This window comes from Vanessa atalanta, chromosome 12 (genome assembly GCF_905147765.1).
Source record: "Vanessa atalanta chromosome 12, ilVanAtal1.2, whole genome shotgun sequence".
Classification (NCBI taxonomy): Eukaryota; Metazoa; Arthropoda; class Insecta; order Lepidoptera; family Nymphalidae; genus Vanessa; species Vanessa atalanta.
The window spans coordinates 10,995,113-11,118,952 of record NC_061882.1 but is presented as its reverse complement, the minus strand read 5'-3'; the positions used below and the strand labels follow the sequence as shown (position 1 = coordinate 11,118,952).

At 34.3% G+C, this 123,840-nt stretch overlaps 13 protein-coding genes across 19 annotated transcripts in view; 8 read left to right on the top strand and 5 right to left on the bottom strand.

Annotated features, from left to right (window-relative positions):
- Positions 1-2,881: 2,881 nt before the first annotated feature.
- On the top strand, positions 2,882-12,388 carry LOC125067801 (glycosylated lysosomal membrane protein B-like). Its single transcript, XM_047676584.1, has 7 exons — positions 2,882-3,196; positions 3,736-3,981; positions 6,097-6,285; positions 8,463-8,693; positions 9,280-9,413; positions 9,654-9,791; positions 10,302-12,388. Exons 1-7 carry the CDS (start codon positions 3,134-3,136, stop codon positions 10,477-10,479), a joined length of 1,179 nt encoding a protein of 392 aa, XP_047532540.1. The 5' UTR covers positions 2,882-3,133; the 3' UTR covers positions 10,480-12,388.
- A 6,115-nt stretch (positions 12,389-18,503) lies between these two features.
- Positions 18,504-21,230, bottom strand: LOC125067827 (m7GpppN-mRNA hydrolase). 3 transcript variants are annotated; one of them, XM_047676620.1, is made up of 5 exons: positions 21,149-21,230; positions 20,638-20,737; positions 20,164-20,326; positions 19,426-19,644; positions 18,504-19,285 (listed from the first exon to the last, which is right to left on the bottom strand). In XM_047676620.1, the coding sequence occupies exons 2-5, from the start codon at positions 20,709-20,711 to the stop codon at positions 18,602-18,604; spliced, it is 1,140 nt and encodes a 379-aa protein (XP_047532576.1). In that variant the 5' UTR covers positions 20,712-20,737; positions 21,149-21,230; the 3' UTR covers positions 18,504-18,601. The 3 variants fall into 3 exon arrangements, with proteins under 3 accessions (XP_047532576.1, XP_047532575.1, XP_047532574.1); XM_047676619.1 differs by lacking the exon at positions 21,149-21,230 and adding an exon at positions 20,840-20,858; XM_047676618.1 differs by lacking the exon at positions 21,149-21,230 and having other exon boundaries at positions 20,638-20,893.
- Positions 21,231-21,280: 50 nt separating this feature from the next.
- On the top strand, positions 21,281-22,591 carry LOC125067828 (syntaxin-18). Its single transcript, XM_047676623.1, has 2 exons — positions 21,281-22,137; positions 22,260-22,591. Exons 1-2 carry the CDS (start codon positions 21,346-21,348, stop codon positions 22,446-22,448), a joined length of 981 nt encoding a protein of 326 aa, XP_047532579.1. The 5' UTR covers positions 21,281-21,345; the 3' UTR covers positions 22,449-22,591.
- Positions 22,592-23,029: 438 nt separating this feature from the next.
- LOC125067852 (FAM172 family protein homolog CG10038) lies at positions 23,030-24,912 on the top strand. Its single transcript, XM_047676684.1, has 5 exons — positions 23,030-23,281; positions 23,534-23,834; positions 24,010-24,361; positions 24,508-24,592; positions 24,751-24,912. Exons 1-5 carry the CDS (start codon positions 23,128-23,130, stop codon positions 24,840-24,842), a joined length of 984 nt encoding a protein of 327 aa, XP_047532640.1. The 5' UTR covers positions 23,030-23,127; the 3' UTR covers positions 24,843-24,912.
- Positions 24,913-26,476, bottom strand: LOC125067851 (RNA-binding protein NOB1). The gene has a single exon (XM_047676683.1). The coding sequence runs from the start codon at positions 26,317-26,319 to the stop codon at positions 25,024-25,026; it is 1,296 nt and encodes a 431-aa protein (XP_047532639.1). The 5' UTR covers positions 26,320-26,476; the 3' UTR covers positions 24,913-25,023.
- A 455-nt stretch (positions 26,477-26,931) lies between these two features.
- Positions 26,932-36,148, top strand: LOC125067954 (3'-5' RNA helicase YTHDC2-like). Its single transcript, XM_047676889.1, has 12 exons — positions 26,932-27,251; positions 27,496-27,722; positions 28,384-28,485; positions 28,557-28,703; positions 28,926-29,073; positions 29,285-29,432; positions 29,699-29,874; positions 30,105-30,217; positions 30,304-30,445; positions 30,944-33,231; positions 33,426-33,553; positions 33,856-36,148. Exons 1-12 carry the CDS (start codon positions 27,038-27,040, stop codon positions 34,106-34,108), a joined length of 4,086 nt encoding a protein of 1,361 aa, XP_047532845.1. The 5' UTR covers positions 26,932-27,037; the 3' UTR covers positions 34,109-36,148.
- A 15-nt stretch (positions 36,149-36,163) lies between these two features.
- LOC125067956 (general transcription and DNA repair factor IIH helicase subunit XPD) lies at positions 36,164-43,824 on the bottom strand. The gene is made up of 17 exons (XM_047676890.1): positions 43,689-43,824; positions 43,502-43,601; positions 43,039-43,136; positions 42,376-42,532; positions 41,897-41,999; positions 41,311-41,441; positions 40,785-41,005; positions 40,375-40,508; positions 39,924-40,278; positions 39,777-39,844; positions 39,404-39,507; positions 38,914-39,012; positions 38,062-38,149; positions 37,510-37,601; positions 37,188-37,435; positions 36,978-37,116; positions 36,164-36,669 (listed from the first exon to the last, which is right to left on the bottom strand). Exons 1-17 carry the CDS (start codon positions 43,691-43,693, stop codon positions 36,532-36,534), a joined length of 2,280 nt encoding a protein of 759 aa, XP_047532846.1. The 5' UTR covers positions 43,694-43,824; the 3' UTR covers positions 36,164-36,531.
- Positions 43,825-46,648: 2,824 nt separating this feature from the next.
- LOC125067716 (D-amino-acid oxidase) lies at positions 46,649-51,009 on the top strand. Of its 2 annotated transcripts, XM_047676442.1 has the most exons (8): positions 46,649-46,820; positions 47,180-47,283; positions 48,184-48,387; positions 48,481-48,706; positions 48,897-48,961; positions 49,246-49,363; positions 50,049-50,157; positions 50,827-51,009. In XM_047676442.1, exons 1-8 carry the CDS (start codon positions 46,737-46,739, stop codon positions 50,928-50,930), a joined length of 1,014 nt encoding a protein of 337 aa, XP_047532398.1. In that variant the 5' UTR covers positions 46,649-46,736; the 3' UTR covers positions 50,931-51,009. The 2 variants fall into 2 exon arrangements, with proteins under 2 accessions (XP_047532398.1, XP_047532399.1); XM_047676443.1 differs by lacking the exon at positions 48,184-48,387.
- Positions 51,010-51,032: 23 nt separating this feature from the next.
- On the bottom strand, positions 51,033-54,954 carry LOC125067717 (omega-amidase NIT2). 2 transcript variants are annotated; one of them, XM_047676445.1, is made up of 6 exons: positions 54,758-54,954; positions 52,568-52,714; positions 51,948-52,132; positions 51,703-51,871; positions 51,394-51,627; positions 51,033-51,192 (listed from the first exon to the last, which is right to left on the bottom strand). In XM_047676445.1, the coding sequence occupies exons 1-6, from the start codon at positions 54,768-54,770 to the stop codon at positions 51,104-51,106; spliced, it is 837 nt and encodes a 278-aa protein (XP_047532401.1). In that variant the 5' UTR covers positions 54,771-54,954; the 3' UTR covers positions 51,033-51,103. The 2 variants fall into 2 exon arrangements, with proteins under 2 accessions (XP_047532401.1, XP_047532400.1); XM_047676444.1 differs by having other exon boundaries at positions 54,649-54,765.
- A 3,609-nt stretch (positions 54,955-58,563) lies between these two features.
- LOC125067715 (zinc finger protein 700-like) lies at positions 58,564-73,494 on the bottom strand. The gene is made up of 13 exons (XM_047676441.1): positions 73,091-73,494; positions 72,865-72,996; positions 72,155-72,520; positions 68,386-68,583; positions 67,604-67,741; positions 67,290-67,417; positions 66,866-66,940; positions 66,328-66,460; positions 65,907-66,040; positions 65,280-65,424; positions 64,770-64,889; positions 64,377-64,574; positions 58,564-59,322 (listed from the first exon to the last, which is right to left on the bottom strand). The coding sequence occupies exons 1-13, from the start codon at positions 73,196-73,198 to the stop codon at positions 59,137-59,139; spliced, it is 2,061 nt and encodes a 686-aa protein (XP_047532397.1). The 5' UTR covers positions 73,199-73,494; the 3' UTR covers positions 58,564-59,136.
- A 10,256-nt stretch (positions 73,495-83,750) lies between these two features.
- Positions 83,751-99,490, top strand: LOC125067669. Of its 2 annotated transcripts, XM_047676377.1 has the most exons (8): positions 83,751-85,204; positions 93,965-94,242; positions 94,398-94,505; positions 95,088-95,173; positions 96,362-96,482; positions 96,837-97,015; positions 97,264-97,490; positions 97,532-99,490. In XM_047676377.1, the coding sequence occupies exons 1-7, from the start codon at positions 84,244-84,246 to the stop codon at positions 97,478-97,480; spliced, it is 1,950 nt and encodes a 649-aa protein (XP_047532333.1). In that variant the 5' UTR covers positions 83,751-84,243; the 3' UTR covers positions 97,481-97,490; positions 97,532-99,490. The 2 variants fall into 2 exon arrangements, with proteins under 2 accessions (XP_047532333.1, XP_047532332.1); XM_047676376.1 differs by having other exon boundaries at positions 97,264-99,490.
- Positions 99,491-101,306: 1,816 nt separating this feature from the next.
- On the top strand, positions 101,307-109,942 carry LOC125067697 (A-kinase anchor protein 17A). Of its 2 annotated transcripts, XM_047676421.1 has the most exons (9): positions 101,307-101,449; positions 101,746-102,560; positions 103,062-103,269; positions 104,073-104,226; positions 104,594-104,746; positions 105,394-105,471; positions 107,467-107,587; positions 108,769-108,993; positions 109,684-109,942. In XM_047676421.1, exons 2-9 carry the CDS (start codon positions 101,794-101,796, stop codon positions 109,916-109,918), a joined length of 1,941 nt encoding a protein of 646 aa, XP_047532377.1. In that variant the 5' UTR covers positions 101,307-101,449; positions 101,746-101,793; the 3' UTR covers positions 109,919-109,942. The 2 variants fall into 2 exon arrangements, with proteins under 2 accessions (XP_047532377.1, XP_047532376.1); XM_047676420.1 differs by lacking the exon at positions 101,307-101,449 and having other exon boundaries at positions 101,565-102,560.
- Positions 109,943-116,548: 6,606 nt separating this feature from the next.
- LOC125067698 (trypsin epsilon-like) overlaps positions 116,549-123,840 on the top strand; it is a 7,693-nt gene continuing 401 nt past the window's right edge. Inside the window, exons 1-7 of the mRNA XM_047676422.1 lie at positions 116,549-116,629; positions 119,417-119,438; positions 119,792-119,939; positions 120,095-120,252; positions 121,744-121,830; positions 122,373-122,467; positions 123,038-123,113. Of these exons, the coding sequence (XP_047532378.1) occupies positions 116,576-116,629; positions 119,417-119,438; positions 119,792-119,939; positions 120,095-120,252; positions 121,744-121,830; positions 122,373-122,467; positions 123,038-123,113 (640 nt within the window). The 5' untranslated portion in view covers positions 116,549-116,575. The remainder of the gene's footprint in view (positions 116,630-119,416; positions 119,439-119,791; positions 119,940-120,094; positions 120,253-121,743; positions 121,831-122,372; positions 122,468-123,037; positions 123,114-123,840) is intronic.

Sequence of the window (123,840 nt, the reverse complement as noted above, 5' to 3'; positions counted from 1 at the left end):
GTATAATCCATCGACAAGAATACTAATTTTTTTATAGCTATCTGATCTTTTAGGCTCTCTCTTCACGGCGAACTTGACTCTGGATGACCGAGGAAAGTCACCACCAACAATCCCGCGGTGTGATACCACGATGCCGGAGGTTAAATTCCGGCAAAGTGCAGTTCGTAAAGCACTTCTTTCCTTGGATATTCATAAGTCGAGTGGACCCGATGGCATTCCTCCAATCGTGGTACGGACTTGTGCTCCCGAGTTGGCGCCGGTCTTAACGCGTCTTTTCCGGCAATCCTATGCATTCGGCGTCGTCCCGAACTCCTGGAAGACTGCTTTGGTGCATCCGATTCCTAAAAAGGGCAACCGCTCAGACCCGTCCAATTATAGGCCTATAGCCATCACCTCCTTGTTTTCCAAGATAATGGAGTCCATTATAAATTGCCAGCTCCTGCGTTACCTAGAGGAGTACCAGCTGATTAGCGACCGCCAGTACGGTTTCCGTCGGGGTCGCTCAGCCGGTGATCTTCTAGTTTACCTTACTCATAGATGGGCGGAAGCAGTTGAGAGCAAGGGGGAGTCATTAGCAGCCAGTCTAGACATAGCGAAGGCCTTCGATCGCGTGTGGCACAAAGCGCTTTTTTCGAAGCTTCCTTCTTATGGGCTTCCCGGGAAATTATGCAATTGGATTACCAGTTTTTTGGCAGATCGGAGCATCAAGGTCGTTGTCGACGGTGCATGCTCTGACTTAAAATTCGTCAATGGTGTTCTGGTGTTCCACAAGGCTGCGTTCTATCACCCACTCTGTTTCTTCTGCATATCAATGACTTGTTGCAAATCAGTAACATTCACTGCTATGCAGACGACAGCACCGTAGACACCTCATACACCGGCCGTGCTAATATTTCTCGGGAAAACGTCGAAGAAAACCGGAACAAACTTGTGTCTGAAATCGAGTCTTCGTTGAACAAAGTCTCGAACTGGGGTCGGCTAAACCTAGTCCATTTCAACCCCAAAAAGACGCAAGTTTGCGCGTTAACTGCTAAAAAAACACCATTTGTCGTATCTCCACGATTCGAGAACATTCCGTTAGCCGCCACAGCTAGTATCGGAATACTTGGCGTCGATGTTTCGAGCATCGTTCAGTTCCGCGGTCAATTGGAAGGCAAAGCCAAATTGGCATCAAAAAAGCTCGGTGTGCTCAGCAAGGCAAGACAGTATTTCACGTCGGCCCATCGTCTAAGACTATACAAGGCGCAAATTCGGCCTCACATGGAATACTGCTCTCACCTCTGGGCGGGTGCTCCCCAGTACCAGCTCCTTCCATTTGACCGTATCCAACGTAGAGCGGCTCGAATTATCGACGATCAAGCCCTTTCCTATCTGCTTGATCCTTTGGCTTTGCGTAGAGATGTTGGATCGCTCTGCATCTTCTACAAAATTTATCACGGGGAATGTTCCGAGGAATTATTTGGATTAATCCCGGCTGCTGAATTTCACCTTCGGACATCTCGTCAAAATTCCAAATATCACCCGCATCACCTAGATGTCCGAAAATCCACAACAGCGCGATTTTTAAGACATTTTCTGCCTCGCACAACCACTCTGTGGAACCAGCTTTCGCCGGCGGTTTTTCCGAACCGATACGTCTTGGGAACCTTTAAGAAAAGAGCGTACTCTTTCCTGAAAGGCCGGCAACGCACCTGCAATCCCCCCGGTGTTGCAGATGTCCATGGGATGTGGAAGCTAAACAATCGTTGGTCGGCTGTGCTGCAATGTGCGATTAAAATATTTTTTTAATTTTTTAATTAAAATAGCTTATTAAAACGGACGCTAAAACCATAGACAATACAGTTATACTAGCTAGCTAAAACTGCCAAACTCAACGAATTTTTTCTTATTAAATACTTCGAAATTTTTCCGTTTTCCCCTGCCATCTTAAATAAGAGAACTAATTAATTTAATATTCAATTAAAGAGTAACGCAGAAGAACAGATGATTTTCTAAATCAATCAATGAAAAACTAATTAGAAAGTATAAAACTATATAATATATTGTTGCTAATTTGAGGCTTAATTTATTTTTACTTATTAACGCCAGGAACTTCGCTCGCGTTTTTATGGGTATATCATCTGGTTTTAGGTATAAAAAGTCTCATATCCTCCCTCCGGGTTCAAGCTTGCTTTCTACAATTAATACATACTTGCTTCATTCATATGAATGTCATTAAATTCGGTTCAGTTGTCCAACCGTGATATCGCAAGAGACAAAGTTACTTTCGCATTCATAAAATTAGTACAGATTTTTAAATACGAATAAATAATATTTCGATGAAACAAAAAATCAGTAGGAATAGATTTTTTTTTTATTTAAATATCTATACTATAAAAATTAACTTTAGAAAAATGTGTTTTCATTTGAGATTCGAGAGTTCGTCAGCCAGTCAGACAGAAGTATATGTAGTAGGGAGTCTTATTTCATATCATATCTCAGATGTAACAAGATTCACAATATTTAATTAACAAACAATGTAAGACCGCATATTTTGCGATATTTTAAATGCCTACCGAGGTAAATTCAATGCTTTTTTTTAAATGATTAATAGTCTGAATATAATATAATAATTAAAAAAAATCAAACAAAATCTTTTTTTATAAATTGTTAATTACCAAGTTGTTACACATAAATACATTTAGATTAAAATAAAAATTCATATTCAATTTTAAATTCATAAGCACTCATAAATTTTTAATTTTATTTGAATATATAATCCAACAAAATATCCATCTTGTGACGTATTATTACGTGTCTTAATAGTTTAATGTTTTTAAAACCAGCACAGCTGCTTAACTTGCTTGACTAAACCCATTGCAATATGACGTAATTGTCAAATGTCATTTCAGAGTTCAGACATTATCGTACAGACACAGAAACAAAATAACACGCAAAAGGAGACATGAATATTATATAGCTCTTTATTAGTAGGCGTTATCGAATGCATTTATATCCACTCGAAGTTTTCGCACGTGCTGAGGTGTTTATCGTGTAATTTGTAGTATGTTTATTGTGTTTTGAACTCGACCCCTGTAATCGATATTTGATTAGTTTTTTTCATATATAATTTTCTTTTCCTGTTACGATAAAAATGAATCTCCAGGCAATATTGATTTTTATTGGGCTTTCCTACGCATATGGACAAGACAGGAAGGTAAGTGTTTGTAAATAATGTGTATGTTGTCAATTTCTTTGTTATGTCGAAAGAGTGTCATTTTTGTTTATGTAGATTTTTGTTAAAGTCCCTGTAATATATTTTTTTTAAATTAAAATATTTTAGTTATAGTTTATTATTAAAACATAGATTTTAATAATATTCATGTGATGGTCTTTATTAATTAATTTAGGATAACCAACATGCTATGCAGTTGGCATACTTATAGGTAACCATGACGCTCAAAGGAGACACTAAACATCTTCAATGATAAAAATAGAAAAGTACTTGAGAAAATATCATGATACTGTCATGTAAATTACAATAAAAAATTAGAAAATATAATTAATAATATGATACTTACGTACTAACACCGATGCAGCATACAAATAATCTGTGAATGTCCTAATATTGGTTTCAGAGTTTTTTTTTGCTGCGGTAACCTTAATAAGTAATTACCAATATTATTAATATAATTCATAATTTTAAATAGTTCCAAAATTATGTCAAAATTATTAATTATTCTAATTGTATTTCAGATAACAGCTAAACTAAATCCAGGTTGCAACATCTGCTCATCAAACACAACACTATTATATGTGAAATGTGATGGTGCCTCAGATACGATACATCAAATATGGGACTTTACGCGACACTTGCCTACAGTGATTTTTGCTGTAACTAGTTTGAATTCTACTCTAAATGTGACGTGGACCGACACACTGCCAAAGAGCATTGTACTGTCAGAAGAACCTAGCTACAGTTTTGCTACAGCCATTGACAAGGTAAGCATTAAAAATAATTACTACTAATATAATATTAGGTATTATAAATCTGATCACTTGTGCGTTTATATATTTACTACTCAATAATGCTATTAATTTCACAATTAAAAAAAATAATTTGATCATTAAAACAACTAGAATGAAATACCGAGAAAATTGTTATGACCTTGTTACCAGAGAATATTATTTAAATTATCTTCTTATACAAAATCATTACTAAATTGATGCTGAGCCAAGCAGGCACTCTTATATTTCATCCATAAAGTGATAAAACAATATTATTATTTTATCAATATGAATTGATATAATATAATTTAAACAAATTTGTATTGTTTTACAAACATAATAGAGATGTCTTTTGTACTTGGAGATAATCATATCTGATGCTCAGAAAATTTATCCTGGTTAATGGAAATATTTTACTCAAATCACAGAAGCATAGGTATTTATTTGATGGTAGTGTATTACGCAAGCACAAGCATGACACTAAGTTTTACTGCTGCTACTACTACTGGCACAAGTGGACACAACATTTTTGTTCTTATGTTTTTACCAATGTGCATTAACAGTGAATGAAATTAATCAATATATGTGGTTAATAGCGCAAAGGTTAACAGGCTGCTTAGCGACAGTCCCAGGTTCAATCCTGAGCCCTTGAGTTATTGTTGTGCCTCCTACTGCTTTAAGCTTAAAGCTTAATTTTAGACATCAATATTAGTGATTGAAATGGAGTATCCCTTATGTACTATATAAAAAAATAGATAAATTTAATAATTACTAACCATTCATCATTTTAATTTATTTGTCGAAAGTATAATTTAGAATCAGGAAGTAATATATTGTTTATCCATATAAAACAATGATTCACTGATCTGGCCTACATTATTCATCGTTTGTGAAATTATCTGCATACAAAATGAATTATATACCTAAATAAATTGCAACATTACAGACAGTCTCTAAATAAATGGTTATTCAAATACTTTTTAGAAGGTTCATTTTTACAAATGAAAATCACTTATTAAAAGAAATTAAAGCCTTGTTTGTGTAATAACACAAATCAATTGATTTGATTTATTGGTTTTGACGACATCACCAGATATTATTGTCAATTTGAGTTCTTATGTCTCATTTGGTTACTATTTACTAATTATTACTACAGAATCTCCCAGGCATGGACCCTACTCTAACATAGCCTTCTGGCGTACTGGTGACAGTACTTATACTGTATAATCATTTTTATAGTGATTTTTTATCTATGATGACTTGTTTACTAAAACAAATTATTTTGTTGTTGAATGCTTTACAAAACAAGGAGATTTTTATAGAATCAATAGTTTACATGTAAGATCAATATAGATAATCTTATAGACATTTTAGATATAAGAACCCTCTGACTCCTTGTTGTGTGCAAATACAAATTCAGTCTCATATTAGTAGTAGTAAGCCCATCTGGGTAGGTACCACCCACTCATCAGATATTCTACCGCCAAACCACAGGACTCAGTTTTGTTGTGTTCCAGTTAAAAGGGTGAGTGAGCCAGTGTAACTACAGGCACAAGGGACATAACATCTTATTTCCCAAAGTTGGTGGCGCATTGGCGATGTAAGAAATGGTTAATATTTCTTACACCGCCAATGTCTATTGGCGGTGGTGACCATTTACAATCAGGTTGCCCAAATACTCGCCATATACACTATAAAAAAAAAACAGACGCGATCGGAAGTTAGACCACATTCAGGGATTACAAACGAATTCGCCTGCACAATTTTTTTTTATTTGTAACAATTGCATGACAATGGCTTAATCAAACCAGCTGGCAATTGAGTTAGCCATATGTATAATGATTTAAGCGACTAGGCGCTACCCCATTGTTTTAAAAATTAGTTCAAAGTGTATTAATACGTGAACTAGATTGATAAACGTATTTGTGTAACAAATACTGCATTCCATTAGCACAATTACGTGTATTATAAATGGTATGGTAATTCTAATAGGTAATATTTGACGTACAGATAGAAGTAAAAATGTATTTTTGTTTTACGATCTATTAAGCTCGTACCATAGATATTGATAACTGGTTTGATGTACAGTGATATATATATTTTTTGTAGCTTTATGAATATGATGACTTGGATGACAACGGTCACATCGACCCGAAGTTTCCCCAGAAGGCATACAAACTTGACAGGATTCGTTGGCATTTAAATGAGAGTATATTATCAGATAAGGAGGCGATGATTCATGTCTATGGTATATTAAATGAAGAGAGACGAGGACGACCTGAAATTATCAACATAAAAGTAAGTACCATGTCGTAATGAACTATTGCATTACTTTTCATTGAAGATACTATTGTATTGTCAGTTGAATTAGTTGGTTTAGAGTTTTAAAATTCAGTTCCAATATACTTGGATAGACTATTCCAATAGAGTAAATATAATAAAAGCTTAGTTTTTCAATTCCATGTAATTGTAAATATTATGCATCACAAACAGTTCTTCACAAAACTTTTCAATATATCCACTATAATTTTACGTTGTTGCCAAAATGCATTTTTTTACGAATCCATTATGAATATCCATAGAGTATGTAAGATTGCATCCAACGATATAATGTCAAAGTGACTGGATATAGATACTTATACTTAATATACTAATATTATAATTATGAAAGTAACTCTGTTATCTCTTCACCCTTAAACCGATTAAGACTGAAATTAGTATGGAACTATTTTGAGCCCAGGGAAAGGACATAGGCTACTTTTTTAATTCTCCACTCGTGAATGTAAAATGTGGGGTGACGGCTTATAATTTTCTCACGGTAAAGCCGCGGGTTCAGTTAGTATGTATCGGTTATTTTGACGAATAAATTGTAGGATTGAACGCATACAACGGTGACGTTCTTTAAATGTAATGTGACTACAGTATTGATAATATTGTATTGGATTGGTTTCACTTGAACACATTATTTATCGTCGAATGCCTCATTTCTGTTAAACTGGGAACCGTAGTATTTCCGAAGGACGATGATGATATCTCGATAAATAACGCAAGTGAAACGGAAATAATTCGTTACAATAGACTTGTGTGAAGTGTCTGATTTATCTTAATAATTCTGGGGAAACCTGTCCTAGTAGTATAGTTCAAGTTCGTTATAATTTCTTAAACGAATAGAAAATACGAAATAAACTTCCGGTGGCGCGTTTATTGCTGGATTATTTTCGTTATTATAGGGACCTACGAGACTGTTAATTTCAGTATAGGTTTTTATGTTTAGTACGTTTTAGTAACTTTTTTAATGCGTATAATCGTTTTTATAGAAGATTCAATCTTGCTTTTTATTTATACTAGTATTATAAATGTGATGATAACTTTGTCTGACTTTTTGTTTGTCTTATGCTCTATCACGGTTAAAACACAACCAAATTTGATGAAATTTGGTATGAAGGAAGCTTGAACTCTAAGGAAAGATACATACTCTATTAGGCCTTACACCTGAAGACTACCCCTAAGAGGCGAACGAAGCTATGACGGCCTTTTAAATGTAATTAGTTAATACAATAATATATAATGTAATTTTACTTTTAAAAACAAATAAAACGTGCAAACGGAAGCGAATCAAAGCCAAGACTTTGCGTAATAGTGAAAGTTTAATTAGTAACGAACATTAATTACGTAGTTTGGTACTCGTAAAAAACATTTTTTTTTAAATATAACCTATATTTAAATGATTTAATTAAGCATTATCTTTTGAAATATTTATTAATTTATTGAACTGCAATGATTACCCAACGAAACATTATGTACGTGACATAGGTAAATAATAAATCATCGGAATGTAAGTTTCCATTATATTTTTATATGTGCATTTATTATTTACTTCAACAGTCATTTTTGTAAAAAAAAAACATACATAAGTATAAACTTTTTCTTCAAAACAAAAACCTACGCAATTAAAAATACCTCTTTCTATAATTATCGCAGGAAGTCCAGCGCAGGAAGAACTCGGTATAGTAACGACGACATTATATTTACCAACATTGTGTACAGTCTACAAATTGTTACATAATAGGTATTTGTGTGTTAAAATAATTAAAGCCAGACAGTCAGAATAGTGAGAGCCGAGACGGCCCAGTGGTTAGAACGGGTGCATCTTAACCGATGATTGCGGGTTCAAACCCAGGCAAGCACTACTGAATTGTCACATGCTTAATTTGTGTTTACCGTGCCCGGCGGTGAAGGAAAACATCGTGAGGAAACATGCATGTGTCTAATTTCAACGATATTTAGCCCCGTGTGAATCCACCAACCCGCATCGGAGCAGCGTAGTGGAATATGCTCCTAACCTTCTCCTCAAAAGGGAGAGGAGGTATTAGACCAGCAGTGGAAAATTTACAGGCTGTACATGTTGTATCAGTTTCAATGTTTGTCCTTCAAATTAGGAATCCTAATAAAGTTACGAAACGCATTTTTTCCAGCTCGATCTAATTCCCTTCAAGGACTACGCAGCGGATCTTCCGCATTTAATCCACACGGCTAACTCAACTCTAGTCGACGTGAGCCTCGTGAACTTGACGACGAGTCGCGAGTACAACGCGTCGCGTTACGCGTTACACTTGCTGCTGGTCAGCACCGATCCAGTGATCGAGACCATGCATTACACGATGCGGAAGAGCTTGGATGACGAACATACGCCGGGCGTTTTTGAGGTGAGACTATATGTTTGATGATTTACGAATAAAATAGGTATTACATGCAACATAATTTGTTTATTTAATTTTTATTTTAAGGCGACCTTAACCTATGACCCGGGATCTTTCGATGTGTTAACCTTTGTACATTTCTACTGTACAAACACTTCAACTATTCAATTATATATACTTGACGATAACTGTGGTCGAGTAGTGTGTATACTGGTTTTCATGGGTCACGGGGTCGATTCCCGGCCGAGTCGATGTATAAAAAAAACCATTAATTTTCTATGTTGTCTTGGGTCTGGGTGTTTGTGGTACCGTCGTTACTTTTGATTTACCATAACACAAGTGCTTTAGCTACATACTCGTACATTGGGATCAGAGTAATGTATGTGATGTTGTCCAATATTTATTTATTTGTTAAAATGATCCTCCCTTATCAAAACTTTTCTAAAAAATGTTATTTTTCTAATGAGTCACTCAATAGGTACGTTTGAATGAAACTTATCACGTCAGCGCGTTTTCTGCGTGTAAATTAAAGTCCTGTCCCAAAGCGGTTTCCGCAGTGCGGTTTGTTTGTATATTAACGTTGTACCGTCAGATCATAGAGATCAAGAGTCCGTCGCTGTTCGAGGAGGGCGAGGGCGGGTACTTGCAGTTCCGGCCCGTCGCCTACTCGGAGGACGCTCGCGGCGTCGCCAGCTCCACCGTCGCGCGCGTCTCCGCCTTCACTCGGTACGCACCACCACCATTGGACGATTAGACTTACTTTGACGATTAGATCATTTATTGTCATTATTAATGAATTTCTGTCATTTAAGGATCATAAATAAACATACTTATACAAATCACGTCAAACTACTGAGCGTATCAAGACCAACCGACGCTGACTTGTCAGAACTTCTCTGACTTGTTTTCTAGAAGTGGTTATGTCCGGAATATATCCTTATGTATTATATCAACATAATATTGCAGGACCGATCTGCCGCGTCATAGCACGCTGAAGCTGTTCTACTCTGACATCGATGAGGCTGACCTGCTCGTACAGGACATGTTCGTGTCGTTCGGCGAAACGGGCGACGGATACTACAAGCAACACAATTATACAGCGTGGTGAGTTCACACTACTAAAACTGACACACGCATACATGCATGAGCACGTTACGGACACGCAAACGAAACACACGTATTCGCATAAATGCTTTATGTGTGTGTACACGGATTACGAGATGTGAGAGCTTGAATAATCTACTACATTCATTATCGATTTGCGAAAAAAAAAAATGCTTTGAACGTCGATGACAACGAAAATATCCAAAATTATCAAAATTTTTAAATAAAATTATAGTGGATATAAGTAGCGGGGTAGTGTTGTTTTATAAATAAAGATATATTAATCATGAATATTAGTAGTTCACATTGTAGCTGAGCCATTAGCAAATCGCATGGAATACGTAAATCTAAAGTTTGTTTATCTTCATTTCTTGTTCTGTTGGAATAGATTCTATGACTAACTCCTTGGCCCAATAATGCAACTACAAAGTCACTTATTTATGCAATTAATTAACAAAGCATTAAAAAAAAATCGAAAAATAAATTTTTAAATATAGAACAAATTTTCAGGTCATTCACCATCGGCTACGGAGCTCCACCAGTGGAGGGCTTTTCATTCTTCGTCATCATGATAATATCCATAGGACTTGGAGTGCCGATTGTTCTAGCGCTCTCAGGAATCACGTACGTGCTGTTAAGGCGATACAGGCACAATAATAGCAGAACAAGGTTCACTAACGAAGATTAAAGCTTTGACTACACGATCCCACGCAGTATGTTATCCTCAATATAGATACAAATTGTTATATACCAATTGTTTATATGTGTAACGTAATCTAACGTCGGATTCAAATAATTATTTATTGTTATTCTCATGTAATAATATATTTTGATTCGACCTTAGTTAGGGCTAGTTAAGGTAACATCGTGGCGATGGAATTTCCGACTTATTCGATCAAAATCAACATTCAAATATGCTCATAAAAGAACATTTGAATCGCCATGTTACAATGTTCAATTAAATGTAAATATGTGGTTTGTTCGGTAAGTAGGTTTTACCGAGAAGAACCGGCAAACACACAGGAGTTTCTCTTCGTATATGCTGTTCTCCAGTCTATGGAAACAGTTTGACTAGTTCGTATTGCCTGGAGAAAAAAATAAATAAAAAGGTGCTCGAATCGGTCGGAAATTCGATCCGTACAATCTTACCTCAACGCTCTATGTATTGATTATGGGCGGCATTTCGCTTGGCTTTGGTAATGTGTGCGTAATAAATATTTTTTGTAGACGAATAAATACATCATCCGTAGGAACTAATTCCAGAAAATATTTATATATTCACTAAATCGAACTAAGTGGACTGTCAATGCAAATATTTAACTTCATTGACTAAATTGATGTGTAACTAAAATACATGTTGACGGAAAATCGATACATAATTATTTTTTTTTAATCTTTGTAAACTGCACGCTAATACACGAACTCGCTAGGCCAAGACATTTGCACCCACATAGAGTATGCAAATAGATCTGTTAGTTGAGATAAATAAATGTATTTATATAAATATTTATGAAAACCTTTATTACCACAATTTAAAGATGATTAAAAAAACTAATATTGGCCTTGACAAAAACTACGTACAATAAATGACGGATTTAAAATAAACGTTCTCATAAAGTTATTTCTAATCAGAATTCTTAATAAATTTAAAAAAAAAAAAACTTCCTACATGACAGAAGAAATAACTATAGGATAATTTATTTGACATAATAAATCATGTTTAAATTATTTTTAGCTTAAATAGGCATTAGTGAAAATGTTCCATTTATATATTTTGACGTTCAGTAAAAGTAATACCTAGCCAGCATTATGAATACAGCTACTCTATTTTTTGTTTTAATTCTCACATCTGTTTAGTTTGAACACACGTCTTAACATATTTTATTTAAAAACAATGTACGAAAAATTAAAATAATGTACCTACTTATGTTTATAAAAGGAAAATCAGCCACACATATTCCTTTTAAAGAAAAACAATAATATTTTTCTAAATTATTTTTTTTAAAGTTTTCTGTTTTCACTGATACCTATACTTATTTTACACTTGACTAATTTGTATAAAATATTGTTTTGTAAATATTTTTGGTTTATATGTTATTTAAATCGATTTTAATTTTTTTAAATCCTTTACTATATTTTACTTACTTCGTTTTCATCTTTTTAGAGTAACCGTCTTATTTTTTTAAATAGTTCGTTCTTCCAGTTTCGCATATATGTTGAAAGATGAGTAAATTCAAATTGACCTTCATCATGCACTAAAATCGAAAAATTGATATTATTTAACCAAAAATACTGTTATACTTTATCTCATTAAAAATACCTAGTATAAATATTGATATTTTGTGATAATCGAATGTTTATAAATCGAAGACCAGTATTGACAATTATTGTTTATGGAAAGATGTAAATACTATATGAATTTTTGTTTTAGTATAAGTTATAAATGCACGCCAACAAAGTTTCTATATGACGTAAAATTTAACTTATAATTTTAGAACGTTAATTATTGTAATGACCTGTTTACAGACACCTTTGTAAATTATTGTATTTCTTATATTTTGATGTGATATTTTGTTAATTGGGCTGTATGAAAATAAAGATGGTATTATTTATTTGTGTTCTTATTTTACAATGTCCCGAGCAATTAATTTATGCCGTTACCTTACGTATATAAGCTTGACACTTTTAATGGAGGTTATAATACTTTTTTTGTAATTGTAATTAACTCTCTTTTCTTAAATTTTCATTTTCAAATGCATTGTTTCATAAAGTATTAAGATTTTATGATTAAGTTTTTTTATTATTTAATACCATTTTTAAATTATTTAATTTATTATACTTATATTAGTCAAGAGAACTGCGTAATAATTATAATTAACCTCGTCCCCAGTGATAACCCGCGAATTGATGGACGCGTGTGCGCTTTACACTTTGCTCTACAATCATAAATTATATATCCGTCTTCGCAATTCTACCCATTTATGACATGGAAAATGTTTGGTTGTTCCTTGTTACCAATATAATAGAAAAAGAGATAAATCTCTTGCAATCGAATAAAAAGGTTACCTTTAATATAACGGTTTTACATAACAATAAAACCGATATTATGTGCCGAGAGGAAAACATACAGCATTGCTTTGAAGAAGCAGTGTATACTTAGCCTTATATTTGCGGTCTATGCTTCCGAGTAGGGTAGTTCAACATCCCTCTCACCAGATGGCGTCAGTGACGCACCAGCAAGACGGGAACCGTTTTCATTTCGAATGTCATAGTCTTCACCAGGAAGAACTTCCTGCAATGCTGTATGTTTTCCTCTCGGCACATAATATCGGTTTTATTGTTATGTAAAACCGTTATATTGATGTGCCTTCGGAAAACATACAGCATTGCTTTGAAGACGTGTTTGTTATCTGCTGGTGAAATAAACATAAATACACAACGCTATGATGATTAGGAATGATTCATAATTAAATATAAAACATATTGATAGTAACTTATTAATTTTTATTTTATTTAGTATTTCTAATTATTACATAAGAAAATTATTATAATTAGGAAGTCATTATACATGACATGAATCAATTGAAACAATAATAAGAATTGATCTTAGAATATTACTATTTATGTAATCATAAGAATATTTATTCTTTTAATTAAGTAAGATTTAGGATGGCATAAATGTTTTGAAGAACTCATTACAATTATCTTTAGGAAGGTCTATCGCGCGACAGTAATGATTAAAAAACGTATTAGAAGATTTCCAATTACCACGTGCTAAAATATCATCAATTGATTGATTAAGTGACCATTCTAAAGAAGCTACTGCGGATCTACAGCTACCTGGGGGTGCATGAATACCACTATCTTTTAGAACAGTGCGCACCCAGTTGCCAATTACAGTACGCGAAGCTGCTTTTATTATTTTATTACTGACCGTAATAAAAAGATTATCTAAATTTTTTACTTCAGATCTTCGTACTTTACTTTTTTCTATTAAAAGTCTAACGAGCGTAACTGGGCAAATATTCGTATCGTGGTGCTTAGAAAGCTTCCAGGCGGATTGACGATAATTATGTGTATCCGTCTTAGATCCAAACTCTGGTATTAAAATTATATTTTCACCATTATCAAAATAACTACCGTTAGAAATTTTGAGCAAGGTAAGATCGTGAATCCTACGACCAGATGCTAATAATAATACCGTGGCAGTTCTACGAGCTACATCAAATAGGGTGTCTTTCTGTGGAGTTGAAGAGAGCCAATCTAAGATTATTCGTGGATCCCACGTAAATAATGGTCTTATTATTTTCGGTTTAGCTACTCCTATTGCTTTAAGGGTATGTTTTATTATAAAGTTAGAAAATATTTGTTGTTCTACGTGTGGGCCACAAAAAGTTAATACTGCTGATTTATGTACGAGGATAGTACTATGGGATAACTTTTCTTGAATAAAAAGATGTATTAAAAATTTAGCGATATCAGCAGGTCGGGGGGATTTTGGATCTACTTCAGATTTGGAACACCATTTAATCCATCTTCTAATTGCTGGTAAATAAGTAGATAACGTTGATTGTCGCCAACTATTTTTCAGTAGTTCTTTCTCTTGTGTCGACCATTCCTTTATTTGGGCACCCCACCCCCAATTTTCCAAACTTTCAGGGTCAATGTCTCTGCTTGCGGTGGAGGTCGCGATGTCACTACATCTATCTTGTTCTCTGTCAGGTTCTGAAGTTCGTGCGGAACGTCTAAAGCTCTCGATTTCAAATCTTGGAGCCAGAAAACTCGAGGCCAATCCGGAGCGACTATCAAATATGTTCCCACTGCTTTGTTCAGGTGTGCTAAGACTCTGGGTATTAGGGCAGGAGGGGGGAACACCCATGCCAGTTGATGGACCCATGGTCTGCTGAATGCATCTATATAATTTGCTGATCGATCTCTGCAGTCTATCGATACGTAATTGGGAACCACAGCAGTTTCTTTTGTCGCAAACAGGTCTATCTCTGGGCGACCCCACTTCTGAAAAACTTCGGTGGTTGCTCGAGGCAGGAGATGCCATTCTGCGGGTTGTTTTCCTCGTGATAGTCTGTCTGCTATCACGTTGTACCGTCCCGGTATGTGATGCGCTGATAGGGTTATCTTGAACTTGTCCGTCAAGCTCAAGAGTTTGTAAGTTAGTGCTAGTAATGCCAACGATCTGGTCCCTCCTTCCTTCCGAATGTATGCAATTAAGGTCCGATTGTCTGACTGAATTAGGACATGTGATTTTTGTAATGTTGTCACATTCAACTCGATCGATGCTATCACTGCATAGAGCTCCTTTTTGTTGCTGTGCCAACTTTTTTGACGAGATGACCACACTCCCGACATTAGTTTGCAGTCTAGATGGGCTCCCCAACCAGTGTCTGAAGCGTCCGTTGCTAAGAAATGGGTTGCTGGCTTCTTGTGTATAGGAGTTGAGTGACGTGTGGCTCCGCGCCACCACGTCATCTCTCGATAAACAGCTTGTGGAATCGGCTGGGCTTGTCGGGGTCTGTTCTTGTCGTAGTTACGTAAGAATATTTGAATTTTTCGACAATGCAATCGGCCCCGAGGTATTACAAAGTTGGCGAAGTTTAACTGTCCCAGCAGACTTTGTAATTCTCTGAGATTGATTCGATCTCTTACGATCAACCTGTCTATCGTACTGTTGATGCTGTGTTGCCTCTTTGTTGGCAGTGACATTGTATTGATTGCAGTTTGCCATCGAATACCTAGGTATTCTAAATCCCGAGTCGGTGTTAATATTGATTTAGTTCTTTGTAGTTGATTTGCCAGCCGAGATATTCCAAGTGCCTCACAGCTTCCGCAGCTTGAAGACATAACTTGGATTGGTCTTGGTTGACCAAAAGGAAGTCGTCTAGGTAGACTAGAACCCGACATCCCTTCGCACGTAGGGTCTCCGCGACCCAACATGTTACGGAAGAAAATAGATGCGGCGCTGAAGCCAGGCCGAAAGGCAAACACATCATTTCGTAAAGCTGATTGCTGTAACTGATCCTTAAGAAGGGTCGGTGAGATTTTGCTGCCGGTATGTGAAAGTAAGCCTGAGAAATGTCCAGCTTTACCATCCAGTTCCCCGGTTGAAGAAAATCTGGAACTGAGCTGTGGGAAATGAGTCTGAAATGTTTTGCTCTGACAAATTTGTTCAATTCCCGAAGATCGAAAATTGGACGCATTGATCCGTCGCTTTTCTTTCTTAGAAAAAGCTTGGAGATAAAGCTGGGTGTTTTTGGGGCAACACGTTGCAGTACACCCTGATTTATGAGATCTTCTATTATTTGGGACATTGCAGGTGACGTTTTGGTTGCATATTGCCTCATGACACGTTTGTTCGGTTTTATTAAGGGAGGTTTCTTGTAAAAGGGTATTCGAAAACCAGTGATTGTTGAAATTATAAAATTGTTTGCACCCAGTGATTGCCAACGGTTTTTGTACATAATTAGGCAACCCCCCTTGAAATGAGTCGGGTAGTCACTTTTTCCTTTCTTTTTGAAAAGAGGAATTTTTATTTTGTTTGTAAGTGTCAGTTTTTCCTTTGTATGTTTGATTTGACCTTTGTTGTTTTTTGTGGGTATCTCGAAAAATATTTTTATTTTGTGTTTGATGTCGGTATTTGGATGTAGACGGTACGGACTCTTTGTATTTGTTTCTTAATGTTTCTCTATTTTTGGAAAGCGTAGATGGAGACATCCAAAATTGGGGCCCTCCGAGAGATTGTATAAGTGACATTAGTTTTGTTTTATCAAACAAAAATTCCTCACTTGGAGGTATGTTATTAAGAGCAACTTGAATTTTTCTATCTGGTATTTCGGAGACTATTCTTCTACGTCTAGTCTCTATACATTCTGATCTTTTGCCGCAGACTAATTGCAATGTTTGTTCGGATAATTTGTACGATTGAGACGAAATCCCGAATGTTTCAGAAATTTTATTAAAAAGATTGTCAGGTGTTAGTTAAGATGAATTATTATGAGCCCAATCAATTATTCCTTGTAACCCGGATTGTAATAATTCTCTTCGATATAACAAGGCGTTGGTAGTTGCCGCCATAATTTCTTCCGTTGGGGCCAAAAAATCTTTTCCTTTATTTAAACAATACAACTCGTCATTAATTTTTAAATTGCAAAAACCAGGGTATGCGAGCATATCTGTCAACGCCTTTTTATAACGAATATGCTGCCACATGGGAGTATTAAACTGTTGAAGGTTTATTAGTTGACTTAAGCGTTTTTCATTAGCCGGTTTAAGAATTTTTCTTTCGTCAAAATCTGTCTTACATGAGCCTAAGTCAAGCGATTTTGATAATTTCGATGATGGGTTACACAAAAAAACATGATCATTTCTATCGGGTTGTTCAATTATATCACTTTTATTCGAGTTTATATTCGGTAAAGATTGCTGATGCATAATAAAATTTGTAAGGAGACTGACCTGGTCATATAACGCGTCGATCCGAGGATCGACCGTTACCTGAGTTTCTCGCTTATGTCTCTTTCGTGGAGGTTCATCATCGCTGTCCGATGAGCTGCTCGAACTAGCCCCCGATGCCTCCTCGTTGTCACGGCGCACATTCCTCTCGGACACCGGTGCATCCGAAACGACCACTCGATCGGCTCCGAGGGCCTCATCGGTGTCGTTATTCGACGCGAAATTCATAACGAAATACGATTTAACACTAAATAAGCACAATAAATTATAAGAAAGACGTCTTAAGAACGACCGCACGCGGCGAAAGTACACAACGCTATGACATTCGAAATGAAAACGGTTCCCGTCTTGCTGGTGCGTCACTGACGCCATCTGGTGAGAGGTATGTTGAACTACCCTACTCGGAAGCATAGACCGCAAATATAAGGCTAAGTATACACTGCTTCTTCAAAGCAATGCTGTATGTTTTCCGAAGGCACATCAATATTTAATTACTTAAGTTTTACAAAAAGATTTAATAGGCAGATAGCAATGCCTAACCTAACCTTGTCTTCATACAGATATAATTTGATATATCTTAATAGCCCATAATTTCATTTAATTCAATTCATTCAATACGTAAGAACTATCGAGACTCCTTCCCACCCCCTTGTAAGAAAACAAAACATGGTCGAACTCCCTCCACCCTAAATCGTCTTACGTAATAAATGAATGGCACATAATTACAGTGAAACCTGGTTAATTGGGATCTCAAGGGACCAAGACATTTGTACCAATTATTGAGGGTTTCCAATAATCCATTTTTCCAATTAAGCAGGTTTAAAATTGTCTCATTTACAGAGCATGCGCGAAAGACGACGCGAAATTTATGTAAACAAACATATCAAAACGTGTTAAAACCTGATTAATTTGTCCACTTATACAAGTTATTGAGTTATAGTCTCAATTATAGAGATAAACATCAATGAAGTCTTAGAATTCAAATCTCATTTAACCAGGTTCAAAAAGTCCCATTAACAGTGGTAATTTAATGAAAAAATGCCGGGACCTCATTGGAGTTCTCAATAATAGAGGTTTCTCACTTATCCAGGTCCCACTTAACCAGGTTTCCCTGTATTTATAAAGAAGGAACCCTAAGTTGGATTTATATTAGAGATTTAAAGGAGACCCGTATACTAAACGTGAATAAACTTAACAATTCAATTATTTTAGGTTTTTGCATTACGTAAAAATAATACAACAATATACGTCAGAAAATTATATTTTCAAAAACGAATAAAAGCTTGTTATATAAGGAACAAGTCTTTAGAAGTGAGATCAACCTTAGTCACAATATTTAATTTTCAAGTCAGACATTCAAGGATGGCCCGTCTATCAAATTTAAAATTCGCCCAAGATGGTGCGACGAAGTTCAAATAAACACTTTCTTCAATATCTTCTGCCGGACTGTTGTCTTTTAATAAGGGGGAGAAATTACTAGTATGTGTATTTTGTGGAGTGAAAAGTTGACGTTTTGTCATTTTCCCGCTCTTTTTAGGACCGGCGCCATTGTTACCATTCGCCTTCGTATTTGAATGAGTACCGTGAGTATTACTTGTATATTTGTGACCAGAATTCTGCTGGTACTCCTGTATTTCATTCTGTAGACCTTGCGAGATTGTTTTGTTTTTTGTTTTGCATGATTCAATGTCACCCATTGATTTGTGTCTCGTTCGTCTGCCTACTTTAAGATTTCTTTCTACGACCCATCGCCTCATTCTTTTAACAAATGGCAGCACCATGAAAAACGCGTTGGGGCTTACACCCATTTTAACTTTGGGTGTCATGTCCTTCCTGTTTGCGGGCAAGTCGGCTAGTGGGAACCACTCGCAGGCCTTTATTTCGTTTCTCGTTCGCGGCTGGAACTTGGTATCGCGTGGTATGTTTGCAATTATATACAAGCGGACGATTTGATCGTGTATCATCGCTTCAATATAGTCTTGTTTATTAATTAGATTGCTTATATCAAATCCAGTCTCCTCGAGTACCTTCAATGAGATGATAAAAAAAAATTCTGAATTTGTAGAGCAATATTTTTCAAATACTTATCTATATTTAATTTCACTTAAAATCAGAATGCTTACGATTTATTAAAAAAAAGGTTTTAAAACAATAAATAAGCTTGTACCTCTCTAGCAGCACACTTCCATGGCTCCTCATCTTCATTCACTTTACCCTTAGGGAAGCCCCAGGATGCCTTGGTCCAGTAAGACTGTACGAGAAGCACATGGGACAGTTCAGTGTCAAGGAGGATAGCTCCATATGTCGGTACTGTCTGTTTATATTCACGCCAGTTATCCAACACCTCATCAAGATTGCTGATATGTTCTCGTAGTTGGGGGACATGCTAGAATTTAATATTTAGCTATATTCTTGTTATTAACATTACATTTTTAAAACATGTTTTAGAACAACCTTATTTTTAAAACATGTTTTATTTTCAATCAGATATGATTTAAAAGTTTGTATAAAAAATATTTATGAAAATTAAAAATGGTCTCAGCTCAGAAAAGAAAAATACAACATGATTATTGTTTAATTTGCGAATACAATGTAGATGTGTGTGCTAACACCTATGCAGACATTTACATACAGAATTTTACATACTTTCCAGAGTCATTCATCTGAAATACTTCTCTACGCGGTACTTTGTGATTTTCTTAACAGAAAAATTCACTAATTTTTTGTATTGGTCCCCAGAAATTAAACCCAGGTTCTAGAGATTGGCAGTCTGATGGCCACCAGACCAACATATCTTTCCATTCACAAATGATGTACTGAATAATAATTCATATTGGATACTTATTGGATTCATTTACTTTTTTAGAAACATAACAAAAGTATTTATTTATGAAAACATGTATACCTGAAATATATGTGCTGCAAAGTCCCGAATACCACATGGATTGAGCCTCTTACTCTCATCAGTACAATAATAGTCCAAGTAGAACCAGTGGGCCAACTCAATTTGGAAGCAGATTCGAACCAAGTTGCCTCTGTCTTCTTGAGGCAGGTTGATTATGAATCGGCTGTCAAAAGGCTTTCGATCAAAACAAGATCTTAAGGTTCAAATAGGTCAAGGTATAAGACAAATGAAACATTTTAAATAGCGTACATTTGACGAGTGTTTGTTATTCAAGCAAAAGTAATATAATGTTAAAGATAAAACTTTTCATAACATGTCTAAAAAACTTATTCGTTTTTTCTTCAGGTTATTTACTATAACTTAACCAACAAAAAAATTATATTCAAATTCAAGGTGTTACATTCTTGAAATTAAAGGTTTTTTTTTCTAAAAAGACGTTTTGAGATTTTGTATTATTTAAATTTGCCTTATTACCTGCATAGATCATCCAATATTTCAATAGGAATGGAGTGTTTCCCCTGACGTGAACTATTGTCTGCTGCAGCCATATTCTTGATTTATTAAAATTTTATAACTAAAATAATTCTAAACAATGTAATTTAAAAATAGTAGACTATTTAACAATTAGCAAACTATTACTCCAAAATCGTACACTTTTTAATAAAAAGAATCTTACTTTTTTGTACCCACAGTATATACGCATTATTGTTTTGTTTGTCAATAGCAATGTTGCTAGCGCTAGAATAGTATACAAAGAATATATAATTACATAAATATGTATTCAACGACGATTAGTTTAGAAGTCTCTTGGCTATAAATAAAAATAGCTGCATAAAAACTATAAACAGAAAAACTGAATAGCTTCGGAATCGGCTTAGAAATTCGATTTAAGAAAGCCGTAACATAATATCAATTTTTTAAACAAAAACAATAAATTACATTTTGTAACAAAGATTAATACATACACATAAGAATGCAATATTACCCATACAAATATTTACCCATTGTACGCTCGAAGGAATAATAGGCAGTCTTATAAATTATTCCTCCGAGCGTTTACTAATGTCGTATAGTATTTACAATTTACTTTACTGTCAATTTGACAAGTATTAACCAACGTCACTTGCAAATACGAATTGTTTCGTCTAGGATAAATTTAAAATTTTAATTTAAAGTAACAAAATGGATATAACACCACTATTTAAGGCTTGTATTAAAACAGTAAGAACTCGTAATAAAGCCTTTGGTATACAAAGCCCAACAAGCGATGACAAACAACGTATACTAAAAAGTAAACCAAAAACTGGTTTCATGGCAACAGCAAAGGATATATCCTCGCAAATAACAAAACTTCGAGACTTTCTGCTGGAGCACAGAGAGAGGTACTTAAGTTTTTATAATAATGTAACTGGTGACGAAATGTCCGAAGCTGAACGTGACCAGATCGACACTGGAGCGCAAAGAATAATCAATACCTGTTCACATCTTTTAAAAGAATTTAGAAATGATAATCGTAAGCTTGCAGTAGCACAACAGACTCGAGAATATATGGACGTTGTAATTGATCTTATAGATTCGTACTTGAAAGCTGTTTGTAAAATACACAGTGAATTAAAAGCTCTGAGAGTGAAGAAAGCTTTAGATATTCGAAAATTATCAAGACTGGAACTGCCACAGACTAAGTCTAATATACTAAATCCATTCATAGAAGATAATACCAAAGTCATAGAAAAAGAAGAAAAAGAAAATAGTGAAACAGAGGAAGTGGACAGCCCTAAAACTAAAATGGACTTAACAGAAAATGAAATAGCAGTCATGTCTGATGAAGGAGAACTTAGCGCTGAGGAACTCCAGATGTTTGAATCCGAGAATATTCAGCTACTGAATGAACTAAACAGCATGACAGAAGAAGTCAGACAGATTGAAAGTAAAGTACTCCATATTGCAGAATTACAAGAAATATTTACTGAAAAGGTATGTAGGCATAAACTAGTACTTATTTATAAAAATATTTTTTTTTTAAATTACTGATTGTAATTTTTTAATTAAAACAGTATTTGTTTAAATGTAATATAATCTTAAATAATTAATTTTAGGTCCTACAACAAGAACAAGATATTGATAGAATAGCAACCACAGTTGTTGGCACAACGGAAACAATGAAAGATGCCAATGAACAAATAAAGCAAGCTATCCAAAGGAATGCCGGTTTAAGAGTTTACATTTTGTTCTTTTTACTTGTAATGTCATTTACACTTCTATTCCTGGACTGGTACAATGAGTAATTAAATATATTTTTTAAATATTGTAATTTAAAGTGTAATGTATGTCTATAAAATAGTCTAAAGTCTGAATGAAATTTATTTCATAAATGTGGTAGAATATTATTATGCTTCTTATAAATAAATAATGTTTATTTTTTGTTTTAAAATAATTGTGTTTATTTTATTATTTGCACGCTTACATGCTAAAACTTTCATCAGAACTTTTTTTCTCTTATCTTAATATATTTTAATTTGAAAGTACTGACAGTTTCCCTGACAAATTCGAGTAACAGAATTTTAATTTAAGTTGAACCCATAACATTAAATGTACGTAAAGGTATGTAACTGTAAAAGATCATATCGTATTGCTTAAATAAACAAAATTTTTTCTTTTCAATAAATAATAATCGAGTACAGTGTTACGCTGAAATGACATTATATACACAAGAAAATAACGGACAATGGCAGACGGCTAATAAATAATTTGATTTAAATCAAATAACATGAAGTAAAATGAGGCAATACTCATTAGAATCATTGCCTTTTCAAAAATAATAGCAAAAAGAAAATAACACTTGTCAAAGTCAAATCATAATCAAATATTTTGTTTTGAACCGGTGATAATTTAAAAGTAAATATTGGTTCTTAAAAGTAATTCGTATTTTATGTAACATAATATAATATATATTAGAGCTAATTAATGAATACAGTACGCCTCTCATCAATAGTATATAAGTCTCTTGTGTTGTCTAAAAGAAAATTCACTTATAATATTGCAAAATATTGCTTGTCTAAGGTGACAAAGATGTCCTCTATTAGTAGTATAGCGGACTTGGGATATGCATTTAATACCGGTAATTACTTTGGTCTTATTTTACATTTATTTTTGTACCGTTTTCGTGGTCTGTGAATTTAAATTTGAGTAATAGTAGTTTTTATGAACTATGAAGTAATGTATAAGATATAAATCTTACAGAGCACGAGATTTATTATACATATACTAATATTCCTTGTATGTTAAATATGTGTTTTTTTTAAATATCTAGTAGTTATTAAAAAATAACAAATGAATCGAATATTTATTTAAAAAAAACATACCATTTTAGATGGCCAGTTAAGAAAAGTCAACAATAATGGAGAGCCTGGTGATGAACCATTTCAATTTAATATAAGTAATGATCATCAAGAATGTCAGGCACATTATGAAGTACTTGGGGCAGCAGTAACTGAGCATGTATACCATTTACTTGAAACACAGGAGAACTTAATAAAACTTCCAGTACCTAAAGGAACTACGGAAGAAGATGGCACATTTATATTTGTTTCTAAGGACTATGATAAAAAAGATGTGTTGATGGTTCTGATACATGGATCTGGTGTTGTGAGAGCTGGACAGTGGGCTCGATCGTAAGTATATTATTCTTAACTAAATATGTTAATAAATATTACATTAAATATGAGTTGTTAATTCAAATATTATACAGCTAAAAGGCCAACTTGTAAAATCAATTTAAGAGATTTAAAAAATTGCTTTTGTTACATGCTGACAATTTTATATATCATTTGTCTCTTTCTCTTACAGCTTAATAATTAATGATTGTATACAGACTGGTACGCAAATTCCATACATAAGACAGGCGCAAGCTAGAGGTTATGGAATTATGGTTCTTAATTCAAATGACAACTACAGGCAAGACAAAAAGATACCACACACTGGCAGTTCTGAAGAACATGCCAAATATGTATGGGAAGAATACATTCCACAAACAAAAGCCTCTTCAATAGTTATTGTAGCACACAGTTATGGAGGGATATTAACTGTCACTCTGGCTGATAAACAAAAGAAACAGTTTGAAAAGAGAGTGAAGGCTGTTGCATTAACTGATTCTGTTCATAGTTATTCTGGAGTTAATATATCGAAACATTTATTAAAGGTGAATTATTTAATAATTTTTTTATGAATAGAATATTTGTGATTATGTTTATTTCCTAATAAAATATAATTGTAATATTTATATTTTAAATCAATTCGGTAAAATTAAAATTGTGCATTGCTTGAATATGTTCTTTGTTATTAAAGATTTCACGAAATTGGGTAGCAAGTTCATCTCCATTGGATACTCCAATGAAAACTCCTAATTCTGATATCTGCAGGGTCTCAGCAGGTAAACCATAACAAATTAATTATGTACTTAGACATTGTATAGTTTTGTTTTTAAAATTTGGCAAGACCATTTCAATAGTTTATTAGAAGAGTTGACTATTTAAATCTGAAAGCTTATCAATATAATAAATAAATGATAAAATATTTTTTTTATTTCAGGTCACCCAAAACATGAAATGACTTCTTCCAAGTGTATCAACTCAGTTTTTAAATATTTTGACCAAATATTAAAAGGACAAAATGACAAATAAAACAGCAATAAAAATTCAATGAGTGCTCATATAATCTTTACAATAGTTATTTTTAAGCACAAAAATGGACTGTTTACAACATTTTTACACTAAACAGAGCAGTTATATATTTTTACTTAGTGAGACTACTTATAAAATAAGTATGTAATGATAAATATATATATTATACATTTTTTTATTATCATTTTTTCTTTCCCTTTGAGTAATGCTTCATCCAATATTTAACATCTTGCTTGTCAGCTCTTACACCCAAGACTGCGGATTTTGAGTTAACATCTTTCATGACAAAGGGTGAAAATCCTGCTATATAATCGGCATCAAGGGCATTTGTTTTATTACGGGCTAATTTTGTTGCAAATCTCTTCTGGATATGTTGATCCTCAGTAAGTATTGGATATTGAAAGTGCTGTCCACCTCTAGGTGTGGGCAAACTGAATTTTTTGCCTTTGGCTGAAAGAGGCTTCCGTCCATTTATATGAATATGCTGATTTCCCTCATCATCCACACTGACTGCCACTTTTTTTAGTGTAGAATGACCACATTTAGGACAAAACAGTTTAGTCATAACGCTAGTTGTTTTAAAGCAAGTGGTGCAACGGAAAATAAATGTCCTTAGTTGCTTAATAATCCTACCATCAATTGATGTTACATTTAAACCAATCTGTTTTAAAACATTCTGCATTGCAAAATCTGATGTAATGCAAGCAATTTCAACATTTATATCCTCAAATTCTCCTTCTTCCATTTCCTTTCTCTTCTCTTTTAAATTAGCTGGTGTAATCCAATCCCCATCATCACTGTCGGATTCTTCTTCACTTTGTTCACTATCTGTTTCTTCATTATCAGATACTTTTACGATACATGCATCAACTTCATTATCTTCTCTTAAATCCATGTTTTTGATTTGTTCTGCTATTGCTTCATCTAGTGTGTTTTCTTCAATATTTTCAACATTTGTTTCATCATTTCCTACTTCAGTATTAAACGGTTTGTCTATATTTTTAGATATCTCATCACCTTTATTTGTAATATTGATATTTAGATTACTATCCGATGTTAAGTCTGCAGTATTTACGGATTCAGCTTCTGTTTTATTTTCATTGTTAGAATTAAAACTAGAGAGTCCCGATACCTTGACAGTTTTTTGCATTGTAGGTTCGGTTTTGAGATGACTAGTACCTAAAATCTCCTTCTCCAATTGATAGGTTAAAGCCATGACTTTGATATCGGTCGCTGAGAGACTGGTATAATCACCAGTCTTTTTGGAAAATTCTGTGATAAATTTGATGTTTTCAGTAAAAACATCTTTAACCTTTAAGTCGTATGGTAATACCACAAGCTTCCTGCGCTGCCTGTCGTTCGTGATTTCATCGATAACTTCTTGAATTGTATATATTGACTCAGCAATATTTTGTAAATTGGCCGCTTTTATAAAAGCAGTAGTATCCACAACCAAATGGTTCACTTTCTTTGACATCGTTGTAGCTTTATGTAAATAATTGAAAATAGTAATTAGTTGCAATAATTATGAATAAGGCATAATAAAATAAGTCATTTATTTTATTATTTTATACAATTCCTTATTGTTTAGAATAGAATAAGACAAAACAATCCACGTGCGTTTTGCTCACAAAATTAGAATTATTGACATTGACATGTGATAGTTTTTTTTTAAATATAAATGGCAAAGATAATTTTTGCCACATTATTTTTATCCAGATATATAATATATAACAATAATAATATGGTCTACGTATTATGAGAATAGTATGGAACCTGTCAAAGTAAATAAAAGTGATTCGAAAATTATAGACAATAGAAGGAAGGATCGCTAACGCATCAAAGAATTTCTGAATAATACATAATATCCGACTCTAGCAAAGTCAAAGGGGTTTGGTCACGATTTATGCGGAATTTGTCTCTGTGGATTGTAGGTCTTTGATAATGCAAATAGTAAATACTTCTGAGAGTAATCTCTTTCATAATCATTATAACCAAAAGTATACAGTAGTCTTTGGCTCTGCTCTTATGCTCGCGAAATGGCAACACATCTTATAACTGAAATAGCTACCATAACCAATTTTTGTCACTTGTTATTTATTCTCCAATATAGTGGAGTAAACAAAGTAAAATATATTAAAACCTAGACACCAATGGTTTATTTCGTATTGTTCTATTTATTAGTATAATATAAAATGAGTTCAAAGAAGGGTAAGCGTAATTTAGGTAATAAGCATTTTCCAATAGCCGAGTCTGTAAGTATAGCTCTGAAGATACAATTGGATAAGTTTTTAAACGACGAAAATGAAACAGAACTTCAGTTCCCTACGTTTCTGTCGGCCCAAGAACGAGGATTCATTCACGAGACTGTCGCCAAGTTGGGGTTAAAGTCTAAATCGCGCGGGAAAGGTTAATTTCTATTGTTTTCTTACTTTTTAGTACAACATAAAACTCTGCTTCAATATCGTTTTTCATCTACCTTTCTATTTTTAAATAATATTCTTTATTAATTCGTTTTTAAATTTGATTTAATTCTTATTCTTATTATTAAATTAGCTTCTCCATAACAGTAGTCATGGTTCTCTTTTATAACCTATTGCTCAATATTTCAAATATCAAGCAACATACTAAAATTGATATTGTTTAAATTTAGGTGTGAATCGGTACTTAACTATATACAAGCGAGTGGGATCAACTATTATCCAAAATGATGCGAAGCTCATACTCGACTCAAACATGCGATGTGTTATCAAAGAAGTCTTCAATGCATTTCCTATAACGGCCAAAGAAAAGGAAGATTTGTCGTTATCTCCTGAAAAAGAACGGGCTCCTCAGCTTATTCATAAAACACTGGGGCAATTGAATAATGGTGTTGCACAGGTAATATAAACAGTAAAAACTTTTTTTTCTATAGATATGCAAATTTATTATTACAATCTTCATGGTACAATGGTATAATGTCTATACTTAGTGTGAGATTTGGTTACATTAAATAAGAGAGATTCGTAGGATTCAAAAAAATAATCTTTTCTATTTTAATGAAAGAAAATTGTTTAAATTAAAAATTTTATATGTTAATGCATTTCCAGTCACTTGATTAGTCCTGTGTATGTGATTACACTAGTCAAAGAAATACAGTTGATTTTATTTTAATTTATTTTTTAGTATAACAATGAAAATCATAAGTATATTTAAAAAAAAAACTTACCTAATACTTTAAGTGATCTATATTTTTGTTTGATGAATGTAATTGTGAATGAAAAATATATTTAGGCTGCACCAAATAAATGTCAATGGCACATATGTAATAGATAAGTCAAATGGATAAAAAATATAATAATTATACTTAAAAAATATACTGTTAAAACGTAATTAAGAGCTTAGTATCAATTTCATTTAAATGAGAAATTATCATATTTCTTTAAGTGCATTATTTTTTACAATTAATTCGTTAGTTTTTAAATTAATTTCAATCAATTGTGCAATCAAATAAATAATCAATAATTTTGATTCTAAATATAAATATTTGTGTATATTTCAGATACCGAATACAACATATAATCCAGATTTACTGAAATTTAGGGAAAAATTGCCAGTATATGAGCAAAGACAGGATTTACTCAATGCAATTTTACATAATCAGGTTTGTATATTCCATTTACTTGGAACATTTAATTCATCTAATTGTATAAAAAAATAAATTTGGAATTGCAGGTGATAATTGTAGCAGGTGCAACAGGATGTGGCAAGACTACCCAGCTCCCTCAGCTGGTGCTAGACTATTGCCAAGAGCACAAGCAGCCAGCTAGGATATACTGCACCCAGCCTAGAAGAATTTCTGCAGTTTCAGTCGCAGAGAGGGTAAAGTACTATATATATTTAGCCTGATGCTTTAAATAGTTAATATTGATTTGTAAATGTAAGAGTATTATTTAAGACTTCCATATACAAATATGTTATCAGAGTACTCAATAAAACTTGTTATAAAATGTACATAGATTGTTGTAAGGCAACTAAACACCGACTGAAAGAAAATTAAACAGTATGCATCAACATAAAATTGATGTCTTCTTTTACTTCCAGGTGGCTTATGAGAGAATGGAGAAAATAGGCCAGTCTATTGGGTACCAGATACGACTGGAGTCGCGTGTGAGTCCTCGGACTGTACTTACATATTGTACCAATGGTGTACTGCTGCGGACGCTCATGGGTGGTGATACTGCTCTTACTGGTCAGTATATTAGAGTAGCAAACAAACATAGCTTAAAATTTTTGTGAGAAAATGCCCTACTCTCAACACTTTTGGTATACTATGAAATAAAGGAAAGTTAGTACTATTATCAGCCTAAGTATTTAATCAGTCCATTCCAATATCACTATTGGATGTCTGTGCTGTAATAATAGCAGCTACCTGTGCACTGTGACAGTGTGTGTATGTGCAGGTGTGACGCATGTGCTGGTGGATGAGGTGCACGAGCGCGACAAGTTCAGCGACTTCCTGCTGGTGGCTCTGCGGGACGCGCTCGGACGACTCAAAGACCTCAAGCTGGTGCTCATGTCCGCCACCATGGACACACAAATATTTTCCAGGTAATCTCTAGTTAAAGACAAATACAGATCTAGTATGCACTTTTTGTTTTTATACACTCACTTCTAGTTTACAGATAAACCTAATAATAAATCGAAAAAGCTAAGTTTTTATGTTCTAACAAGAACACTAGTACAAACTTGTTTAAAAATGTGTTTGAAGTCAAAGTTAACTTAGTTACTGGCCATATAAAAATTATACAGACAAAAATTTCAAATTACACTTAACTTCTAATCTGAAATGAAGAAATATTATTTCGTGGAAACAGATATTTCAACAATTGTCCTGTGATAACCATCCCCGGCCGCCTCCACGAGGTCCAACGTTACTACCTGGAGGATATACTGAAGATGACCAAGTACACCACAAAGAAGATGGTTCAGGTTGAAAGGGAACTGAAAGCTAAGCTGAAAAGCGGGCAGAGTTACTGGTCACACCTCGAAGGTAACTAACAACAGCTTTTGAAATTTGAATATATCATCTGTTATTTTAATATATTGTGAATCATGAAAATTAAAATTTTGTCTTTACGTGACACAAGCCATGTGTTCAATTTTATCTCACCAGTTATTTCCTTCTATTCCGTCTGTAGTAAGACAGGTGGTTCCTTGTAGGATCATCGGCCTGCTACACAAAATACTACCACAAAGTGAAAGAATAATTTCGAATTTTAGGACAGAAACAGAGTCCGGAAGAGATCAGCAAGGACGAAAAGGAAGCCATCGATCCGGCTCTCCAGGCCGACATGGACGAATTCCTGGACGAATGTTTCAACGAGGGCAGCCTGGTGAGCCAGCCGAGGAGCCGACGATGAGTCGAAAGTTAAAACGGCCGACGACTAACCCAACCTAACCCGTGCGTGCGTGCCCGCAGGACTCGTTCAGCCAGCTGCTGTACATGTTCATGTCGGAGGGCGTGCCGGCGTCGCTGGCGCACTCGCGCTGCGGGCGCTCGGCGCTGGCGGGCGCGGCGCTGCGCGGCCTGCGCGACGTGGCCGAGCAGCTGCTGCGCATCGGTACCCGCGTCGGCGCTGCGCCCACCTTACCATATAGCATATACAGCTCGAGCTCGGCTTAGCCTATTTTTTGATCATTTTCCATTTTCGAATCTGGACTAGTTGCGTCGTGCTATGTGGGGTCTTTTATTTTAACTTTATTTAGGATTGTGGTCAACAGTGGAATGAAGTTACAAAAAAACACAGCCATAAAATTTACAAATCCTATAATCTTATTACTTATTACTTTACTTTCTTTATATATATTTTTTGGTCTATTCCGTCCATCAAATAGCCCCTCCAGATTAAAATTATCGTTTAATTTTGTTTATTAGTTTCTAGTATGCTAATATATAATTTTAAAATGAAATTATATATAATTATTTAATATTAAATGATGCATAATAGTGGGTTACTTGACCCTTGATATAAATTTAAAAATAATTCAAAAGAGCTTGTAATCTTAGGTATCTCCTCCAAAAGATACTCTATTAATTTAAATTTTCTGATTTTCATCAGGCGCCGATCCGACACTGAAGGACAAGAGCGGGAAGACACCGTACGATCACGCGGTCGAAAACGGCCATACAGAGTGCGCCAAGCTGCTGGCGACTTTCGACCGCTCGGAGGAGGCCAAGAATGGCCAGGAAGAGGATACCTCGGCCGATGACTTCCTGCTGGACGTTTACAACCACGCCTTCTCGGAGGAGCTGATCGATCACGATCTGATGCTCGCGCTGGTCAGACACATACACATGAACATGCCCAAGGGGAGCATTCTAATATTCCTGCCGGGGTACGACGACATCGTGGCCCTAAGGGACTTGATTCAAGGCTGTACGGAAATGAACGTTATGAAGTACCAGATTTTCACATTGCATAGTAATATGCAAACGTTGGACCAAAAGAAAGTGTTCAATCCTTTACCAAATGCGAGGAAGATTATTATTTCGACCAACATCGCGGAGACGTCCATAACGATCGACGATGTCGTTTACGTGATAGACTCCTGCAAGGTAAAGGAAAAGTATTATGAGTCAAATGGTGGTGTCTGCTCGTTGCAATGTGTGTGGACCTCGCGGGCCTGTTGCCAGCAGAGAGCGGGCCGCGCCGGCAGGACCAAACCCGGCCACTGCTTCCACATGTGCTCCAAGCGGAGATTCAAAACTCTACCTCTCAATTCCGTACCAGAAATACTGCGAGTTCCTCTACAAGAATTGTGTCTTCACACTAAACTATTAGCCCCGGGCAACACGCCGATAGCCGATTTCTTAGCGAAAGCTCTAGAACCACCCTCATTTTTGGCCGTCCGCAATGCGGTCACTTTACTGAAAACGATCGGAGCATTAACCTCTATGGAAGATTTAACGGAAATAGGTCAACATTTGCTAGATCTCACAGTCGAACCAAAGCTGGGCAAAATGCTGCTCTACGCTTGTGTCATGAAATGCCTCGACCCGATCTTGACGATCGTATGTAGCTTGGCCAACAAGGAACCGTTCCAGATATCGATGAATCCCGAAAACAGGAAAAAGGGTGGATTAGCCAGAAAAGAATTTGCCGCTGACTGCTACTCTGACCATATGGCGTTACTCAGGGCATTCCAAGCCTGGCAGGCCGCCCGAGCCAATGGCACGGAGAAGGCTTTCTGCGCTAAGTATTTAATTTGCGGTGCGACTATGGAAATGATTGTGGGCTTCCGATCTCAATTATTGGCTCAACTTAGGGCTTTGTGCCTCGTCAAAGCCAGAGGCTCCGGTGACATAAAAGATGTAAATATTAATTCTGAAAAGTGGCACGTTGTTAAAGCCGTCCTGGTGAGTGGTCTCTACCCCTCTATAGCGAGGGTAGACAGGGACTCGAGTACGTTGAGGACTTCTAAAGAAGTAAAAGTTGCCTTCCATCCAAGTTCTACCTTACACCGCGGAGGTGGAGTCACAGGGTCGCAAAAGTCGGTCCAAAATCTGCCGACTGATTGGGTTGTTTTTGAGGAAATATCGCGTGTTGGACGGTTTTGTTTCATTCGCTGCAATACTTTAATAACTCCACTAACAGTTGCTCTATTCGGAGGGCCACTAAGACTCAAGAGCGGGGCGTTTACCCAGAGGGCAAACCCTCCTGGTCTGTCGAGTGATTCGGATAGTGAAGCAGACGAAAACAACTCGTCTCCGGACACGGCAGTGTTGACGCTCGATGACTGGATGGCGTTCACGGCCGACGCGTCCGACGCCATCAGTGTTTACTATTTGAGGCAAAAGCTTAGCGCTCTAGTGCTCCGTCGCATGTCGAACCCCGCCAAACCTATGAGTCCGTTAGATGAACAAATTTTAAGTACAGTGGTGCACGTCATCGGCGCCGAAGAGAAAAACATAGGACTGATTCAACCGAGCGGCATCGGACAGAGGCCCAAGCCTTTGACGTTAGATTCTCCCAATTGGCGAATGCGCGTAGACGAAGAACAGTACCGGCACGAGAACAAATACTATCCACAGTACGGTCAAAACGACTACGGAAACAACTACTACCAGAATAGTTACGGGTACAGGAACGGTCAAAGGCCGGGATGGAGGAACGACGGCATGCCGCAAGGGTTCTCGCCTCAGTCCTACAGCGGGCCGAAGAGCCCCATGTCCCCCAACGGGAAGCTGCTGCTGGCGAACATCGAGAAGTACGCGGAGGCCAGCGACGGCAGCGTGCGCTACTTCGTGGCCAAGGCGGACGACGTGCACGCCGTGGAGGCGGCGCAGGCCAGCGGCAGCTTCGCCTTCTCGCAGAACACCGCCAAGAAACTGCAGAAGGCCCAGCAGGTGAGGGGTCATATATGCATATTGTTTTGCTTTATTATTTTTGATTGTTCTATTTTGTCGTTTGAAGATGACATCTCGCCGACGACGGCAACTTTAGTGACGCTCTTCATTCCAAATTCATTTAAACTAACTTTGTCCTCCCCGAGGCGGGCCTCTACAACACTGAATTCACACTGATTCTGTTCCGTCCCCAGGAGGGTCACCGCGTGGTGGTGCTGTTCTCAGTGGCCAGCGCCTCCAAGTTCGTGGGAGCGGCCGCGCTCATGGACTCCGGCGCGCTGGACTGGCTCAGCGGGCAGCACGCTCCGTACCACATGCTAAGGTTAGTACTTGCTAGTACTAAGGGTTAGTACCATATTAATTGGAAGGATCTTCTCTGCCTAGAACCATCACTTTATGAAATTTAACCTTATACCAAGCGAGATGTTATGTCATCTCTGTTATTACAAAGCCGTTCTTACTTCAAATCGAAAAGGCCATAAGTAATTTTTTCGGATGTTCGTAATAAAAAGGGAATTGCTATTTAGTCTTAAAATTACTGATGAGTCGTTGGAATGAACCTAGACGAGCTCGTCTGCAGCCTAAAACTATTAGACCCTGCGAGTAATCGATGTCCGTCTTTAGACACATAGCGAATTCTCTGACGGGCGGCAGCCGCGTGGCGGGCGCGCGAGACGGCACGGAGCTGTGCGGCGCAGCGGGGCGGGCTATGCTCGCCGCACTCACGTCTCGGAGGAGACATCCGCACGCGCAGCACTCGCAACACTCGCAGCACACACAGCACACACATGGGCAGCACTCGCAGCACTCGCAGCACGCCCAGCACGCCCATCCTCACCAGCCGAGACCCATTCAGAAGCACTCCGGTGACCTTTAGTGGCGTAAACGATACGGGAGACTCGAAGACTGCGGCCTCAAGTATTCGCTTTTAAACTAAAAAGCAACCCAAAACGGTTAGGTTCGGCATGAGCTTGAAAATGACTGAGATTTGATGTCGCGTCCGATTGCGCGGTGACGGTCGCGTCGTTATATATTATGTAACTTTTAAGAATGTCCTGATTTATTAAGTAATCACTCAGACACGTTTTATTGTATACTAAATATATAAAAAAAGAATCTTTTTCACTCATTGATTTCTATAATCTATACACTTCTATTACTTGTGTACAACGCATGGTCGCACGACCTGATAAACTATTTGTCTATGAATGTTAAAAGAACTAAGCTTCGTTATGCTAGTTATAGCTTAGTAAATATACTAATGGTTGTTTGTTTATGTCAATATGAATTGGTTAAGTAAATGGACCAGCCGCTAGATGACATGTGCACTTGCCGCACTGACTGCACTAGCCGCACTAGTTAAAAACAACGTTGAAGATTATAGAAAATATTCGTTAAGGTGCTCGTAGCAATGAAGCTATTACTTTTAATAAGAATAAGTAACGATTAATTTTGTGATAAAGTTAATAATTATTTTTATTAACAACTTGTTTCCTGTGAATTTAATAGTAACATTAATATTAATTTACGTCATATATATGTATACTCTATTCCAACCATAAGAGGGGAAAAGCCAAATAAACAACATTTGACAGCAAATTGACGCGATATCATTGGTCAAGAGCTTCATTTATCTATGATATTCACTTTGGTTGTGTAAATAATTTGGCGTTTTGAACGACATCGAAACTTATCGGAATTTTGGAAGTAACATTAAAGTGGATATAAGTAGTTAAGTGTAATAGTATTGTGTTATAAATAAAGATATATCAATCATATACTCATAGTGATGCACAACATAGCTGAGTTATCAGCAAATCGCGTGAAATACACGGTTTGTTTATCTATATTCCTACTTCGGCTGGAATAGGCTATATGTCTCAACCGATGCACACATTATAGACATTGAAAACGACAATAATATAGTATTATTGTCACATCCATATAATATATTAATTATAAAAATATATATTTATACATAGTTTCAATTTAAAATACTTCATTGACGCTTTATTACCATAATGTCAAAATGAATTTAATTGTTTTACTTTAAAGAAAATTTTAAATATTGATCTTGCTAGTTGATATTTAAATATAAATGTACTATTAGTAATAAATTGTACCCTGTGTGATGGAAATAAGGTCAATTTCATTGATTTTTACACTGTCCGTTGCATGAAATTTTATTTACATATTTAGAATAATAAAATTTGTTTATTATACGAGAATAGTACTTGCTTGTAGTTCATAGAACTGTTAAGTTTTGTATAGATCCTAATATTTTTGAAATTTATTTATGAATATGTGATAGATGACTTTGATCTCTACAGATTCTAATTATTTCACTAAAATATAATTTTCGCGACTTTGTGTTGTATCAAAGTTTATAATGTTTTTAAATGCTGAATCGCGGTGATTGGTCGAAGCTAGAGATTCCGAGTACTGCGTAATCGGTTTTACCTATTGTATGTTTTTAACACTTCATGTTTTAATGCAACTGTACTTAATGCCTATTGTTTAATAAAAAACGAACACTCTTAAACGTAGGGTAATTAATAAAAAAATATTTTAGTGTAACTCTGATACTCAAGTAAAGACTCATTTGTTAATTTGCATCACAGCTTTTAATGAAAATGTTAGATTGAATTGATTCTGTATTAAATATAATAACGAGTCTTTGCTCATTCACAGTTAAGATTAATATTAAATGTCCAGCTTAAAGTTTAAACTTATGTTTGTGAACTTCGTTTACGAGTTGACCAATGATAGATTAGCATTAGTGCTATTAATTGTTATAGTGTGTGCTTCTTAACGTTTTCTATAAGCTAAGACAAAAAAAACTGGGACTCAGGATTTATCTGTAACTAAATGTTAATGTTGTCTGATTTTAAAAACAGTGTGGATGAAAAATAAAAAAATCTTTAATTACAAAATTCATTTTATTTGTCGAATCTTATTATCGTTGGCCATTTGTTCCTATTTCTATGTATTATTTACAAACTTCATTAATATATCCTTCATTTGTAACAATATGGGTCAGTCCCGCTGCTTCTTTTAATGAGTCATATATCACATCCATGTTATATAAATGTAATGTGTCATGAATATCAGTTGAATAGGAGACAAAGAGTATTTTCTTTCTCCACCATTGCCTTAAGCTGTTCTTCAGTATTCGTTAGTATCACATTTAAATCTATCTTTTTCCGTCATTTACCTCTATGTATAGCACAAAAGTAGGTAAACTTTGTAATACTCAAACGCCTTGACTTCCAATGTTTTGTTGACGCTACTATCAGCAGCTCACTTCTGAATGACTTGTTTCTCAATCTTGTCCTGTTGCTCCTGCGACTGCAGCTGCTGCAGTGTGAGCAGCGAAACGCCGAGCTGATCCTCGCGAGTGAAAGGCTGTGCCATCTGCCGCAGCCAGCGTTTGCTTATCTGTGGACGAAAAGGGATGAATGGTTTATTTACAAGGTTTTTGATAGGATTATCAAGTTTATGTGTTTATATGTACTCATAGTCACCGCACTTCCTAATGACACCAAATGTAAATAACGATTGCATTTGATATATGCGAAAGGCTTAAGTTTACGGGTGTTTAAATTCTTTGTAAACATGACAGACGCAAACGAACTAGCGATTAGCTATCTGTCAAGTATTTTCAGGTTTGTTTATTTTTCATTTGAAAGTACGGTGACGACAAGTCGTGTTCATGTACGCCTGAACGTGGGCGTGCACGCGTGTACCTGGACGGCCTCCTCGGTGCTCAGATTGCAGAGCGAGTCCCGCAGATGTTCCTGTATCCAGCGCGGCAGCTTGCTGCGCTTGTCGGCGCGGCTGAAGCGCTTGTCCGCGAAAATCATTATGCCGTAGTCGGTCTTCCCCCTGCGGGCACAGCGAGCTGCCGGTTAGACGACGTTTTACAGAGGGGGGGGGGGAGGCGGAAGGTGACTCACCGCAGCACGCGGCCCACGCACTGCGCGGCGTGGCGCATGGCGTCGAAGGTGAGGAAGTCGTTCTCGCGGATCTGGAACTGGTCGCGCAGGTAGTCGAGGCGCGCCTTGAGGATGCGGCTCTGCGTGAACACGTAGGGGATGCCGAACATGAGCACGGCGCGGCCGAGGTGGTGGTCGAAGTCCACGCCCTCCGACACCTTCCCGCGCGCCACCGACAGCAGCACGCCGCCGCGCCCCGACTCGCACGCCTGCCGAGCGGGGAGCGGGCCTTTAGCTCCGGGGCCACACGGACTACGCACACGGACTACGCACTCAGTACTACCTTAATGTAATTGATCAACGCAAAACTTGTCTCTGCCGAGTCTTGCGTCTCTATGAACAGCAGCTTGTGTCGCTGCAGACTCGCCACCACTCCTGGAACGGATATGACAGGTTATATTTAAAATAGCTAACATCCGGTCACTAAAATATAACAATAAATATAATTATACAGTATTTATTTGTAAAACACCTGTAACTTTGCAGGACTACACTACTAACATCATTAACAAAAACATTTGTCAGAGACACTATTCGAAACAGATAACAGATTTTAATTTTTTTGTTACACTCTCTAAGACTTTTTAAATCTATTTTTAGTAGTGAGAAGCTACGTCCCGTTTCCTGTGCGTTATGATCGATAATAATGAATCGGATTACTTAAGTGGACTATCTATAATGAATATGAATAGAGTATTAAAAATATATACGGAAATAGAGCCTTATTGTCACAAAAACAAATTTTGTTAAACATTCCAAAAATCTCATTAGTTCGACCTCATAACAGGGTGTGCGCAGGGGCTCATGTATCGCTCTCGAACTCGGCCGTACTCACCCTGATCGTACCAAGCTCCCACTACGCTCTCCAGGTACATGTAGGACGTGAAGAAGCACACGACGCCGTCCGGCACACACGACGAAATCTGCAAAAACACCAACACATAATCTATATGTGGGAGAAAATATTTCTTAATAAAGTTCACGGTTGTCTAATTGACTCAAATGACAAGTCTTTATAAAAGGCTCGACAGACGTCAACAGATCAAAAGTGGTTCAGTGTTGAACACGGCATCGGTGCTCTGAACTGTTCATTTGGGAATAGCCCAGTTGAGCGTATTGTTGTATTTATTCTGTAATATGTAATTTAACTTAATATTTTTATGTATTGAATTCATTGTAATCAGTGTTTAGATATAAGTATAATTATCAGGTATTATATTTGACGGCGTTTCCGTCCTATATCAGGTTGACAAGCTGTCAACCTAGCGAAGCGTCATTGTCGATGGTGAGGCGAGCAGCCATCTTGAACGACACGATCGAACGAGACGGCGCCCGTTTACCACACTTATGACGAATCGCTGTGATTGCCGCCATATTGCCGTTTTGTTTAAACTATCTTAGTTGATTTTTGTGTGAAAGTGCTGTGCATTCGAACTATTCCTGTGACTACAGTGATTATTAAATTGTAATTAACATCTTGGACTGGATCGTTTATTTTACCACGCCCATCTACCCGCTCTAAATAAAATGAGTTCTGGTGAAGGCCCTTCTGGACTTTCATATTAAATATACTTTGATTACTTATAAATTGGTTTTACTATTTATTTTGCCTTTTTCTCACATATATATTTTTTAAATAAACTTTTTTTTTCATCATCTAGTATATAAACTAGTGATGTTCTCGTACCTCGACCAGCAGCTGTCCGTAGTTTCTTATAACGGCAACGTCCTCTCTCGATTCGTATTTGGACGATATCGCCACCTGATCGCTGCCTTTTGACACAATCTATCAAATAACATAAATGTTAAAATGATTACACAGAATGAATCTTGCCAATAGTACGAATGTGCGTTACGCATTTTAATGTCGCTGTCACTAGACATCGGGTCGACGTCTAGTGACAGCGAGATATAATTTAAAAAATATAATAAATATATATTAAAAAGTTTGACATGGAATTGATTAATTCAAAATCTATAAATATGTTTACTAAAAGAGGCATTGCACACATTTATGTTCACATTGGAAAAAGCAATTGCGCGTTTCGCCATATGAGACAGAATCATTTCACCTTTAATTAAAATTTAAAATATGAATTTACTCATGAAAAAAGAAAAATAACTTATAAAGTATAATTATTAATTACTATTATTATTGTAAATTAACGTCAACTCACCATGGGCAGTATACAAGGCCGTGCCAAGGTCATGGTGAAGGAGCTCATGATGACCGGGTTAAAGTCCAGGATCTTGGGATACATGTCCAGCGGAGATAATGTACCTTAAATATGTTAAGTAGCTATTATTATTCGTTGCTTTATTGGTATTAATAAATAGGAACCACTTTTTTAACCTTAACGCAATTTAGGATTCTGGTTAAAGAAGTGGCAAAGACTGTCAATAGAGGTACTGTAAAGTTCTCTATGTTTGATAATTATTATTAATACTTCTGCATTTTGTCTATGGTAAGTAGTCGCAATACTGATATAGCGTACTCGTTTTCATAACGTTATCACCAAAAAAATGTCTCCACTCAATCCAAATATTCACCGGAAGTGATGATGACGGACTGGAACCTCGCGAACACGGGTCTCATCGCTATCGACGAATCCATGCACCTGAAACATCGCACACGTGTAAGCGGGGACGACGGGAGCGGCACGGGCGCGGGCTGCGGCGCGGGGGGGCGGTACTGACGAGAAGTGCAGCACGGGGTTGGACAGCGTGTGGCGGTCGTCGTAGGGCTCCACGATGACGACGAAGCCCCGCGTGTAGGTGGCGGCCAGCGTGGCCAGGTGCGCCACGAGCGTGAGCGCGCCGAAGGCGGCGGGGTCGGCGACCTGCAGCGTGCGCAGCAGCGCCTGCAGGCGCGCGGCGCAGAAGCGCAGCGGCTTGCGCTCCAGGCACACGCGCGCCGACAGGTCCTTGAGCAGCCCGGCCGGCGACTCCTGCACCACGTGCTGCGTGCGCAGCCGCATCTTCAGGTACTCGATGAAGCGCTTCAGGAAGCCCAGGAAGTGCTCCGCGTTGCGGATGTTGCCCGGGACCACCTCTGCCGGGGGAAGATATTGATAGGGGCCACTACTGAAGATACTGATTTATGGCAAAAGCGTGCCTAGCAGGTTACGCAGCGAATGATGGCACTGACCGTTGAGCACCTCGTCCGGTAGGATGGGGTTGGCGAGTATGAGGTCGGTGTCCCTGGCCACGGCCGCTTCCCGCAGCCCTTCCACCATCTGCTCGTACTCCGCCGTCAGACGAGACGCGTCCTCCTGTTTTAGTCTGTAGAGGGTTTTGTGTTAAATATTCATAAATGTATTCCTGATTGACAGATAATGTACGACATTCTCGGATGAAATGACAGTATTCAAAAAATATTATAAGCTGGAACTGGGATTTAAACTCGGGTTGCAGGCTCATGACCTGTACGTGTGCAGCATGAATTCATAGACGCACAAGACGTCTTAGTGAGCGCGAGATGACTAACGTAACAATAAAATAGCAAAAAAAAAATACTTAAATTATACATTATAATAAATACGCGAAATAAACACATACTCAGCCACTGCCTTTTCCAACGTTTGTAACGCTTGTGTACTCTTGTCTATGGTCCGTCTCGTGATCTTCACACTGAGCGAATCTATACAAACATTGTCAATATTGTGAGCCTCGTCAAATACCACGACTGCTTCCTTATTCAATTCTTTGGACACTACTTCTGCTATTTTCGGATCTAGGAGATAATGATATGAATATACCACAATTTCTGCATGTATTATCTGTGGAAAATACAAAAAGTATGAAATAAATTAATAAAATTTAAGTACATCTAAATAATTTTTTTTGCACAAAAAAACAAATAGTAGGGGTTAAAGTGACAATGGTAGTGGTGACCCGTGTTTACGTAGCAAACTTACGAGAAAGGAGGTAGTCCGATATGGACACTTCTAATACCGTCAACATCTACCCGCAAACTTCTCACATCTCTAATCATTATCTTTATTAATAAATTGCATACATGCGAAGCTGGGCTGTGCCGCTAGTACATATTATGAATAGAGAAAAGATTATGAAAAACACTCACAGCAAATCTGGAAAGGAAATATGGACACCAATTTCTATCTGCCCCATATTGTTTAAGATCATCCATTGTGTACACACCATAGGGCAACATTGACTCCTTGCCTTCTCGATTGAACCCTTCATAGAACTGACCTGTGGATGTTATTTACATAGATATTATGTATTATTTGTATTTTACCAAAACAAAATATGCCAATGCAGCCTCATGAATATAAATCTCTTCGTATATAGAGAATAAACTTCCAGAAGTGGGAATCTCTGATAAATTTTACAGATTTATCATTTCCTGGCAACATTTCTTTATTTTCTTTTTTTTTATTTATTTAAAGAATAGCATGCAGCAGCAGTTTTATTTAAAGTAGCATGTCCAATTTAATGAATTGCAAAAATATTTACTAAACTGTTTACCCGTTTCATAAAGATTAAAGCTTGTGCTAGGACTGGGTATGAAAATATTCCAAGGGGTCATGATCGAATTTTTTACATCACTAATTGGCCTATATACCATTTGCTATCGACCCAAGTTAAGTAAGTGTAACACTTGTATATAGAATAAAAAATTTTGACCTGGAGTTTTATGTACTTACAAATAGGAATAGAGTCATCCATCTCATGTTTCTCGCGGATATAGCTCGCAGTCAGAGAATGACATTTACCATCCACCAATTTTCCCTCTCTCTCCCGAGAGACCTTAGATTGAAAGAAATAATTTTGTAACCATATATCATAACAATTATAAAAAATATAATATAAATTGACTATCTAATTTTTTAATTAGTTGTTTTTTTTTAATAATAAAAACAATTTATCCTATTTTAATAACAATTCAAAAATTATGTCATTAGGGTTGCCAAGCTCTAAACTAGAAAGCTATACTTATACATTAGGCTGGACATAAAAAATTTTAACCAGACATATTTTTGAAATGTCGTAAACATGTGAATGGCTCTTATATTTTAGGTGAAACATTTGATTGTATGCATTTCCTAATATAAAAAACAGCAATCCATTACTGGGAATGTAATTCATCTACTGAATTATATATATTTTAAGTTGTTATACTCACATCTGGATGTATGCAGAGATTTTTTCTTGAACTCAAAACAAGTCCAGTGATATTTGGTGTCTCTCCTTGACATTTTTCATAGTATTTTATGAGATTTTTTAATTCCTCTAAAACTTTTTCTATTTCAGGGACGGTACGAGAGCAATAGATTAGTTTTCTGAAAGCACAAGTTACACCTATATTATGATGCCATTGACATAAATAAAACTATGTGGATATTTGTTTTTTTTTTTTTAAAGATATAGTAATAATCATGTAAAATTTATTTAGTAATATATATTTAGCTGATTGTTCCTGATGGTTTTGCTCGTGTTTAAGGAGATGTTCGTTAGGTATTTGGTACAAAACTTTACCTATGTCTTTCCTTGAAGTCCAAGCTTGCTTTATACTAAATTTCATAAAATTTGGTTCAGTAGTTTGGTGGTCGAAGTGTAAAAGACAGACAGACAGAGTTACTTTCATACTTATAATATTAGTCAAAAAGTATATATTTTGCTAATGAAACATGAGTTATAAATATTGGTTTCTCACAAGTCCAGCAATAATTCAAAACTACTAATGAATTGTAATAAAGAATTCATAATAAAAAGTAAAAATTACCTTAAAAATTTAATTCCTTGAAAAAATTAAACATAATTAAATATTGTAACATATATAACTAACCTGACATGATGTGGATTGTGTATCATATAAGCAACAATTAGTGATAAAAGTGATATAGTTTTTCCAGTTCCTGAAGGCATCTCCAGTAGTCCATGACCCTGCCAATAAATTTAAATACACTACTGTTACAGTTTAGAATATTAAGAACTGTTTTTTTATTTATAATGTATATTATTAAGTACTCTGTTAAAGATTCTTGAAAAATCTACTTATAGTTATAAGATATATTTTTATTCAAAAATTTACGTGTTTTGTGTTGTTTCATAAATATAGTTTAGATATGAATATGTGAAACAATGTTTTATTATACACATCCTGTGTAAATACTTAACAGTAAATGTAATTTATATCGCCGGATTTGTTTATTCTGTCAATTTAACTCGTTTTGGTTAAGATTACTCACGTTCATTTTGTAAATAACCTATAAAAAATATTTTCGCTAAGATAATTTAAAATAATATACCTTAGCATCAAGAGCCCTTTTCAATTCCAGCATGTATGCATATTGTTCAGGATAGATATAATCGTAAGGGAAATAAACAAGAAGCCCGTCAACAGTCAACCTGTAATAAAATTTCATTTACGCTTTATAAATAACACATAGTAAAGAATATTTAGCAACAACAACAACTCTAAAGCTTTATACGTACTTCATTTTATTTCTGTTTAATAAAGATAAAGATCGGCTATACTAATATTTATATATCACTGAAAGTTTTGTTTAGCCGCAACTTATGTGACATGACATATGACAAGTTCAAATTCAATTCAAAATTTCAAACATCAAAGTGTCATACTTCCAAAATTGTTTTTACCCAGAAACTGAGTTACAATAAGAACTTTAATAGACAATACAAATAAAAAAGAGAATAAATAAAAAAAAAAAGTCTGCCTTCAATATTGTTAGTCGATCAAATCAAAGAGTATACAATCACTACGTATGGAAATAAAAGAACCTTTTTATATTTGAAGTCTTTTTGTTGAAATGGGTTACATTGTCAAATATTTTTGCAGAAACCAAACGCTACGGAGATCTTTATTCTTTCATTTGTTAATTTAAATTTTAAAAGAAAAAGTTATAATTGAATAGTTAAATGATGGATAGTTGAATGAAGGCCTATTGATGTACAATTTATGAAGAAATTATAATATTCTTTTATCTTGTCAAATGTTATATTGTTTTGTTATTATGTACTAGCTGGTGCCCGCGACTCCGTTCGCGTGACTTCAAGCCTCAAAAGTAGGGGTATTATATGGTTGACATACTTGTGTATCTTTGCTTCTGTTTTGGTATTGTTGTTCCCAAATGGATGTACAGATTGTGATGATTTTTGGTAGATGACTAATTTGAGTGCATTTTTAACTATAAAAATCAAACCACAAACAACCGAACGTTTTAAATTTATAATTTAAGCTTGTATTATTAAAAAGTTAAGATATACACATGTTACACGTACACACTTTATATTCATAGTGATAGAGGAACTGCTTTTATGGCTAAAGAGTTTACATAATTTTTAAATTCCTCGGGCATTGCATGTAGCAGGGTAACCCTCATGGGTAACCCCTTGTATATCCACGTGGTCAAGTCGAGCGTCTCAATGGCACTTTGTGGAAAACATTACAACTTGCTCTTCGTACAAGAGAAAGGCCAATTGAAAGCTGGGAGCAATTTCTGCCAATGTCCTTACATGCAATTCGTTCACTTCTTTGTATACCAATTAATACAACTCCACGCGAACGACTATTTAATCATCCTCGTAGATCATCTCATAGAGAATCGTTACCCTCTTGGTTAATCCTGGACTTATGCTAATGAAAAAAAAATACACAATAAAAACGATCCGTATGATAAAGAAGTTGAACTATTACAAAGTACTGTTACTCATTTTTGAAACATAAAAATGGACGGGAATCAACAGTTTCAAATCAGAACTTAGCTCCACTCCCCACTCAAATTGAACACTATATAATAATTATTGACTCAAATACAAAAACACAGCAAGAACAAGAATATAATTATCGTTGATGTTTTTTATGAATCAGATAAACAGGTCATACAATCTTTATCAACTCTCCAATCAACTATTATCTGAGGATCATCATCTTAGGAGATCCGAAAGGACGAGATGAACTTCATGTTATTTAAAAGATTATAGCTGCTTGTTAGAAAAAGTTAGAGCGGGTGAATGACGTATAATTTATGAATAAATTATAATATTCTTTTATCTTGTCAAATGATATTGTCACTTTATTGTGTACAATTTTTTAAGTTAATTGAAGCCAAGTTCTCTTATGACTTTGTCATTTATGTATCAACTATTTATCATGGTCGCAATAACGATTGAACATGGACTGCCGATATTACCCTCAAGTGAAAACCAACTGCTAACGTACAATAAACGCTCGATGAGTATGGACCTGGTAATTTCTAAATGAAATCATATAAATTGTAGCGTATACTATACTCCAGGATTATATGTAATCCGCTGTGTATGGCATTTATGAATTATAAGCTAATTCTATTAAACCCTAGGCACGACTCGAATCACTGTCGACATATCCTTTATTAGAGATATATCGAGGAGCTAAGATGTGCGTACATTACCGTTTCAATGGCGCTCTAAATCCAAATTTGTAAAACCATGGCTATTCTAATTCTGTTTTTTGTTTTATTATAAGTTAGTGTCATGTTTACAGAGTCCTTCTGCATACAGCTCTAAAATAGTTTTCTGGCATACTTACAAATATAATAGAACAACGACAAAACTAATCAACGACAACGAGATTATGCACAGACTATATTACTAACTTTTACTAACTTTTATATTCTACCATTCTACTTTTTCTACAGAACCAGAAGTTATCAATATAGCTTGCAAAATTAGAAGAATAAAGTGGCAGGTTGGTCAAGTCTGTCGAAGGACCGGCGTTCGTTGGAGAACGCAGCGTAAGGCATCCAAGGTGGTCCGATGACTTATATAAGGAGGTAGGACCAACTGGATTCTGAAGATAGAACCAGAAGATCATCGATGGTTTATGATTGACTGATGGTTCCACTTGACTACTGTTTATCTTATTGCATCCCGTCTTGTCTTCATTCACACAATTTAGCAGTTGAAAAGACAACATGTAATAAAAAATCAATGATAAAATCACAGTAAAAACTTAAATAACATTTTCTTAACCTTCATATCTGAATACACTGTGTCTTGATTAGTATTATTATAGTTTTATAAATAAAGAGCTATTGTATTTTTTTTATGGAAACGGTTATTTAAGATCTTTATTTACATTTACAAAATGAGTACCTATAATCACATGTTTTAGTATTCATATATAAATAGATAATTGACATGAATATAGTAAAAAAATTAGTTAAATTGATGAATTATAAATTTCAACCCATTAATTTGATATATATGAGTTTTGTTGAGTATGAAGATTTAAATACAAAAATAAACTCACAGTACATACTTAATATAAGCAATTTAGTTTGATATGAGTTTATATTTGTCTTGCGTTAATTTGTTTATATGACCTTTGTTTATATCAGAGTAAGTGCCTTGTAGATAATTATTAATACAGAACTATGTTGTTGTATTGTTAAAATCTCATTCAAGTATAAATATTAACCCGAAACATTCATCGGCGCGAGTTAATTAATAATTATTATATTTTTAAATGTAAAACGCGTTATGACAAAGGTTGCTGTTTTAGGTGCCGGTATTAACGGCTTAAGTTGTGCTGTAAAAATAAAGGAAAAATATCCGTATGTAGATGTAAGTATTAGAATTATTAATAATACTTTTGGTTATAACATTTATTAATACTTTCGTTATGTATTATGGCTTGATTACACAATTCGTTTTAGTTTTTATTTTTAATTAATAGTATTGTATCAATCATGTTTATAAGAATATTTTTTATGAATAAAATATGTTTTACAAAGGAAAGATTCTTTCTATACTATAAGAGATTTCTTCCAAACATCGTAGAGTAGTAGAGAATACGAATAAAACGAGTTTATTGGTCACGATTAAAAAGTTATTTTACATTGTTTTCTTATTCGTAAAATTGTTTTCGAGATCATCTAAACCTTTTTTTTAAAATACCATTTTAATAAGTTTTTTCTTCACAGGTAGTAATAATAGCCAATGATTTTACTCCTAATACTACTGGTGATGGGTCGGGAGGTTTATGGTATCCATATCTTTGTGGGAGTACATCACCGCAGCTATTGAGGTCAGTAAAGATTTTAAAGAATGTCAGGTATAGTAGTTTAATTTATTTTCAAATAAAAATTGTGTTAAATAGCAAAGTATGAAAATAAGCATGAATATTTATTGTAACAAAACACAAACTGAACCAATCCGATTGTTATTGCAAAAGTCGCGGGTTCATTTTCGTTACTATCTCCCAAATCTGTTTGTAGATGTTGTGTATATATTAGGAATATATCGTATTAGTAAAAAGTAGTACAATAGTCTATGTCTAAATCTCGATTTGATAATACGCCAGAACATACATTATACTCTATAATTTATAGAGTATCTCTAATGTCCTTTCCTATATAGATAAACAAAATATTTTTCCAAGCATAAAACCTTTTTGTGTATAAGGACATCATTGATACGTTAAGATGTATATCCCTGTTCTTATCAGGAGGATCATGTCTATCTACATCGCATGAATATATATATTCTTTTAAAACAGGCCATTGACTACCTAATGGTAAGTCCACCACCGCCTATAGACCTTGGTACTGTAAAAAATATTAATCATTCCTCATACCAAAGGTCCACCAACCTTGGGAACTATGTTTAAATTGTGCCCGTAAATGCACCATGGCTCCCTAACTCTCTAAACCGAAACTAAACACTATTAAGGACTGTTTGGCCATTGAATATACGATGAGTGGGTGCTACCTATCCAGGCGTGCTTGCACAAAGCTGTACCAACAAGTAAAATTATTTGTTACCGTTAAAAAGCCGATTCCTCAGTTGATTCACTCTTGTGCTGCAGACGTAATGATATTCTTATCATAATTTTACTGCTTTTCCTATTTCAAATACGTTAAACATTCTATTTAATGGATTGATATTTGTTTTTATTATTTATTGCATTTCTATATCCAACTTGCAGTAAGTGGGGCGGTGAGACCTACAAATACCTACATAAGCTTTGGCTAAAAGGCGGTTACGATGTATCTCTTATGCCGATGCTCGAGCTATACAGACATAAAAGAGAACTGCCTATAGATGAATGGGCATCATCCGTTTTCGGTTACAGAATACTTGATCGACATCAGTTAGATTACTTGAGCGGACTGTACTCTGTTAAATATGTGTGAGTTATAATTAATCTCATACTATTTGATCTAACAGAATTCATAATAATATCATAATATTATTCTGGACATCAACATCGGATTTGTTTCAGAGCCGGTCGCACTTTCACGACCCTAGTCGTGTACCCACCGACTATTCTCGCCGAGATGTACCGACGTTTCAAACAAGTCAACGGGATTGCGATACAATCAAATATCAACTCATTGAGGGATACAAAACTCAGTGATTATAATGTGGTTATCAACTGCATGGGTCTTGGATCAAGAGATGCAATTCCAGACTATAAAGTGATACCGATCAGAGGACAAATATCACGAGTGAGTTTAGAATATATATATAAATTTTTCGTATTATATATAAGTATAATATGTAACATTTTGTAAATATTACAGGATATATTTTCACATAATGTAATAATATTATGTTCATATATGAAATTGATAGCTTTACCTATCAAAGAAAATGCTATAACCACACTACACATAGAAATGTTTTGTTTTTTTTCAGATTGAAGCTCCTTGGATAAATCACACCATTGTAGACGAAGATACTGGCAACTATATTATACCAAAGTAATATTATAATAAAAATAATTTATTTAAGCCAAAGAGATTTAAGATCGATTGATTTGTATTACTTATACAATATTTAGATTTTTTTTTAATATTGTAAGCAGTTTCAAATCAAACACGTTGAAGTTAAATGAAAATAACGTAAAATATCATATTTTTCCTTATTCTATTTATCTAGTGATAAACTTAATGAATTTTGGAAAGAAACAATTCTGTTTAGTCACTGCCTCTGAACAACTATAAATATAAAAACTAATACTTGTAATCATTAATATTTGTTTTAGTGTATACAACTGTGTCTTGGGCGGTACTCACCAAGAAAATAATTACAACAGAGACATCGATGATAATGACACTGATTTCGTTTTAAACGGATGCATGGAATTGATGCCGGGAATTAAAGTTTGTATAGTTAACCTTCTTAAGATTACTCCTTCACGATGAAGAAGTTTATTAGATAGCTATTATAAAGATTTAACTAAGATATATGGAGAAATAGAGCATATTTTGATGAGACCTTCATCATTATATATATATATATATATATAATCTTTTAAAAATATGTTGTCTTAGCCAGATATAGGTTGATTTAAAAAAATGCTTGTTTTTATTGTACACTCTTATCACTAATTAAATGATAAGTGCAGCTATTATTTGTACGCTTATCGTGATAAGAGTCTTTTCTATTTTCGATACTAGTATTCAATTACACTTTATATTTTGATGTAAATGACGCCATGAATTGCCACTATTGGTCTATTAATCTAATTTGTTTATACTGTTTCAAATGTTCTTAATTATTGGATCAAAAATTTGTATTGATATTTTCAGAATTTTCATTTTAATCAATAGAAAATTAACCTCAAGTACCATTTCGAACTCATCGTGAATAGTGAATAGATCTATTGTAGCAACTGCATTGTTAGGGTCACTTTTAGTATTCTATATTGTATTCTACTTACTATAAAAGTACAAAATAATAATGTATCATACATTATTATTTTGTACTTTTATAGTATGGCAATTTTAACAACAGTAGTAATAAAAATTAATATCATGGAACATTAATTACACATTATCATTTCAGCACGCAAAACCTATTACTCATTGGGTAGGTTTGCGACCTGGCAGGGAAAAAATTAGACTCGAATCAGAGGAAAAAGATGGGAAATTCTACATTCACAACTATGGACATGGTATGAAAAATAAAATCATTCAGTCTCTTAACTCTTCGTCGTATATTCGTATTCGCTAATGGGTCACCTCTGTCCATAGACATTGGCAAGACTATTTATCGATTCCTTACATCACTAATGTGCTATCAACCTTTCGAACTGAGATGTTATATTCCTTGTAAGTATTGCTGTTTGGAGTAAAGCCTATACCAATGGAAGTAAGAAAAAAGACAAACAAACCTTAGATTAACGTATTTCATTCGATTTGCTAATCACTCAGATATATTGTTCACTACTAAGATTTTATGATTAACATATCTTTATTTATAATACAACACTAATACACTTATTTCTACTTTAATTTTACTTCCAAAATTCTGATAAAATTCGTCGACGTTCAAAACGCCATTTCTTCGCAAATTCATAGTGAATATCTTTCTCTATCTTTCGACCAATGATATCGCGTTAATTTGCTGTCAAATGTTGTTTATTTGTTTTTTTTTCCTGTTATGGTTGGAATAGAGTAAAGTTTCTATACTCTATTCTAACCATATCTATACTATAGAATATAATACTGGCTTGTTTGGTAAACATAATTTTTGGTGCTGATAACAATAGAATCGAATCTATAATTTATTTTCACTAATTTGTTCGTCCGTATTTAATGTAATACAGAAACTTTTTTTTCAGGTGGAAGTGGCTTAACTTTATTTTGGGGTTGTGCTTCTGACGTTCTTGAAATATTCGACAATTACATGAACATAATCAAGCAGAAGGAAAAGTCCAAGCTCTAAATATATTATTTTATTAACATTTAAAAATATCCGCTATACAAATATATCACTATACAATCGTCAAAATGTAAACATTAAATAAAATTACATATTAGAAACAATAGTTTCATTTGTTTTCGTAGTAATAATATAAAAAGGATTATTTTTTGGTTTATAGCTTGACATTACTTATATTACTTTTTGTGGATCGTGTCGTAGATATCAGTCCTTCTCTGAACTCTAATTGGTATTTGTTTTCGGACCTCTTCTACTAAACTTAAATCTGAAAACAAGATATCGAATTATAATTAAACTATATACATATATTAATACTTGTATTTATCATATTATGTATCAATAGGTTGAGCCGTCAAAGCGTAACAGAATTACTTTCGCATTTATAATACTAGTATAGAGGGTATTTGATACATAAGTTATTTAAATGTTAAGATATAACTACCTCCAAAAATTAACCGCTACTCACCGAGGTCGGCGACAAGAGTGTCTGGCCTGTGATCCAGGTGCGCCACGAGGTTGGCCCACGGGTCCACGAGCGCCGAGTGCCCCCAGGCCACGTAGCCGGCGTCGGGGTCTCTCGCGGGGCTCACGAGCGCCACCCACAGCTGCTCGTCGTTGGCCCGCGCGCGCGCCAGCAGCTCCCAGTGCTTGGGGCCCGTCGTCATGTTGAAGGCTCCCGGGTACACGAGCAGCGAGCAACCTGATGTCATGCAATTAGTTATATGTACGAGATTATTACAAATTTGTTATTTATTAAAAAAATATATAATCATACCTTGCTTGGCCATGAGGTGAGCCATTTCTGGAAAACGCAAATCGTAGCAGATACCGATGCCGATCTTGACGCCTTGGTACTCGAATGTGGTGATTTGGTCACCTGCACTTAGGACATCAGACTCTTTGAAAGTTATTTTATTTGGAATGTCAATATCAAAGAGATGCATCTAGAAAATAAAAATAAAATTGAGTAAAAATTTGTTATTATTATTCTGTTTAAGTCTTTTAAGAAGGTCCTTGTACCTTTCTATGCTGAGCCAATAGTTTCCCACTACCATCCCACACCGTGCAAGTGTTGTAGAGCTTGTCGCCACATCTCTCCGGGACAGTTCCCCCCACAACACATACGCCTGCCTCGGCTGCAGCTTTGGACAATGCTCTGCATGTAGCACCAGAAGGCACTTCTTCAGCATACTCATCAAAATATTCTGAAAATAATTGGTAGCTCGATCTATCTATCATATCTTATTGCAAAGTGCTGTGGTGTGTGTGATCATAGCAAATATACTAAATTGTTTCAAGAGATCTCTAATAAATTGAAATGAATATAAGCTTGTGATAAAATATGCCCACTTAATGATTCAAGTTTTATTAACCTTGTAATTTTTTTGATGAAAAAAGTATTATGTACAGACAGCTCTAATTTATTCTAGTATGCAAATTTAAGTGAGCACGATAAAAGTGCTATAAAATTATACAGTTCCAAAACGAATATACTAATTTATTGAGTAGTTAGAATTTTTTTCATTAGTTTATTTAAAAGTATAGTGGTAGAATATAGACAGTCAATAAGAAAGAGTATTTGAATTAAATAAAATATTTTGTTTTTTTTTTTTTTATGTTTGTTATATAATAATACTAACTTGTCCCGTAAGGAGAATTGAAGCATTCTGGCAGCGCTACCAGTTGTGCACCCTTATCCTTAGCTTTGTGTATCTCACTGACAGCAGATGCAACATTTTTTGCCTTATCTGGGCCCACTGCTAATTGTATTAGAGCTATTTTAAAACCTAAAACAAGAAACATTAAAAACTATATTCAACTAATATTCAAAGCTCTCCTGAAAAATAAATACTCACTAATACAGAGTAACCAGCTATCCAAAACACACTTGGTACTACTACTTTTCCTGATTAAAAGTAGTAGTACCAGTGTAGTACTAAATTAATTTATATATTATTATGTCTTTTCACATTAAATTTATCAATAGCTGGTGTATTATTGATGGAGTTCTATTGTGCCTTACTCTAGTCTAACACTAAGATAAGTTAAGTGAAGATGATGATGTCATCCTTAACAGAAATTAGCCAAAGGATTACATTATAGTGCTTGTTTGTTCATTGATAGAAACATTAACTGAACATTAACATTATTAAACTCAAGCAGATTATATATATATAATCCCATCCCACACAAGGCAAGACAACTTGCCTAGGCAAGTGTAGTACAACTACACTGGATGTTTAGTTACAATGTTAATTTTTTATGTTTATAAATTTATATATTTACAACTGTTGCCAAGTCAAAATAAGCCAGCTAAGAATGACAGATGTGCGATTAATGTTATTTATAACTACTAATGGTTGAAATTTTTCTTTAATCATTATTGCAAATTTGAGGAAAACACATGAATATGTACATATAATATTTTCGCTCTTATTTCTAAATGTTTCAAAACAGAGAGAGGAGAAAAGGTAAATGGAATTGCTTTACCAATTTCTATACTATAAATAGCTGATATATGTTTCTTTATGTGTTGAGGGTAATGCCCAGAACTTGCGAGACTAAGACCATTCCTCATGGACTAGTTCATAGATAGTTATAGCTAAACCTTTTATTTAATTTTGTTGAACATTATCATATTTTAAGATTAATTTAATGTCCAGCAAAGTGGGTAACAGCTAGTAATATATATATTATAAACATATTTTTTTATATTTTACTTAAAAATAAAACAACATCATACAAGTTGATGTAACTGTGAAAACAATATAAGATTAAATTTATATAATATTTAAAAACCTACTGTTTTACAACTCATCTTTTTTATCAGTATGTTTATTAACAAACAATAATACATATATGAAAATGAGATTAACAATGGGTGCCTATCTCGTGTACTCTTTATAAACTGAATTTTACTAATATAATGATGCAATATATAAATTAAATTTTATATTCAAACATTTAGTAAATACTTCAAGCTAAAACAAACATAAGTACTTAATTTTTTGTTTAATAATTCAATGATAAAATTTCTATGGTATTGATGCTATGATGATAGTACATATAAATAATAGGGCTATATTGTGATCAACATTTTAGCTATCAACCTTTTTATATGATTTTTAAATCTGAAGGATTATGTCATAATAAAAGATTGCTAATGATCCACTGCTCTGCTAAGGCCTCCTTTCCATTTGAGGTTTAGAGCATATTCCTTCACACTGCTTCAAAGTGGGTTGGTGGATATGCATTGAGCAGTTCATCTACCAACACATGTAGGATTTCTCTGTATGTTTTCCCCTACCACCAAGTAAGAGATATGTTTTATTAACAATTAGACAGTTCCAAATATTGAGTCAGCTCAGCTCATTTATAATATAATAAAATGATAATGAGGCATTATGTTTATTCTAACTTCTCCCGTGGCCACCACATTTTTTAATATTATATAAATGTATTACATATTTTGACAAATCAAATATGTATATTTTATTTACGAGTAAGTGGAAATTGGTTTATAGTTAATTTATAAAGCAATCATGTTTTGTTTATATTCTACATGTTAACAATTTCTACAAATATTAATTGCGAATTAGTTATTTATAATAATCAATTATATAAATTGTAGTGATACATAAGTATATTATTGTAAGAAAATAATAGCTACGTTTTTCTAAGTAGATTTATTTTAAAAAAAGTTAATTAGTTTATACTGTACCCTTAACATGGATTTCACGTTTTTTGAAAAATCGTGGATGCACTGCGTCCGTAGCACTCTCAGACATTTTTATATTAAAATATTATCAGTAATATATGATTTCAATTACCTTTTTTCAACATATTTGAATACTTGTAGAATGAAATAAATTATCACCAATTAATTAAAAAATATATTTATAGCACGAATAATTGCTTTTTTGATTATTATTATAAATTATATTTTCTATCCGTGGCTTTAGAAGATAGTTCGTAAATATAATAGTAATTAAAAAACAGATCAAGATCAAAGTCAAACTGAGAACCAACTGAGAACTAAACGCTTGCGTCAGAATGTGACAATATATAGGCCAAAGAGTATAATATCTGTCATAAGCTAAATGAAAACAGACTAATACTCAGTAACAAAAAGGTAAATTACCTAATATTGTTTTGTGGGAATTTTTGAAATAGTAATGTCTATGGTAAATAATAAATGGGGCTGCCATAATATGTTTTCTTTTTTTTAGCAGCCCTATAAAAGATTAGGATTATTTTAAATTCCCTTGTAACAAATTACTCAAACAAATTAATAAGGTTATGATTAAAATATCTACAAAAGCTAACTTTGAATTTATAATTTAATTATCTATTAAATAGTTATAGTTCATGTACTAGGTCTAAAAACTGAAAAAAATACAGGTATGAGTAGTACATTTTTAGGTCTGTTAGAAGGAATGAAGAAGCCGGTGGCATCGAGGCTGCACACAATTGGTCCTTCAGTAGATGCTTGTCGTCTATTGGACTCTCACAGTCACTTGTCATTCGGCTATTGTAATTTGGTTTAGATTGTACTGTGTGCGCGAACTTGCCCCCACTATTGCTGATCTGTTTGTCTGTCTGTCACGACTCATGCTGACTATTAAAATTTTTTTTTTTTTTTTTATTTATTTATTTCTTAGTAATAATACAATATTGTTAGCAATTTTGTTTGTTCTCACCAAGCTATTAGGCTTGACGGTGAGACGCGCTCATTTTGTTTAGAATACAAAAATAATGGTTCATAATAAAATTAAAAAAAATAAATAAAATAAAACATAACATCTTCTTCTTAAAAACTTAAAAGTAAATCAACACTATAACTTATTTTTAATATTATAAAGTTCACTGCGGTCTTGTTTCACGATGACGACAGGTTTTCGTCATTGAGAAACAGGTCCCTAAGTTTTCTTTTTAACATTTGCCTACTTATTTTATCGTTTTTCCTTAACATATCAATTTTATTAAATACTTTAGGTACAATATATGCTGACAATCTCTCTCCATAATAATTTCTTAATTTTGGTTGTACTAATTTATTCTTTTCCACATTCCGGGTATTGTATACATTTTTTATCGGTATTTTATATTCTTTATTGTAATAATACTCTAATCCTATTAAATATTCAATTTTTTTTTCAATCGGTAAAATTTTACAAACACTAAAGAGTTTTTCATAATCCTTATTACAATTATCCTTATCTTTTTTACTTACTAGGAACTTGATCAGTCTTATTTGTAAATTCTTAACGTCCTTTATATACGTCATAAACGTTCGCCCGTATACAATTAATCCGTAACTTATCAACGAGTCAGCAAGCGCAAAGTATACGATCCTTAAAGTATGTTTATTTAATACCGAATTTAATTGATAAAGTTTGCATAATACTGATCTTAACCTGCTACAAACATCATTTACATGTATCCTCCAGTTGAAATTACTATCGATGTTTAGGCCTAAATACTTAAATCTATCTACATATTGTAGTTTTATACAGTTGCAGTTTAATTTGTTGTTATGTAAACAATCATACGTGTGACCTACTACAGTAAGATATTGTGACTCAACGTACTTAGCTCTCAGATTATATGGCGAGTATATATGCATACATTTAGTTTTTTCGTTATTTAATATGATTCCATTGTCATGTGCCCATTTGCAGATATTGTCGAAGTCCTCCTGTATATATTTTTGAACTTCAGTTATATCTTTTGACGCATACATTAAACACATATCATCTGCATACATGAACACCCGACATTTATTGACAATATTAGACACACTGTTAACATGCATAATGTAGCCGACCGGCCCGAACACGGAGCCGGTCGGCACACCGAGATTCACAGGCGCTTCATCACCATACACACCGGCGACCATCGTTCGTATCTTCCTACCAGTTAAGTACTTTTTGAGCCAATCATTGACAGGGCCGCGTATTCCGCATTCATCCATCGCTTGCAGTAAGATATTATGGTCTAAGGTATCGAATGCTTTTTTATAATCTATAAAAATGCTTATTATCTGTATGATTAACCACATTCCAAGTTTGACGTTTTTGAGTTTATAAAAAAAAAATCTCTACACTTAATTGATAATTTTGAAATATATTGAAAGATTTATTCAAAAATGCTTAATTTACATTGTCGTCTTTTAATGACTTTTAAGTATAAGGAATCTGTAAAATGTACCTAATTTTGACACTGGCTGTATTGCGATAAGAAATAAGAATATTAATGATAGTAACACTATAAGCTGAATTACGAAATCACCGGATAATGGAAATAAATGGTAATTACTGGAATTTGATAAATTGATCAGTAAAATGATAGAAAATAAATGATAAAATACTTGAATAACAATTTACTTATGATAAAATTAATTTTTTAAAACTCTTCACCAATATACGTTACAGCTAGGTCTGCCTCTAATCTCTATGCTATTAAATAACATATTAAGTAGTATATAGGGATGAGATGCACATATATGTACCACGGTTTCGCTTTTAACTTAGAAGTTCTAAGTGTAAGTACAAGGCGGCAACGCCTCGTTAATTGCGGGAACTTACGTATGACAGAATGTATTAGTCGGGCGAGAACTGGCGGGAAAATACTAGAATTGGAAAGAATTGCTGTATATAGGTGTAGACATAGATACATACGTCATACATAGATACAATAAAGAGCACAATCGTACTTGTAAAATAAAAATACTACGATCTTAAGAGTATTGTTTGTCCATACGATCGTGCTTTTTTATGAGATATACAATTTATAAGCGAACACGTTTCAATTTCATATGAAATTATGTTTAACTTTGGTAGTTGGCCACGGTCTAAAGTGCTACTATATATTTACATATAAGAATTACCACAAAAATAACAAAAGGACATGATCAATTAAATTTCTATGCACTTATAATACTTATCACACTTTCAATTACAGGCAATTACGGCTTGCTCTAGAAATGGGTAGGTTACGTTAACATCAAAGATATAATTATACGATCAACATCTACTTATCGTATTATTATTTTACATATAAAAAATATTAAGTATTGCAATCATTTGTATTAAAAAATACTAACTAATTTTCATAATTAGTACATAAAAAATAATTATTATTTTTGTGATTCAATTTATGAGTTTAGTGAATTTCAATTAGAGTTAAAAAAAAAATTATGAGTACTTAAATAATATAATATTTTCAATATTAATGTTCTTAAACGTCTTAATACTGCTGCTAATGTAAGATGTCTAAAATTTTTTGAAGCGAATGTAATTAAAAATAAACCAATGCCATAAAAAAATGTCCCCGTATTTTTTAAAAATCGTTAGATTACAATCTCACGATTGTAATCTGTCGAAGTACTAGTATAGAAGTCTAGTAATTGGTGTATGCCTTCCTAGATTCGTTTTGAAATACTACGAAATAGTGAATAGGGTTTCCTTCCTACCATTATACCATATACCATTCCAACAAATTTAAAAAGCACCGTTTAAAAAATAAAAAACAACAAGTCAAAAAGATATGAAATAATTTATTTATAAGTTACATATGCACATGAATACATTTAAATATTCATCTAGTTATTATACCTTATAATGTTGTGTGTTTATATAAATGGACTTAAAATATAATACTGATTTTAAAGGCAAAAGAATACAATCACAAAGTAATACTTAAATAAAAAATCATTAAACGAATGATTTTAATTAAAATGTCATGCAGTATATAAAATCATGATGTATAATTTGTTACTCTATATCAACTTTGTTCATGATTTCTTTAATATTTTTCATAAAATAGTTTGTGATTTGTAACATTTCATAACAATTTGAACATAACATATTGACTAGTGTAATATTATGTTAGTTTAAATGTTGTCTAATTTATATTGTCAGGAAATTAATGGTTATCTTGAACACTGAGACTAGGGTCCTCAGTGATCTATGACAAACCCGTTAACTGCGGGTTTTGGAAGGTTTTTTGAAATGTATTTGTATTAGTCTTTTTTCTTAAAGACTATTATTTTGATCTATGAAATACTTTGTCACATTCACTATTTGGATTGCTTATTTTAAATTTAGTATTTTAGTTTTTCTATTCACTAGTTTATCTGCACTCAAATTCGTCCAGTTCGCAAATCCTCAAAAAGTTTTCTTCAAGTACTTGTCACGTGGAGTGTGCTCTAGTAGAGGAACTGCGCGGCGGGCTGGTCGCGGGGCGCCTTGTTGCGGCGCTCGAGGCGCGAGCGGCTGACGTAGGGCGACGGCTGCTTGAGGTGCACGGTGCGCACGTGCAGCTTGCGGCTGTTGGACTGCGCGAAAGCTTTCCCGCACACTTCGCACGCGTAAGGCTTCACCCCCGTGTGGCTCTGTAATAGAGTTGCCATATTAAAAATATATTATTGGCTCTTCATTTTACTTCAGACACCATTGTATTTATTTATTTATTATTTATTTATTGCTTTAGAAATACCATCGGCATATTCACAAATCATATTTAGGAAAAACAACAAAAGAAAACTTGTACAGTGTGATACACCATTACAGGTATTTACATTTTACAACTTACATGTTAACAAAGGTAACTAAACACTACACTCAAACATTTAATAGAATCTGTGAGAATAAATTTTAAACAAAAAATATCAATACAATAGGATAACAAACAATCTTTGATAACAAAAAGGATATTATAATTATTTGACTTACCAATAACACTAATATTTTTGAATATTAAATATTAATTACTAACTAAAACAGTATCTAAATTTTTCTTAAAACGATCACTACTTAGTTCGTATATGTCGATGACATGGGAGTCAAGTTCATTGTAGGATCTCATACAACGAATTAATGGCGAAAATTTTCCAACATTTGTGCGATATCTAGGAATGGCGAAGGTGCCTTTAATTGGATATCGAGGAATGGTTTTCGGAACATATAAATTTATTTGAGAAAGTAGCCGTGGACAGTCTATGGAGTTGTGAATGAGCTTGTGTAAAAACATTAAATCATTCAGAGACCGTCGTTTCTCCAATGTATCTAGCTTAAAGTATTTTAAACGTGTCACATAGTCTGCTCGATATGGACAGCGCCTGTCTTTATATGCTAAAAATCTTGTAAAACCCTGTTGAATTTTTTCAAGGCGACTTTTATAAATTTTGTAACTTGGACTCCAAACTGGTGATGCATATTCTAAAACACTACGAATCAGGGAACGATACAACGTTATAATAGCTTGAATATTTTTAAAGTCATGACATGTTCTTTTAATAAAACCAACGAGTTTCAAGGATTTTTCTAAAATTTTGTTTATATGATTACTGAACTGTAATTTTTTGTCAATAACTACGCCCAAATCTCGGACCTCTTCAACTTCCGCTAATTCTTTATTGTTAATAGTATAGTTACATGAAATGATGTTTCTATTTTTAGTGAATCTGATATACTGACATTTATTTGCATTAAGTATCATTTTATTGTTATAGCACCACTGTTGTACGGAATTTAAATCGCGTTGCAGAAGTTCTGCATCGTGAATAGTTTTAATTGGCCTGTATAACTTTAAATCGTCAGCGAAAATTGAGCATTCACTATGACAAATGTAGTTCTCGATATCGTTTATAAATAATAAAAATAATATGGGACCGAGATGGGAACCTTGCGGGACACCAGAATGCGCTACAAATGGTTTAGACTTGAAACCGTTTATAACTACTTGTTGTAATCTATTTTTCAAGTAAGACTCTAACCAACGCAGTAAATCCCCATGTATTCCGTAATGTTTTAGTTTCTGCAATAGGATAGTGTGATCAACCTTGTCAAAAGCACTACTAAAGTCAGTATAAATCGCGTCAACCTGGATACCATTATCAACGTGATTAGAGATATCTGAAATGTAACTAACTAAATTACTTACAGTTGATTTATTTTTACAGAAACCGTGTTGATTTGCCGAGATAACATTTGAACTATACTTTGTTATTATTTGGCATATAATACGCTCAAATACCTTTGCAAAATGACTTAAGATGGATATAGGTCTATAATTATCTACTAAATCTCTGTCGCCTTTCTTATATATGGGAACAACATTAGCAATTTTCCAAGCTGACGGAAATACTCCGGTTCTGAAAGATGTTTCGAAAATTAGTTTTAATGGCAGCGTAATATTGTTGTAGGTCATTTTAATAAAAATGGATGGAATTCCATCAGGACCGGCTCCTTTACTAGGGTCAATCGATTTCAAAATATTTTTAATCGAGCGTTCATCAAACTGTACAGAGCTTAAAGAAAATTGGTGGTAAGAGTTTTTAGATGAAAGAGGTAAATTGTAAAAGCTGTTACAATTATCTTGTGTAAATATGGACGCAAATTTCATTCTGAAGAGGTTACAAATTTCTTCTCCAGTTCCAGCAACAAACGTACTATCTGCATTTGCGTACTTCATTTCTTTGGGAATACTTGAAGAGTTCCCACGTGTAGCTTTAATGAAAGACCAAAACCGAGCAGAGTTTTTGCAAACAGCATTTTCAGTACCTTCTTTATAACTGGCATAACAACTATTCGTAACCCTAGCAACACGAGAATTTAAACACTTGAGTTCTAAAAGATCTCTTGGATTGTTATATTTTTTGCATTTGGTTCTGATTTTTTCTTTTTCGGCTATGATTTTTAATAAACTGGATGAGAACCAAGCAGGATATTTTTGATTTCTAGGTTTTGTCTTAGGTATATGATTATTAATAATTGTTTTTAAAATATTATAAAAAATTGAAACCATGCCATCGACATCACCCGCAGCTGATCCAAGCTCTGATTCCCAATCAATCGATTTGAGTTTATCGTTAAGTAAAGCGTAGTCAGCTTTTTTAAAATTATGTGTAGCAAAAGTTTTGTCAATTAATGTACACGTATTATGAAATTTCAGTTGAATTTCTAAAGGTGGATGATGAGAATCAACTTTTGTAAATATATCAGAGCTGTTATCAACAGTAATATCTGAAAAATTAGCAAAAACTAAGTCGAGTATTCTACTATTACTATTTTTAACGTTATTAAATTGCGATAAATGATTTAAAGCCATGAAATCCTCCAATAGATACCCTAAGTATTTAGCATTATTATTTGGTTTTAACAATCCATCCTTGTGACTAGAAACCCAATCAATGAAACCTAAATTAAAATCACCTAATATAATCGTTTCACATAAATTGCTTTCCATTACTCTGCTTATATTGTTAATAATATTCTCTAATGAATCAGGTGATACCGGTGGTGGTAGGTAAACTATACAGAACAAAACGTTTTTAGTTATTCCACTCTCGCTTAAACGAACGGAAATCCATAAGTCTTCGTTTTTACTTTCAAGATGACTTACGCGTTTAGATTGTAAACTACTCGATACTCCAAATAAAACGCCGCCTCCTTTTTTCCCAGCCAATGATGTGGTGCACCTATCTCTTCTATAAATCGTATAATTTTTGTTTAAAATTTCGTTGTCATCTATAGAATCATCAAGCCAAGTCTCTGTTGCAGCAATAATATCATAATCATGTGTTAGTGAAGCTAGTTTTATTTCTTGTAGTTTGGTTTTCAAACCACGGACGTTTTGATAGTATATATTGAATATTTTATGGTAATTTACGGACTAATATGTAACGGTATTTTATGATGTTTCAAATATTTTCTAACGCTTCAATGTGACGTATCTGCTTCGCTGGAGACGTATCATTTTTGCGGACAAAGATACGCCCATTTCGGATCCACACATATGTAACACCTTTTTCACGAGCTGCTTGTGTAGTACGGGCATATAAATATTTAAGATGGGGTGATAAATGTTCCGAAACGTAGATAGGTGTTTTTTTGGTGCCAAAACCAAGATGGCCAGTGTGCAATTTATTTTCTCGGTTTGATTTATTAAATTTGGAAACTGCGGCTAAAACTTCGTCTCTGGCTCTGGTACTAATAAGCTTAACAATAATGGATCTTGGCTTGCTACTTGTTTCGTCCATTTTCCGTACCCTTACACAATTTACTATATCAGCATCTTGTAGTGGAGCTGAAACAGTAGAAGCCAACTGCTTTACAATCGTAATTAGGTTCTCAGACTTATTTTCAGGTACGCCGCTTAGTTCTATATTGTTTTCTCGTGAATGTTGTTCCAATAGAGTCATACGATTAGATAGATTAATAATTTTATCAGACAGTTTTTTATTTTCTTCGGAAAGTACTTTCACTTTATTTTCATATGTATTTAGATCAGTCTTAACTTTGTCGTAATCAGCGCTAATAAATTCTATTGTAGATTTAAGATCCTTTAAAGTGGCCAAATCATTTTTAATTAAGTCAAACTCTTTCGCAAAATAAAAACTTACAGCATTTTTGACAGCCTCAGCAACTGCACTTTGTATTTCTTTCCTGATTATAGGCATTAAATTATGAACAAAAGTAGGTGGAAAATTTATACTTAAGTCTTCAATTGAATTTTCAGAAGTAATGTCATGTTTATTTTTTTGTGTTATTAAAACATCAGTTTCTATTGGTGATTGTGTTGGCTTTAAAGGGGTATTAGTATTATCAGATTTCTTGTTTTTACACATATTACACTTCCATTGGTTCCTTTTTTCGATATCCATCAGAGAAAATGACTTGTCAGATATATTCGTACAGGCAATTTCAAAGAACTGAGAACATATGGTGCACCGTAAAAATCTGCGATCTTTTATAGCTTTTTGACAACCCGAACAGGTCTTTCGAGTTGACGACATTGTTTGAAATTGTATTCACAATTTTATAAGAGTTAAGTTTATTGTTAAATTAACAAAACAACTCTTTATTCAAACAGAAAAAACGGATTGTTGTGCTAAAGACTCACATTAAAAAGCATACAGCGCTTCAAGTTTCGTCTAGGCGTTGGACGAGAACGGTTTTGCAATACAATTGAAGCGATGGAGCGCTTTATGTTTGTGGCCGGCTCGGAATGCTAATTAGCGTTGTATCCAGCGATGTAAGTGCTAGCGTCAACAACTAAGTCCGTTGGACGCAGTAACACTGCAGTGGTGAAGCGCTACAAGAGTACGCAGCACACCTCGATGTTGCGGGTTGTCGTAGGTCGTGAACTCAGCACTTATTAAGATTTTGTAAATTGTTTTTGCTTATTACTCACAATTAACTTATAATTTTAGTCAGATTTATACACTGTAAGTTAGCACTGTCCATCAGCAAAACTATGGTATAATTGGTATGAAATATAATTCACTTTTTACTTGAAAACAAAAAATAAACAACAGAGCGTAGTGTTAGCGTGTTAACGTCGCGGTATAATCATAGTAATACAGAAGTTTCACATGGCTATGTCTGTCCTCGTATTCAATTAAAAATAAGTTCGTTTGGTACTTAGTCGAATGTTATGACTTACCCTGAAATGCCTGTCTAATGCACCTTTCATCTTGAAAGCCTTGGAACACATGGAGCACGGGTGCGGACGATGTTCCGAATGCGTCTTCTCATGCATTTGTAAGTTTGTCCGGTTGAAGAATGCCTTTGGACACTGGGGGCACTTAAACGCTCTCTCCTCGAAGTGGGTTCTCTTGTGGTAGACAAGGAATGCATTACCCTGTCCCGAAAAACCATAAATAGTTTTAACAATAACATTGTACTTACTCTGATATAACTCAAAAAATAAAGATAACAACAAGCTCTGTAGTAAAGAGGGGCTTAGATTTCTATTATATAGATTCCTATGCGGTACCCCTTACTATTCTGAAAATTATTAGGTATTAAATATTTGTATTCAATTCAAAATAAATACCCGAAAGCCTTTTCCGCAGATGTCACAAATGTAATCCTTTTGAACGGGATAGTTCTTGTCGGGATGGACGCGTCGGAAGTGGTTCCAGTACTCGCGCGCATTCGGGATCTCCTCCGAGCACTGGCAAAATAAAAAGCTCAACTATCAAACCAGAAACAAGTGGTGTACCCCTGACCGACTTTGGTAAACGTGGCTATTTTAACCTTTCCATGCGGGATCATTTTCCATACTGACGACTTTTTAGGGGGTTCAGTACGATGGACGAGATTTTATATCCTACCGAAGATGCACCTTCAGTACGGAGAGCGTATTATTACTACTTTTCTTAAAATAGATACCCGACATTGGTGTGAGCATGCACATTACATTAAGTTTTTAAAACTGAATCCTTGCAAATAGATACAACTCCAGTATGATGTAAATTATAGGGGTACAATATATTTTGTATCTCGTTTACACGTTCCTATAGTAGAGTAGGGGGAGAGGGGGGGGGGGGGGGGCGGTACGCACGTGGTCGCAGCGCGCGGGCCAGTGCGCGTGCGCGGGCTTGGCCTTCCCGTAGTTGCGCGGGCGCGCGCGCGCGTGGTGGCGGCGGTGGTGCACGCGCAGCGCCTCCGCGTCGGGGAACGAGTCGCCGCACACGCGGCAGCCCGTGCTGCCGATGCATTAGGCAGTGAGTCATAGATTCCATGCCGTCTGATCATATAATAATAAAATAATATGCCTCGCTTATGCAAGTTCATACCCGAATCAATTTTATTCATAGTCTTTCATATTAAATTGATATCGTATTGTAATTATGAAATAGAGCACCTTGACTTGTGTCGGATGAAATTTTTACAAGATGGAAATCTCTCAATTTGCTTTGAAGCAACCTGTTGAAATAAGCTCCAAATCGTGTCCTCGAGAGAAGAAGAAAGTTTTGCTCAGCGGCGGGACATTTACAGACACGACACTATTCCATAGACATATATATTTCTTCAGCGCTCCAAACACTATGAAACTTCAACGCGTTTCTTTTTAATCAATTTTAATTACTCAGGGTGGATTCCACAGATTATATCTCTTCAAAACATAGGAATCTTTAGTAGATTCACTTCCGATTTTGAACGATGCAATCGCTTATTACTATATTACCTGAAGTCAGTGCTCTGTGTGTGCTTGACCGACGTCACCATGTGTCGCTTGTACGCCTCCATCGACACAAACTTCACGTCGCACTGCGGGCAATACGGCATGTCGTCCTTTTCTGTCTTTGTTTTTTCTTTATCCTGTTATTTTTTTTATAACTTTAACACTTTAAGATTTCACTTACTTTAATTTATTGGCCCTCCCCGCTCACCCGCTCCCCGCAGCCCCTTTAACTTCAACCAGCATTACTCCAGGTTAATAATTTTGTGTTTGGCTTGTCTTAGTTTGGCTAAGTCAATTAATGTATTTGATTTTTTTTTTTGAGTTTGGTCATTTAACGTCACAGCCACATTGTATATATTTTTTTATAGTAAAAAAAAATCTCAGTTTCATCCCAGACTTAAAAGGTTTCAAAGTGTACACTTACGACAGTGGTTTTGTGCATCATGGTCTTGTGCATAGCGAGGCCCAGCTTGCTGACGAAGGAGTACCCGCACACCCCGCAGATAAATTCCGACGGATGCTTCATGCGTACGTGCGACAAGTACGACGTCCATTTCCTGAAGGCAACAATCAATCAAACAAAAAATCTTTAAATTTTGAACCTCCAGGTTCAAATTTAGATGATTTGAGTTTAAAAAATTTAGAAGTTAGGCTTAACATAGTATACATTCCATTATATTTGAATCTGCAAAGTATTTTGTCTCCCAATTACTCATTACAGACATCATATTATATATAATAAATAAAAGAGAGCTGCCGTGGAACACCCGGTTGTAACGAAGTTATTTATTTATATATATGTATATATATCAAACAAAATAAATATTTTTATATTAAACAATGGAAAGAGACAAAGAGAAAGGGATGAGATAACGGTTTTCCTTACGTGACGATTTCCAGCAGTTCACTCTACTGTAAGCCGCGTTAAAGAACTTCGTTTCAAGGATAAATCGGATACTTACGTCAATACATCGTCGCAGTACTGGCATTTGTACGTGACACCTTTATGCCACATCTGATGTTGTCTTGCTTGAGTCCTGCAAATAACAATAAAAAATCACACTCATGTCAAAACTTGTTTGTTTGTTTGAAGCTTTATGTAGGCAAATGTTCGATTTTCAAAGTTTCATCTACCTAATTTTGAGTCTATGGTTTAGAGGTAAAAAATTCGACTAACCGAGGTTGTACAGTTTAAATATCGTTTTTTTTAAATGGGATATTGTGTAACCTTTCAAAGGAAATATTATTATTCATTTTTATGGGCACTATATATGTTCGTACATGTAAATACTGTCTTACCTTATACCAAGATAATCCCATAGACAATCACCATATCAATCATTTAACATATTACTAACCATATGTAGATAATAAAAAAATACCCACCCAGACTTAGAGACATACGGACAAGATTTGCACGCATATTTCTTTTCGTGGTTTGAACTGTGTTTCTGCAGTATTCGCTTCGTTTTAAATCTGAACTTACAGATTTGACACTCCAAGTCCCCTGCACTCTGGAATTAGCCTCATTCATTTAATTAAAATATAAAATAATAATAACAAAAGATAACCTACAATAAATATTTAGCACAATAAATAAAACCAGAGTTTAATATAATTTTAATATAATATTTGGAATCTAGTTATGGACATATGGCAAATTTTAGATACTAGTCTAATAAATAACGTTGGCTAGTTACCGGTTCGTGTTTGCTGACGTGATGCTTCCACGCCTGCGCGTCGATGAACCCTTTGAAACACAACTTGCACTGGAATATTGCGTTGACATAGTTCGAAGAACTCTGCCGTTGTAAGATCTCCGCCTTTTGTTGTTCTTCCTGTAGATTAAAGGGAGTACTGTGAGGTCCATTTAACCGATCTCAACTATGCTGGCAACTTTACTTGGTGGTAGGGCTTAGTGCAAGCCTGTCTGGGTAGGTACCACCTACTCATCAGATATTCTACCGCCGAGCAACAGTACTCAGTATTGTTGTATTCCGGTTTGAAGGGTGAGCCAGTGTAACTGCAGGCATAAGAGACAACAACTTAGTTCCCAAGAGTGGTGGTGCATTGGCGATGTAAGGAATGGTTAATATATCTTGTAGCGCCATTGTCTATGGGCGGTGGTGACCACTTACCATCAGATGGCCCATATGCTCATCCAGCAAACTATACCATAAAAAACTGACCATTCTTAAAAGAGATTCAGTGAATTTTGAGTTTGTTCTTATGGAATAATTACAGGATCTTACTTTGTTCGTCACAAGAGACGAGAGTGTGACGCTGACAATTGCATTTCAGACTGTCATTGAGACTTACTTCGAAGAAAAACCTAATTATTTTTATTAGCCCAATTTGGGATTCATTATCATCTGCAAAATATTTGCAAGTGTTTGAATGGTGGTAATCACTTGATATATAGAGGACCAGCCTTCGTATTATATTATAAAATGCTAACGAATTAGTTAACCTAAATGGTTACCGTTAATGTAATAATGTCACAATAGTTCTCCAGATCAAAGTCCTCTTCAATAACACCTCCAGTGTTGTTGGTGCGACGTTGTTTTGGGACAGTTGTTGGTTTTCTAGATTTTTCTTCATTCTTCCTGGGCCTTCCACGCTTTGGTTTGACCTCTATCAATATGCTTTCGCGTGGAACTTTATTTGTTTCGTTTGTTGCCTGAAATTAATTAATTTTTGTATATTTATTATGATATAATATGTGGGTAATATTTGATGTTGTGATCACCAATAAAAATAAATATAATCATCGTGTTAATATGATGTATCCTTATTATATACTATTGTCATTTCTATATGTGATTCTAAGAATAAATACAATTACAGACCTATTTCTGTACTCTCAACTTTAAGTAAAATTTTGAAAAAAAAAAGTTCAACTTATCGTCCATTTCGGTACAAATACTATTTTTCATAGCGGGCTTTACGAGAGGTCGCTTGACAACTGATACGGGAATACCACTTCTTAAATATATACACATCAACATCGTCTAGGGATATTTTGTATAAAGTTCTTAAGCTCAAAAAATCCTGGCCAGTTTTAAAATCTTTTAATGCAAGACTACTTTGTAAACCTTTTTGGACGATTCTAAATTTGAATTTGAAAAAAATAAATAAAAACAAAATATTTACGCGGCATAATGGTAGCGAAATCCGAAAGTTTCGTTTAGGTATTGTAATTTTGAGATATTTTTTTGTGTAAAATTTAAGTTTTATAACAAGTTATCGATTAATTTCGAGTTAAACCTATTGTGTGCATCATGCAGCGGCGCCATTTAACGAGAGAAGAAATGTTAAGGGCAGTAGGCATGCTCCAAGCTGGGGCTACTCAACGGAGTATTGCTGAGGAGATTGGAACAAGACAAAACGTTATATCTAGGTTATGGTCACGCTACCGTGCTACTGGTGAAGTGGCCGAAAGACATCCAGGTGGGAAGCGCATAACCACTCAACGTCAAGTCCGATATTTGCAAGTTGGCGCGAAAAGAGAACCAAATGTTACGGCATTGCAGTTGGTTAAGAGGCTCCAGTCAGAGGACCAGTTGTTTGTGAGTGACCAAACTGTAAGGAGAAGGCTGCATGAAGCTAACCTTCATACTCGCAGACCGCTTCGTACTCCAGCACTACGCCGAGGAAATCGTGGGCGACGACTAGAGTGGGCTCGTGTACATTTGCTCTGAGAAGCTAACCAGTGGTCTGTAGTACTGTTTACCGATGAGTCCCGGTTCGGTTTTCATCCCGATACACGTAGAGTACGTGTTTGGCGAGTCGGTCTGGTCGTTATAGCCGTCTGCAACATCTTTAGGAAGTCCATTCATACCACGGCGAGACAATTATGGTTTGGGCGGGAATTCGTCTTGGTGGAAGAACAGACCTCGTTTGGATCAGAAACACCATGACGGCTGAAAAATACCGTAACGAGGTGCTAGTGCTGATAATTTACCCCCATAGACTACAAATGGGCCAAGAATTCACGCTCATGCACGATAACGCCCGTCCGCACACAGCGAGAGTGGTGACGAGATGGTTGCAGGAACAAGACGTATCGGTCTTAGGCTGGCCCGCTCAATCACCTGACCTAAACCCCATAGAGCACGCGTGGGACATGCTCCAAAGAAGGGCTTTGAGGAATTTCCCTACAAATATTGCGACGGAAGAGCAACTTTTTTGGCATCTTAGTCGGACCTGGGACAATATACCGCAGCAAGACTTGGATAACTTCATCCAAAGTATGAAAAATCGTTGCAGGACCGTTGTAAATGTGATGGGTGGTTTTTCAGACTACTGATTTTTCATATAACTGTTAAAAACAATAACTTTTCTATATTTTTCACATTTTCTTGAGTCAAACATTAATTGTTAGTTTTACCATTATTTTACGTTTTTTCTTTATTTAAGTATAAAATTGTTTAGGCAAAATAATAAGGTTTTTTTTTTATTCTGGAGTATAGTCAGATAAATGGGCTTTATAAAAATGTAAACATGTTGCACATTATCTTTAATAAATTTTGAAATAATTGAGTAAATTCAAAATATCCCTAGACAGTGTTGATGTGTGTATTTACGATACATGGGAAATATCGCAAAATTCTATTGAAGCTTTCTGTGATATTTTGTATTAAGCATTTGATTGTGTATAACAAGAAACGCTTCCATATAATCTCAAATACTATGGTATTAATGGTAAAGGTCATGATCATATAGCTTCATGTTTAAGTCAAAGAGTCCAACTAGTTTTCATTGAAGAAATAAAGTCTTCTGGATCTATTGCTAAAAATGGGTGTTCCACAGGGATCACCTTTAGGTTCTATTTCTAGTACATATATATATAAATGATCTTCCTTTCTATGTTAAAAGTATCTGTGATAATGTTTTGTTGTTTGCTGACGATACTTTACAGATTTTTAAGGTCGAGGAAAAAAAAAATAACTATGACGATGTAAACATTGTATCACTGATACAATTGGATCGCAATAAATAATGTTAGAAAGCTTAACCATAACCCTACCAAATTTTAGAAAATAAAATTATAATTTATCATGAAATGGTGGGATCTTGATTTAGCCAATGCTGTGGTGTTTATAGTAATAGAATTGGATTATAAACTTAGTAGAGTCCTCATTTATCGTCCCTAACACAAAGACGCAGCTCCGCAGCATACGCGGTTAGAAAAGATAGTGGATATTAATACCTGTCGTCTAGTATATTTTAGTTATTTTCATAGTATTATGTCATATGGCATATTCATTTGCGGTAACGCTTCAGATATTGAATCTGTTTTTATTTTAAAAAGAGAGTTGTCTGGTCTATTTATAATCCTGGAGCTCGAGACTCCGTTAGGGATGCTTTAACAATGAAGAAATAGTCACTGTTTCGTCATAATATATATTTACAACAATATTATGTATATTCACAGTAACATTGATCACTTTGATTGAATCGGTGATAATCATTGTATTTACACGAGACATAAGAATAAGCTTATAACGCCAAGTTTATGACTCCGCAAAGTCAGTAAATCCTTCTTGGGGCAAAGTATCCGTTTCTATAATAAAATGCTGCAGATATTTATAACTTTGCAAATTCCTTGATTCAAATCATTTGTTAAGAATACTTTAATAATAAAAGCATATTATTCGACAAGATTATATAGATGTTAAAAAAGGGTGGAGCTGATACTTGTTGAAAATTTAGTAGGCTATACTACATACACATACAATTCTATTTAACAAGCATAAGTTTGTATTTAAAATGTTGGAAAACAGTAACTACTGAGTTTCTGGGCAGTTCTTCTTAGTAGAATCTACATTCCGAACCGGTGGTAGCTTCACTTAATATTGTTTTGTCAAATGACCATTCAAATGTGCTTGTAAAAGCCTACTTGAATAAAGTATATTTTTATTTTAATGTTTCTTCTTAGAATAGTATGTATTGATAAGCAGTTGTAGTATTTCAAATGTGTTGTAAAATGAGATTAATGTGCTTATATCTAATAATAAAATATATATTTAAATTATATTATATAAAAAACTGTAACACTATGATTAGTATAGAGACAATCAATGGCTTATTGAGTCGGCTCTAATTAAGGCAACTCAATGATGTCCTAATGAACATATGGAATAACATCATAGGGTTGCCTTAATGTGTGGCTGAATTCAACAACTCTTTTATCACAAGCAAAAGTGAACAAGAAGGACTCTTCACTCATTATCATGAGTACCACTTACTTCTAAATCATCTTCCCTATCTATTTTAACTGCTTTATCAATGCTGACTTTTTTCCTTCTCTTCATTTTCATTTCTTTTTTCTTCTCTTTATGTAAAGACAGTGGTTCATCATCGTCACTTGACAATATTTTATCAACACTTGAGAGTAAGGATAGATCATCACAACTGTTTTCCCTTTTGATGTTATCTTTATCATCAAAATATTCTCCATCATCGATAACTTCAAATGGTTCTGTTTTAATTTCATTATTAATGTCTAAATCTACATCAGCTGTTATATTCATGCACTTTACTTGGCTAAGTGTTATATTGGAAGACAGACGGAAAACATCTTTATCTATTTTCTTTATAACATCACTAGTAATCTGTAAAGAAGAAGAAGATTCTGATTAATACATTCATTCATAAATAGTTAAATAAATTAAATTTAATTATAGAGAAAATACAACAATGGCTAGAACAATGTCTGTTTTGCGATACAATAATCAATTTTAAAAAGTATGTTGGTCACCAAATGGTAATTTACCTTCTTGGCCAGTAGACACTAACAATATGAAAAGTATAAATAACTTCATACATTCACAATGCACTACCAACCACAGGATGTAAGATGTATTGTGCATACACTGATTCATCTCATAAATGGGAGCAGTACAAAGTATTCATACAATTACTGCCACCGATAATACTTGAACAACTTAATAATTACCTTTTCACATGAGTGCAATAAGCCTATTAATGTCGCTTGCCCTCGCAAACATCTCTCCCTAAAGATATAAAACTTTTGTAAGTGGGCAGTACATTCATAGCAAATATATTTTGGCAGGTTTTCCACTTCAGTCTGAAATTAATTTACGATAAAATATCATAATTATAAATAATACTTAAATATAATGTTATTATTTTATACATTAAAATCTGAATAAAATACTTACATGACATCCTACTAAAACTTCGTAATAAGTTTCCAATGAGTACGAATGTAAATTATACATTTTCACATCCATTATAAGGCATATTCTGCACACTTTTATATCCTTCATGATTATTTTTTGATTATAAATACTTATAAATTAAATTCAAATAAGTTACTAATTCGCGGTCTCAAACACGAACACTGGATGATAGAGTTAGAAAACATTAGAACTTCTACGGTAATATCATTCTTTAAAACATTACATATATATCACACATCGTTAGGCATTTTATGAATTTAAAACGATAATGTAAATAATTAAATGTAGATTGAATGTCCAAAACTTAAGATTAACTATCTTTCATTTTTATTTCAGTAATAAATACAACAAGAATGTCTAGTTCTACACAAGACGCCATGAAGCTGCCATTTTACTGTTGACAACTAATGACATTAGCAAATAGCGATAGCAACATTTCTTTCGATTAAACAATTTAAGGTTTCGCTTATATTTTTAATTTTAATTTTTCGTCCGTATATGAGTATATGAAGATAAAACATTTGACTCTTATATAAACGTACTATGCGTACGGAAGAGTCTGAAATTTGACAGAGTTAAGTTTATTTTGGGAGGACGTGGGAAGGTAAAAGTTATTGTAGGTAAGTTAAGCTACGAATACATTCTATTAAATAAAACAAAACGTGTTAACAAAACATGTTTTTTTACGTTATCGTAAATGTCAAATAAAAGTTGATCGTAGGTGATAGCAGTTATATACTCTGTGGGTCGTAGTCAACCAAATAGTCCCGTGCGCCCGTTATTGATTAAATCTAAAAACTATGGAGTGTTTCTAAGTTGGCGGGGTAGATCAAAATTTTCAAGTTTTATTTGGTATTTCAACTGTTCGATATATTCTGATATATTTTCAATAAAAAAATGTTCATGTTTAGAATTTTTAAAAAATTAAATTTATTTACCTAACTATACCATTTGTGACTGTTTATTCGTTTGATATATATTTTCTGATTTGTTTTTCATTGTTACTTTGATTTAATATGAAATTGTTTGTTGATTTGATGATCGACAGTACCGTTGATACCTCATACACCGGCTGAGCTAATATTTCTCGGGAAAACGTCGAAAAAAACCGGAACAAACTTGTGTCTGAAATCGAGTCTTCGTTAAAAGAAGTCTCGAACTGGGGCCGGCTAAACCTAGTCCATTTCAACCCCAAAAAGACGCAAGTTTGCGCGTTAACCGCCAAAAAAACACCATTCGTCGTATCTCCACAATTCGAGAACTACACAGCTAGTATCGGAATACTTGGAGTCGATGTTGCGAGCCTCGTTCAGTTCCGCGGTCAATTGGAAGGCAAAGCCAAATTGGCATCAAAAAAGCTCGGTGTGCTCAGCAAGGCAAGACAGTATTTCACGTCGGCCCATCGTCTAAGACTATACAAGGCGCAAATTCGGCCTCACATGGAATACTGCTCTCATCTCTGTCCAGGTGCTCCCCAGTACCAGCTCCGTCCATTTGTCCGTATCCAACGTAGAGCGGCTCGAATTATCGACGATCAAGCCCTTTCCGATCTGCTTGATCCTTTGGCTCTGCGTAGAGATGTTGGATCGCTCTGCATCTTCTACAGAATTTATCACGGGGAATGTTCCTAGGAATTGTTTGGATTAATCCCGGCTGCTGAATTTCACCTTCGGACATCTCGTCAAAATTCCAAATATCACCCGCACCACCTAGGTGTCCGAAAATCCACAACAGCGATTTTTAAGACATTTTCTGACTCGCACAACCACTCTGTGGAACCAGCTTTCGCCGGCGGTTTTTCCGAACCGATACGACTTGGGAACCTTCAAGAAAAGAGCGTACTTATTTCTTAAAGGCCGGCAACGCATCTGTAACCCCTCTGGTGTTGCAGATGTCAATGGGTGGTGGTAATCACTTTCCATCAGGTGAGCCTCCTGCGCGTTTGCCCCCTATAACATAAAAAAAAAAAATTCGACTGTTCCCTATCTGTTCTTCATTGTTCAGTTAAAATTTTATTTTTTATGATGATTTATGATATCTTTATAAATTGAGGTAATTGAAATCCTCTCAACTACCTCATTCTCCAAACAAAAACAAAACAAATTGCATAGTAGCTGAAAAAAATAAAGTTTATTTTTTTATCTAAGTACTTTATTGATCACCACAAAGTAAATGGGGAAAAAAGGATTTAATGCCTGAAGACATTCTTCACAAGACGTAATCGCGCCGATGTACTAGGTTGAGAGGGATTTTCCTCTAAGAATATACATATAATAAAATTAGAGTGTCTGTTTGTAATATTCAAATAACCCATTTTTACTAAATACATACAGATGTGTACACGACATATATACCAAAATAACATTTTTTTACAATTTTTGTCTGTCTGTCTGTTTGTTCCGGCTAATCTCTGGAACGGCTGAACCGATTTCGACGGGACATTCACTGGCAGATCGGGGATGTAATAAGGAGTATCTTAGGCTACTTTTATTTTAGAATTATATATAGACTAAAAATAAAATCACGCTACAATATCCAAATAACTTAAATTAAAACAACGCGCACGAAGTCGCGGGCACAGCTAGTATAAAATATAATGAGGGACCATTCATTTATTACGTAAGACTATTTTCGCTAGTTTTTGACCCCCTCCTTCCCCCCTCATATAAGAAAAACTAAGAACGTGCAGACCCCCTCCCTCCCTGTTTAATATTTATTACGTAAGAATCTAAAGGAGAAAATGAATACACGTTTGGTTTATTTTACTGTTAATTTTTCAAAGTAACAACTTTTTGAAATGTGCCTATTTGTAATTTCAAAGGTTCTAAAGGTACACATCCCAGCAAACCTCAGCAATCGCGCGGTTTCCCGCGTTTTTTCAAGTAATTTTATTTTTTTGATCTTACGTAAGTACTATCGAAGCTCCTTCCCACCCCTTTGTAAGAAAACATAAGGTATGATCGACCTCCTCCCCCCCTAAATCGTCTTACGTAAAATATGAATGACCCCATATTTATGATATATCAGTGTTGGTGATTGAACAGTGGGGTATTACGGTTAGAGCATAGCAACTGTTGCTATAAAATATTTGTTGCGGATTGATATCAAATCAAAAAATTATAAATCAGTATTAAGGACCAATGTAGTATGCCACTACATTGGTCCTTAATACTGATTTACATACTGATCCTTAATACTCCATAATACTGATTAGTCGACTGCAGAACCACTTTTGCAAAGCGATTTATCTTCCGCCTCAAAATAGGCCTTAGTTTTAGTGATAACTTCATTCGAGCGAAATTTCTTACCAGTGAGCATTTTTTTTAGGTCTCCGGACAGCCAGTAGTCGCTGGGAGCCGAATATGGTGGATATGGGAGTAATTCGAAGTTCAATTTATGTAGTTTTGCCACTGTTTTGATTGATTTGTAACATGGTGCGGTGTATTGATGAAACAAAATGTTTTTCTTCGCCTTATGCGGGCGTTGCAATTTCAGCCTTCAGACGCTCCAGAAACGCTATATAATATTCACTTTTGATGTTATTTCCCTTCTCAAGATAGTCGATGAATATTTACACCATGCACATCCCAAAATATCGAGGCCATAACCTGTCCAGCCGATTGTTGTGCTTTCGGCCATGTTGGACGAGGTCCACCAGTTGCTATCCACTCAGATGATGATCATTTTGATTCCGGCGTGAAGTGGATCCATTTATCACGCATTGTCTGATATCGACGCAAAAATTTCGGTTTGTTACGTTTAAACATGGCCAAACACTGCTTAAAAACCTCAACACGTTCTTGTTTTTGGTCAACAGTGAGCAAACGCGGCACCCATTTTGAACTGAGCTTTCTTAGAGTCAAATGCTCATGCAATATAAAGCCACCACGTTCTTTTGATATCTTTACGATGTCAGCTAACTTACTCAACTTCACTTTTCATTCATCATTCAAAACGATTCAAAACGATTTTGTGTATTTTTTTATGTTTTCTGTTGTTACCGCCTCATTTGGACGTCCAGTACGTTCTGCATCATCGGTGTCTCTACGACCACGTTTGAAGTCAGCTATCCAACGGTTTATTGTTGTTTCTTGTCTTTTCAAGCCATTGCTTCGCCTGAAAGCTATTTTTTCTTATCAAGAAACAGTGTAAAATTAAAACAGTTTTTGATCCATTGTTTTGAAAATAGCAGAAGTAGCGACATCTTTAGTACAATAACTCACAAACTAATGAATAGAATATCATGAAATTTTAACAGCTGCCTTTATAAGATTAGTACTAACTGCAAAAGAGGTGGATAAAATAAAACTAGCGCCATATATGTGTTAGGCCCGGGACTTTTCAGCTCATGTAATATATATACATAATAAAGCCATAATAAATATTTTATATATATGAAGTGCACACTTAGCAGATCTGAAAAAATCGATTAATGACATTTTAAAAGAACACACAATTAGTTAATTTTAGTAGCCGTTCTCGGTAGTAAAGTTTTGGTTTGCCAAAGTATACTAAACTAAGTATTAACTTCAGAAGTTTAGTCTTAACTATACAAACTTACAACTCAATTTGAGAAATGTTTTAGGAACACGAACGACAGAAACAAAATATACATTATTATGACCAATGTACTAATTATCGTATACATAATGTAGTCTACCCCAAAGGCAGGTCGAGTAACAACAGTTAAACTAATTTGAGATTTAATTGGCATGTTATATTTCATGCCAATCCATGTAATCATTCAGGTCACGACCTCAAATATATATAATGCAACTATATTTTAAATTTGTAAAAAAAATGACGTTTTGATTCACGGTGAAGTTGTTTTTTAAAATTAAAAACATACGTATTCTATTAGTCTAATCTAAACTAATCACCTTTAAATTTAATAGTATTATAAAATCGGGGAAAACCAGCGTATTACGACGAAGCTGTTATCAAAATTTTGAAGTAAAAATCAAGTGGATATAAGAAGTTAAGTAAAGTAGTGTTGTATTATAAATAAAAACTACATATTGTATTAAGCTGATCTAAATCTGAATAGAATTCTCTGTAGTGCATAATATCTATAGCAGAATTATTGAGATTGTATAAGCTTATGAAAAAGGATTAAGTGAGAAATGATCAAAAATCTCTTTTTTACCTCAGGTATTATAATTCAAATGTCTTATGAATAAAATCTTAAGAATTCATTTAGTAATGCGACGAAAAAAAGGTCGACAGGGTCTAAAATTGGGTTGAACGACGGTAAAAGGTCACTCGTACTTACTTAAGAATTGCATTGACCACGAGAAATTGTTGCAGTTTTAAATATAAATGTCCTTCTTTGTTAATTTTAAAAATATTTCAGATGAAGGTCAGGTCTACACTCATAATCAACATCGTGGGATAATACTAAGGAGGAAGTGGATTTGCTAGGCAATGATTGCAGTATTTAACCTATCAATAACAAAGTATAAGTATACTCTATATTCAATGACTTATTGCATTCAACTGTGTGTACCAATTATATAATGTGTAATTGGTAAGCTTATTATAATGAGATTAATTATAGACGCTGTAGTAACGTAGTTGGTAAGGAAGCTTTATCTCTTAAACCGTAAGCAAAATTATATTATTTTATAGTATATATATATTTTTTAAATCATTTCTATATAAATTCCTCAAATATCATATTCTTTATAGAAGAGCAATATAAAAAATCAGTATCTAACATTATTGCATTTAGCTTTTTTATAACATGTTTTAGCGCACTCGTAAAAGTCAAAGACAAAAATCTACCAAGCCTCTAACACCTGAAGGTATATAAGTGAAATAGAAAATACAATACTTATCATAAGCAAAGTTTGAACTTTATTTCATTAATAGCTAACTTATAAGTTGCTGGTATACCAGCAGATCCGGAAAAACTTGGTTCAACTCAGTCTTAACCATAAGAAGTAATGTCGATCCCCGGCATGCTACAGGGGAACGATGCGTTGAATGGTTATATTTTTGGAACTGTTTTTTTATAGTATGGTAGGCGGACGGATAAATGGGCACAGGTTAATGGACACCACTATTAGAGTTATAAGAAATATCAACCGTCCCTTAATGAAGAAATGAAATGAGAACAATGCAGGAATTCCATTAATAATTCGCTCTGCCATTTTTTTTCCAGTAAATATGAGAATTCTTAATAATTTTACAATGAGTTACTTTGTAACAGTTTATTATTTAGTTTCCCATACGATGAAAATATCGTTCTTAATATAGATACTTATACTATGTACTAGTTTTCTCCCGCGGCTTTGTTCCCTTTTTAGGGGTTGTGATCATAAAATACTTTCATGGGGTTCAAGCTTGCTTCATACCAAATTTCATCAAATTCGATTCAGTGGCTAGGCCGTGATAGAGCAACAAACAGAATTACTTTATAATATTAGTAGAGATTTAAAGTTAGAATATTAAATATAACGTTAAGGTCGAATCATATCAAATGTATTTTATTCAAGTAAGCTTCACAATAAAGCGTTTTTGAATCGTTAATATTTAAACAATAACGCCAAAAAAAATCGTTAAAAACGGCAAGAAATTCGCATAGTTGTTCAGAACAGATTTTCAATGCGGTTATTCACAATTAGTGATCAATCAGTCCTGTGATGGAACTCGAGTTTAAATCCAGGCGTTTTTTTTTCTAAAAAGCTACAAACATATTTTAAAGAATATATATTGATCAATTTAGTTTTACTTAACAAACTTTTTGAAGAGGTAGAAGTATGAGAAAAGTTCAAATTGAAATTTCTTATAACCTACCTACTGTTGCGGATGTAGATTAACACAAAACAAACAACATTCATATCTGCATTACGTCATTTGCTAATTTAAATTAAATTCGTCTATGTCTGTAACGTTAAAAATAATGTTCTCATAATATTATACAAAAGCTACAGTGGCAACGTTAAAAAAAAACCTATATATTTTAAATGGGATACGAAAATAACCTACATTTCTTAGTAAATTGAAAAAAAAAATCTAAATTATAATCATATTTTCAACTTTATCATTATCGAGACGTTGAAATGGTAAGTGCACTTACCATCGAAGACAAAGTATTAGGAAAGTAACAATTAGACTTCAATTATACATGCATGATACAAATGCGAATAACTTGGCAAATGCTAATCTTCGATTTGTTATAAAGTAAGTGCTTTCACTTATTCAATTTCAATCGATTCCACTTTAACATTGTATGATGTATACCAGTAATTGGTAACTATTCTTAAATCGACACTGCCTCTTTCAGCCCTTATGTGGTAAATTGATGAGTGAGAAGCAGAACATTTTTTTCTGTATATTTTTTAAATGGATAAAGATTAAAAAATACCTAAGAAATTAAGAATTTATGAGTACAAATCCTATGCTACTGAATATGCCTGACCCAAAAAAAAAACTTTGTAAGTCCAGGGGCAAACAGCCACGCAGAGGCCCTTGAAGTCATTTTTAATGCTCGCTTAGAAAACTACAAACAAACGACGTTGAAGCATCGGTTAATGGCCTATCTACCCTAAGTTTTAACATGCATCAGGCGATTATGCAAAGGCAGGGTTTTGTGGAAGCACCTCTAGTTAGGGACCACCCATTCATTAAATTTTCTATCGCTAAGCAATACTTGATAAACAATACCAATGTTTCGGTTTGACGGATGAGTGAGTCAGTCAAACTAAAGGCACAACAGACGAAACATCTTAGTTCCCAAGGTTGTTGGTGGTTAGCGATGTAAGTTTACCGTAAATATTACTTACAGCGACAATGTCGATGAGTGGCGATGACTTTTTACCATCATCTTGCTCATTTGTCCTGAACCGATCTCATAAAAATCTCGTCCATGAAATGAAGCATGGACTAAGTGTTGTAATAGATAGGTTTGTATAGTGCTTATTTTTGTGTTACTTTTGGTTTTAGAGATCACTTTGATTAAGTTCTAGTTTTGGATAAGGTAAACAAATACAAAAAATGGCTATCTGGCATTAAATGTAGGGATACATCTGAAATTGGTATTTTTAAAACATATAATAATTACGAAGCAGCAGAATGTGATTCTGTAAGAATTCACTTGGTATCCGTCTCATGAAATGTTAACAACCGATTTACATCACCGTAATTCGGTTGTTAACATAATGCCATTGATAAGTCATTTTGATTCGTCTATCTTAATAATTACTATAGTCAATGAGGCTTAACACATTCTGCCATTTCATGTTCGTGTCCTACGATGAACTTCGAGTTCTCAGAATACGTCTTCTGAACCCCTCAAAGAGAATAATTGCCTCAATACTCGAGCCAAGCTTAAGTTAAACAGTTTTTATAATATCATATTATTTTTATTTTGTATTTATAATTAATTTTGAAAAAAGGTAAAATCAACGGTATATTGAAAAATGTTGAGGCTTCGAAAACATACTATTTTTAGCAAAACTTTCAAGCTGTTAAAAATACAATGCATTTTATCAGTATTAATGACCATGGAGGGTACACAGAAGTTCAAAGAGTTATGAATAGTAAAAAGTACAAACTGTACCAATTATAATTTGCTTGAATTTTTGAGCGCGAGGACTGTGAAGTTGTATAAATTAATCTAATTAATAAAATTATAATTTATAAATTAATCCTAAATTTAATTTATACTAGCCTTCCGTCCCGCCTTCGCAATTTAGAAAATTATATAAAATAAATTTATATCTTATAGGACACAGGAATAATTTAGCTAATATAAGGATGATTGGTTTCATAGTTACCCCCAACATACAAACAAACAAATTACCTCTACATAATATTAATATGGAGTATAAATGAAATTCTTTAGAAACACTAAAATTGGTGCATCGCTTTGTCACACAACAAAGTTATTTTACAGCCGACTTCAAACAGAAGGAGGTAATGAATTCGGCTTTATTTTTAATAAGCTTTTATTTTATTTGCAGCGGTTCTTTGTTAGGGTCAAATCTTCGCAAGGTGAATTAGTAACTAATTCAGCATTTTGATTACTATGAAAGTTAATTATATTTATTTTACTTTTGTGAATTGGTCTATTTTTCAATATCATCTCATATTGCGTACTAAATAAGTAAATATATAATAATATGAAGTATTCTTATTTTATAGACTACAGCTTTGTTTCAATATGAACACATCTCCAAATGGGTATTGTAAATAGGACTAGGAGGAGGATTATATATTATTTTAAAGTTCTAAGTTTGAGTTATTATAATAGAATTTATTTATGATTATATTATATACTATTTTAAAAATGTCTATTGTTATATATCAACAAACCTACGAAATGTTTTATATATAAAATAATGAATTAATTTCATAAACCCTTCTAATAATATAATTAAATGTGTTAGGTATGACTAATTAAAAAAAAAAACGAATAAGCTACAACTGCCATCTCACCCTGTGATTAGGTATAGCATGCTTCTCAGATTATACTTATTAGTTTGATAATAAGATGCTCCGATAATGTATTTTCCCATAACGTGTAGTCTAGCGAATACTATTTAAGTATGACCTTCCACTTACATGAAAATAACTGTTACAGAGGGATCAGTTTGTACCGGTTTAACTGAATTGATTTTAATGAAATGAGCTATACAGCTGTTTAAAAGTGTTATATATCAATCGAGAGATCCGCTTAAAATTTGTATATAAAATGCACTTTTTATAATATTTGTTCTTCTTTACAGTTAATATAAGCTGTCGAATACATATATAGGTATTACTAACTAATGTTAAATATAAATATAAAATAAAATAAATATTCTTACACCAGTTGATAAGCTGAAGCGGACGTATTTATGTAATATGTTAACGGATTGTTATTTTATTTGTTTATGAAAGTTATAATAAATTAATTTTGTATAAAATAATTTTGTCAAAATACCGCTAAGTATACCTACTTCAATTCGAAGTAGGTTAGAGTTGCTTACGTAAGCTCGTAATTGCATTATATACCTACCTACGTTCTCTTTACGTTCATAGTTAAATACCTAAACATTTGACATCTACTTTTTACTTATCGCCATCTTGCTCACTCGTGCAGGGGATTATTGTTCGTGGAATGCGCGCGTCGGCTAGTCTCGGTACACATGTCGTTAAGGCAAAAATTATTTTTACTTAATAATAAATTCAGTCCTTAAGCTGTAAGAGATAAGGTTGATTTTAGGATAGATTTTCTAATATGAACTCCTTCTTTACAAAGAAACCGTGTCACGAGACTATCCATAGTGGCTACCTACTTTGTAAGAGTACATTCATAAATCTCATTTATTATGAAGTTTTTGTTTTATTCTAAATCTAATATAAGTGATGAGTTTAATAATTGTTAATATATTTTAGAGTATTCCATAGCAGTGTATAATGCGTACAAAAATTTAGAGGTGTCCAAAAATAAACTGATAGTTTGAAAACTAAAAATGAAAAGTCCTTGAGAACTAGTCTCGTGGGGAGTGCGCCTACGTCACAGACGGGATTTTTGTAGGTATGTATATTACTAGCAATGGCCCGATTGGCCAACAAAGCCTTGTCGGCGGCCATTTTGTTCGATGCTGAGTCACCAAAAGGTGAAAAATGTACATGAATTAATGCGCACTCCCCACGAGACTATACAACGGTATTGGGCATTTCCCTCGTGAACACAAAATTTGGGTTTCATGTTCCCTCGACCGCAGCGTGGAAACGAAAATATTTTTTTCCGCGGATATCAAAGTTATTTTGGCATAATAATGACTTTTATTGAATTTTTATATGCCGGGTAAATTGTTAATTTAAAAGTTGGAAACGTCAAGACGGAAGTTTACATCGCAGTCCTAGTTGCCGAGAACCTCGGGCAGACGCGTAATCGAATTGGTGACTTAAATGTGATTATAAATAACACTGATAACAATTAAATAACCTGTAGTGTGTGCTGTGAATCGCTAATCTGTCAAATAGTGAGGTGATAATTTGATGTTGTGTACATCAGTTCCAATGTTTACGATGTGTGATTGAAGGTGCACAGTGACACGATGTAGGCGGGAGTCAAAGTGACGTGATACTGTAAAACTGTAGTGCTAAACATTACATTAAGTGCAACTTTCTGCACCATAATGACAGAACCCAATAATGTTAAGATAAAAACGGAGCGACCTGATGAAGCCGAAATCAGGGAACTTGCTGCAAAAATGGTAGAAGCTAACAAAGCGAAAGCACTGGCTGCTTCAGTAGCCGCCGCGCGACCTCAACCCGGAGCCCTCTTGGGAGCTCCGACTGCGGCTGTCGGTGGGCAAATGGGCATACTCAACTTTCTCACCAGAAAACCAGGCACCCAACAAACAACGACAGAACAAAGACCGACTTCAGATGACAAGAAAACCCCAGCACCCGATGAAGCTAGCTGGAAAGGTCACTTTGGTTGGGATATGCTTGGTAAATGTCACATTCCGTACATCTATCGATCAGGGGAGAAATACGTGGCGGTACGAATGGTGGAGATTAAACTCCTCAACAAGTACCTGAACTATCTCCATGCTGACATCTACTCCTGTACGTGTATAAGAAGTTACTACATCACTGAGATCGAGGCCCGGCTACTCAACGAGATCAACAACAGGCATTGTGATGGACAATTCGGTCGGGAACCCTTCACACAAAAGGACTTGGTAGTGAGGTTATCAGACGCTTATGAGTTCTATAATTTCTTAGATGTGTGTTATAATAAACTGTTACGTGGTACAACAAATAACAAGGACAAGTGTGGCTTTATTAGGATAAACAAGGAATCTGTAGTGCCGTACACAGTGCGGGATGGACAGAAGTTTGTACCATTATTTTACTTTGAAGGTGAAACAGACAATTTAAAATTGAAAGCCGATCAGTTAAAAGGTTGGGATTTGTCCTATTTGAAGTTCTGTTGTAAGGTACAGGGGATACGGAATGAACTATTTGCAAGTGAGACATGTTCAGTTATTAGTTTAACGGACATTAAAAGTTACTTTCCCCCGGGCACCGAGTTTGAAGAATACTGGCCTAACAAAGTTGTTGATTCTCAGCTGCTGATCTCTGCAAAGGGTAAGAATTCATTACAATATTACAAATTTCAGAGATATTTGTTGTATTAGTACCCACTCATTATACTGTGCTACGATTATCCACAGCTCCTACATCAATATTATATAAATCATAATCTAAATAGTATCTATTTTTGTTAACTGCTCCATCTCTATATGAGGTATTTTATTCAATGTAGAAGCATTACATCATATAAAACTACCACTGGTTCCGGAAAGAATATACTGTGATCTGAGAAGACTTACGAAAAAAAAACAACAGATTGTTTTTGAAGTTCACAACTATGTATAATGTTCATATAGGAAGCATGTTATGATTTGACCTTATGGTTTTGTACATGATATAATAAACACTTCCAGTTTTGCATTGTCATAAATTAACTAGCACTGAAGCATTATGGAATTTAATAAACAACGATGATTCATGTATTTTTTTAAATTTATTAACTATAATACTCTCGAACATTATTTTTTTAAAAAAAATTTTTAAAGCCATTTGGAATTTACTAGCTATGATCGTTTGATCTTTCCCTAGACTTATTTGGCTTTAATTAGGTATTTGTCTTATAAAAATAAAAAATAAATTACCTCAACATATCTGCGGGGAAGTAGACTGGCTATCTGTCTTCACCGGCTTATTATGGACCTTTTGACACATAATTGCCTTATGTACTTTGATGGTGTTTTTTTGTTCTTTCATACTTTGTAAAAATAAGTAGGTAAATTTAATTTGAGTATCATAAAATAACATATATTTATTCCTAATTTTATTAATTAAAAATTTTTTATTTTTTTATTTCCAGTCATTTTGAAACTATGATACATATAGAATCTATGGCATACTAATTTAGACCAAACCTATCCAACTTAACCATAAACGATAAACTTGACTAAATTATAAAGAAGTAATTTGCTTATGGTTAATAACTCTTTATTGTTTCTAATTTCTATTATTATAATATCCTTTTGAAAAAATATATTTTTTTAATTCTTATATGGGTTTGAAAAAGTGTTGTCTTAAACTTGACACTGACTGACAAAATAGGGTATTTTTACAAAGGCTGTCTTGATGGTTGAATGTGCTTTTCTCAGAATTTACCAGTATGAATAATACTTTTGTATAAGATACATATGGCAAAATACTATATAACTTTATGCTTCATATGTAAGGAGTGGTTTAGGGGCCATTAACCATATGCCAAACTGTATGAGACATGTATGTATACTGTAGTCTATATATAACACAACTGTAAAAAACTATAGTCAAACTATACACATCTTAATCTTGGCGAGTTAATAATTATCTTTTTAATAGCTAGCTTTTCATGGCCCATTTTTCAGTTTCTCTTGCTCATTTACATCTTCAAACATGGTTTCTTATTGTTTTGTTCAGTAACCATAGAGTTATAGTTATTTATTACAATTACAATACTACATGAAAAAAACAAAATTACATTTCGAAATTGTCTGGGCACATACTTTACTATTTATTTACACCATAAACAATAAACTTAACAAAAATATGATTATTAATGATCGATATTCGTAATATGCAGAAGATATGTTGGAAGTGGGGTTTTTAATATGTAGTACAGTTTAGTCGAGTTGCGAGTCGCGCCACGTATCTACAAGGTATACTAAGCCATGTAATTCAAACTGCTTATACACAATACATAAAAGATGGGCAACTTTGTTCCTGGTAAATTATAGGAATACGAAACCATATCATAAACGAATACAGTGTTTTCTATCTCTTTAGGCAGGATTTAAATGTTTAATAACAATCAAATCAAAACATATTTTAGTCAAGTTAAGTAGGCTCCGATAAATACTTAAATCGTGACGTAATAGGATAAAACGTGGCTTTAGGTATATTGATTTTATACATATAATTATATATGTAACACATAGCATCGCTAAAACTTTCTTATGATATAAATGCGTTTTTATAATTAGTGAAATTCGTTTTTTCTGCCTGGGTCATATTCGATAAATACTCAATGATTAAAATAGTGCAAATTGTATGAAGTATTATTATATTCATTTTAGTAAGGGTATTGTTTTCTAAAAGATCTTCTAAAAAGTTCTATGATTTAAAGATAGAAATAAAAAATAAACCTATTATAAAAAAAAAATCAACCTGGTCTCCGAAAAAGATTACAAATCATGGTGTTACGAAGAGTTTAGAAAACACTTGATATAGCTCAATGTAATGCCACGAGTGTGTATTTCGCGATTGAGAGATACATTAGAAATCCTTTACAAATAGGTAGATTAATAGATAACTTGGCAGACATGTCTCAGATTATCTTCTGTAATAATTATTAACTTGTAATAGTTTTTACAATCTAAATATATAAAAGCGAAATACCACTCACTGATTATTCACAAAATCTCAGAAACACACACCTACAAACTTGAAATTTGGCAGGTAGATTCCTTATATGGTGTAGACATCCGCTAAGAATTTCAAATCAAATTCAAATCCTGATTTACAAAACTCCACCCTAAGGGAGTAAAACGGGGGCGAAATTTATAAAACACAAACTTTTGGAAGTTAAAGCCGCAGTTTCAGCTAGTATATACTTGTAACATATTTTGGAGCGCCTCGACTGATTGACTCGTCTGCCGTGACGGCAAACGGCTTGAAGTTCTCTTATACCGTCATAAAATGATGTCCCCCTCCACTCTACAGGAATAGAGCTTCGTATATATTATTTTTCTTACTTATATACGAAACTCTTATGTATTTATTCGTTTTACTTCATATTTATTTATTGCTTTTCCGCCCCGTCTTCACACGAGTACAATAAGGGTCTGTATACAAGTTTTGGATTAAAGAAACAACGTAAAAAGTAAAATTATCCTTATTTCCGGAGAGGGAATTCGGTTTTCTCGGCTTTTCTCTAGTATGATTTGCATGTATTATGAATCAAACCATCCTCTCGAATCACTCTATTGACGAAAACTGCTTTCAAATCCGTTGCGAAATTCTAAGGTTCGCATTTGCAGATGAAATTCAGGCCTTGAGATATATTTTGGTTAAAGTTCAAAGTTTGTGACACTGACTTACCGATGTTATTTGGTTCAACTTTCAACTTATAACGCGAAAATGTGGGAACTCATGAAAAATTTATATACCACCTTGTAACTATAGCACGTCATTCGTTGACGAGTAATCAACCAAATATCAACAAAGTTTTAATCTAGAAGAAATCTACATTACAGGGGAAAATTGAACATTGCAATTTCATCAGAGTAAGTTCTTGACTAAGCAAGTTAAACTCACATGGCAATAATGACGATGAAAGCTGTTTATGTACTCAGTGTCTTGTCAATGACTTACAAGTGTCATGATCTCTATACTAAAAAATGACTGCTGGAAAATGAAACATTTAATAATTTGAAGGATCCTTTACACGAAAACGACTTAGTGTAAAATTGGTGCCGAAAATGCTTATTCCACTGCAAAAAATACAGCGACGTGACCCGTATGAGTACTACATTGATTGTGGGCACAGGATGAGGCACAGAAGTCCGAGCTTGAGCCAATGCGACATACCATGGCATGGCGCTTAATTATACATTAACGCCGAAGAAGTTTAAATTTCGAGCATCAACCTGAAAGATTATGGCTACAGATTTTCGTACTGATTGATTTACCTTTTATTGATTATGTAAGAAGGGGTACAAGCTGAGTGTATTACGCTTCTCCATATCTGAGCTATCAAGGAAACAAGACGAGGAAAATTATTGATAGGCGTTGGCTCGTTGCTTGATGTTGCGATGGCTGCTTTACACAAATATGGGATGGCAAGCAAGTACTCTATATCTGGAAATAACATTTTTGAGAATAAATATATTATATTACTATAATAAGAATAGATAATAGGAGCCTATTTCAGATCATTTTGAGAAATTGGAAAAATATTCACTGTAGTATTGAGGTTGAAGATAATCTTATTAAAAAAATCATTTAATTTTTCATTCCGCTTGTTTTTGGACTCGTATACCAGAGCAGAAGTTTGTCCACGTTAATCACAGAGAACACACTGAACTGTCTTCTATTATTTAGAATTAACTAAAAGCAGGCTGTGTATACGTTATGTATAGACCTATTTTTTTATCATAATCGGCATATTTTCTCTAATCAACTTTTTATGCTTTGTTTTAAATTTACTGAGGTCAAAGTACAATTTTTAATCAGTTTTGTTTTGATTAGTTTTAAAGTTAATGTCATCTGACGTCTTCGTCATTTGAATGGTTTAAATATTTTTTTAATAAATTGATATTTTAACAAATGCTAGCAATAAATTAGATTTGTCATACAATAAAGCTTCAATGGATCAGAATGTACTTCCGTTTAAAGAATACTTTCGGTTGATGTTCTGTATTTCCTACAAAACTTATAGGCGTTGAGAAGACAGACATTTAATACAATTTTTCTGTAGAGCCAGTCGTTTCTCAGAAAAATGTGATATATTACAAAAAACTGGCATGGAATTGGTTCCATTGGCCAACCCATACAGTGGAGTCCACAGTCTTTTATCCCCGCATCAACGGGAGCAAGCCGAAGCTGCGAAGGCGAGCTTAGGCGCCTACGCTTTGATACGCAAGGGCTGTTCCCTCCGCAGCGCCGGAGACGTCACGATTCGAATTTCGAAGTTCTGATTCATTCATATTTTGTCGTTAAGACCTAACTGTACAAACAACTGCTTTTGACCATTTCAGGCGTTGTCTTCTGTCTTCTCTAAGCATTCCGTTCCTACCTTGCGCTACGGAGATTACGATGGATCGTGTATACAATAATTTAATTTGAACGCTATTTTACTAAATCGCGAAACCAATCTCGAGTTTTGATAATTTTTTCCAAAATTCAGATCAATCGCAGGCATGGGTTAAACGGAACTTTATACGAATACAACCACTTTGCTGACCATAGCTTTAATTTTTAAATCTTTATACTTCACCTCTTTTGCATTAAGATATCCTTAATTAAAATTTTGTATTTGTGTCACAGGCAATTCCAATGTACTTTTAACCATCATCATTTTATTGATATCATATATATCTTGTAGAATACATTAAAATTAATTTATAACGTAATGTAGTAACAATAATATTGTGACAAAAAAGGAGTCTTGCCTGTAAAAAGTTTAAAAATAGATCGACTATTTTTGTTTTTAAAAAATCTTGATCGACTGCACTTTTTCTTTTATAAAGACAAAATCAATGAAGCAAAACTTTCTCAATCAGTGTTTTTTTTTCTTCGTAAAAACCTTTGATTGAATACAAGTTGAATACTTTTAATCGAAGACTGTTTGTCTGTTAGCATAAATAAGAGCGCTTTATACTACTATTAATAATTACTAATACTAATAATTCTGATTGAGGTTAGTCTTATAAATACTAGACGATCCTAGCTCGCTCTAGATTCTTGTTTCTATACCTAAAATTGCTGTTTGAGTGTGTTTGTGAAGACAAACATCGATCATACACACATTCGTTTATAAGTACGATATTTGCTACGTTTTAGTTACTATTTACTGAATAAGTTATGAGATTTAAATAACGAAGCAAGAAAATTAATCAAAAACGGGAAATTATTTTTAATTATTAATGTTACTTTTATAAAATACTAGTTGCCTTTAAGTAGTAAGTCGTCAAGTGTTAGGCAAAAGGAGTATCCTATGGACATAGGAACTCCAAGCTTGCTTTTTAACAAATTTCATCCAATTTGATTCAGTGATTTGGCCGGTGAAAGAGCAACAGACAGAGAGACAGAGTAACATTCTTATTTATAATATAAGGATAGAAGGATAGATTTTATTTGAGTTACATGGAACTTTCTAGTAATAATAATACATTTTATGTGATTTTCTATTTGCATTGGCGTTATAGTACTTACGTTATTTAAACTTGCTATCTTATTGTGTTCCAAATAGTTCAAATTGTTAGCAAGCAAGAAATGTTTAGGATTGACCTTTTTTCTGTTTCCTGTGAACCTAATTCAAATTATACTCCTCTATTCAGTTTTATGCTTTATATATTTAAATAGTAACAGTGTAACTGGTGCCTCTGTTAAGAAAGCCTGGAAGCTTATCTTGCCACCGAGCTGCTTCTGTGTTGATTGGTGGTAGTTGTTCTAACTATACAAGTTTTCTAAAATGTATTTGTTTTTTACACTTTCGAACAAATTCACGTGGCTGGACTGACACAGTTGCCAATTTTCCTTAAACTGCAGGTCAAGACCACTCATGTTTAAGTCAAGTTTTTAAATTAAACTAAGCTTGTTCTAACGCTTTGTTTTAGGAGGGAATTGAAAATAACATACTATTTTTTCCTACTGATATTTGTCATCGAGTTCATGTAACACAGTTCAGAGCTCAGACCACATTAAGTATACGAAAACATTTTTTTTTTTTTTGGGCAAAACACCTTTTATAGTAGACAATGTTTAGACATAAGACATTCTTTTGTAATTCGAACAGACAAATGTCACCTTAGTCTGCCCGTGACCACGAACACTGCAAAGTGCTCGAAACGTCGGGATGTTAAAATAATTAATATACGCGATTAAATCCGTTAAAAACTAGTTTTATTTCAATGTGTAATAATCGCGAAAATCTAAGACAACATTATGTGAACCAGTACGGACTGGAAACATTAAATAAAATTCGCCGGATGGAGTACCTAAAAGTCAAACATGCCCGATTCGTAACGTCCATGAACTTCCTGAAAAGATAGTTTAGACATGTTGTACAATATATTTACAAATTATATCTACAAACCTGAGGTAGGTTTATCTCTTTCTATTTATGAAAACCTTATCAAAATGTGTTGAGTAGCTTGAAATAAGCGTGAGACAGACAGAGGAAAACAGTGACTTGGTTTTATACGTTTTATAGATGTAGGTATTAAGGTACCGAGAAATTTTCGAACGTTCTTTAATTAAAATCAGCGCCTATATAAAAAACTTCATAGAAATCTGTCTATTCGCTTAATTTATAAGTTTTTTTGTTGGTGTACAATTATACATCTATATAATAATAATATATTCTTTGTGCTAGATAGATACTTCGCTTGAGTTAAAAAGTGGTTTGGTATTGAGGTTAGACCTTCAACAAATCCTTGACATGATAAAAATAATTTGCATCGGCCGCGTAGATGTTTCCTTTTTAATTTATTTTAAGTCTTATTCGCTATTAGCCTTGTTAGTCGTGTTGAATTTGTGGTGGGAATGGTTAAAAGTTCATGGGTTCAAATCGTGATGCTATTTTATTTTTTTTAACGTTTTCTTTAAATAAAAACAAATGTTTTTTTATAAATAATGTATATTATAAATAAATTAACGTCACTTAAAATGTTTATTATTATACTAAATCAAATATAAAAAATATTGTTGACTGTTGTCTTTGTATTTATGTACGTACTTTTAATGAACCAGTAGATGGCATACCTACCTCGTGTTTAAACACGTAACAAGGTAACCACGATATGCGATTGTCGATATTAATATATTGCCTTAAATTTATATTAAAAAATATGTTATTATATTAATAGCTAAATATATAACATAAATCTAAATTTATTCATGGATTTACGAAACACGAGGTTATACACGAAAATAACATAAGTATTTGGAGAATGACAATCCTTCATCTAAGTAACATGTGCTCGTATATATTTTCATAAGAATTTAATTAAAAGAAAAGTTATTTCTTAAAAATTGCATTAATTTATTAGTATTTCGTAGTAATAAATATACTTGTTAAAACCACCATAGGCAAGGTCATTTATTTTTGCAATGAAAACCGAGTTAGTTAGTCTTGTTCTTTTGGGGTCACAAATAGAGGAGGCCTTGTCCAATTTGTAACGTATTAGCGTCAGCCAAATGACAATAGTATTTTACTCAACTCAACAACAAAAGTATATTATTAACGTTATAACCTAAAAGACCTTGAGTCTGCCCATATATATTAAAATTTAGTTTACAATTTCAAATACTTTAAAAATATTAAATTATTTTAAGTGTTCAGTGATAAGTTGATAGTGTTACTATTTCAATAAATAAATAAAATCAAAATATAGCGACCATGCTATCCCCCCAAAACCCAACGTAAGACTCTGTACTTGACATACACACAAGCAGAAAAATAATTCCTATAGATACAAGGGTACGGTAATGGAGAAGGATCCAACACTCATAGTACATGAGGCATAGGGGCTAGATTAAGAGGCGGTCAAACGGTAAAGCTACAATTGCAATATTGCGTCACACGAAAATCTTCGTATTTTATACACCAGGGTTAAGAAGGCATAAATGTCTTAAAATTGAGCTATGACAGCATGTCTGTGCAGATATAATAATACAAAAGAATATATAATTGACCATGATGTTCAAAACTTTATAGACACGGTTATTTAGCTGATAATCAGGACAAACGATTTATAAGTATAGAATATATTTTATAGATTTTATAAAATGTAGTTAAAATATTTCTTCATAGAATTATCGATTGAGCCAGTGTAATCACAGGCACAAGGGACATAACATCTTAGTTCCCAAGGTTGGTGGCGCATAGGTGATGTAAGGAATGATTAATATTTCTTCAGCGCCTTTGTCTATGGCCGGTGGTGACCACTTACCATCAGGTGGCCCATATGCTCGTCCGTCAACCAATGCCAGAAAAATATATATACAATTATATAGGTAAAGTAAACTAAACTGTACTGGTTACTAAAATTGAAAATATTACAGGTTCAGTATCAGGTGGTGGTCAGTGGACGAGAGCCCCGCCAGCCCCGCCGCCGGGCGCTGTGAGCGGAGTGGTAGGTAGCGGCGTGTCCCTCGGGGTGAGCAACGTGAGCGCGTCTCGAGGCAGGCGGCCTACGCAGCGACACTCGGCCGCTTCGTCGGCCATGCAGATGCCGCACGCTGGCATATCCGCCGCCGCCGTGCAGGCCCTCGCGAACGGCTGGAACCTGCCCGGAGCTCTGACGCAAGCTCAGACGCAACAAGTCATCAGGCTCGCGCAGGTTAGTTTTGTTGCAAGTTTTAGAAAGGTTTCAAGAAAACTAGTAAAATACATGATTTTAAACGACCGTAACACTGACTGCGGGTTCAATTTTTTGATAATATTTTCAATTATCCTCAATAGTTTAAAATGATAATAAGTATGATCGCGACGCAGGCTCAAGTGGCGCAGGCACAGGCTGCGGCGCGCTACAACAGCGCGGCGATCGCGGCCGCCGCCGTCGCCATGCCGCAGCACCGCTCGCAGCACAACCGCAACGTGCAGGTACGCAGCGCACACGCGACACGACGCACTCATGAAACTCTAAAACAAACTCAAATATTTTGTGTTCATTAATTTTTAATTAAAAACATGTTTTGTACTTAAATGTTGAGTAAAGTATTTTTTGTATATTATTTTTTTCGTTATATTTGTTATTCACGTAAAGCTGAAATCTTCGCAGAAAATATAATATATTCCTTAAAATGTATCCGTCCGGCTTCGAATAGTGTCGTTCCGGGAAAACCGTGTATCGAATATTTTCCTCGTTTGTTTCGTTGTTATATTATAATAATCGTTCCAGCTATTCGATTTGTTTCTAGTAGAGTCTCGAATTGAAGTAATTTGTTATAACTTTAAGAATGTGTAAGCTATCACCATAACAAGTTTAGTCGAGAAGATCGATAATGTGCCGTCTGTGGCACGAGTCGACAGCCAAAGTATTTTTAATTTAAGAATAGTAATTTATTCTATGCATACATATTATGAATAATTTCTCCGTGTATTATTTTAAATTATAATCATTTTACGTTATGAAAATTACTTGCGAATGGAAGGTGAACAATATTCTGTTATCGTTTATTCCAGTTTCCGAACAGTGCAATAACAATGGCGATGGGCCAGCAGCCGCCCCCACCTCTGGTGAGGAGTACGGCCAACACCACCACCATGAAGTGAGCATCTTAACCATACTACAGATTCAACGTTCAGAACATCCTGTATATAAGCAACATAGCAAGAACAGAATTCGTAGTGACATTTACAACGAATTGTTGAATAAATGAATCGTCGAATGTTCTAGACGTGAACAAATTTAGCTTGCTAGTTTTGTTAATTTCTTTTAAGTATTTAGGTAGATTTATCAAAAGTAGTATATTTTCATCTTGAAATATAACTAAATTATTAATAACTCTGGATTTTAAAATATTCACTAAAAGTATTTCAGTTTCCATTTGTACAGACAGATCGTTAAAGCTCACAAAACATTCTATAAATAACTTAAAGATGTATAGGAGTCATATTAAGTTTAGTAAAAATTTAATTCCCCGAAGACGATTAGTACGGAAAATCAAATTTATTCTAATGATTATTAATCAAGTTTATTAAATAAAAATTAAATTAACAAGAAGTGAAACATATTTAATTCAAAAAATGCCGTGTCATAGCGTGCATCCTCTAAAAACAAATTCTTATCGCTATGGATACCCTAATTATAGGGTAATAAAAATAAACCATTTTTAATATCAAAGATTTATTGTACACGCAGAATTAAATTAAATTTAAATATCTTAGATGTTTATCATAATAAGCATAATCCTTTATCTTATCTACATGGTTAATGTTAGATTATTTAAATAAACAGAGAGTCCACGATAGCTCTTAAATAAAATCAAATAACTCGCTAAACAGTAAAAAAAGTTTTTTTTTTAAATTGTTTTAAACGATTACTAAATTATGAAATAAAATACATTTATATCCTAATATAAATTTTAATCGTTTTAAGAGGTACGAGGGAGGGACTGTTATAGCCTTTCAAGCGTACATGTATTTTTGTAACAATATTTGACACCCTAATAGTCGTAAAGCTATTTTTGGTGTACCCTAGGGTATTTTTCGTCGTCCCTTCACTGAGCGCGTATACAGGATGTTCCAAATCTGCTTTAACTAATTTCCATTCGCCATTGTCTTGTCACTGAGTTATATTAATTATTTTCATATTTTATTTCATTTCTTTTTGTTTCTAAAAAAATAATTTTTATATAAAAATCCATTTTAGAAAATAAATCATTAGATTTGTCGATACATTCATTTCATAATTAATTTTAATTATCATAAATGTTAATATTGTTTGTCGTTAACAGTGTTCCACCACAAGTAACTGGGACAATGAATGGCCACTCAACCTCTCACTCCATCGACACTCGCAAAAGGCTTACGCCGATACCAGACATCAGTATAAGTGGCAACCATACGCCGTATAAGGTAAAACATCCTGATGTAAACAGACCACTTTTAATTCTGAAAATATAAATGCTCTTCTTGTCCCTAACTACTCATTTGCTTATACGACCATAGACCCCCGGAGTTCGAACAAGTAAAAGTTATTGGTCTTTTCTGTCGATATAGCGGTGCCTGACTCGTTACGATCGTATAGGATTGAATTTGCCCTCCATCGGATTATAAGTGAGGGAATGGAGAGTGCACCTATGTTTGCGCACAAACTTGAGCTTCATAAAATCTGCACCGTTTTCTAGTCTCCTGAGAATATCCTTCATGGCCGAAATCGGTCCGAAGGAAATCATGATCATGTTTCTTAACAATAAACAATTATCGCAGGTACAAAAAGCAGTCGTAGAAAACACGATGGTCCCCTGCATCAACGCCAAGCCGTACCAGTACTCCGAGCTGCTGATGACGCTGCCCGACCTCGCCAGCCACTTCTTCCCGCGCGTGTCGCTCACCACGTGCCGCGCCATGCTCGACGCGCTCGGCCTCACGCTCTTCAGGCCTAACACGTGAGTCGCTCCCATCGAGAAACGCTGAGAACACTCAATAACTGTATTCTATCGTACTACCGGTAGCTAAAACTTGTAACATTCCTATCCAATTTCGAAGTCGTTTAAAAAGTAGCTCAATTATATTAGCTTAAAGTGAAAAAAATAGCCTAAATATATAATATACTAGCATATGATTATTAAAAAAACGAAGTGTCCTGTGTTTCGAATATAAAAAAAAATACTAAAGAACGAATTTGTCTTTGCAGAACTCAACTTCAAGTCCTACGAAACTCGGGCAAGTGTAAATCCGCAGCGGCGGGCGAGAATGGCATGGCATTGGTTCAAATTCGTGATGTGATGCAGCACATGTTGCAGTTCAAGTACATGATGAGGTCGGGCCTGGCCGACGAGCCGCCGCACCAGCCGCCGCGCCCCGCGCACGCGCCGCCCTCCTCGCACGCCAAGCGCGCCCGGGCCAACTGAACGCTCCACCTCTGCGAGTAGTCTGTGTGGCGTGACTGATCGAACTGGGCATAAAACTCGACATTCAGTTTAGATGAGAAAGCTTGGAACTAAAATAGTCGAATGCTTCACATTATACAGAGCAACACTGAGGGTTGATATTGCAAAAATAACAGTGGATAAGTTTTTTAAAATAATTTTTCCCAAGTGAAATTTGTGCATAACCACTGAAGGCCTTGAAATTCTCACGACTTACAGAACGGTTTATATGCTGAGATATTGTGAGTCATACTAAGCATATTATATTCGATGTAAGAAGTGTGTGGGAAATGCCTCCGAATAACTTTAGTGATTCAACCAGAACTCGAAGAATAAAAGAAGATAGATCCATTCGTGTTAATGGCTAATAAAACTGCCGTTGTGTAATATAAAGGTGAAAACGCGCAAAATAACGGTACGATACGGCTTACTAGTGTATGGTGTTGATGGGGCTTCCATCTGTGTTGAGACATTATAACTGCTGTGTATTATATGACAAAAGTAAAGAGTCAAGTTTGAAATTGCTTATCATCACAAACATTTACTATAGAACAGTAAAATTTATATATATATATAATATTACTTAGATACTAATCTAGGTCAGGTCAATTTCTATGTTGTACAAAATGTATGATACAATGTTACTCCCAAGATCTAATTAAATAATGATCTATAATAACTATTTAATAGAAGACTGAGAATTTTATTTTATAATTATTTCATAGATCGAAAGCTATTGATGTTGTAAAAGTATAGAGTTTTAGTTGGTTTTATGTTACGAGCAAGTTAATGTTTTATGTACCATATATTGTGTAAATATTTACTATGTTTTGAAGCACTTTAGCGTTACTTCTAGTAAATAATGAAGATTTGTCATATTTAGTGTTCCAACACTAAATAGGCATGTTTATACAATTGTATGTTTATTGAATTTAATTATAGTAATTACGCTTTAAATTATCATCACAATTGAAAAGAAATTCACAAAAAAATGTCACATGTTCAATGAGATTGAAAGTAGAGACAGTGATTGGTACTAAATGTCTATGTTTAACCAGAGAATAAAATACCTGTCTTATTTTAAAATTTTATTGTTATATGAATTATCATAATATTTACATTAATGTTTTCGTGGCCGTAATTGATTTGATTGTCGCGTTGTTAACCACTAACGATGCACATGCAATGCTTTTAAAAATCTTAGTTAATATTTTTGTATTGGATCAGGAATAAAAGAGCAAACAATTTATCTGTATATTACTAAATTACTAATATGAATATCTGCAATGAGAAGTGCATTTTAATATATTACATTATAATAATGTAATGATTGTTTGCGGTTAGGTTACTAATGTCTTAAAATTCCTGATCGCACCAGTGACAAAGTATTTAATAGTTATATTAATGTAAGCTCACATTTTTAGGTAAATTTAGAACAGGTTCCTATATTTAACTAATATTGGCTATGTCAGGACTTCATTATAATACCAAACATTTAAATGATGGTTGTATAAACCCACTTTTTAAGATGATGTTTGTAAATGTAAAAGAAAACATTTTTTAAGTGAATTTGAGATTTTAATGTTGAAATTTGAAATTGGAATTAAATGAACTATATCTAGGAAAAGATAAAAATTAATGCCAACATTGACCAATTACTGAATATTATAAAATGAAAATTACAGATATAATGAAGCTTTGACTTGTCGGTAAGTTCAGGCAATGTCTGAAATAGGTTCGGTAACTTCACAATTTTTATTTATTTTGGTGTAAGTTAGTCTAGACTAAGATTGCTTCATGTTATGGAGCCTTCAAACTTGATATAAATTACCTTATGCTAATGCAGAGCTGTGTAAATTGCTAAATTATTTATGGTGTAGATTTAAGTAACAGTATTTGATATGTTATCACATTTAAAACGCAATAGCTCTCCTGATTGCAATGTCGTTTGTAGAGTCTTTGACTCTGTATTACAAAATAAAAGGATTCTTTATTAAATCATTATTTTTTATTTATAGAAATTAAAAACCCAAAATGACATTTAGTAAAATGCATTGTAAGCGGAGCATGGTTAACCCAATAGGCTAGGCAAGACCGGTCGTTTTACGGGGAGGCCGAGTCCAGCAGTGGACGTCATACGGCTGAGATGATGACGATGATGACAATGATGCATCATCTAACACCATGACTCAAATATTTTTAATAGTCATATAAATTATAGTTGTTTTTTTCTTACATTTATTACTTATCTCGAACGAGAAATAAAAAAAAAACAAGATTGCAATTTGTGTTCAGCTATTTTCTTCCTTGAATGATCTAAGACGTGCGGACTAATCAATACATATCTTAGAAGATTATAAAGTCTAACTAAGACTGAATATAATTAACTAATTATCACATATTAAACATTCAAAAATCGAACTAGTTCGTTCTCTACTATTATAGTGCAAGTGCACGTTAAAGACGATATTTATCGAGATAAAACGTTAAAATATTAATTTGGTGTCCTGTTTTTGATGAGGTAACAATGAAACTGAACTACAGCTGCTGTTATTTTTTCCTCTTATTAAATGTTTGCAAATGCGTGCTTTTAGTTATCTATGAAATATATTTGGTCCGTACACATGAAATTTGAGTTTTATACGGGAGGAATATAAAGTATATTTTTTTGTTGTAAAATTTATTTAATTAATCAAAGTATGCACCGTTGATATCTATGCACTTTTGCATCATCTCATAGGTGGTTAGGGATCTACCCTTTACTAAAAAAACCATGAGGGCGAAAATCAATAAACTCTTTGAAGGCGGTTTGGACTGCCGCATCGGAGTTGAATTTCTTTCCTTGTAAGAAGTTGTCCAAATTCCGGAAAAATTGGTAATCTGTTGGAGCAGGGTCCGGAGAGTATGGTGGATGTCGCAGACATTCCAATTGTAGCTCATCTAACTTTGTGGCTATTTGTTGTGCACTGTGTGAATTTGCGTTGTCGTGAAGTAGCGATTGCCTAAAGCGATTGACCAATCTCTTAGCAGCTAGTTCTTCTTTCATGGTTTGCAGTTGCTGACAATAGATATTTGCCGTAATAGTTTGGCCAGATTTTAGAAAGCTACTACAGCTTTCTACGAACGACACCGGCGCTAGTTCACAAAATATTCACAAGTAACTTTTTTTGAGTCAATTTTCGTTTAGGGCAGGATTTGGCTAGGTCTCCAGGGTTCAGCGATTGCGACGAGCGCTTCCAATTATCGTACAGTATCCACTTTTCATCACAAGTAGTGATTTCATTTAAAATCCCTTCATTATTGTGTCTGTGTCTTCATTTTCGAAATTCCCTGAACGAAAACATTGAGTCCAAAAACGTACAGTGTTTTCTTTTGCGACACCAGCGCTATACACATCATTAATCCTTCGAGCTGTTTCTGCAGCACTGGTGCCACGGTAGAACTCGTACTCGTAAATATACCGATATTTCATATTTTCCATTGTGCGTAATAAGCGATAAAAATTAATAAATATTACGAACTAAGTAATAAACCTAGAGTTAACCATAAATGGCTATGTGGATAATTTATATGCGTGGATGTAGGAGCGAGAGGTATATACATTATATATATTAGAAAAAACAAAAAAACAATCAAACTTACCTCTTTGTAACTTTTATACCTAAAATACCTGCAAATCAATAATAATATGTTGTCATAGGTTGTATGGTGGAGTGCTTTGGCCTTATGTATAACATCTTTAAAAAAGATAATCAAGATCTGTCCAAAAGTAATTTTTAATCTATGTGTATCTGTATTATGTATTCTGTGACAACTGACTAACATTATAATAAATTAAATAAAAACTCTGAATATCTTTATCGTGTTTGAACAATTACAAGTTTTACTTAAAATATTCAATAATTGTTAAAGTGGCGCAAACGATGGGAGCTAAATTAGGATTACTTTTTGGTCATTTCATTGAACCTTCTCTTTATTATTTTATATAAATATTACATAGACTAGCATTTTTATATTAATTATTTTAAGTATTTAATTTACTTAGCATTTTTAGGACATAACTTAGGATGTAATTATTGTAATATTAAAATTATAAAAATAAGCATTACTTTCAATCAAATAATATATAAAATAAATAAGTCAAGATGAGTATTCAAGTTTGTAGAGATTCATCAGACGTTGTGGTGTTGTATTTGCCACAGCGTTTGTATCTTAAATCGTTTGCAAAGCTAAACATTTCTGTCCAGCTCCCCGCGCAAAAGGTACACGGCAAGTCATTGTCCAATTGGGAATTGATGGAGAAGTTACGGAAAATGATCCAACCTGATAACTTCTCTATTTTGAAAGTGTCAAAGCACAGTTCTGAAGTGATTAGGTTCGACGCTGAACTGGAAAATCGCCAGAAACTAGATCGTGTCCTGGCACGCCTCGAAGACAGAATAATACAGTTAACAGATTACCCAGAACCCTTGAAAGTTAAAGTTGCGGAAGTGAAGTCTGATTTCCCGAGTCGCCACGCCTGGGATTCGTTCTTTCGAGATGCGACAGACATGGACGAAATGAAGCCCGGCGAGAGACCTGACACAATTCACATTAAAAATTTGCCTATCAGATGGTTTGTTCATGACCGCGACGTAGATGACGATGCACCTCCTTCTGAGAGTATATTCAAGAAAGTATTCGAAAGATATGGCATAGTGAGACAGGTGGATATACCAGCTGCTGATCCTTTTCGTATGCAAATGAAAGCTCCTATGAGAGGTATTACAATACCTGCTCAAGATGCCTCATTATATTTTGAAGGATATGTGCAGTTCAGTGAATATGCTGGTTTTGTACGGTGCATGGATTCGTTAAGGGGTTGTAAATTGTTGCGGAAAAATAAAGACATTGCCGAATGGTGCAGCATACAAGTGGACTTCGATAAGACAAAACATATGACAGATGCTGCTGTTAAAAGGAGGTCTATAGTTCGAGAGAGGCTGTCAGCCAGACAGAGGGCGAAGGAGGAAGAAGAAAAACGGGAAAAAGAAAAAATGGCAAAGCGAGAAGCCAAAGAAAGGTAGTCTGTCACTTATTTAAATTAAATAATATTAAGGAAAAAAATGTACATACATTTTTTTTTAGCATTACCAACCTGTAAATTTTCCCACTGCTGGGCTAAAGGCCTCCTCTCCCTTTGAGGAGAAAGTTTGGAGCATATTCCCCCACGCTGCTCCAATGCGGGTTGACGGAATACACATTGTAGGTATTTCGTTGAAATTAGACACATGCAGGTTTCCTCACAATGTTTTCCTTCACCGCCGAGCACGAGATGAATTATAAACACAAATTAAGCACATGAAAATTCAGTGGTGCCTGCCTGGGCTTTAACCCGAAATCATCGGTTAAGATGCATGCGTTCTAACCACTGGGCCATCTCGGCTCTCCATACATTTTTATTATCCTATAAATATAAATAAAGACAATTATGTTGAATATGTCTCCTATAATCAATTGGTTATTGGTAATGCGTAAGTTTAAAAAAAAAAAAGAAACTATCATGTACTTATTAATGTTTTAGGCAAAAAATTGATCACCATGAAAAAGAAAAACTTGAAAAGATGAGGGAGAGAGAAGAAAGAAGAAAAAAGAAACAGCTTGCAAAATTGATGGCAAAGGATAATGTGGATCTCAATAAAAGAGTGGCAGAGGAGCAGAAGAAGTTACTGAAAACTCAGAAAAGATTACAAGCTCTAAGATTGATTGATGAGCTGTTTAAGAGAATCGAGGTATGTTTTAGTAGAAATAATTGTTATATTTAGCATTGCTGTTTCAACTTCACTTAAATTTAAGACATATAAACAATTCAACCTTGAACTGTCCTGATATTATTGAGATATACAATTCTGATCTGAGTCTTGTATTGTCGCTATGAATATAAAAATGTCAGAATCAAGAGTGTACATGTGTTTGTGTGTACTTGTGTAATATACTTTTGGGACTACAGGAGGAGTAAAGATAATTAAATAACTTTGACATTTAATTGATGCAATATCCTGGTCTGGATCTTGAATATGCAATGGTATTCATTATGGACCCATTATGTTAATGTAACTAAATGTGAAATTAAAGAACATATATAGATGTTGTAGTTAAATGGTAGCATTGATTAATTTATACTATTCAAGAATCAAGAAGAGCCTTATTTTGTGTTTATAATTCATCTCATGCTCGGCGGTAAAGGAAAACATTGTGAGGAAACCTGCATGTGTCTAATTTCAACGAAATTCTGCCACATGTGTATTCCACCAACCCCCATTTGAGCAGCTTAGTGGAATATACTCCAAACCTTCGCCTCAAAGGCAGGTTGTTAATGTAAAAAAAATGTAAAAATTCAAGAATTCTTGTAGAGCATAATATTGCGAATACATAAGAAAATTACAAGGAATATTTAAATCTAATGTCCTTTTCATATATGGAGTGTATATGATTCCACTTTAATAACTTTTCAACCAAAATTGATTAGGAGGAGACCATTATGATTTGTAAATAGTCAATGAACAATTGTAATGTATTCTAAATTAATTTACAGCTTCGTCCAGAGCTCCACCAGAGTAGCAAAAGAACAGCACGCTATTATAATGCAAGCGATTGTTTTGCACGGCAAAGAATAGTTGACAATTATAAGCAACAACAAGAAAAAGCTCTTGAAGAACAGAGGGATCGGCTCAAACATGCACTAGATGGTATGAAAGAATATTTTTAGAGTGTACTTCGAAGTAAGATTAGTAACAGTCTATGAACGTTCAGCGGGACTTTTAACAGGTGCCGACATTAGGGCGCCAAGGTCTGGAGTCTCCTCCCTCTCCTGCACCTCATTTGTTCCATGATTTCTACCGTCAAAGACGACTCTGGAACCAGTAGACATACATACATACAACATAAAAGGGCGCCAGTGGCATGTCCAGCTCGGGTCGTTAGTCCCCGGGTTGCCAGAACGAAACTTATACAACTATTTTTTACATTGTAATTTAGCAGACAGTCTAAGTAGAACACATTTCAATAGGTGTGTGTGGTTCATGTGACGAATAAATTGTTTTCTTTAATTTCCAGGGCGTATAATAATTCGGTCAGCCCTGGAGACAAAGAAACCCAAGCGGGAGTCTTCGATCAGCTCAATATCGGAAGACGAACGCGATCGTAAGCGCGTCAAGACCGAGAAGCTGACCACTCCCGAGAGAGAGGTCATCTACAACAAGACTGCAGGTTGGACAAATACTAAAATACAGACTGTATGGTACTATTATTAGCAACCGGCGTGATGACATCATGATAATGATTTGAATCTAAAACACTCATTATTCAATACAAGACAGGTGTGGTATAGGTAGTCGGACTGTTAAATTGGCCACTTGATGTCAAGGGGTCACCACTTCCCATAGACATTGGTGTTGTAACAAATATAAAGCATTCCTTACATTGCCAATGAGCCACCAATATTGACCTTGAGAACTAAGATGTTATGTCCCCAGTACATGTTACACTGGCTCGCTCATCCTTAAAACTGGAACACAACAAAACTAAGTATTGTATTGCGGATGAATATCTAACGAGTGGGTGCTGCCTACCAAGACCGGCTTGCACAGAGCCCTGCCACACCTTTACCGGACGAATATAAACATGCCAACATTCAAACTTTGTTCGACCGGTTATTATGAATGAGCCTCTTAGATAGTCTGAAAGTAAAGCCATAATTGTTAATTAGCTTCGAATTAGGCAAATGATAGTTAAATAAAATAATAACAAATTTTATGGATTTTTATCATTTTTTTTATCGTCCATATCGTATGATCGTTATGTTGGCCACGCGCATGGCGGTAGATTTTTTTTAAAAATAAATCGTGTTGTTCCAGGAATGTACGGGTATCCAGGGCCATACGGCTTCGGCTACCCCTTCCCAGCCGTTCCACCGCAGTATGCTTACCCGCAAAGTATGAGTATTGATCTATTTTTTATGAGTAACTGGTTATTTTCTCTTTACTTTTGTTCGGTAAATTTATTATTTTGGTACCAAGACTCTGATACGACTCGCGCGCTAACTTTTGCATGTTGATGGTACCATGGCAGAATTCTTCACGCAAGTGAGATTAACACGACAGCACATTTGAATCAAACGAACATACATATGTGCATATGTATACAGGATTATTTTTAAACAACATTAACAGCCTGTAAATTTTCCACTGCTGGGCTAAGGCCTCCTCTCCTTTTGAGGAGAAGGTTTGGAGCATATTCCACCACGCTACTTCAATGCGGGTGAATACACATGTGGCAGAATTTCGTTGAAATTGGACACATGCAGAATTTCTTACGACGTTTTCCATCACCCCCGATAACGAGATGAATTATAAGCGCAAATTAAGCACATCAAAATTGAGTGGTGCTTGCCTGGGTTTGTATCCGCAATCATCGGTAAGATGCACGCGTTCTAACCATCGCGCCATCTCAGCTCGTTCAGTTTGGGTGTAATTATTTGTAAAATAATAATATTATAATGATGTTCTGACCTTATCGGTCACGGCGGCCAACCTTAAGGGTTATCAGCCAACTGCCCAGGACCTATCATAGTGCACAAGACTTCCAGACTATTACTTTGAATTTTTCGATGGAAAAACCTAATATTTTTTTTCGGCTTGAAGTTAGTACGTCAACAATTAGCAATAGGGTGTTTTAGGTAGTGAAAAATAAATTATGAAATTTGATAAAAATTAAAATAAATGTAGAAATATATTTAAATATTTTGATATTGAGTCATAAAAGCGCATTATTAATTTATTACATTGAAATTAAAAGTCGTAATTTTTAGTCTGTATATCACGTGATTAGGTCACGTGATATACAGACTAAAAACACGAGCCGCCGTGGTGTGGCGTCACATAGGCAAAAACTGTCATTTCAGTATAATCTGGCATTTTGATAAAAAAAACTTTTCTGGAGTTTTATTGCAAGTACTTGTACATTACATTCCAATGATAGCGATTGTAATTTATTATTTTCCCAAAAAACAACAAATATTTATAGCTGTTAACTTTGAATGAGTACCGGTCGTACATACGCGGCTGTTGTTTTTAACAATATGACGTCATAAAATGACTGACAGCGTTTTTGCGGGAATAAAAAAAAGGTTTAAAATTTAATTTAATGTTATTGCAAAAAGCGTGTTTATTTTATTGTAATATTTTTTTTGTGGCTTTTTATTAGGAAAATCGTATTTTTGAAGTTTTTTTTCAATTAAAGTAGTATACCATATTAAAGTGATAGCACGTTTGACGCATTAACAAAAAAGAGCTTCGTTTCGCAGAGATTATATATATTTATTGTCCTCTTGAGTATTAGAAATACTTAATTTACTTTGTCTGTAAAATTAAACACTTATCACGACTTTCTTTTATAGTATATAAAAGAAAGTCGCTTCCCGCTGTCTGTCTGTCCCCGTGTACGCTTTTGTGTTTAAAACTACGAAATGGATTTTGATACGGTTTCTATATTAGATAGATCGATTCAAGAGGAAGGTTTATACGTATAATACATGCATAGTATACTAGAAAAATACACAGATACGGACGTATAATACAGATAATACTTGCACGCATTGAGCTAATTCTTACATTACTACTGGAAAACGTTACGCTGAGACGTTCCCGCGATTGTTGTTCCACTTAAAGATGGCGCAGATTAGTCACCAGCTTAAGAGAATATCTGCTAGAGATATTCTTTAGTAAAAGATTATTCTGTAAATACGTTACCCAAAAATATTGTAGATATCGAAACGTATGCTGAAATATCCAAATACCTCGCGAAAACGACCGAACCGATCTGAGCCGGCACGTGGCCAGGCGCAGTGTAGTGGTAGTGTAGTGGTGATGTAGTGGTGGTGTAGTGGTGGTGTAGTGGTGGTGAGGGTCTGACGGCGCGCGTGTGTGCAGCGTACTTCCCGCGCGGCGCGTACTTCGCGGAGGCGCGGCGCGCGCGGGGCCGCGGGCGCGCGCGCGGGCGCGGCCGCCTGCCGTACTTCGACGGGCCCGACGCCACGCACCAGTACTACCAGTATGCCTCCCGTTCCTATGCCGCAGTCGCGCCCGACTTACTCAAAAAGTAACGAGCTCGAATCAAAAAGTTTTTGGAAGACTTATATCGTCGTCGTCTCCTTCGCAGGCGATCGATTACTGCTTTACCGTATTCTCCGGTCGTTTTCTGGGTTGCCGGATTTAAATAAGATATAGATCGAGCGGTGAAGATGAGAGTGTTTCGGGCGACCCTCGACCGCCGTTGTGAAAGTTGAGAAATTGGATTTGGAAATTCAAGGAACATAAAAATAAACATTTAGCTGAGATCGCAAATATTATCGACGAGGTCGATTAGCGACGTTTGCTTATTTTTCAAAGCGTTTCGATGTTCCAGTGTGAATCTGATATATTCTGAGTCAAAGAGACTGTCTCGGTACGACGGATTCTGTTCGTCCATAAAATGTTTTGCAGTTGCCCCCCTTACAGCTGGCAAAGTTATATTGAGTTGTGGAACGGTAGAGATACCTTCACAATTTTCACTAATTTTTCTTTGATAACATTAAAAAAAACAGACGATCACTGAACATTATGCAAATTTACATCCAAAGTATTTCGATGTGTTTTTTCTACTCTCACTACTTCGCTCCACGTAATCATCAGCGCTTAAAAAAACATACTCTTGTAACTGAATTTTGCAAGTGTCACTATTGTCCTTTTGTGCTATAGATAGGTTTCAGAAATGAATGAGAAAGAGAGTAATACGTCATACCAAATTAATGATTTAAGAAGAGATTGTGTAGAATAATAACATGAAAGATTTTTTTTTTCATATTTTTATATCGATTCCAAGAACGTTTTGATTCAGCCTCGTGTATTTCTAAAATTTGTTGCTTTGGAAAAGTACATTATATTAATAAAACCTACCTGGATCATACTTGTGCATTTATTGGAAAAACTGAATATGATTTCTATGGCTCCAAGCACGTTTGCCACCAAGTTTAACAATACAGTGCGTATGATCATTGCATGTGCAAGTCTACTTCATATAAAAATATTTATCTGTTAAATTATTTCCTTTAGCATTAAAAACAAATTATATGAAATTAAAGTTAAGGTCTCTGTTATCTGGTGAAAGAAAACATGCACACATTTTGGCAAGAGCGTAATTGCTTTTAAATTATTATTTTCTTTACAACATACGTCATTGATATTGTTTTTCAGATATTTCAAGAAGTTAACCGAAGCGGGGCACCGCAATGAGCACGATAATCGCTCTCGCTCGCGATCCCGTTCCCGCTCGCACTCGCGGCGCCGGTCATACTCCCGTTCCCGCTCCCGCTCCCGCCGCCGCTCATACTCGCGTTCGCGCTCGAGAAGCAGAAGATCCAGAAGTAGAAGATCCAGGAGCAGGACTCGACGTTCGAGGTCGAGGAGTCGGAGGTCAAGGTAGACATTTGTTATTAAATTACATCAAAGTTTATTGTATAATTGAATGTGAAATTCACGTAAAACTAAAACACTTCTACTGTACTATATGATCAGGTTGGTTGATTTATTTGGTGGTAGGGCTTTGTGCTAGCCCGTCTGGGTAGGTATCACCTACTCATCAGATATTCTACCGCTAAACACCAGTACCCAGTATTGTTGTGTTTCGGTTTGAAGGGTGAGTGAGTCAGTGTAACTACAGGCACAGCACATAATAGTTCTTAGTAAAAGGAATGCTTAATATTTCTTATAGCGTTTTTGTCTATGGGCGGTGATAACCACTTAAAATCACGTCCCGTATCATAAAAAAAGTAATCCATGTTGTGCACAAATGTTTTTATTTGTGTCTCCAACTCACGGAGATACAAATAAAAGTTACTAAGGTTTACCAGCTAGCCGCTTTATTTATATTTTTTTGTTGTAGATCGCGCCTACTGTAAGAAATAGTAACAATTAACAATGACTATGATTCCGTGTATGTTGTACATTTCTTCACGTCTCTATTTTTTACACTTTATTAAGTGTACTATATTTTGTTTATAATGGTATAAAGGAAATGGTTGTGATGTTGTACGGTTTGAGTGATTTTTGTTTACAAAAAAATCACTTCTAGACTTATGGAACATACTAATCCGAAAAAATAATATTCAGATCTCACAGCCGTTCAAATTCAAGATCACGACGGCGGTCGAAATCCAAAAGCCGTCGTTCCAAGACAAAATCCCGCTCTAAGTCGAGATGTCGAACGCCAAGCCCCAAACAGACGGACACACAGCCTCGTGCGGACAGTCGCGGGCCCCCCGAGCGGAGACACAGGTCGAGGAGCTGGTCGCTGCCCAAGCAGGCCGAGGGGAGCAAGTCGTGGTCGAAGAGTCCTAAGAAATAGATAATAAATAATTTATTTAATTAATTCTGTCGTTTTTTTATATTGATATAAGATTCTATATTTTCTTAACAAATGCAAGTTAAATTGGTCGATGTACACCACCGCAAGCTTTATTACAGAGTAATAATTATTATTATAAATTTAGTACATCTTATAATATATTTTCATGAAAATATTCGCTGGCACTTTTCCGAACCGATACAACTTGGGAACCTTCAAGCAAAGAGCGTCACTTTCCCTCGGCTGAGCTCCCAGCTCGTTTGCCACTTATAATATAAAAATATTAATATTTCGAGGGACGTAATAAAAGGTACAAATTTGAAAAATAGCTTCAATAGCGTTTAAGTAAGAGGAGAAACAGTCAGCTTCAGTCCGGTATAACTGCTCTCGGTATATTTATTTATTTGTATTTCCAACAAAAATACACAGCATTTAGCAAAAATGGCGCGAAAGCATGATTACAATTTGAGTTCCTAAAATTATAGGAAACTACAACTTGTATATAAATAATAAAAAATAAATATATAATAATAAAAAATGTGTACAAATGAAATATATTTGTAATAATTATTTAAATTAACATAATTGCACTGAATAATTTATCATTCGTAAATGTAGGTCAAATAATGTAGTATTATATGCAATATTATACCATTGTGTTCTTTGATACTTATAGCTGATAAACTCAAATTACTCTAAACGTGTACAATCGATGTACACAGAATTGGCTGCATTTTACTCATTATAAAAAATGTTGTGAAAAACATACGGTGACGTGTTTTAATTGATTGTATATCATTTTAAACATTTTAAACTATAGATAAAACAGTAGAAGTTTTCATGTTAATTACATAGCCCCGTTTCATGCGCTAGGAAACAATAATGTAGGATTTGTCAATCATATATAGGACAAATGACTCGTGATTTGATGCTGATTCGTCACTATCGAAGAAGGCCAGAAAGAGCGTCGGCGCTATGCGCACCTTCTTTCCCGTTGTAAAAGTTTGCTTAGTAAAAGGTCTGCACTCTGGAAACCCCTGAAGCGATTGGACCTAATTGGAGGTCTGCACAGGCAGGGCCGCCGTCACGGTTGTATGTGTAAGCTATCCTGTGGATCCCTAAAGAGATACAGAGGGTACGAGTTAAAATAGTCAAGCCTGGTTGTTGAGAACCCACGTAAGGGCGCAGAGTATGCGTGTGCTAAGGGTGCCTCCTGTGAGGCCGGACCTCGGCTTAGGACGTTGTCGTCGTTGGGTCAGAAGAATGATGTGGGTATTCAACGTCGTTCGCCTAGGTGTCGACTAGTCAGTAAACAGACATCTCACCCCTAAGCAGAAGTATGGTCACGAATCGCGATCGCTTCCCTTGATGTATTCAATACTAAAAGCGATGAATTCGCTGAATTCGCAGTTACATTATAATCAATATTTGAACACGAAAACATTACATAAATCTTAATAAAAACAAGTATTTAAAAATGATGGTATCATTTAGATTAGCCGTAAAAGCAGAAAAATCATATCTTTCCATTAATCTGTTTCTTATAACAAGATAACTTATCGCTGGACGCTAGGTGATTATTAATCTACATCCGGATTTAACGGCTAATTTAAATTTATTCTGATTTAGAAATATATCGGTTTATACTTTTTCGATTTTAACGCCCTATTAACTTTCTATGTTATCGTGTTTATAGATCTCTGTTATATAATTAAATATATACCTACACTTTAACAAAAAAAATATTTTGTCAAATAATATAATAGTGACATTGACGTTTACGTTATCCTGTTCTATATATTTATTGATGACTGGTCATGCATACATCTATGTCTCGTAAAATTAAGTTCTTATTCAATATTACATTTCCATAAAATCCTAAAAAATAAAATTGCTTGGTTAAGAAATTATGTGTAAAATAAAAGCTACGAGTGTCGTAACAAGACAATAATATTATTATAATGTATTTATGTCACTCGTAGGTAAAATAAAAAGCAATTTTATCATCATCGATAATAAAATCACTAGATATTGGTAACAATTAGCGAAAACATATTTTTACTTAGATATATTGTTAATGATATCAAAGTTACAACTTTACAATATACACCGAATAAAAGTACCACGGATAGATTCGCAGTTACTGAGTTATAAAGCTTATAAGGCTGAAGGCTCTCAAACCCTGGCATTTTCTATCAAACATATTCTCGGAAGTAATCTGGACTGAAGTGTCATAATTCCGCATCACAGAAATTACGTGAAGCTTTTGTTTCTGTTCCTGATCTCTATCTGGTCGTTTCGGATTGTCATTGGATAATGATAGTGAGGAATATAGAGGACTCCTTCGTTTGAGTACACACTCGTGCACTATACCTGACGTCTCTTGTACAGTTGGTTAGACTCCGACGAAAACTGTCGCCGTGACCAAAAATAAATCTTAAAAAAAAAGACGGCTAGAAAATCTAAAAAATCGTTAAATATTATTATTTTCAATACTAGCATTCCCGTCCCAACTTCCTAAGGGTGAAATATTATTATAAATATATAAATAATATTGGCCATCCACTGGGTCCACAAAAAAAATCAAAATCGGTCCAGCCACTTTGGAGTTTAGAGTTACAGTACGCAAGAATTATATAGGCACGACACATTCCATCAGAAAGATTTTTAAAAAATCCACCGAATTTTCTTAAGTATAAAAGTGTTTTGGTTACCCATACCTTCATTTTACCTTGGTCATAGTACATTATCTGTGTAACGACTAATGTCCATTCAAATATTCAATCCAAATTTCATCCTTTTAGATGAAAATTTGCCTAAAACGCTGTAACAACTACATTTTACTCATAAAAAGAAACCTGAACACTTTCCATAATTCTAACTTCAGAAATGATACGTCATTTCTTCCATATAAAAATCGCATATTCTTTTTAATTTTCTGGCTGGCTGTTTTTTATATATAAAAGCCTAACACCGATTTATATATTTTAACTTCATAAATAAAGAAAACAATTTTTCAACCCCAATTACAGCCTTATAAAGGATGAATTTTCAAAAACAATATACCGTCTGTCCTAAACTCATAAATCGAAGCCAAAAAACCGATGGCACATGTTTAAAATATATTGAATTATGATGAAGTTCTATACAAACTTTCATCCCCAACTTTTACCCTCTCACGTGATGAATTTTCAAAAAACTATGTTACATCGTCTCTTAATCAAGTTTAAAAAAAAATTATGATTATCTATACACACTTCATCCTAAAACTTTAACACACATTGATTTATTAAAAGAAACATAAATACTATTTTCGAAAAATCCTTTCTAATTGTAACTTAACTTTTTTTTTTTATGTAATAACCTGTTTTTTAATATGGTCACCATCGCCCATAGACATTGGCGCTGTTAGAAATTTTGGGAACTAAGATGTTATGTCCCTTGTGCCTGTAGTTACACTGACTCACCTTCCACACCATCACCGGAACACAACAATACCAAGTATTGCTGCTTGGCGGCAGAATATCTGATGAGTGGGTGGTACCTACCCAGACGGGCTTGCACAAAGCCCTACCACCAAGTAAACGAACAAAAATAACTAACCTTCACTTACGAGTTAGAACCTGTTATTTACTCTGTGCGTTGTACGCCAGTGAGTCATTATAAATTTAATTAAGTAAAAGTTACGATAAAGTTTCTACTAAATACTTGAAAATAAAATGTCAAGTACTTAGTAAAATTACTAAAATAATTCTCAGTGACACTAATGAGAGAGTTCAGAATATAAGTAATGCAAATTGAGTATCAATGTTTACTTTTAAATATTAAATAATGTAAATAAGACAAATTCTCGGAAATGGAATATTGCTTTTGCTCGACATATCAAAATGTAATTGAACAAGCTAATGGATTTGGTAATGTAATAAACTTCGTGAATAATGACTTAAATTTCATAAATTTATTTATATTTATTAAAAATAAACGAATTATCTGATTATTATTATTCTCGAAGACCAATATGGATTATTATTGGATTTCGACAAATTAGTATACATTTATTAATTAAAAAAAAAAAAAAAATTAATATTCGTTATCTTAACATTATTTAAGTTAAATGGTATTTAAAAAAAATCTACTCATAGACTAATCTATACTAATATTATAAATGTGAAAGTAACTCTGTCTGTCTGTCTGTCGCTCTTTCACTACCAAATCTATGAACCAAATTTGATGAAATTTGGTATGAACCATATTTGAACTCCAAGGAAGGATACCAACTATTAAAACGAGAGCTAAGCTGCGGGCAACCAGTACCCTATTTAAAACATAGTACATAGATCTATGAGTAAGTAAGTGTAAAGCTTCTATATTGAATAAAGGAATTTGAGTTTGAGTTACACTCGCTTACCACACCAATACATCTCACATTTTTTTTTTTACATTATTTATTTTTTATGTACCAGTTTATTTCGCTATTACATATTTTGACATTTAATTACATTATGAGTGGAGACGACGTCATCACATTAAATGAAACGACGATGAATACTCGTGAATATAAGGATGATAAAATTATTAAAGCGGTAATTGTTCGGTGGCATCCGATGACGTGATAGACGACCAATGAGCTTTTAGATAAAAGCCAAATTAACCTATCATTGACCAACTTTGTTGATATTAACGTAATACCGTATACTTCCGTACGTATTGACGTACTCTACGTATACTTATTGCTTCTTCATTGTCATTACATAGTATAAGACAAAGTAACTTACCGCTGTCTGTCCCTATGTATGTTTAGGTCTTAAAAATTACACAACGGATATTGATGCGGTTTTTTTTAATAGATAGATTGATTCAAAGGGAAGGTTTACATGCATAATAAAGTAGAGAAACACTGATAATTTTAGGGGTTTCTAAAGTGATGTCATAAATACATTTTTTTTGCGCTTAAATTGAAAACGCTGACTGAAACCTACGAGATAGATCAAATTAATGTACTACATTATTGTACACCTTAAGAAGGTCTTCAAAAAAGTCCGCGATGGTATATGTCTATCTCATAGGGTTAACTCATAACAACCATTTTTAATCCGTTACTTTTTACGAATAACTTTCTAAGCGATTTTAAGCAATATAGCATTAACCCTTATCCAATTACCTTAAAACATTGTGCATTTAATATAGATCAAAATGGCAATTTACACCATGTAATTTAAATGAATATTTTCAAAGATATTACAGATTTAAAAGGCAGAGAGATAGCGGTTTGTTGTCTTGTCTAACGACTGAAAAACTGTGAACGTTGTAAGACATTCTGTAGTATATTTAGTATCCATAGTATATTGCAGCCGTGCGTAGCCGGAGCGGGTCGTTAGTATATTAGGTATATGTTCCATAACGCTTAAATTTAATTTCCCAATCAAGTGCTACTTTCTTACAGTAAATATACAAAACCTTTAAGCGATTCTTGCTCATCCAACACTTTTAAAATCCTACTCAGGTTACTTACATAAGTAAGTGTTTACTTAAATAGCTTATAAATTAATCTTCCAGTGGATAATAGGAGAACAGCGACATAGTAGCTGAAAAGTGTTATCATGCATGCGAAGTATCTATAAGCTGCATTTTTAGCAAAGTATTAAAATATTTGAATATGCGGCATGCATTAGAAATAATCCAATTCACCTGCGGTTATTAAGTCTGTGCGCACGGACTCTTGCCTCAGGACGTCCCCCAGACGTCTTTCACGTCGGGAGGTCGGTACGTAACTGACAGCTTAGATCTTAGCGCCTGCTTACCAATCCCATACAGCGCCATCTAGCGGGTAATAATTTGTAAATGAATGGCTCGAAACAGCAAAGTTCGACCTAATTTGCTCTAATTAAAAACTACAACACTTGCGGCCCGTTATCAAAACAGTCCGTATTGTTGAGATCACCGATATATATATTAAATTAATAAAATTAATTGCTAGAAAAAGAAAAAATGTCAATGAGATGTATTGGTGTGGTAAGCGAGTGTAACTCAAACTCAAACTCAAATTCCCTTATTCAATATAGAAGCTTTACACTTACTTACTCATAGATCTATGTACTATGTTTTATTGCGATACTTATATTTTGTAATTAGTTAGTTAAGAAGTGGCGTATAAATACACGCTAATTTTTAATTAATTGATACGGAACACCTTTCACTTTCTTTATCTATAAATAAATCATTTACTTACAAAAGGATCTAACCGAGATGACACAGAAGTTTAAGTAAACCTAGGTGTAGATTGGGGGTTAAGATCCCGACAGGTATCACTAAATCTTTATGTGCTTAATTTTTCTCGTGTTAAGTAGGCTATAAGCTATAACCAAGGACTTATGTTGACCTACAATAAGAAAGTATAGTTCCGTAGGAAAATAAATCTATTTAAATCTAATAAGCATAATAATAATAATTTCCGGACTTACTGATGTTTTTATATTTTACGATTCATTAAATTTATTAAATATATTTTTATTACGTTATCATTGGATTATATATTTTAAGCTCGATAAAAAGTAATTGTTAATAATAGTAATCGCTGACGTGGGCGGTAATCTTCGATAAATATGTAATTAGTATAAAACAATTAGCAGAAAATTTTTAGTGGTTCATTGTACGCTGATGAAGATGAAGGCTTTTGGATTCGCTTTATTGTGTGTGTTCGCCGCAGTGCAGGTAACACAGATTATTTCATAGTTATTTTTATTGCTTCTATATAAGTTTTGCCCAATATAAATTTTGTTTCATTTAGAACAAATACTTATTCATGTTCATATATTCGATAATATATATAAATATATTCGATACAAATATTAGCTTACAAATTTTAATCAGTCGTTTCTGAAAAATCTCTCAATGATAGGCACTTCAATATAAAATAACAAATTTACATAAACAAAATTATAAAATTCTACGAAGGTTTGAATTAATCTTTCAATTATATTTATATTAAATTTTAGATTTATTAATTTTGGCCTTAATTAATTAAAAAATATTTAAATGAAAAAACGTGTAAAATATATTATAATAAGTTGTTTAAAATTTCCTTCAAATAGAAATAAAACTAGTTTTTAACGGATTTAATCGCGTATATTAATTATTTTATTTTAACATCCCGACGTTTCGAGCACTTTGCAGTGTTCGTGGTCACGGGCGATATACGCGATTAAATCCGTTAAAAACTAGTTTTATTTCAATGTGTAATAATCGCGAAAATCTAAGACAACATTCCTTCAAATAATTTGTTGTATTTGTCATCGACCTTTGGAGCTTAATGTTCCGCCATTTTGAGCCTTTTTTAGTAGTAAGGTTAGAATCAAACAAACAAATTATTATAGGCTGAATGTGCAGTACTTAAAGCCATGAAAAAGAAAAAAAGAAAATAAATTCATCCGTTTTGGAATTTAATTAAATGAAATATGTAGAAATCCAATTATTGCGGTATTCATTATACAATTTGCATGGATTGCTTGTTTCAATGACTGTGATATTTTTTTTTGTCTGTATATGTGATTGTTATATAATATGGTGATTCAAGAATATTAACACGCAAATGTATTATAGTTTTATGCCTTTGCTGAACGCTTCTTTAAGCTCGCTCGCAGAACTAGACTTTTTAACACGCTCTGCCATACGAACTTAAAATTGGTTTAGGCCGCTTGAACTTTTCCGTTGTATGTTATCCGTGTAAAATATAGTTGGGTTTTAACCGCGACTATAAATTTTTATGACGTCGGAAAAAATTGTAAAAAAAAATGTTTTTTTTTTCATAGCGTACACCAATGATCACGTTTCTTAATTATCTATAATAATATTATAATAGTATATTGGCCTTCAAAAAGGCAAACATATTTTGATTATATATAAATCCAAAAATGTTTCCTTTAAGCAAAAGTCAAAAGGAAAAACTTGAAATTATACATAGGTAAAACATATTCCAATTCAATCAACAGCATATTATTTGCACCTTGCTTTGTTTATATCGACATTTTATCGATTTCATAATTTTTTTCAAGGTATAGATTGTTTTTAGTTACTGCTCTAATTATATAACACTGTATTTTAAATTTAATTATAATTTTAACTATTGGCTTAATTATATGTAGATCGCAAAATAAATAATGAAATCGATTATCATAAATTAGAAAGTGTTGTAGCATCTCAGAATCTGAATACGGAATATATAATATATAAAAAAATTTTAGGCAGAATAACACGTTTTAGAAAACTGTTACAAAAAAAAAACCGAATGTAATCCATTAATTACTTAGGTAGAGTTTATAAATAGTAATAGGTCTTCGAAATTCCAAAGAAATATTAATGTCTTAGAAATATATTCCCAGCAATTCTGCGTAAAGCCATTAAGTTTTTTCACAAATAATCGGCATAGCTTTCGTAAGCGCTTACCTAGTTCCCAAGTTTTTAAGTAACACACATAGTAGGTGTAACACGCAAGTACGAGTTCAATGACCCTTGTTTATATACCATTAAATATCTAACGCTTAAAATATTTTACTTAAGACATATGTATAGAAAAACCGTAGAATTCCATCTATACTAAATGGCATGTACATGGCTGCTTGTATATATTAAAAAAGATTTTAAAAAAAGATACTTGACTTACGGCCTAATCCACTCAAATTAATCTTAAACTAAAAAAACGTAGATCCATTCATAGCTGTGAAATTATACTCGTTATTAACATCTTTAAGATACTCAAAATTGATAATTTAAAATATTCGAATATTTATGTAAAAATACAACTCAAGGCCTATTATTTTATTTAATCTGTAATGAAATCAGGTACTTATAAAGATAAGTAAATTTATACGTATGATTGGAAATCAAAATCTTTAGTATTATCTATATTAATCTTTTTTTTTTGATAATGGTATTACTAATAGGTAAAGTTTAACTTGTGTATGATAAAAACTTTTTACATAACATAAAACATATAACATAAGCAGCCCGTAAATGTCCCACTGCTGGGATAAAGGCCTCCTCTCCCTTTGAGGAGAAGGTTTGGAGCATATTCCACCACGCTGCTCCAATGCGGGTTGGCGGAATACACATGTGGCTGAATTTCGTTGAAATTAGACACATGCAGGTTTCCTCACGATGTTTTCCTTCACCGCCGAGCACGAGATGAATTATAAACACAAATTAAGCACATGAAATTTCAGTGGTGCCTGCCTGGGTTTGAACCCGAAATCATCGGTTAAGATGCACGCGTTCTAAGCACTGGGCCATTTCGGCTCATAATCATTACATAAATATAATCATTACATAATATATGAACAAAGTCGCTTACCGCTGTCTGTCTGTCCCTGCGTTTACTTAGATCTTTAAAATTATTTATGACGCAATATAATTTTATTGTTATTCATATAATTAGGGCACTTTTTTATTTTTTAATATTTGTAAATCGGGATTCTTTTATGACATATATTTTTATTTTTTCAGGGTCGCAGCACTGGTGCAGGCTGTAAGTTTATTTTTTTAAATTTTTAATTTAATCGAAATCGAATTATAGCTAATATTGTACAAATATTTTTGAAAGTAGAAATTAATAAAGCTACCCATTTCGAATGTAGATTCTACCGAGAGGACTGATACGAAACTGGGTAGCAACTTTGTTTAGCATTAAATACCTGATAATATTAGCTTTATTTATATATTTTATCCATTTTATTCTTATTTTTGTTCATTAAAATAAATCAATTCAATTTCAATTTAAAAAAAATTAAGCTCTTAAGTTGTGAAAAGGTAATTTGTCGTTACTAGATCAGATAGTCTCATAATTGTTAAATAAATAATGAACATTAATTCTATCGACAGCTCCGTCTACTCCCGCGCAAATTAGTGACAACCCGTGGGTAGTACACTTGCGTGTCGCCACCACCGACGGTCAAGGTCTCCTCAGAACATGCGTTGGCTCAATCGTCGATGTATCCTGGGTCCTTACCTCGGCTAGCTGTCTTAGGAAGTAAGTGTACCATTATAGTTTATTAACTTATTTTTGCTTACTTTTTTAGCTACCGCTTGGTCTGTATTTGCGCGGTCCTTTACTATAAATTTTGTTACTAATATTTTGAAAATAATATATTCATATTATAACCTCTATCTTCGTGTTATAACTAGTGCCCGCTTCATCTGGGTCCGTTATGGCGCTACTGATGTGGTCCGTCCTGAATTGGTGACAGAGAGCACCACAGTCCGCATCAACCCCGACTACGACGAAGAAACCGGTGTTAACAATGTAGCTCTTATTAGCCTCAACCGAGTTTTGGAATATACTGGTAAGTTAGCACTAAGGATAGTATGGCTTGATGGTTTATAACTATAAAAAACTGCCTCGTCGGTTTAGTGGCTAGTTATAAATTCACAAAGTCCATTACAGCGTTAATAGGTTTGTCCGTCGAGAAAGTCTGGAAGTTGACACTCACGTGCCTCAAAACGCACGTCAAGTGATACCGTGCCTTAATTCTTTCCGATCGTATTGGGTCTGCTATCCTATTGGACTATGAGAATGAGGACAAAGCGAGTGCACTTGTATTTGCACAAACGCCTATAACACTACAACGTGTCTTGTGCAATAGACTAATCCTCTTGAGAATGGCTCCCGTTGTCTAAAATTCAGAACTGAATCGTTTAGAATGAAATATGAAATAATAATCTTCTTCAATACAACATTTCTTATATTTGGGTTACGCGTCCGTCTGGCATTGCATTAAAATATAATAATGGTATCCTATGATAGGATCGTCTTTTAAACCAATCAGAATCCGTGTCACCGTCTTTAAAGGACATATAAGCAAATTAATTTTGTAAAGTCTAAGATAACCTAAAAACTGGCAAAAGTTTTAGTAAAAAGGGCTAATTAAACGAAGAGAATATTCTACGTTAAAAGTAACATATTAAAAAACTGTGACATTTATGTTAACATGAAGCATATCGATAAAGTTATTAGAGAATTTCAAGTATGTAGTTCGAGTAGCGGATATAGTATCATTGTTTAAAACCTTTAAATACAAGTACAATAATAAATGTGTTATTTAAGAAACTCAATTGCTTAAGATGTTTAGAGAATAAGACTCTTAAATATAAAAAATAAGAAAATAATTGACTCCCCAGCACAAGGCAGGTCGACACAATTAAAATTCGACGCTAACGACCGCTCTATTAATTAAATGGTTGTTGGAAGTTGGTGCAAACTTCTTAGAGTTTCGGATAACCAATTTCGTTTAATTTCGTTTGGACGCTTCTGATGTTTCTTATTTAACTAATAGGATTGTCTCGAAAGCATTTCGGCCTTTCGGCGCGTTGATTACACTCATTTTTTTTTAATTATTCTATTTGTGTTGACTTAAATAATTTTAAAAAAATCAATATTTGAATAATTAATGCTTTTGTTTATTAATGTTGTTAATCGGGTGTATAGTTACAATTAAATATACTGTGGTAGTGGTAGGGCTTTTTGCAAGCCCGTCTGGGTAGGTACCACCCACTCATCAGATATTCTGCCGCCAAACAGCAGTATTTACTATTGTTGTGTTCCGTATTGAAGGGTCAGTGAGCCAGTGTAACTACAGGCACAAGGGACGTAACATCTTAGTTCCTAAGATTGGTGGCGCATTGGTGATGTAAGGAATGGTTAATATTTCTTACAACGCCATTGTCTATGGGCGGTGGTGACCACTTGCCATCAAGTGGCCCATTTAATCGTTCGTTGTATAAATAAATATTTTATCTGTGGTTTATCGTTTAATAGGTTTTATATTGTTTCGCAGAAAACATCAGTTCCATCGATCTGGCCGATAGTAGCACTGAAGCGCCTACCTCTGGCAAACTTTGCGGCTACGGCGCTGTTGAAGGCGGTGAGTTTCATTTCCTATAATTAATCACATAATATAATTGCAAATATCAAGGCTGACGACGATCGAGAGTCATTGCTACGTAGTCCCTAAAATTGCAATTTGTAACGATATTAATCGTGCAGATTATTATTATGAAATGCTTAGAAAACTATATTTTTTGTCACAGTCTGCTTTATTGGTTTCATTGGCCGGAATTTGTAAACTGGCAGTTTTACACTATCGTACCCCGAAAACCACTGTTCTTCGGTTATGTCAGTTTCTCCTCTACCGTGCTTAGGGGAACTCTTGTGGAGTGGAAGTGTGGTAGAAATTCCGATCTTAATTATTATTCAAAATCATTAACAGTCTATGTGACATGTTTTGAATTTCGGATTCGAAGTAATAATTTATCTGCATTATTATTGTTAAATCTTAACTTTCAAACCACACTGAAAAAGATTTTTCAATTATTAATTTTAATAAAACGAATACCGTTTATGAGTGAGAGATTATTATTATACTAAGGTATTTAAAGACAATATGTATTGTTGCGTGTTATTCAGTTCCCGGAGAAAAGCTGAACTGCTTCAACGTTGGTTTGGATGCTAATGAAGATGGCAGCCTTATTGGCAGCAGTGAAGACGGCGAAGCCACCGAGGTAATCATGATAACTGTTCGTTTATGTCCCATTGGTGCACCAAGGGAGAAGGTTTGGAACTTATTCCACGCTGATTCACGTGGCAGAATATCATCGGATACATGCAGGTTTCTGCGTGAGTTATTCGCCGAGTACCGAGAGAAAATGTAAAAAAACATTTTATCAGAAATATCAGATTGTTTTCAAAGATATCTGCGTCTATTGTCCTCGCTCCCCTTCTGTGGCTAACAGCGTGCGTTAAACTTTGTCGCTTACAACTCAAAGAGCATGTATAGCTGACTCTGTTCTGTATGCGCTTATGGAAAATCAATGTTAAGCAGAAATGTCACAAGGCAATGCAGTTCTGCCGTATACTTTTAAGATTAAAAGAAAACAAAACTGTTATGGTTCACAGATAAATTAAAAAAGCATTATTTAAAAAAAATCTCGTTTCACTAAAAATATAATTGTATAAAATTAATTTATTTCAATTGTTTCAAACGATTAAAAACAAGATAAGTTTAACATATAATAGGTAACGGATCTTGTTTGTTAGAAACGAAATGCCACAGATAATATTTTTCTTTACAGTTCGACTTGGGGGCTCCTCTCGTGAGTGACGACAGGCAAGTCGGCGTGCTCACCAGCGTCGCGGAAGGCAGTGCAGGTGAGGACGCTTTTATTACAAAATTGTCTTCCTTTGATTATTTCCATTTTATATATTATATTTATGTATTGACAGAACTACAAAATATAATGTCTACAAATATTATAAATGTGAAAGTGACTCTTTCTGTCTGTCTGTTAAGCTTTTACGGTTTAACCACTGAACTGAATTTGATTAAGCTAGTTAGAACCCCATAGGCTAGTTTTTATACCTAAGACCTACGAACGCACCTTACATACGGACGAAAACTATACTATACTATAAATTATAATAAGTGGATACCCAATGTAATACGTCATTATAAAATAGAAATTTCATTTTATTTTTTGAAAACGAACATTAAAATCATCTTAATCTGTGTTACATCTGTGAAACATTTAATGATTCTAAATTTAAATTTTATTAACATACACTTGTTAAAAATAATATTTAGTTTGAATATCGAAAACGTCGCACATAAAAAGAAAAAAAAAAACAATGACATTAAAAACTATTCAACGGTCTAATAACTTTAACAATTAAAAAAAAAAACAAAGCGTAATAAATTTTTTTTCATAGAGGTATCGACATCATAGTTAATGTTCATAATATAGTCTATATCTGCGTTAAGTCTATAATTAACAAGTACCTGATCTTATTTATTCTGTATTCGACAAAGATAATATATCTCATACAATGAAAAGTAACAGGGGAAAAGCAATGAATGAGGGTCAAAATTAGTCAATTA

Bases quoted from the DNA above. Each gene is read 5' to 3' on its own strand.
- LOC125067801 (XM_047676584.1), top strand. From the start codon at position 3,134: ATGAATCTCCAGGCAATATTGATTTTTATTGGGCTTTCCTACGCATAT. The intron at 8,694-9,279 runs GTGAGACTATAT...TTGTACCGTCAG, and splicing joins ATACGCCGGGCGTTTTTGAG to ATCATAGAGATCAAGAGTCC. The intron at 9,414-9,653 runs GTACGCACCACC...ATAATATTGCAG, and splicing joins CGCGTCTCCGCCTTCACTCG to GACCGATCTGCCGCGTCATA.
- LOC125067827 (XM_047676620.1), bottom strand. From the start codon at position 20,711: ATGGCTGCAGCAGACAATAGTTCACGTCAGGGGAAACACTCCATTCCT. The intron at 20,327-20,637 runs GTAATAAGGCAA...GCCTTTTGACAG, and splicing joins ATATTGGATGATCTATGCAG to CCGATTCATAATCAACCTGC. The intron at 19,645-20,163 runs GTATACATGTTT...ATTAAATTCTAG, and splicing joins TTGCAGCACATATATTTCAG to CATGTCCCCCAACTACGAGA.
- LOC125067828 (XM_047676623.1), top strand. From the start codon at position 21,346: ATGGATATAACACCACTATTTAAGGCTTGTATTAAAACAGTAAGAACT. The intron at 22,138-22,259 runs GTATGTAGGCAT...AATTAATTTTAG, and splicing joins AAGAAATATTTACTGAAAAG to GTCCTACAACAAGAACAAGA.
- LOC125067852 (XM_047676684.1), top strand. From the start codon at position 23,128: ATGAATACAGTACGCCTCTCATCAATAGTATATAAGTCTCTTGTGTTG. The intron at 23,282-23,533 runs GTAATTACTTTG...ATACCATTTTAG, and splicing joins GGGATATGCATTTAATACCG to ATGGCCAGTTAAGAAAAGTC. The intron at 23,835-24,009 runs GTAAGTATATTA...TTTCTCTTACAG, and splicing joins GCTGGACAGTGGGCTCGATC to CTTAATAATTAATGATTGTA.
- LOC125067851 (XM_047676683.1), bottom strand. From the start codon at position 26,319: ATGTCAAAGAAAGTGAACCATTTGGTTGTGGATACTACTGCTTTTATA.
- LOC125067954 (XM_047676889.1), top strand. From the start codon at position 27,038: ATGAGTTCAAAGAAGGGTAAGCGTAATTTAGGTAATAAGCATTTTCCA. The intron at 29,433-29,698 runs GTAATCTCTAGT...TCGTGGAAACAG, and splicing joins GACACACAAATATTTTCCAG to ATATTTCAACAATTGTCCTG. The intron at 29,875-30,104 runs GTAACTAACAAC...TTCGAATTTTAG, and splicing joins TTACTGGTCACACCTCGAAG to GACAGAAACAGAGTCCGGAA.
- LOC125067956 (XM_047676890.1), bottom strand. The intron at 42,000-42,375 runs GTGAGTATAACA...TTTCAATCTAAG, and splicing joins ATCTCTGCATACATCCAGAT to GTCTCTCGGGAGAGAGAGGG. The intron at 40,279-40,374 runs GTCAGTGCCATC...TTCCCCCGGCAG, and splicing joins ACCGGACGAGGTGCTCAACG to AGGTGGTCCCGGGCAACATC.
- LOC125067716 (XM_047676442.1), top strand. From the start codon at position 46,737: ATGACAAAGGTTGCTGTTTTAGGTGCCGGTATTAACGGCTTAAGTTGT. The intron at 46,821-47,179 runs GTAAGTATTAGA...TTTTCTTCACAG, and splicing joins AAAAATATCCGTATGTAGAT to GTAGTAATAATAGCCAATGA. The intron at 50,158-50,826 runs GTATGAAAAATA...CTTTTTTTTCAG, and splicing joins CATTCACAACTATGGACATG to GTGGAAGTGGCTTAACTTTA.
- LOC125067717 (XM_047676444.1), bottom strand. From the start codon at position 54,715: ATGTCTGAGAGTGCTACGGACGCAGTGCATCCACGATTTTTCAAAAAA. The intron at 51,628-51,702 runs GTATGATTATAT...GCATGACATCAG, and splicing joins TCACCTCATGGCCAAGCAAG to GTTGCTCGCTGCTCGTGTAC. The intron at 51,193-51,393 runs GTGAGTAGCGGT...TCTTGTTTTCAG, and splicing joins CACTCTTGTCGCCGACCTCG to ATTTAAGTTTAGTAGAAGAG.
- LOC125067715 (XM_047676441.1), bottom strand. From the start codon at position 73,198: ATGAAGGATATAAAAGTGTGCAGAATATGCCTTATAATGGATGTGAAA. The intron at 68,584-72,154 runs GTAAGTGGTACT...AATTAATTTCAG, and splicing joins ATAGGGAAGATGATTTAGAA to GCAACAAACGAAACAAATAA. The intron at 67,742-68,385 runs GTAACCATTTAG...TTTAATCTACAG, and splicing joins GTGACATTATTACATTAACG to GAAGAACAACAAAAGGCGGA.
- LOC125067669 (XM_047676377.1), top strand. From the start codon at position 84,244: ATGACAGAACCCAATAATGTTAAGATAAAAACGGAGCGACCTGATGAA. The intron at 85,205-93,964 runs GTAAGAATTCAT...AAAATATTACAG, and splicing joins GCTGCTGATCTCTGCAAAGG to GTTCAGTATCAGGTGGTGGT. The intron at 94,243-94,397 runs GTTAGTTTTGTT...ATCGCGACGCAG, and splicing joins AAGTCATCAGGCTCGCGCAG to GCTCAAGTGGCGCAGGCACA.
- LOC125067697 (XM_047676420.1), top strand. From the start codon at position 101,644: ATGAGTATTCAAGTTTGTAGAGATTCATCAGACGTTGTGGTGTTGTAT. The intron at 104,747-105,393 runs GTTGGACAAATA...GTGTTGTTCCAG, and splicing joins CATCTACAACAAGACTGCAG to GAATGTACGGGTATCCAGGG. The intron at 105,472-107,466 runs GTATGAGTATTG...GCGTGTGTGCAG, and splicing joins GCAGTATGCTTACCCGCAAA to CGTACTTCCCGCGCGGCGCG.